Source organism: Staurois parvus, unplaced genomic scaffold (genome assembly GCF_062004578.1).
Source record: "Staurois parvus isolate SC_StPar_1 unplaced genomic scaffold, SC_StPar_1.0 ptg000235l, whole genome shotgun sequence".
Classification (NCBI taxonomy): Eukaryota; Metazoa; Chordata; class Amphibia; order Anura; family Ranidae; genus Staurois; species Staurois parvus.
The window spans coordinates 3,474,121-3,600,577 of record NW_028318031.1 but is presented as its reverse complement, the minus strand read 5'-3'; the positions used below and the strand labels follow the sequence as shown (position 1 = coordinate 3,600,577).

At 42.8% G+C, this 126,457-nt stretch overlaps 2 protein-coding genes across 2 annotated transcripts; both read right to left on the bottom strand.

The window, feature by feature from the left end:
* Positions 1 to 9,157: 9,157 nt before the first annotated feature.
* Positions 9,158 to 47,094, bottom strand: CHRND (cholinergic receptor nicotinic delta subunit). Its single transcript, XM_089680095.1, has 12 exons — positions 46,940 to 47,094; positions 40,075 to 40,229; positions 37,014 to 37,058; positions 35,477 to 35,586; positions 24,888 to 25,043; positions 21,854 to 21,969; positions 18,918 to 19,118; positions 17,613 to 17,724; positions 16,821 to 16,935; positions 13,489 to 13,699; positions 10,724 to 10,842; positions 9,158 to 9,576 (listed from the first exon to the last, which is right to left on the bottom strand). The coding sequence occupies exons 1-12, from the start codon at positions 46,989 to 46,991 to the stop codon at positions 9,394 to 9,396; spliced, it is 1,575 nt and encodes a 524-aa protein (XP_089536221.1). The 5' UTR covers positions 46,992 to 47,094; the 3' UTR covers positions 9,158 to 9,393.
* Positions 47,095 to 60,242: 13,148 nt separating this feature from the next.
* On the bottom strand, positions 60,243 to 122,402 carry PRSS56 (serine protease 56). Its single transcript, XM_089680170.1, has 17 exons — positions 122,004 to 122,402; positions 121,340 to 121,501; positions 117,674 to 117,874; positions 114,684 to 114,731; positions 107,435 to 107,624; positions 93,277 to 93,385; positions 86,870 to 87,029; positions 86,050 to 86,192; positions 83,558 to 83,717; positions 83,153 to 83,341; positions 76,343 to 76,504; positions 72,718 to 72,814; positions 72,269 to 72,428; positions 69,524 to 69,659; positions 66,442 to 66,519; positions 63,742 to 63,848; positions 60,243 to 61,187 (listed from the first exon to the last, which is right to left on the bottom strand). Exons 1-17 carry the CDS (start codon positions 122,113 to 122,115, stop codon positions 61,014 to 61,016), a joined length of 2,388 nt encoding a protein of 795 aa, XP_089536296.1. The 5' UTR covers positions 122,116 to 122,402; the 3' UTR covers positions 60,243 to 61,013.
* Between the last annotated feature and the right edge of the window lie 4,055 nt (positions 122,403 to 126,457).

Genomic DNA, 126,457 nt, shown 5'->3' with positions numbered 1-126,457 from the left:
CAGAAATAGACTATTAATGACAGTTCTGGGACTGTCCTTCCATACAGCGGTTGAAACATTGTATGTATTTGTTTCCATAAATGGATCCATTTATGGAAACAAATACATACAATGTTTCAACCGCTGTATGGAAGGACAGTCCCAGAACTGTCATTAATAGTCTATTTCTGACAGTTCTATGACATTCCCTCCATACAGCGGTTGAAACAGCTGTATGGAGTGAATGTCCCACAACTGTCAGAAATAGACTATTTATGACAGTTCTGGGACATTCACTCCATACAGCGGTTGAAACATTGTATCTATTTTTTTCCATAAATGACATTCTGCAGATACACTTAGAGGAGCGCTGCAGATACACTTTTTGCCGGCTTGGAATTATTCTTATTTTCATCCTACTTCTTCTTTTTCTTCTTATGAGGATGAGGATGAAGAAGAAGAAGTAGGATGAAAATAAGATTAATTCCAAGCCGGCGGCAAAAAGTGTATCTGCAGCGCTCCTCTAAGTGTATTTGCAGAATGTCATTTATGGAAAAAAATAGATACAATGTTTCAACCGCTGTATGGAAGGACAGTCCCAGAACTGTCATAAATAGTCTATTTCTGACAGTTCTGGGACATTCACTCCATACAGCTGTTTCAACCGCTGTATGGAGGGAATGTCATAGAACTGTCAGAAATAGACTATTAATGACAGTTCTGGGACTGTCCTTCCATACAGCGGTTGAAACATTGTATGTATTTGTTTCCATAAATGGATCCATTTATGGAAACAAATACATACAATGTTTCAACCGCTGTATGGAAGGACAGTCCCAGAACTGTCATTAATAGTCTATTTCTGACAGTTCTATGACATTCCCTCCATACAGCGGTTGAAACAGCTGTATGGAGTGAATGTCCCACAACTGTCAGAAATAGACTATTTATGACAGTTCTGGGACTGTCCTTCCATACAGCGGTTGAAACATTGTATGTATTTGTTTCCATAAATGGATCCATTTATGGAAACAAATACATACAATGTTTCAACCGCTGTATGGAAGGACAGTCCCAGAACTGTCATTAATAGTCTATTTCTGACAGTTCCATGACATTCCCTCCATACAGCGGTTGAAACAGCTGTATGGAGTGATTGTCCCAGAACTGTCAGAAATAGACTATTTCTGACAGTTCTGGGACAATCACTCCATACAGCTGTTTCAACCGCTGTATGGAGGGAATGTCATGGAACTGTCAGAAATAGACTATTAATGACAGTTCTGGGACTGTCCTTCCATACAGCGGTTGAAACATTGTATGTATTTGTTTCCATAAATGGATCCATTTATGGAAACAAATACATACAATGTTTCAACCGCTGTATGGAAGGACAGTCCCAGAACTGTCATAAATAGTCTATTTCTGACAGTTGTGGGACATTCACTCCATACAGCTGTTTCAACCGCTGTATGGAGGGAATGTCATAGAACTGTCAGAAATAGACTATTAATGACAGTTCTGGGACTGTCCTTCCATACAGCGGTTGAAACATTGTATGTATTTGTTTCCATAAATGGATCCATTTATGGAAACAAATACATACAATGTTTCAACCGCTGTATGGAAGGACAGTCCCAGAACTGTCATTAATAGTCTATTTCTGACAGTTCCATGACATTCCCTCCATACAGCGGTTGAAACAGCTGTATGGAGTGAATGTCCCAGAACTGTCAGAAATAGACTATTTCTGACAGTTCTGGGACAATCACTCCATACAGCTGTTTCAACCGCTGTATGGAGGGAATGTCATGGAACTGTCAGAAATAGACTATTAATGACAGTTCTGGGACTGTCCTTCCATACAGCGGTTGAAACATTGTATGTATTTGTTTCCATAAATGGATCCATTTATGGAAACAAATACATACAATGTTTCAACCGCTGTATGGAAGGACAGTCCCAGAACTGTCATTAATAGTCTATTTCTGACAGTTCTATGACATTCCCTCCATACAGCGGTTGAAACAGCTGTATGGAGTGAATGTCCCACAACTGTCAGAAATAGACTATTTATGACAGTTCTGGGACATTCACTCCATACAGCGGTTGAAACATTGTATCTATTTTTTTCCATAAATGACATTCTGCAGATACACTTAGAGGAGCGCTGCAGATACACTTTTTGCCGGCTTGGAATTATTCTTATTTTCATCCTACTTCTTCTTTTTCTTCTTATGAGGATGAGGATGAAGAAGAAGAAGTAGGATGAAAATAAGATTAATTCCAAGCCGGCGGCAAAAAGTGTATCTGCAGCGCTCCTCTAAGTGTATTTGCAGAATGTCATTTATGGAAAAAAATAGATACAATGTTTCAACCGCTGTATGGAAGGACAGTCCCAGAACTGTCATAAATAGTCTATTTCTGACAGTTCTGGGACATTCACTCCATACAGCTGTTTCAACCGCTGTATGGAGGGAATGTCATAGAACTGTCAGAAATAGACTATTAATGACAGTTCTGGGACTGTCCTTCCATACAGCGGTTGAAACATTGTATGTATTTGTTTCCATAAATGGATCCATTTATGGAAACAAATACATACAATGTTTCAACCGCTGTATGGAAGGACAGTCCCAGAACTGTCATTAATAGTCTATTTCTGACAGTTCTATGACATTCCCTCCATACAGCGGTTGAAACAGCTGTATGGAGTGAATGTCCCACAACTGTCAGAAATAGACTATTTATGACAGTTCTGGGACTGTCCTTCCATACAGCGGTTGAAACATTGTATGTATTTGTTTCCATAAATGGATCCATTTATGGAAACAAATACATACAATGTTTCAACCGCTGTATGGAAGGACAGTCCCAGAACTGTCATTAATAGTCTATTTCTGACAGTTCCATGACATTCCCTCCATACAGCGGTTGAAACAGCTGTATGGAGTGATTGTCCCAGAACTGTCAGAAATAGACTATTTCTGACAGTTCTGGGACAATCACTCCATACAGCTGTTTCAACCGCTGTATGGAGGGAATGTCATGGAACTGTCAGAAATAGACTATTAATGACAGTTCTGGGACTGTCCTTCCATACATTGGTTGAAACATTGTATGTATTTGTTTCCATAAATGGATCCATTTATGGAAACAAATACATACAATGTTTCAACCGCTGTATGGAAGGACAGTCCCAGAACTGTCATAAATAGTCTATTTCTGACAGTTGTGGGACATTCACTCCATACAGCTGTTTCAACCGCTGTATGGAGGGAATGTCATAGAACTGTCAGAAATAGACTATTAATGACAGTTCTGGGACTGTCCTTCCATACAGCGGTTGAAACATTGTATGTATTTGTTTCCATAAATGGATCCATTTATGGAAACAAATACATACAATGTTTCAACCGCTGTATGGAAGGACAGTCCCAGAACTGTCATTAATAGTCTATTTCTGACAGTTCCATGACATTCCCTCCATACAGCGGTTGAAACAGCTGTATGGAGTGAATGTCCCAGAACTGTCAGAAATAGACTATTTCTGACAGTTCTGGGACAATCACTCCATACAGCTGTTTCAACCGCTGTATGGAGGGAATGTCATGGAACTGTCAGAAATAGACTATTAATGACAGTTCTGGGACTGTCCTTCCATACAGCGGTTGAAACATTGTATGTATTTGTTTCCATAAATGGATCCATTTATGGAAACAAATACATACAATGTTTCAACCGCTGTATGGAAGGACAGTCCCAGAACTGTCATTAATAGTCTATTTCTGACAGTTCCATGACATTCCCTCCATACAGCGGTTGAAACAGCTGTATGGAGTGAATGTCCCAGAACTGTCAGAAATAGACTATTTCTGACAGTTCTGGGACAATCACTCCATACAGCTGTTTCAACCGCTGTATGGAGGGAATGTCATGGAACTGTCAGAAATAGACTATTAATGACAGTTCTGGGACTGTCCTTCCATACAGCGGTTGAAACATTGTATGTATTTGTTTCCATAAATGGATCCATTTATGGAAACAAATACATACAATGTTTCAACCGCTGTATGGAAGGACAGTCCCAGAACTGTCATTAATAGTCTATTTCTGACAGTTCTATGACATTCCCTCCATACAGCGGTTGAAACAGCTGTATGGAGTGAATGTCCCACAACTGTCAGAAATAGACTATTTATGACAGTTCTGGGACTGTCCTTCCATACAGCGGTTGAAACATTGTATGTATTTGTTTCCATAAATGGATCCATTTATGGAAACAAATACATACAATGTTTCAACCGCTGTATGGAAGGACAGTCCCAGAACTGTCATAAATAGTCTATTTCTGACAGTTCTATGACATTCCCTCCATACAGCGGTTGAAACAGCTGTATGGAGTGAATGTCCCACAACTGTCAGAAATAGACTATTTATGACAGTTCTGGGACATTCACTCCATACAGCGGTTGAAACATTGTATCTATTTTTTTCCATAAATGACATTCTGCAGATACACTTAGAGGAGCGCTGCAGATACACTTTTTGCCGGCTTGGAATTATTCTTATTTTCATCCTACTTCTTCTTTTTCTTCTTATGAGGATGAGGATGAAGAAGAAGAAGTAGGATGAAAATAAGATTAATTCCAAGCCGGCGGCAAAAAGTGTATCTGCAGCGCTCCTCTAAGTGTATTTGCAGAATGTCATTTATGGAAAAAAATAGATACAATGTTTCAACCGCTGTATGGAAGGACAGTCCCAGAACTGTCATAAATAGTCTATTTCTGACAGTTCTGGGACATTCACTCCATACAGCTGTTTCAACCGCTGTATGGAGGGAATGTCATAGAACTGTCAGAAATAGACTATTAATGACAGTTCTGGGACTGTCCTTCCATACAGCGGTTGAAACATTGTATGTATTTGTTTCCATAAATGGATCCATTTATGGAAACAAATACATACAATGTTTCAACCGCTGCATGGAAGGACAGTCCCAGAACTGTCATTAATAGTCTATTTCTGACAGTTCCATGACATTCCCTCCATACAGCGGTTGAAACAGCTGTATGGAGTGAATGTCCCAGAACTGTCAGAAATAGACAGAAACTGTCACAGAACTGTCCTTCTTCTCATCCTTCTCCTTCTTCTCATCCTTCTTCTCATCCTTCTTCTCATCCTTCTTCTCATCCTTCTTCTTCTCATCCTTCTCCTTCTTCTCATCCTTCTCCTTCTCCTTCTTCTCATCCTTCTCCTTCTCCTTCTTCTCATCCTTCTCCTTCTTCTCATCCTTCTCCTTCTCCTTCTTCTCATCCTTCTCCTTCTCCTTCTTCTCATCCTTCTCCTTCTCCTTCTTCTCATCCTTCTCCTTCTCCTTCTTCTCATCCTTCTCCTTCTCCTTCTTCTCATCCTTCTCCTTCTCCTTCTTCTCATCCTTCTCCTTCTCCATCTTCTCATCCTTCTCCTTCTTCTCATCCTTCTCCTTCTTCTCATCCTTCTCCTTCTCCATCTTCTCATCCTTCTCCTTTTCCTTCTTCTCATCCTTCTCCTTCTGCTTCTCCTTCTCCTTCTCCTTCTTCTCATCCTTCTCCTTCTTCTCATCCTTCTCCTTCTTCTCATCCTTCTCCTTCTCCTTCTTCTCATCCTTCTCCTTCTTCTCATCCTTCTCCTTCTTCTCATCCTTCTCCTTCTTCTCATCCTTCTCCTCATCCTTCTCCTTCTTCTCATCCTTCTCCTTCTCCTTCTTCTCATCCTTCTCCTTCTCCTTCTTCTCATCCTTCTCCTTCTCCATCTTTTCATCCTTCTCCTTCTTCTCATCCTTCTCCTTCTCCTTCTTCTCATCCTTCTCCTTCTTCTCATCCTTCTCCTTCTCCTCATCCTTCTCCTTCTCCTTCTTCTCATCCTTCTCCTTCTCCTTCTTCTCATCCTTCTCCTTCTCCTCATCCTTCTCCTTCTCCTTCTTCTCATCCTTCTCCTTCTCCTTCTTCTCATCCTTCTCCTTCTCCTTCTTCTCATCCTTCTTCTCATCCTTCTCCTTCTTCTCATCCTTCTCCTTCTCCTTCTTCTCATCCTTCTCCTTCTCCATCTTCTCATCCTTCTCCTTCTCCATCTTCTCATCCTTCTCCTTTTCCTTCTTCTCATCCTTCTCCTTCTGCTTCTCCTTCTCCTTCTCCGTCTTCTCATCCTTCTCCTTCTCATCCTTCTCCTTCTTCTCATCCTTCTCCTTCTTCTCATCCTTCTTCTCATCCTTCTCCTTCTTCTCATCCTTCTCCTTCTCCTTCTTCTCATCCTTCTCCTTCTCCTTCTTCTCATCCTTCTCCTTCTTCTCATCCTTCTCCTTCTTCTCATCCTTCTCCTTCTCCTTCTTCTCATCCTTCTCCTTCTTCTCATCCTTCTTCTCATCCTTCTTCTCATCCTTCTCCTTCTTCTCATCCTTCTCCTTCTTCTCATCCTTCTTCTCATCCTTCTCCTTCTTCTCATCCTTCTCCTTCTCCTTCTTCTCATCCTTCTCCTTCTTCTCATCCTTCTCCTTCTCATCCTTCTCTTTCTTCTCATCCTTCTCCTTCTTCTCATCCTTCTCCTTCTCCTTCTTCTCATCCTTCTTCTCCTTCTCCTTCTCCTTCTTCTCATCCTTCTCCTTCTCCTTCTTCTCATCCTTCTCCTTCTCCTTCTTCTCATCCTTCTCCTTCTCCTTCTTCTCATCCTTCTCCTTCTTCTCATCCTTCTCCTTCTCCTTCTCCTTCTCTTTCCTCATCTCCAAGGGCATTTAAATTAAAGGTACAGTGTTCTGCACTAATTTAAAGGCTCTCTGAAGCCTAGAAACCCTTTTTATAAGTCATCTTCGTAGCGAAGAAATTCGCATCGAATCGAATTTCACACTGGAATTCGCCGAATCAGCCGAATCGAATTTTTGAGAAATTCGCTCATCTCTAGTTGTTGCCTTCTGCGGAGTTCTCATACAACAACTCAAGTCACTCAGCTACGGGTCAATCGCCATTCTTTTCTAATTACGGGTATCACCCCACATTCCTCCCTGATCTAATGCCTGAAAATCTGGTACCGGCGTCACAGGACATCTTGAACTTCTTTTCCGTCAACAACAAGACTATTCAGGAAGCCATCGCTAAGGCCCAGGAGGACAGTAAGAAGGCTTTCGACAGAAAGAGAAGAGGAGATTTACTGCTTCAACCAGGAGATCTGGTTTGGCTGGCAACAGCCAACTTGAAGATGCTGTGCCCCTCAAGGAAGCTGGGACCCAAGTACATTGGCCCATTTCCTGTTAAACGAATGGTCAACAAGGTGGCCTACGAACTCGAGCTTCCGCAGACTTTCAAAATACATCCTGTGTTTCATGTGTCTCTTCTGAAGCCGTCCAGACCGGATCCCTTCCCAGACCGAGAATCCAGACCTCCCGAGGCAATCGCCATAGGTGACCTGGAGGAATTTGAGGTGGAAGCTATCCTCAGTTGCCGAAGGAGGGGGGGCCAGACTCAGTTCCTGATAAAATGGAAGGGTTATGGTCCTGAGGAGAACTCCTGGGAACCCGCCCAGGACGTTCACGCGCCCAGGCTCATCCGGGAGTTTTTTCGTGCGCACCCGCGGTGGAGAGATCAGTGGGGCTCCCGGAGGGTGCCCGTTGGGGGGGGGCAATGTCAGGGATCCCGGCTCCGTCTGCCGCAATCGCGGCTCGGTCCCCCGCGCATGCGCAGTGGCAGCAGATCACGCCGGGACACAGGAACTAGGTCCCGGCGAGCCGCGGCTGACAGGACGCCGCGCATGCGCAGTAGAAACCGCGGGCGCGCCTCAGGCGTCCAATGACAGCCGGGGGCGCGTCCTAGCCAGCCAATGACAGTGCAGGGCGCACTATTTAAAGATGCCCTGCACTGTCACAAATTGCCGCAAGGTCTATACGTGATCCTGAATACCTGCTCCTGCTGTGACCCTGTTTTTGACCCTGACTACGCTGCCTGCCCCTGAGATTGACCCGGCTTTGTTCTGACTATTCTACCCGCTCCTGTGATTGACCCGGCTTTGTTCTGACTATTCTGCCTGCTCCTGCGTTTTTGACTCGGCTTATCCCGACTGTCCCTACGGATTGATTTACCTGGCTGACCCTGCGTGTGACCCGACTACTCCTAGCCCTCCGACTCGGTACCCCGCTTACCCCACGGGCCACAATCCGTACCACCCTGCTGGGACCGCCATCCTCTTCACAGCTGGCTCTCCTGGTACCTACATACATCCCCGGAGGCCTCCTCGGCCGCTGGTGGCCCGCTCAGAGGTCGTGACCTGGCCCGGGACTGTTTCAAGTCCATCCCCACCATCAGGGGCCCTGGTGAAAGCACAGCCCGGGCTTAGACCCCACGCTCTGGGTAGGTCTACCAGCTGGCAGACGGAGGGCTCCGCCTGGCGGATCCTAACAAAATCTAACTTTTGTTGACATATTATAAGAATGTCTAATCTGTAATTTGATGCCTATTTGGAGATTTTTCCATCTTTCCTTGGCTTCTTTATGCACATTAATACAAATTTTTAGCTGGGGTGCCAAAACTTTCGATCCCCACTGTATATATATATATATATAAAGTTTATAAATATATACAGTATGTGTATTCAGGTGATGCCTCCTTTTTTTGTGTTTAGAATATTCTAGGTATAGGGTTTACCAGTCAGCTGTGCTTGGTGAAATACTGATATTCAATAAAAAGATACCATTCACTGCTTATTGTTTTTTTTTTTAAGAACCAGAGTTTGACCTGTGTTGGTCTCTTGCAATTCCTAAACAGCAGGTCTTCAGCATAAGGGGAAGAAGAAGCACAATAAGGCAAATCAATTCATACTCTGATAAGGAGCACGCTGAATTAAAAGAGTGACAGGAAGATATGCTAATCATTGTGTAGCTTCTCTTTTCACTGTCCAGTTGCAGGCTAGAGTTGGGTTCATTCCAGCCTGGGCTCAAAGAAAATTGGGTGAATGACATTGGGCATCTGACTGAGAACATCTAGTGTTAGAAATTAGTACTGTAGGCACAGCTCTGAAGATGAATACTGTAGCAAAAGTTCAATGAATACTGCAGTAAACTCTCATTTTCATTTTTATTAGGTTCTTTTTTTTGTCTTGTTTTTTTTTTACTGGAGTTCTGCTTTAAAGGAAGACAAAATGAACTTCTTTAACATAGACTTTGATTGTATTTATTAAACCAATTGGTCATAAATAAAATAGCTTCAAAACAGAACACTCATGTTCCTCAGGACAAACAAAACACTACAAACAGATAAAAGGATAGAAAAAATAAGACATCAATAAATGCCACTAGAATGTACACCCATCCTTCTACTGTGCCCTAGTCTGGTTCCTTTTCAGGTTTACTTTGTAATGATCCAGAACGAGATGGAACCTTTCTAACATCCTCTATATGTATCTCTTGTTTTCTTCCTTGTAATCATAAGGGTCACCAGCAAATGGATAAGCTGGGGGTTGGTTATAGGCTCCTCCAAGAAATATCCAAAGTGTTCCAATGAGCATGACAGGGGTCACAATAAACAGGCACAAGCGATCAACTGTCCGAGCAACACGATACCAGTTATCTTTTTCCTGTAAAGAAAATAAAGTGAAATAAAGTGAAGTAAAGTGAAAATTCTTGAACGTCATTTTTTATTGGAAAAATGGTTGATTCAAAGGTTAATTTTATGTCATATACAGTAAGTATAATTCAAGCTGTAGGTACATTTTTGATTTCTTGAAGCCAACAGAATTAACAGATAAAAGATCTGGCCACTGCAGGATACAAAAAGAGACTGATACAACGCAGTTAGTTCACCAAAAATGGAGCCTCAAAATGTACAAACTGATCATCTTTTTCCTTTATGTGCTTCCTAAATCTGACACTGATTGTTTCCTCCAGAGCAGCCATAGGGAAATGATCGGGATTTCGAGAGGAGTTCAGAAAACATGGAACCAAATCTCTTTTCTCTTGTTTGTCAGTTTTTACGGTTGAAATACATCTCTGCCTATGAAGCAGGCAGTGCAGTGCTATTGCACATTCAAGCATTCATTTTTACCACTATAATCACGTTACACAAAGATGGATCTTGTTTTATTTAGGCATGCCTAAGGTCAGGGCTTTTTTTACTCAGAGAATAGGTGTAGGAACTCCCCCCTTCTGAGTCACCTCTTGTCTCTGCCCCCTACCCATCTCAGAGCACCGTTCCTTGGTTCAATCCCCTACCCACCTCCCAGTAGCACCCATTTATAGAATACAGACCAAGGTATCATTCTGTGGTGCTAAGTAATTTGTATGGAATTTGGTAGTAATAGCAAAAAAACAGTAAAACAGATCTCAGCCAACGATAATAGACCCCCCCAGCAACAGTAGACCTTCTCACCAACAGTGGACCCCTCCTCAACAAAAATACCCCTTCAGCAGCAATAGATCCCTCCCAACAACAACTGACCACCCAGCAACATAAGACCCACCCCAGCAACAATAGATCCCACACCAGCAACAACAGACCCACCTGGCAACAATAGACCGTCAGCAACAATAGATCCCTAGCAGCCAGCATCATTAGACTCTCCATAACACACCAGCACCTTTTGCCATCACATATATCCAGTGCTGGAGGTGGTGGAACTGCGTTCCTCCATGTTCCTGCTAAAAAAAGCCCTGCCTAAGGCACCAGGATATCATAAACACACCCCAGCCCGTAGCCAACTGTATTGGCCTGCAACTCACACATACCTCATTGTAGTCATTCTTCTCTCTCATGTGTTTAATAATGAAGTTTGCTCCATCAATGGCAGGTTTAATTTCACCATAAAACTGATCTTGTAGATTGTCTGAGTTCACTGGATTTATTCCTGTGTATAATATACATGATATAATTTAAAAAGAAGATCAAACCCCCATTTTGAAGCTGTCTGGTACTGTATCATATCATTTCATGCAGTAAAGCTTATGTTTAAACCTGATGGTTTTAATACCATACAATGTCATGCCAAGGATTGTCAGGAAGTATAGGATTTGGCAGGAACTATACAATAACATATTTTAGAACTTTGGCCTAAATAAAATGTTTCTATAGTTTTTAAAGCACACCACCTAATTCAGTTACATTTTGTTAAAATTAAAATAAAAATATTCAGTGTATTTTTTCATAGAACTAGTTTAAGTTTATGAATCTTTCTTGAAATTAGCCTCCTTTAATAACCTGCACAAAAGCACTGGAAAAAGAAGGCTTAGCACCGTTAACCATTCAGGGCTTTACTGCTGTGAACAGTGTGTTCAATCTGACACAGAAATGTCAACGCAACCAAGTGGGAACACTCATGGCTACAATGGAAGCCGGAGAGATCTTTTTGCTTTGGTCATAGACCCCATCCCAGTTCTTAATACCCTTAATAAAGTCACTAAACCAAGCTCAAGGACTGTTCTTTGACTCTGGCTCTGTGTGCCACCAGAATAAATTAAAACAAAACAATCCAAATGAATTTGAAGTGCAGACTTTCAGATTTAATTCAAGGGGTTGAATATAAATATCAAGTACAAATTTTAGGAACTGCAACCATTTTTATACACAGTCCCTCCATTTTCAGGGGCTCAAATGTAATTGGACAAATATAATCATAAATAAAATGTTAAATTTTAATATTTTGTTGAGAATCCTTTACTGGCAATGAATGCCTGAAGTCTGGAACCCATGGACATTACCAAAGACTGGGTTTCCTCCTTTCTGATGCTTTGCCAGACTCTAGCTGCAGCTGCCTTCAGTTGTTCTTTGTTTATGGTTCTTTCTGCCTTTAGTTTTGCCTTCAGCAAGTGAAATGCATACTCATTTGGGTTGAGATCAGGTGATTGACTCAGCCATTGCAGAATATTCCACTTCTTTTCCTTCAAAAGCTCCTTGGTTGCTTTTGCAGTGTGTTTTGGATCATTGTCCATCTGTACTGTGAAGCGCTGTCCAATCAACTTTGCTGCATTTGGCTGATTCTGGGCTGACAGTATATCTCTAAACACTGCACAATTCATCCGGCTGCTTTTGTCTTCTGTCACATCATCAATAAACACCAATGACCCACTGCCACTGGAAGCCATGCATGCCCATGCCATCACACTGCCTCCACCATGTTTTACAGATGATGTTGTGTGCTTTGGATCATGAGCTGTTCCAAGCCTTCGCCACACTTTTTTCTTTCTGTCATTCTGGTACAGAATAATCTTAGTTTCATCCATTCAAAGAATGCTTTTCCAGAACTAGTCTGGCTTTTTTAGATTTTTTTGGGGGCAAAGTCTAATCTGGCTTTTCTATTCTTCGGGCTTATGAATGGTTTGCACCTTGTGGTGAACCCTCTGTATTTGCTCTCGTGAAGTATTCTCTTGATTGTAGACTTTGACAATGATACACCCACCTCCTGGAGAGTGTCTTTCACTTGTCTGGATGTTGCAAATGGGTTTTTTTTTTTACCATAGAGAGGATCCTGCAATCATCTTCTGTGGACGTCCATGCCTTTTTAAGTTGCTTTGCTCACCAGTGCATTATTCTTTCCTCAGAATGTACCAAACTGTTGATTTGGCCACTCCTAATGTTGCTGCTATGTCTCTGATGGATTTGTTTCGTTTTTGAAGCCGTACATTGTTTCACTTGCATGGGCAGCTCCTTTGAACGCATGATGCAGGTTCACAGCAATAGATTCCAAATGCAAATACCACACTTAGAATCAACTCCAGACCTTTTACCTGCTTAATTGATGAAGAAATAATGAAGGAGTAGCCCACACCTGGCCATGAAACAGGTTTTGATTCAATTGTCCAATTACTTTTAATCCCTTGAAAAAGGGGAGATGGCTACTCTTAAGAGCTGTAATTCCTAAACCCTTCCTCCAATTTGGATGTACATACCCTCAAATTAAACCTGAGAGTGTGCACTTTCAGCCTACATCCATTATAGAACTATAACTTGAATATGTTTAGGTAAATACCTGAAAAAACTAAAATTGTGCCGGTGTCCAAATATATATGGACCTAACTGTATGTATAAAGCACTGTGTAAAATTGACAGCGTGATATAAGTACCTGAAAATAAATAAATAATAACTATAGGCACTATAAAAAATTCACAAATATGATGAAGACACACAGTAGTCTTTGTTGTTCTGAGTCCCCCATAACAGTGTTTTTTACTTGTTGACCCTGACAGCAGATCTGTTATTTCTCCAATGATTGTAATAGGCCATACTGTCACACTAAAGGGTCAGTTATAGTTACCACAAGCCTCTGTCTCAGCTGCTAAATGGTCAGAGCAGCAGGGGGGGGGGGCATTATCTGCAGTGGACAGGAAGCACAGGGAGACCTTCAGAATTGGGAGCTACTGGTCACCCTACTAAAAAAGGCCTCAGAGAGAGTAGAATCTGGTAGGATCAACACATATTTTTTGATACATTTAGTCATAAACCCAGAACTACCCATGGAAATAAAGGGAATGGCAGACTAAAAACATATTCCCTTACGTGCGGGTGTAGCTCGACTAATGAGACCATGGCGCTCAGATTGCTTTTCAAACATGAGTTCACTTCTCGATTTCACACTGAAGTACTCCTCTGCCTTTGCAATGTATCCTACTGAACTGCTGCGTCGTTGTAGCACCCCACTCCATGGCTCGGGTTCAGGTTCCGCTGGGCGTGACATGTGCAGTAGGCGAGGTAGTCTATTCAGAAAGAGCTAATAGACACAATGTTCATTAGTGTATTAGAATAACAGAATTTAGAAATTCATATTTGTAAAGCAGAGAATGATTTACACTCGGATTATTTGCCCATGTTTGAAAAGTTAGTGCACATTTGACATTTACTGGCATTTGTATTTCCCCATCCTTTGATAGGAGATCCAGGTCTCATTCAGCATACACAAATAGGGCCGTGTTACATTCACTGACAAAGGCACCTCAATAACATCTACATTCCAAACAGGGATTCTGCTGATTTTATCAACAACTCCTTATGGAGACCCATACCTCTCAGTTATCTAAAAAATGAGGAAGGGTTGTAACAGCGCAAACACTGCAAAGTCCTGGGAAATAGTAGTATGGGTTGATCGTGGTATTAGTGGCTACTCTATGAAGAGCGTAGGATTCCGTGTGGCACTGAGGGTAAGGCTTCCAAATAAGCTGTAGCAACTTCTGTAGATGAGAAAAAGGAGAGAAGCGCCTCTAAGTGCAATAAGTCTTTTAATTCAAGTCACACATGTGAGTGTTTCTACATTTTGACTTGAATTAAAAGACTTATTGCACTTAGAGGCGCTTCTCTCCTTTTTCTCTCAGTTATCTAACCACACTTGCACTGGTTTACAACTAAGAATCTGCATTTACCCACAACCCCACACCATCATTCACTTTATGCAGCTGGCACTGCAAAAATAAATATCCAAGTTAAAGAGACTTAAAGGGTCAGTTCAGCAAAATCTGATAATTTAGTTTGTAGGAAATGCTGTCTACAGTATCTCCCAGAAGTGAGTACACCCCTCACATTTTTGTAAATATTTTATTCTATCTTTTCATGTGACAACCCTGAAGAAATTACACTTTGCTACAATGTAAAGTAGTGAGTGTACAGCTTGTATAACAGTGTAAATTTGCTGTCCCCTCAAAATAACTCAACACACAGCCATTAATGTGTAAACCGCTGGCAACAAAAGTGAGTACACCCCTATATGAAAATGGCCAAATTGGGCCCAATTAGCCATTTCCCCTCCCCGGTGTCATGTGACTTGTTAGTGTTACAAGGTCTCAGGTGTGAATGGGGAGCAGGTGTGTTAAATTTGGTGTTATCGCTCTCATTCTCATATTGGTCACTGGAATTTAAACATGGCACCTCATGGCAAAGAACTCTCTGAGGATCTGAAAAAAAGAATTGTTGCTCTACCTAAAGATGGCCTAGGCTATAAGAAGATTGCCAAGACCCTGAAACTGAGCTGCAGCACGGTGCTGTAAAATAATGGTGGCCACACAAAATATTGACATTTTGGGCCCAAGTTGGACATTTTCACTTAGGGGTGATGCAGCAAAGTGTCAATTTCTTCAGTATTTTCACATGAAAAGATATAATAAAATATTTATAAAATTGTGAGGGTTGTACTCACTTCTGTGAGATACTGTATGTAAGCAGCACACGATTTTTTAATAATCTTGGGACTCTACTGTTGAGATCCCTCAGTTGAGCGCCTGGGTCTAAACACCTGATGCCATTATAGAGGCTTCTCACAGTTTTTTCTGGATCCATAGGTTTTATATAGTGTGAAAGTAGGTGGTAATGTCCCTTTTAGAGGGACCACTCTACTGGTAATGTTAGTGTGGGGAGTACTGTGTCATTTATAGGCTGGTATGGGTGGGCACTATTCCACTTATGTGGTATGATTACTTACTTCACATCTACAACTACTTTTACTGGGCTGCATCTAGAACTTGAATTGCCATTTATATATGCTATATATTTTACAGCTATATGCGATTGATTCGGAAATATTGAAACTACCCTCACTTTTACTCATCTATCATCTTGGGGCAACTGCAATTCACTCTGATTTAATCCATTCCAATTTATGTGATCACTTATGGGCAGGACATTGTCATTCAGTGCCTAGGGTAGTAATAGTTTATTATCCTATTTACATCCAATATACCAACAGCATGTTTTTGCTTACAATATATTACTTCTAGCTACGCTTTTGCTGTCCATTATTGGCATTCATTTAAGTACCTGTGTTCTAGGCTGCTTTAATTAACACCATATATTGCCTGTTGACTTTGCAGTCCGGACTGCTTATTTTATTGACTGTTGTGTTTTGTATGTTTGTTTACCTTGCAAGGTTTCCCTTTTCTAATTAAGGTTTAAATAAAGATTTGTACCTCTTTTAAATTATACAATTACTACTCTGCTTTGGTTTATTAAGTACCACCTTAACACAGCCTGCTCTCACGCTTGTTTTTTGTTTTGCTTTATGTTTGGTCATAACCCACATCTTTATTCATGATGAGACAGTTGTTATGTAGGCTGTCCTGCCTACTCTGGTGGCCACATTTTTTCTATTATCATTTTGGCATGGGTGGGGCCCTGGGCAAAAGGTGGATGGGAGTTGGCTACCCCTGATCTACAGCATGTAAGTTTGTAGCCTGGAGAGTAGTAGGCCTTCGGGGGACACTCATGAGTACTGGGGCACTTACAAAAGAGCATTTGGGAAGATGGCTGGACTATAGGAACTTGTGATGGTGGCACTGAAGTGTTCTGCACTGTAAATGAGGAAAGGTGAAAATGTGAAATTGTGCCACGTTGCTGTCATTCTTCAGTAATATGATGAAAAGCATTCTGTGTGGGCATTCTTTATTCAAGAAGGTGGGCTTGAGAAATGTGAGTACTGTGAGAGGAGCAGGCCTTGGGCCTGGAGTGTGTGGGACACAAGATGGCAAAATTTCACCCTAAAGAAAGGCATGTGCACACCCTATCACATGACGATGCAGGGCAAAGTCCCTGGCCAGTTTGGCGGGAAGAGGCAGTGAATCCAGCTTGCCTAGATGTGGAGTGTGCAACAAAAAGTGGTGGAACAAGCAGAGGTGGGTGAGGAGATCTAGTGGTCAGAGTAGACATGACAAATAAGAAGTTTTAGACTGACCCAACTCAACATACAGCAGAATTCAAGTGTACAAAACATCAGAATGTAAATATGCCCAGATTTACCCTCATATTATTACTGTTCATACAATTTCACTGCCTAAACTTCAGACTTGAGCTATATAAAAAGGATTTGCTATATATAATTATGGAATGAAATCACTGTATTCTGGTCATACCTCTTTCATCCGTTCTGACATGATGTGTGTGCTGGGAGTTCTAAAATGCATGTTCAATACAACAACGCAACTCACAACTACAATTGTCACCAGAATCATGATAAATGTCAGATACCTGAGGAACAGAAGACAGTTTTAATGTTTTAATCTGTTTAGGTGACCATATGCTTTGTTGTGTAGAACAGTAATATGTTTAGCAATTTAAATTAATACACCCTATGAAATACAAAAATATAAAAGTACCACTGAAAATGACAATACATACATACACACACAGAACATTTTTCCATGTTCACAGCAAAGCCTTGCAAATGAATTTGCACTTTTGGCTAAGTTTGGAGTCCCCTTTTAATTATCTTTTGGTCTCAGACCATTGGGCAGTTTAAAATGCATTTGGAATAATCCTGGCCTATTCAGCTTTATTGCAAAGATACAAGTACGTAAAGGTCCACTAGCCCTTTATTGCACTGCACCGCTGAACTCTTCAGGATACTCTTGCTTAGAGTTTGCTTAAAGATTTCCTACATTTAACACTTTAGGGAGATTTGGGTGCTGGCATTCCGCACTGTGCACTGTGGATCCATTGGCTCACCCCTTCATCAAGGCAGAGGCCAGTGGAAGTAACCACGGTAAGCAGCTGGACCAGGAATGCAACACATCAAAAGTATGCCACATGCTTAAGATCTTTCAGTAACATTTTGTTGATGCAGGCAGCAGTAGATAAGAGAAATTTTTAGCATACACCAAAACAGCAGTTACAATTAAGTTGAAAAGAACAATTGAGCAACTCACTTGCTGATGAGTGGTATAGCCAAGGAGGTCTCTGGGAGGCGCTGTGAGATTAGCAGCAAGAAGACAGACTGAGCCAACAGGACAGATATGGCTAAGGTCATTTTTTCACCACCTGCCAAAAATATGATGTTATACACAGACTACTATAGTGCTGCCTTATTAAGCAGGGAGTATCACATTATATTAAACATTTATATGCATATTTATTATGGTGGTAGAAGTAAAATGATTAGGGCCACATACCCCAAGTAAAGTACTATATGTCATAAACACCTGCCTATACATATAGAAACAAACCTATTACAAGGTATTACAGACTTACAGTATTCTTATAAAGTAAACTTTCAGGTAACAGAATAGACATCTGCTCTTATTTAAACTTGTGGGAATAGGAATATGGGAGCTATGGGGATCTACTGATGTAGATTCCTCTAGCTGCAAGTCATGGCCATGTCTGCTGCTGGAGGCCTACAGCAAAGCCTACACCAAAACATGCTCTGTTACTACTTCCATAGCACCACAGCTCAAGCTTTCCACCTCCTGCACAATGGCATGGAATTTGCTTTTTAACACCAACAATCACTGAGGGAATCATCAGTTCAGTCACGCCTTTACACTTCAGCTGAAGTAAATTCTGCTGACTAGACCAAGTCTGTAGCACTCCTTAGCTGCGAGTTATGGCCAAGTACCCTGCTGGTGGTCTACAGCAAGGACTACATAACATGTGTAAGGCTGGCTTATCCCAGGATGATAGCAGTGCCCCCTTATGCAGTTTTATAAGCCTGTCCATCCACCATGGTCCTACATGCTTCAGACATGGTTGGGGTGTCCAAGTCCCACCATTCCAGTGCTTATGTGCACGGGTACTATATTCCTCAGGCTTTTGGGTTGCAGGCCTAATGTTGAGAATCACACATTAACTTGCTAGCGAGGCCTCACAAACACCCATGATCCAGGTTTAGTACATCTGGATCTTTCCAGCAGATAAGGCCTACTGACTGGCTGCACAGGAGGTAGGTGGGGAGCCCAAATATCCTACATAAAAGATTTCTTATTATTTCTGCAATGCCCTCTCCCTTCTATCAGTTTCTGATGCTGGCTATGCACTCTGAAAAGTGTTTCAAGGACTGGGGGATCATGTTCACACAAAATAGGTTTTGGGGTGATAAAGATATTTGCAGGCACCACTCTAAATCCCTCCTATATAATTGTAGTTCAACTATTGTGTTAGTTAAACAATATAACATAATAATATTGTATCTTGTTTGCTGGTAAATATATTTCTTTCTCTAATGAGGTACTCACTGTCAGCTGGCAGGTAAAAGACAAGGTTGGCCATCAGAGCAATTAGAACACAGGGAGCCAGGATATTAATAATGTAGAAGAGGGGTTTCCTCTTAATAATGAGGTAGAATGTAATGTCCTGATACTTGGTGCTCTCACGGGACACGCTCCTGTCGATATTCTTTTTGGCTGGAATGTGGACAATCTCCCACTCTCCATTTTCTGGAAAACACAGTAAGGTTAACTAGACAAACATCTAGGGATGCAAAGATTGAGTTTTGCCCATTCACTCACTATTTATTATAGATGTTTTCCATTCACCTTCAAATGGGATTTGCTCAACATTCGAAAAAATCATTCTACAGCATTTGCCCATGTGTTGCCCATTCTATTTATCATTCAGTGAATGTAGATTCATTCTAAAATTCAACCATTTTTTGGGCTGCACAGTATTAACTATGCTTTGCAGTGTGGGAACTTGTATTTTTAAGTGTTTCTTTGCTCTGAGTGTGACGATCGCGGCGTCAGACCCCAGCCCTTCTCACCAAACTCATGACCGAAAGACTAGCCAATCTAAAACCGCGCTGTCACGTGCCTAACAATGCCACGCCCAGCTGCACCCTGCACAAAGATTTTCCAGCTAATAAACCACAACCTGTGTGCTGGAAGCCTGGAAGCGATTGTTACTGGGTCAGGTTAATTACTCAATTAACCCTTCACACTGCCACCACCTCCTTTTTGTACAGAGAAGAAGAGAGGAAACTCGGCAATATCAGCAATAACATTATGATGTTTGCATAAGCATCGGTATACCACTGTCACCACAGGCAGCGATATATCGAAGTTTAAAACACACACACAGTAGCGCTTTTCAGAGGCAGGGATTCTTAGTTTGCATTAAAGAGCTTTAGAAGCAGTTCAACACTTTCAGAAAGTAAGATTTATTACTAAAAAGTCAAAAGGGTGCAATAAAAATATTTACAGAAAAATATGTAGCCAATATATATATATAAATATACAGAAAACAATAGCAAAGCAAAGAGATAACAGAAAGAAGTTCAGAGGGTTAAAGTACTTGCCATCAGCCTTGGGTTAAGCAGATCAGGTTTCAGAGCAAAAGGGCCTTATCTCCCAAAGGTGGTTCGGATGTTAAACGGGAGAATCTTCAACTTAGCTCAACTCAGCTTAGCTTTTTCTAGGAACTCAGCAGGGTGTATCCCTGAAGCAGAGAACCAATCGCCTCATTTGGGAAGTGGTGTTGGGGCAGAGACCCAAGCTAGAACCAAAAACTTTCTCAGTTGATGTCATGGTTCATAACTTATTCTTGGTGCATTTAGCAGCCTTGCCACTAGTAGATTAATATGCAGACGCATCTGCTGAATGGTTAGATATGAAATTTGACATATGGTTAAGCATATATAATTTGAAAAGAAAAAGTGTGTATGTGTGTACAGAAAAAGTGTGTATGTGCTGCTGAAGAGGGGGAATTAAAGTGAACCTGTTGCTTTGCCCTATTTTATGCTCAGAACTTAAATGCACTGGGTAAAAAAAACACAAAGGAGGTGATTTACTAAAACTGGAGCATGCAAAATCTGGTGCAGCTCTGCATAAAAACCAATCAGCTTCCAGGTTTTATTGTCAAACCTTAATTGAACAAACTGAAGTTAGAAGCTGACTGGCTCCCATGCACAGCTACATCAGATTCTGAGTGATCCAGTTGTAGTAAATCTCCCCCAAACTGTACAGCTACTTTTATGGTGGCCATATGCTTTTTACAGCTATTAATTTTATAGCCCAATGTAACAAATAAGTAAGCATGCAGCTATAAGGGTTCTCTAGGGAATAATAACAAGATCCTCTGTTCATCTGAAGTGTTTGTCATATTTCAATATTTTTGATATGCATCCATACAGGGGGGTATTTACCACAAGGCAAACAAGGCATTTGCCTAGGGCTGCATTTTTCAGGGGGGGCAACACTGCCTCTTGAAAAAATGGATGGAAGAAGGGACACACGTGGCATGGGGACCTGATGGGTTCCGAGAGATGCTGTGGGTTTCATGATGGTGTATGCACAGCCTAACTCTCGTTCCTGGGGATGTCCGGAGCTGTGAAGGTGAGTGTCTTTCTCTCTCACCATGGTGGTTGGTGGCTGGTGTATGGGGGGCAGTGGTAGTGGAAGGCTCAGGTGAAGGGCAGGGGTGCTCTTGGTCAATGTCAGGCTCTTTCTGCGGGGGTGGAGGGGGTTGCCAATTTTTGTGTTGCCTAGGGCAGCACAAAACCTAAATACACCACTGCATTCATACCTGGTGTAAACTTACATGCCCGATATGCTATATAAGCCAGCCTTGAAAGATACAGTATACTCGAAAGTGTTTTGTTATATTAGTGCAAAACATGAAGTGTATCTCATAAACCAGTGCTGCTTTATGAGATACATTTGATAAATGCTTGGGGGGGCATTGTTGTCTTTCCAGCTGCTTTTGGGAGAGACTTTGTTTACTGAGTACTTATTATTGAGAAACCATGAAAAGTGCAAGAAATGCCTGTTTATATTGCCAGAAATCCAATGAGCTTGTAATTTACTGTGCACTCCTCCTATGTTGCAATGAAATCTCAAGTAGTTCTCTTCCCTGGACTACAGCACACTGCTGCCCCCCCCCATATTATGGAGATGAAAAGGGGGATGTGATTGGTGGTCAAATTAGGGAACAAACGTCCTAGGGTGAAAATGTTGCTTCCCCTGCTCCCCTGTAGAACATATAGAACAGTGAGGATAGAAGAGTGTTACTGGCAGGATCACTAGGATAAAATAAAGGAAGGATAATAGGAAGAAAGCCTAAAATAAGAAAACTAACGCAGCCACCACATCTAAGGATTACTAAGCTGCAATATATACATTTGTGTTCTATAAGCTTGTAATTGTTATTTCTGCAGTATAGAAATGAGGCGCCTCACCTGTAAATGCTGCTCGATCAATGACAATCCACTCCACTGGGAAACTTTTCTGTGTGTCTAATTCTGTATCTTGCTTTAGCTGTAGGTTTATCTCTTTAGCGTTGTAAGTTAATGAACTACAGCAGAGAAAAATATGTTACCCATCTGGGGCTAACTATAAAGAATATGTACCAAATAAAAGAACGTGGTTGCTATTCCACTGACATACAGTAATAGAATTCAGAAAAGTAAAAAATGATGTTCAATAATACATAAGACTTTGAGGGTGTTTGTTGTTTTTGAATATCTGCAGTTTTTAGTATGGATCTATATAGGTAGGTCATGTATAGATATGTGTGGTTCTAGGCATGGATGTACAGGGGACAGTCACATTTTCTGTTTCCTGTTTGAAAGAGCTGCAAAATGATTGTGCTTTACTGGTTTTTTTTGTCCAATTCTTTCATTCTTGCTGGATTAATTGAAAACAATAATTTGGTGGCTAAGTGACCGGTCATACCAGTGCGACTTGTCATGCGATTTGATAGTTTCAAATCTCATGACAAGTCGCACCATATTGTCGGCAATTGAACCAATCGTACCGGTGTGATTCTGACTTGACCGGAGCCTTGCCAATTTTGAAAGTAGTGCATGAACTACTTTTTGCAAGTTCAGGTGCAACTTGCATAGACATCTGTACACAGATACACAAATCGCACCTGAAGTTGCACTGAGATTCTACTTTGAAATTGTGTGACTTCAAGAGAAGTCACATGATTTCAAAGTCAGATTGGTGTGACCGAGGTCTAACTGTTCTTATTTAAGCAGTCCTTCAGCCATGATACTAACCACACTCTCTGATGATTATTTGTACATCATAAAAAAAACAAGTATAAATATGTATAAACTTTTGAAAAAATTAAAATATTTCACAGAAAACTATTAAAGTATATCTAAAGCCATTTTTTGGGTAGGGTAGAGTAGAGTAGGGAATTAATTCCCCCTGTCCGTTTAAACTGGTGGCCATAGTCACCCAGACTGGAAATGAGGGAAAAATCACAAATTTCGAGATATCACTGGAACAGTAATAGTTTTGCAGAGACAACAGTATTAGAGGGGATTTTCCCACTTTGAAAATATTTTCTCTCACTCCTTGGTGTGTCTACTGGATAGGATGTGGAGGAAAAATCACACCAATGAAACAAAGACAGAAGACAAATACCTGACAGGGGGTTTAACCATTGCATACTATATTAAAAAAAAAATAATAAAAAAAACCTTTGGCTTTAGATACATGTGCCCTACACAGCTGTTGAAAAAGATAAAGGATGTTGAACAAAACAAGTACAAATAATTGTAACAAATGTGTCAAGTATAAGTACACCTTACCCAGCCCAGAATAAGAGATACAAAATGACATATGGAAACTATGAGGTGAGAATGGGGTTCTATCACAGCTTTAAAATAAACTCAGTCAGGGTTTTGATACCTATTCAATTCTAGTCATTTTTTTATTTTCTGTACTTCTTAGTATGTGCCCATTTACCTTTCTGTACTTGATAATTAATTTATAATAGAGTTCCACTTTAATTAAAAAAAAAACAGTAGAGTTCATCTTGCTTGCATTTGCAAGCCTGAACCAACCCCAGTTGCTATATCAGTGCTCTAATATAGTATTCCAGCAATCATAAAACAGTGAGAATGAAGTGAAAGCATACCAATGTAGCACTCTTCTAGGTCGGCTAGGGGGAGCCAGACTATAATGGCTAGTCATGAGCTGGTTAGCAGCTCAAGTGTGATAGCCAGAGTGGTCAAATTGTGGTCAGGGCTGAGAGACTTTGCAGTCCAGCCCCACTGCTCTGAGGCTTTTGGAGGAGGGCCTTGGAGACAGTGAGTGGATTTGAGGAGTGGTTGGCTGCACTCTTGAGGGACTTCGCCAATCCTCATTGGAAGGCTTGGCAAGGGGCTGGGACTCCCTTAAAAAAGTGTAAGAGCCTGCTCAGTAGCAGGAGAGTGGAGGGAGTGGATTCTGGAGAGTGGGGTGGAAGATGTGAGGCTGGAGGAAGGAGGCTGCCAGGAGGCCTAGTGGGATGGGGCCTGCCTGCGAACCTACAATCAGAGAGGAGAAAAGCTTGGAGCTCACTGGCCCCCTGAGAGAGGACTACCTGTATGGCAGGGATGGAACAGCCCAACTGATAGGTCTGGCAGCAGCAGCCAACCCGCAGGCAGTACAGGAGAGAATCCGAGTCAGTACACCTGCACCCCTGGGCCGATAGGGGAAGGAACACTCTGGTGGGAAACCAGATTAGCCCCCTACTAGTGACTGTTCACCATTTAAGGGAAAGGAGCCAAATCCCCTGCTCAGGAAGTAAGTCTTCAGATTGCTGGGTGAAGAGGAGTTCATCTAGGGTCTGAGGTGGTACAACTAGGAAATGCTGGCTAGCACTCCAACAGAGACTGCATCAGAGAAAAGAAGCTTGTGAATAGTTTCAGAAAGCTGTTATCAGTTATCGATTCCTTGGGCATCCTATGCCTCCCCCCCCTTACCCTATCCAAGTTGTAATCCCCTCAATAAATATCAAAACCAACGCACAAGTACTGGTTTCTGTCTCTGGATGAAAGCTTGTATGGAAAATGCTGTATTACTGGATGTGCAGGACTATAGGGGGACCCAAATTCATCAGCAATCCCTAAGGGGGTAGTGGTATACCTAGACCCAGGAAGCCCAATCCCAACTTAGATGAATCTGCTCCTCCTGATGCATTCCCTATAACATAAGATAAATTATCCAACAGGGAAGCCTTAATCATGGCTACAGTGGAGGTGCAATTCCAGGAACTAAAGAGAGATGGTTTAGCCCTGCAGCATCTCCACAATAACTGATATATCGGTTTTGGGTAGTCACTCCTTTAAACTGTTGTTATTCACATTTAAACTGCTGTTATTCACATACATTTACATAGTTAAAAAAAACCTTTAAAACCCCTGCATATTTTCTTTAAACTTTAGTAAATATAACCTCTAACATAACTGACTAAAACAGAACAAATATAATCACCTGAATTTCAGAGAGCAGTTCTGCCAGTCAAATGGGAAGTAGTTGACATTGATGGAACACGGTGTTTGGAATATGGCAGGAGGTAGCCAGTAGATGTACCCATAGTTATGTATAAGAACGTTGCTGTAATATGCCACTTCAAATTTACCGTCGTTGCTAAAATGAAAAGAAATCTTGTTGGTGTTCAATATTTGATAACTGTGAAACTTTACTTAAACATTTCAGTAACTAAACTGATGACAGATTTAAATATAAAGTGTCAGACAATTGTAAGTGGTATCGCATTTTTGTCATAATGTATTCCTTAATGTGTTCAGACTGAATGTGCTGGTGAAATACACAAAGCAAAATGTAGTATCCTATAACAGTGCTACTCAAGTAATGAGAAAACAGTATCCTGAAGATTTTAATGGTAAGCACTATGGTACTGTACCCAGAACGGGGAAATCATCCATTCAGTCCTAGCTAGAGATGAGCGAATTATTCAAAAATTCGGTTTGGCTGATTCGCCGAATTCGCCGAAAAAATTCGATTCGATCCGAATATATTCGCCGCGAATTTAACTTATAAAAAGGGTGTTTCTAGGCTTCAGAGAGCCTTTATATTAGTGCAGAACACTGTACCTTTAATTTAAATGCCCTTGGAGTCTGCTGGGGAAGAGAAATAATACTGTCAGTCAGTATGACATGCAGATGAGTGCCGTCGATCTTAGAATCACCGCACACTTCACTCATTTGGGCAGTCACGGGGCCAAAACCAGAGTGTGGAGCCACAGTGTGGCGGTGGAGGCAGCAACAATGGGAGGCCATACAGCACCCTATGACAAAATGGAACCCACCAGCAGTGTGAGGAGACCTGAAAGTGGCACATGGCAGAGTGTGGCGATGGAGACAACAGCAATGGGAGGCCGTACAGGGACCCATGACACACTCTGGACCTGGCAGCAGCATGAGGAGGCGGTACAGGGGCCCATGACAGATTACGGGCCTGGCAGCAGCATGAGGAGTCGGTACGGGGGCCCATGGCAGATTACGGGCCTGGCAGCAGCATGAGGAGGCGGTACAGGTGCCCATGGCAGAGTGGCGGAGCGTAAGCAGCTAAAATTGAAGGCCATACAGAGGCCTATGTTAAAAAGTCCCCCCAGCAGCAGCGTGGGGAGACGACTATCAAGAGTCCAATGGCAGAGTGGCGGAGCAGAAGCAGCTTCAATTGAAGGCCATACACAGGCCTAGGTTAAAAAGCGGAAGCCGTCAGCAGCGTGAGCAGACGACAGAGACACATGGCGCAGGGTGGCGGTGGATGCAGCAGTATTCGGAAGCCAAACACAGGCCTCGGTTAAAAAGCGGAAGCCGTCAGCAGCGTAAGCAGATGACAGAGGCACATGGCGCAGGGTGGCGGTGGAGGCAGCAGCAATGGAAGGCCATACAGCACCCTATCACAAAATGGAACCCACCAACAGTGTAAGGAGACCTGAAAGTGGCACATGACGCAGGGTGGCGGTGGAGGCAGCAGTATTCGGAAGACATACACAGGACTAGTTTAAAAAGCGGAAGCCGTCAGCAGCGTGAGCAGACGACAGAGGCACATGGCGCAGGGTGGCGGTGGAGGCAGCAGTATTCGGAAGCCATACACAGGCCTAGGTTAAAAAGCGGAAGCCGTCAGCAGCGTGAGCAGACGACAGAGGCACATGGCGCAGGGTGGCGGTGGAGGCAGCAGTATTCGGAAGCCATACACAGGCCTAGGTTTAAAACTGGAACCCAGCAGCATGAGCAGACGACAGAGGCACATGGCGCAGGGTGGCGGTGGAGGCAGCAGCAATGGAAGGCCATACAGCACCCTATCACAAAATGGAACCCACCAACAGTGTAAGGAGACCTGAAAGGGGCACATGGCGCAGGGTGGCGGTGGAGGCAGCAGTATTCGGAAGACATACACAGGACTAGTTTAAAAAGCGGAAGCCGTCAGCAGCGTGAGCAGACAACAGAGGCACATGGCGCAGGGTGGCGGTGGAGGCAGCAGTATTCGGAATCCATACACAGGCCTAGGTTAAAAAGCGGAAGCCGTCAGCAGCGTGAGCAGACGACAGAGACACATGGCGCAGGGTGGCGGTGGATGCAGCAGTATTCGGAAGCCAAACACAGGCCTCGGTTAAAAAGCGGAAGCCGTCAGCAGCGTGAGCAGACGACAGAGGCACATGGCGCAGGGTGGCGGTGGAGGCAGCAGCAATGGAAGGCCATACAGCACCCTATCACAAAATGGAACCCACCAACAGTGTAAGGAGACCTGAAAGTGGCACATGGCGCAGGGTGGCGGTGGAGGCAGCAGTATTCGGAAGACATACACAGGACTAGTTTAAAAAGCGGAAGCCGTCAGCAGCGTGAGCAGACGACAGAGGCACATGGCGCAGGGTGGCGGTGGAGGCAGCAGTATTCGGAAGCCATACACAGGCCTAGGTTAAAAAGCGGAAGCCGTCAGCAGCGTGAGCAGACCACAGAGACACATGGCGCAGGGTGGCGGTGGATGCAGCAGTATTCGGAAGCCAAACACAGGCCTCGGTTAAAAAGCGGAAGCCGTCAGCAGCGTGAGCAGACAACAGAGGCACATGGCGCAGGGTGGCGGTGGAGGCAGCAGCAATGGAAGGCCATACAGCACCCTATCACAAAATTGAACCCACCAACAGTGTAAGGAGACCTGAAAGTGGCACATGGCGCAGGGTGGCGGTGGAGGCAGCAGTATTCGGAAGACATACACAGGACTAGTTTAAAAAGCGGAAGCCGTCAGCAGCGTGAGCAGACGACAGAGGCACATGGCGCAGGGTGGCGGTGGAGGCAGCAGTATTCGGAAGCCATACACAGGCCTAGGTTAAAAAGCGGAAGCCGTCAGCAGCGTGAGCAGACGACAGAGACACATGGCGCAGGGTGGCGGTGGAGGCAGCAGTATTCGGAAGCCAAACACAGGCCTCGGTTAAAAAGCGGAAGCCGTCAGCAGCGTGAGCAGACGACAGAGGCACATGGCGCAGGGTGGCGGTGGAGGCAGCAGCAATGGAAGGCCATACAGCACCCTATCACAAAATGGAACCCACCAACAGTGTAAGGAGACCTGAAAGTGGCACATGGCAGAGTGTGGCGATGGAGACAGCAGCAATGGGAGGCCGTACAGGGACCCATGACACACTCTGGACCTGGCAGCAGCATGAGGAGACGACTATCAAGAGTCCAATGGCAGAGTGGCGGAGCAGAAGCAGCTTCAATTGAAGGCCATACACAGGCCTAGGTTTAAAAGTCCCTCACAGTTAATTCCAATAACGAACTCTACTCCTCCGTGCAATCTACTTACGAGACCCTGGGCAGGTCTGGGTCCAATTTGTGGTAGAGACTGGTTTTGTTCAGCCATGCTTGAGCGAGTAATAACAGGTCTGTGCTGCCCTTTGGTGTCTGGTTTAACACTGAACATCTGAACACAACACTGAACGTCCCAGCGTTTGTCAACGATTTGCCGTTAAGTGTTGCAAACCCGCTGAACCACGTTCATGAGGAGCCGGTACAGGGGGCCATGAATCAGTATGGACCTGGCAGCAGCGTGAGCAGACGACAGAGGCACATGGCGCAGGGTGGCGGTGGAGGCAGCATTATTCTGAAGCCATACACAGGCCTAGGTTAAAAAGCGGAAGCCGTCAGCAGCGTGAGCAGACGACAGAGGCACATGGCGCAGGGTGGCGGTGGAGGCAGCAGTATTCGGAAGCCAAACACAGGCCTCGGTTAAAAAGCGGAAGCCGTCAGCAGCGTGAGCAGACGACAGAGGCACATGGCGCAGGGTGGCGGTGGAGGCAGCAGCAATGGAAGGCCATACAGCACCCTATCACAAAATGGAACCCACCAACAGTGTAAGGAGTCCTGAAAGTGGCACATGGCAGAGTCTGGCGATGAAGTCAGCAGCAATGGGAGGCCATACAGGGACCCATGACACACTCTGGACCTGGCAGCAGCAAGAGGAGGCGGTACAGGGGCCCATGGCAGAGTGGCGAAGCGTAAGCAGCTTAAATTGAAGGCCATACAGAGGCCTATGTTAAAAATAATAACATGTTTGGGGAATGATTCATGGCGGATTTAGTCAGTTGTGTCAGGAACTGGTGGTTTGAAATCCAGACTAATCCACGCCTGATTCATTTTCATAAACGTGAGTCTCTCCACACTTTGGGTGGACAGTCGTGTCCTCCGCGGAGTTACAATACCTCCTGCCGCACTAAACACGCGCTCCGATCCCACGCTACTGGCCGGGCATGACAGCCTTTCAAGGGCAAATTCAGCTAGTTGGGGCCAAAGGTCAAGTTTCATTGCCCAGTAGTCAAGGGGATTGTCTACCTCGGTTGGCAGGGTGCTGTCCAAGTAGGCCCAAGCCTGTTGTTTGAGGTCCTGCTCCAGGTCCACCTGATGCTGCTGCTGCTGCGGCTGGTTAGTAGTTTCCTCACTGCGCTGGTGAAGAAAGCTACTCATCATCGACTGCAGACTGAGGCAGCCGCTGCTGGTGGAGCTGCCACTGCTCCTACCACCCCACCCCTCCCCTGCTGCCATGGCAGCGGAACGCGAGCGCACAGGGCCCACAGTGTCTGAGGATGGACGTTCGCGCAGAAAGGCAGAGACCAACTGACTACATAGGTGGTTTTTATAGTACGTTATTTTGGCCTCCCTCTCAGCAGGTGTGAAAAAGGCCACCATTTTTGAACGGTAGCGAGGGTCCAACAAGGTGGACAGCCAAAAGTCATCCCTCTGTCTGATGGTTATTATTCGGCTGTCGCTACGCAAGCAACCGAGCATGCTATGGGCCATTTGTGCCAAGGAATGCGAGGGACTCCCTGCCTCCATCTCCACAGCATACTGCCACTGTGCGTCTGGGTCCTCTGTCTCCTCCTCCTCCTCTACCAGATGCTCCTGCTCCTCCACTCCTGTCCGCTGAGTGGAAAAACCACCCATTTCACTCAATAATTCCTGAGCACCAATGTCCTCCTCTACCTCCTCCTCTTCTTCCTGTCCTGCCCCCACAGGGGTCATGTGGCGTTGAGATCTGTGCACCACGTCTACCGCACCCTGACCAGCCATTGTTAACAGCATTTGTTCCAGGACGTGCAACAGAGGAATGACGTCGTTCATCCCATAGTCCTGCCGACTCACGAATAGCGTGGCCTCCTCAAAGGGCCTGAGCAAGCGGCAGGTGTCACGCATGAGCTGCCAATGGCTGACATCTAAGTTACACAGGGGAGTACCTTTATCCGCTTGTAACATCAGGAAATCGGTGATGGCCTTTCGCTGTTCGTAAAGGCGGTCTAACATATGTAGGGTTGAATTCCACCTTGTTGCAACGTCGCAGATCAGGCGATGCTGTGGAATTCCGTTCTGCCGCTGCAGCTCAAGGAGGGTGTGCTTTGCGGTGTAGGAATGGCTGAAATGCATGCAAAGTTTACGTGACATTTTAAGGATGTCTTGCAGTGGGATGGTGGATTTTAGGAACCGCTTGACAACCAGATTGAACACGTGAGCCATGCATGGCGCATGGCACAACCTTCCTTGACGCAGAGCAGACACCATGTTCTTTCCGTTGTCGGTCAACATGGTTCCGATTTTCAGTTTGCGCGGAGACAGCCATCTGTCGATTTCTCTGTTCATTACACTCAGAAGTTCCTCCCGTGTGTGACTACGTTCGCCAAGGCATACCAGGTGCAGCACAGCGTGACACCGTTGCGCCCTGCACATGTGATATGCCGGTCGGGTAATGGGACTTGGCACGGGGGTGGCGGCTGAGGACACGGCGGAAGAAGAGGTGGTAGAGGTGGACATCTTTGCTGGACCAAGGACGTGCAAACGTGGAGGCAAAAGCGGCGTGACCTGTCCAAGTTGCTGGTGCGGCTGTGCCGGCAGCACGTTCACCCAGTGGGCCGTAAATGACATGTACTGTCCCTGACCGTAGTTACAGCTCCACACGTCGGCGCTGCCGTGCACTTTGGCAGCGACCGACATGCTCAAAGACTGGCCCACCATCTCTTCTACATGTGAATGCAGGGCTGGCACTGCCTTTTTGGCGAAGAAATGCCGGCTTGGCACTCTCCACCGCGGCTCTGCACAAGCCATCATTTCTCGGAAAGGTGCTGAGTCCACCACTTGGAAAGGGAGGGACTGCAGCACCAGCAACTTGGACAGGAGGACGTTCAGCTTCTGCACCGTCGGGTGCGTGCTCGCAAACTGTTTTCTCTTGGAAACGGATTCCAAGAAAGACTGCTGACGGAATCCGTGAAGAGGAGTAGCAGGAGAAGGAGCATCTGAACGAGCGGAAGATGCCAACGAGCGACAACTCCCCTCAGCAGAGGTGTTGGAGCCTTGACTGGCTGATAGAGGGCGATTGACGTCGGGTGACGGAGCAAGTAAGGGAGCGGGTGATGGAGCGGGGGCTGGGGCAGGCAGAACCGCCGTATCTTTATCACGGTTTTCCCAGGCCACCGAATGGCGACGCTGCATATGCTGACACAACGCTGTAGTCCCAACATTGGCCCCCTGGCCACGCTTGACTTTCTGGCCACATAGTCGACATACGGCTACGTTTACTTCCTCGGGCGGCTTGACGAAAAATTGCCACACCGCCGAGTAGGAAACTTTGCCCCCGCTACTCCTCACTGGCTGACTGCTACTTCCTCCGTGCACACCGGCACCACTACTGGCCGTGGTGGTAGGCTGCAGTGGAGCTGGTGCTCTACTCCGTGGCCGTTTGGCTCCACTGACACTGCTGCGACCCTGCTGCTGTCTCCTGGGCAACCCACCGACTGTTTTGCTCGCTGGCAAGCTGGCACCCTCTTCTCCTGATGATGCGGAAGCAATAGCCTGATGACGACGAGGCTGCCAAGTGCGGTCAGCCTCATCATCATCAATTAGGGTCTCCGCGTCACTACTAGCCCCCTCGGCTGCGTGTGGGTCAGGAGACAGACCTGTCTCTAGACCGGCTACCGAGCCACTCTCCTCGCCAGTACTTCTTCGCCTGGCTGCTGAAGAGGCGGATGTCTCCCCCCGTTCCTGACCGCCCTCTGTTAGCTCTTCCTCACAGCCCACAGCATGCGATACTTTGCTTGGTGAGGGAACACCAAAGGACAGGGGCAGGTAGAGGACACGTGATTTCAGTGGGCTTGCTCCCGGGCCATGCCAACTAACGGTTGTGTCTGACGTACCCACCGACCGTTGGCTGTAGGTGTCAGAGGTGACCTGGGAAGAGGAAGACGACCGAGTCAACCAATCGATGATGGCAGGGTTGTCGGTGGAGACACGACCGCTGGATGACACCGGGAGCACTGGCCTCTGGCTGCGACTAGTGCTGCCTCGACCCCTTCCTCTGCTGCCACGTCTGCTCGCTCCTGAAACATTGCCTCCTCTGCCACTCCTCTGCGTGTTGTCTGACATACTCTTTAATTCAATAAGCACCCCAAAAATAAAACCGGATTTAACTTTGAACGTACAATAGTGGTTGTGAAGCAGAAAGTCAGTTTATTTAGCACAATCGGTCAATTGCAGCTTGCCGTTGGCTGTAAACTGTACGTTTATGTCACTGGAATGCACTAATCACCCAAAAAATATTACCGCCACCCGGCGTGTATATGGATTTAACTCTTTGAACGTACAATAGTGGTTGTGAAGCAGAAAGTCAGTTTATTTAGCACAATCGGTCAATTGCAGCTTGTCGTTGGCTGGAAACTGTACGTTTCTGTCACTGGAATGCACTAATCACCCAAAAAATATTACCGCCACCCGGCGTGTAAATGGATCTAACTCTTTGAACGTACAATAGTGGTTGTGAAGCAGAAAGTCAGTTTATTTAGCACAATCGGTCAATTGCAGCTTGCCGTTGGCTGGAAACTGTACGTTTGTGTCACTGGAATGCACTAATCACCCAAAAAATATTACCGCCAGCCGGCGTGTAAATGGATTTAACTCTTTGAACGTACAATAGTGGTTGTGAAGCAGAAAGTCAGTTTATTGTACACAATCGGTCAATTGCAGCTTGCCGTTGGCTGGAAACTGTACGTTTGTGTCACTGGAATGCACTAATCACCCAAAAAATATTACTGCCAGCCGGCGTGTAAATGGATTTAACTCTTTGAACGTACAATAGTGGTTGTGAAGCAGAAAGTCAGTTTATTTTGCACAATCGGCAAACTGCAGCACCAACTGTGCACGACAGCCACCAAAAAAAAAAGGGTGTATGTCACTTTAAATTTTCGATTCTTTGATAGCTGTGGCCCTAAGTAACAATTCTGTGTCCCTGAGTAACGATTCTGTGTCCCTGAGTAACGATTCTGTGTCCCTGAGTAACGATTCTGTGGCCCTAAAGTCTCTGTGGCCCTAACTCTGTCCCTTCATACACACAGGTCTGTCTCTCTTGAATGACCCGGAGGCTAATGGAGAATTCTAAGATGGCCGCGATTTATAGCTCCACCATTACACAGTGCTGGCTGGCTGGCTGCTGATTGGCTAATGCGATCACATGTCATGAATGAATGCATTATGGGTCAGAGCGCCTTGTCTGCGCGCCTTCCCAGAGATCCCCGCTCCGTCACCACACATGTCGCCGCCATTTTTTGGAAAATTCGATTCGTGCATCCGAAGTGTGCTAATCTTCGGATTCGGCGCGAATCGAATTTTTCCAAATCTTCGGAACGAATTCCACTTCGTCATGTTCGATTCGCTCATCTCTAGTCCTAGCAATGGATAATGGAAGTTATAATTAGGAAATGATATTGACAGCATCCATTGTGATTTTGTAACTGTTCATCTGAAGGCATTATTTCCATTTCATAAAATAGTGCTTGTAATCACTAGGTGCAATATATTTTTCCTAACCACTAAAATTATATAAACATTATCCAGCACATTTCTACTATATTTAAAAGCACAATTGGCAGGTCACATATGGCCACAAGGTAGGGAAACTGTATTTTTGAGATGGACATGCTTATTCATGTAAAGGTTTTATTTGTGCAAATGTTTACACCTTATGTTTCCTATCGTGTCTTTCCATCTTCCACAAAAAACACTTTTATGCCAGATCAGCACCCCCTACTATTCAGATTGTAGAGCAACTTCAGTGCAGCACATATACCCTTGTATAGGAAGAAGAGAGAAGCCTGTATGAGGCCCCCCTTCACCTCATGAGACCGTGGCAACGGCATTCTACCCCCTAGTTCATTGATTTTAATGGGGGTGAATGTGATAGTCTAACTAGGGTCACATGATAGAGAAGGTTCTGGGAATTGTGGGGAGTCAATAGAGATAGGTCAATTAATGTCAGGCTACCCCCCTAATTCTCCAGAACCCCAAGGAGCCCTATATAAAGAGGCTGTCAGATAGGGTTTTTGCCAGTTGCCAGAGAGTGACCACCGTACAGGAGCTCCCCTACCACCCCCACCCCATCCCATCCTGGCTGGTTTATGTGGTGGATCCCTTTGGTGTTATATCAAAGGGAAAATGTAAGAAGATGAGTAATTATAAATGCTTGTCAGCTCGGGTCTTAGTGGCTGGACTGAATACATTCATTGATATTGAGCAGGGGCGGACTGACAATTAATGGGGCCCCCGGGCAATAGGGGATCATGGGGCCCCTGTGTCCTTGCCCAAACTCAAAAAAGCCTATGAAAAAGGTACAAGGGACATCTCATGGGGCCCCCTACTGACCCCGGGCCCTCGGGCAGTGCCTGAGTTTCCAAATGGTCAGTCCACCCCTGATATTGAGTATTGTAGTTTAATATAGCTATGGTATTTAATAAAGTTGATCATTAAGTCAATGTTTTAAACCAATAAACCAGGCTCTTTGAATCCAGTGTGGTGTGTTGGTGCATTATTCTCTGCATGTTTGCTAGATTTTTTACTGCCGTCTATGGTCCCATGGATAAGTCACCAGAACCCCCTGCAATGTCTACCAGCTGTAGCTTCTTTTCAGAAGTGAAGCCTTCACTCCTGCTGGCAATCACCCCTGCTGGCAATCCAGGCAATCACCTTTCTGTTACACTCCCCCAGATATACTCTCCAGCTGGACAGCAGAAAGCTTTAGGACCCAGGCCTGGGCTTCTCTGTAGTACAGAATACCACCCCAGGCAGCAGGCCTAGAGGACGGGAACACATCAGAGTCTGGGAGGGAAGCAGGCTTTCCAAGGTCATTCCCTAACATTTATACTCTTCTGCAGCATGCGCAGCTGGCAATAGCCCTCCTAGTGGCTGGTCAGGCAGACATAAGAAATCATAGTTCAAGTTGTTGGATCCTCTTTACACTATTGCCAGGAACAATCTCCAACAGTGGGCAGAAGCAAACAATAACTGGGAGCATAGAGAAAACCTGAGCAAAGCAGAATTATCAATAGAAGCTCAGAACTAGATTTAGGCCAGGGATACTGCGGCTTGGGGCACGGAACCTTCAGCAAAATCTTTCCACGGATGAAACCTGGAAAAACGTGCATGTATTGCAGAGAAGTACTGCATAGCTTTTTTGTTTGTTTGTTTTGCACAGAAGAAAAATAGGTAATTTTGGATAACATATCATTAATTAGCGCCACCCACTCTTACTTGTTTTCTAGGATAAGATTTGGCTGCCACACCATGTCAGGAGGAACTCTAAGTATTTCAATGTCATAGAATTCAGTCGTATTCCATGTCAGTCTATTGTCATACCATCCCTGTTGAAAGAATACAGTCATTATTCAACAAATGACATAACAAAGAAAGCCAAGAATACAACAAACCATACAGCTGTAACATACAGTGCGGTTGTTGAGTACATCGTTTCAGTGATGCAATATATACCTCAGACCAGTGTTTCTCAAGTAGTGGGTCGTGAACAGGGGTGGACTGGGCCATGGGGAAAGTGCCCCTCAGGCCTCCCTAATGCCCCTATCATCACCCAGACACTTACCAAGAGCAAGAAGGATCCCCAGATTTCCCATTAGTTATAATTAATTTCATGTGTTTCAATTACTATTTATTTTTGTGGGTTTTTACCTCAACAGCACTTTTATTTTCACTAATGCTGTAATTACTGGACTATCCATTTAAGAAGGAAGCCATTTGCTTACAGTTTAAAAAGTGCATATACATTGTAAAATACTGCACAAGTTGTTTTGTGAAATAAATTATAATGTTTTGGAAATTAAATTATTTTTGGGTCGCGACCAAGGACAAATGTGGATCCTGAAGTTCCACAAGTTGAAAACCACAGCCTTAGACCACTGGTTTCCAATATGTGGCTCGGGGGCCAGATGCGACCCTTTGATTGCATTTATCTGGCCTTTGGAGCACCGGAATGGTGCATCCATTGACTCCAAAAGCATGTCATTATTCTTCCCATTCTTCCCACTGATACCAACGATGAGGCACTATTCCTCCCACTGATACCAATGATGGGGCACTATTCCTCCCATTGATAGGAATGAAGGGGCAATATTCCTCTCATTGATAGGAATGAAGGGGCCCTATTCCTCCCATTGATAGGAATGAAGGGGCACTATTCCTCCTACTGACTCCAATGATGGTGCACTATTCCTCCCATTGACTCCAATGACCCAATGATGGGGCGCAATTCCTTCCACTGACACCAATGATGGGGATTTAAACCTCTCACTGATAGAAATGATGGTGCACTATTCCTTCCACTGATACCAATGATTTGGCACTATTCCTACCACTGACACTAACAACAGGCACTATTTCTCACATAATACCAAAGATGAGGCATTTTCTACTCCCACTGCAAAGAGTCCAGCCCTCCTAATGTCTTAAAGACAGTAAACTGGTCTTTTGTTTAGTAAGGTTGGAGACCCCTGCCTTAGACATTCGTTTAACGTGGTTTTGTATATAAGCATGAATGAGTGTGTACAGTGGTACTCATTTATCTGGTGTCCAAGTACATTTACACAGGTTTCCATTCACCTCCCTGTGAACAGAGCTCAAGGGACTACTCATCAATTGATCAATAGGAATTGCTGATTACAAGAAGCCTTTTTAAAGGTGGACAAATTCATCTGGTATAATCAATTATTTCAGGATAATATAACAACCACAAACAGAATTAGAAGAGGCCTGGTAATGAATATAGAGTATAACTTACCTGATCAACCCAGACATTTGTGGTGAGGGTTTCATCTGCTTCTTTCTGCAATAAAAAATTTTTTTTATACACCTTACTATAATGCCTAAGTAACTGATGAAAATGCTGAGACATTACCACAAAAATAATTTACTTTTACATGAATATCTTGTGTATTTTAATGGATATCTATCTATCTATCTATCTATCTATCTATCTATCTATCTATCTATCTATCTATCTATCTATCTATCTATCTATCATCTCTGCTGGATATACAGTATAAACCTGGACCAGTTTGTTGATGTCCGTCCATGAAAAAAGAACAACCCACAATTTTCTCTGAAGTAACTTAAAACTAACCAAAGGTATAGAAGAACTATAGGCAAAACTTTTTACATTTTGGATAGAGTAAGGAAGGGTTATAACCCCGTCAATTTTTTTTCTCCACGGTGACCCCCAGATGACCAGAAGCAATGTCCCCATTGAAAGATTTCCCATCTATTATTTGTCTGGGGACAACCCAAAATTTGGGATTTTCTTTTACTTTCACTTTCAATGATAATGGCAAACCAGATAATTAGAGAGGGTGACACAGACAGCAATAAAAACTGACAAGTGTTCTAATCCCTCTCCATTCTATTAAAAAAAGAACAGCCTTTAATTATATGTTGTGTCATCCATCAATGTTCACTATATATTTTATTTAAAAAAACATATGTTTTGCTTTAGATTTTTAGTTCCATAGAATATTTTAAATAATAAAACAAATGAAACTGGCATGGACAAAAATGATGGGCCCTTCAACTAATATTTTGTTGCACAACGTTTAGAGACTGCACTGCAGACAAGCAAATTCTGTAGCTCTCAATGAGACTTCTGCACCTGCCAATGGGTAGTTTGGTCCATTATTCCTGAGCAAACTGCTCATGCTGTCTCAAATTTGATGGGTACTGTCTCCGGAGTGCATGCTTCAGCTCCTTCCATAGATGTTCAATAGGATTTAGACTAAGGCTCATAGAAGTCAACTTTAGAATAGTCCGATGTTTTGTTCTTTTCATTCCTGGGTATTTATAGCTATGTGTTTTGCGTCTATATCCTGTTAGAAGACCAATGACCTGCAACTGAGCTTTCTGACACTGGGCAGTAGGTTTAGCTCCACAATCCATTTTGCTCTTCAGAGATTCAAAGCACCCCATGTCACATGCTTCAAAGCAGTCTGAAAACATGACCAAGCCAAAGTGGGTGCAGCATTGTTTTCTTTGTAAGCTTCATTTTTTGTCTTTAAATATAGAACTGATGTGACTGGCCAAGAAAAGCTCCGGCTGTGTCTCATCTGTTCAAAGTACATTCTCCAAGAAGCTTTGTGGCTTATCAATATGCATTTTAGGAAACTCAATTCTATGTTATTTCCATACCGCAGTCTTCCTGGATCGTCTTCCTTTGAGCCCACTGTCCCTCAAATAGTAATGGATGGGTGTAGTCAGACGCTGATGTACCTTGACTTTGGAGTTCAGCTTGTATCTCTTTGAAAGTTTTTAGTGGCTCTTTGTCTAGCATTCACACTATCTTTTTGTGTAATTTGAAGTTGATTCTCCACTTGCAATCACATTCAGTGAGGTTGGTTACATTCAAATGGACCTTAAACATTTTAACAATATTTGAGGCTGTAGTCGTGGGAACATTAAGCTGCTTGAAGATGGTCTTATAGCATTTACCTTTGATTTTCTGGCCCATAATTCTCCTTCTGATCTCCTCAGACAGCTCATTCTATTGCTTTCTCTGGTCCATGTTTAGTGTGGTAATGCCAAACAGCAGAGTAAGTACTTTTCTCTATTTAAATAGGCTGACTGACTGATTACAAGATTGAAGACTTGTGTGATACTATTTACAGAAAATAGTTTGAAATATCACCATAATGCAATTATTTATAATCTTTTCTAGGGGCACCAATAAATTCATATATGCCACTTACAATATATTTGTAGAATAAGCAACAATTTTTCTCTTTTTTACACTTTTTTTTCTTTACTCTTATTTCTTTACTTTCTTTTATGACATAGCAAAGGCATGCAGGTATACTTAAGACCATTCATTTAATTACTTTTCAGGAAGAATAAAGCATAGTGTAGGTTACCCCAGCGTTTCATATTTCTGATATGTATCTGTTGTACAATGTACTAAAAATGATCTGGTTCTGAGAAAGTACCTGGTGGTCCAGTCTTCCTGCTGTCATATTTAACACTGACCATGCTAGGCATAGAAGGACATCCATCCCAGCATGGTTAGTTTTCCTCTTTGCATTCTACTTGGAAATACAGTCTGCCTTTATGCCAGTGGTTGGACTTGTTCTGACATGCCCCCTTCGCACAGTTAATCCCTGGAAAGATCAGTGCACTACTATTTCTCTGCCTCCTGATAACATGCCCCCTGCAGTCTCGACCCCCACCTCTCTAAGCCCCAATGTAGCTTCCCACATGGAAGAAAAATATCTTTGAATTATATTTGAAAAATATTCTTCCCGAATATATTGACATATATTTAAAATGCTACAATTTTGGCCATATAAATATATATAATGTTGAAATGCGTTTTTATTACAAAATATATAAAAAATATTTTTAAAAATACATTTCAAATATACTGTATGTCTTTAAAAATACAAATCTACATTTTTGGAACGCATTTACAGATATATGTAAAAATATATGTTTAAATTACTTTTTTATATGTTAAAAAAAATCTAAAAGAATATATTTAAAAAAATATATTTTAAATATATATATTTTTAAAATATATTCTTCAATAATATATACGTATTATTATTTGTTTTATCACCCACTATTTTCTTACAGGGACATAACTATAATTTCTTACCACTACCCAGTGTAATATTATTATTATTAATTTGAGGTCTTTGCAATGGTTGTCCTATTTTACAGAACGCATCTTGATTTAGCTGCTGAAGCTATGCCATAACTTCTTAGCAAAGATAGCAATGTCCTGAAGCTGAACAGTACTCAATCCAAATAGCAGAGAGCACTGTATCTGGCCACATTATATTGATATAAAATAGACATACCAATGAAATGAGATTGGAAAGTGTCAATGCAATATATACATCTACTGTTTCATCTGGATGGTCCACTGGTCGCAGATCTTTTCTGTAACCCTTTTCTTCAAACAGATATTTTAATAGTTGTTCCTCTTCACTTAGAGCACTTAGAGCAGAAAAACCTAAGAAAGGCAAAGAAAGACAATTAAAAATCAAGAAAGCAGATTGTAATGTTGCCCTATTTCCTAGGATATGACTCAAAAAATCACACCAGAAATGCTTTATTGATGCATTTTTTAGTGTGTTTTCAATGGAAATGAATGGGAGACTAATTTTTGGTGCACTTTTGAAAAGAGAACCAAAGATGCAGCATGCAGGATATTTTTTATGAATTTTTCTTCCACACAGCCCAAAAACACATACAATATGGATTAGTGTGAAAGGGCCCTTAGGCCTAAAGTGTTTCTAAAAGCTGAAGGTTTTTTTACTTTCATGCATTCTATGCATGAAGGTGAAAAACCTTCAGTGTACAGCTCCCCCACACAGCCCCCTCTTATACTAACCCGGGCCCCGATCCCGATCCAGCGGTGTGCACAAAAGCAGCAGGGTCTATCCCTCCTCATAGGATGAGACACAGCAGCGGGAGACATTGGCTTCTGCTTCTGTCAATCACAGCCAGTGAGGAGGGAGCGGGACCGAGCCGTGCTTTGTATGTCTCATAGGCACACAGAGGCAGCTCGGAAGCGAGCATGCATGAGTGCCTCCAGATCTAGCAGCTTGCTCTGGGGGCACTCAGCATGGGGGAGGGTCCAGAAGCGCCAGCAGGGGACCCGAGAAGACAAGGATCGGGGCTGCTCTGTTCAAAATTATTGCACAGAACAGGTAAGTGTGACATTTTTGTTCTTTTTTAAAAAATCTGAAACTGTACAAACCTGTTTAAAGTGAACAGCCATTTGCATCTCAGAACAGCATTTTACATTTCTCAAAAAATCAGATCATTTAAATTTCTACATACTGTATTTGCTTTGTGGTGGTTGCTTGAATTTTTAGGAGCTACCAAGGCTTTGAAGCATAGTCTAAAGAAGAGTTAACATTGGGCATATAAGATTAAGAGAAACTCCAGCCGAAAGCTTAATTTCAGTTTAAATAAAGTGAAGAAGCATTGGAGTTTACTATAAGCTTCTTTTTTTGTACATCTTGGGACACAGAGCATCTTCAAATTCATAATGATATAGTTATGCTGGCACCATCAGGTGATTGGACAATAGCAAGAATGATATAAAGACAGGAAATGTCCTTCCAGATATAACCCCTATTAGGTCAGGCTTTATTTTTTTTTGCTAGCATCATAAAAAGGTCCTGTCCATGCAGCTCTGGGGACTGGCTGAATACAAGGATTTTTTCACTCAAGGTACCAGCACACGGGAGGTCTTGTTGACTGGGTGTCTTTCAGTTGACATGGACCACTATTGTTTTAGCAAGGGTTCTGGTGTTCATCGCCAGACCAGATCTTACAAGGAGCAGATAGCAGAGGATGTACGGGGTGCAAGGTCCCACACTCTGGTAGGTAAGAAGGAACTGGTGCATAGTCCCTCTGCAACATATCCTCTGGAGTCAGTTTATCTCGGGTGGATCTGACTTCCTTTCATCATCCGGTAAATCCACTAAGTTAGAGTCTCTGTCCTCCAGCTAATTTGTGACGAGGGAAGCATTTTCATCTGTTATTGCTAAGGTACAACAACAGCTTTCCGGAATACTTGCCAGTTTGGACTCTGTTGGTTACAAAATGGAAGCACTCTCTCACACCCTACCTCAATATTAACAAAGGAGGAATTAGGGGAGGAAGTGGTAGAGGATGACGATAATGTTCCAATGGCTAATCTATTCCTGAAGAATACCAGGGTCATAGTTTTTCTTAGACCCAAAGGGCCCTTGTGAACTTCCAGTGGAAGGTGTTCAAACTAATTTTAAATGACTACTTTCTGAATCTTCTGCTCCAAGGGTGACAGGATTTGATTCATGGAGGCACCACAACATCCACAGTCTTTCTCAATACATCCTCACTTGAAGGATATGTGGACTGGGCTAACCCTAATGAGGTTTTCCGCCAAAGTTTTTCTGCCAGGTTCACTCAGCAATAGTTCACCTTTGGGACCATGTTACATGTTCCACCTGTTTTTAGAGTGGAACATGTAACATGTTCCCATAGCTTCAGCCGTGCCCACCACCCCCTCATTCTGACAGATAGTATGGGGAGAAACATCCCAGTACTATCTGTCAAGTTTGAAAACAGCACGGCCATGCTGGGCTTCACCCCCACACGGCCACGTCATTCATTCATGGACTTAAATGAATAAATGAACTGCAAGTCCTGACAGCCTTAGCGGCTGTGGGCTTATAGTTTTCAATGAACTACCATGGTGCTGTTGAGCGCTGTGGTAGTTCATTGAAGCTTTCTGTCTGTATTTTTGCTTGATCGTACATCCCTGTACAGCAAGCAGATATTCTGACAGGTCTGCAGGAAACCTGCTTGGCATCAGCGATCTTCTGATCGTTGGTGCAATGCTTTCCAGGCTCCTTTGGAAAAAAATAATACATGCACATTTTTTTACCAAAAAAATGTGCATTTATTATTTTTGTCCTAAGGTGAACTTACGCTCTAAGAGTGAGTTCACTTAAAAATGGAGTATGCCTTCAATATCTAATTAAGAACCTCACTTGTCCTGGTGTTTAAATGCTGTGAACAAATGTCTGAAGACACTGTTTAAGGCTTCATTTGCCCTAGTGGGAAAGCTTTAAAGCCAATGATAGTGACTATAGGAATTTGCCAGAGCCTAAAAATCTAAGTTTGACACATTACAGAGGAGAGGGATTCCCCTAATGATACTGACATGACCAAAAGCATGGAGGATGTACTCTTTTTTTTTTTTTTAGTGGACACGTGAAAAGATTCCATTCAAGAGTTTCCCCATTTTGGAATCTTCTCGGTACACATGCACAGGATCCTGTGGCTGAAGTTTTGGTCAGCAGAATTACCCTGCAAAAAAAGCATGTGAAAAGTTTGGATCAAGCCCAAAACCCAGGCCCAATTTCACAAGAAAGCACGGAATCCAAAGCCTTCCAAGCCGGGAGATAAGACTTCTTCAGAATGAAGGGGGCCCCCCACTTATTTGGTTGTGGAGACTGTTGCAGGTCTTTGCAGGCAGTTTGGCAGAGGGAGATTGCATATGACTGGGTCTGCAACATTGTGGCTTGAGGATAAAGGCTGGAAGTTCAGAGCCTTCCTCTTCATTGATTTATGCTTTCAAAAGTTTTTTTCAGATCCACAAAAGAAATTTGGCAGTCTTTGCCCCATCTTGGGTCTAAAGAAATTCAATGAAGCATACAGAAATTCAGTATGAAATCAGTGAGGTCGATACTGACAGCTCTTCAGCAGGGAGATTTTTGTAGCATAAATTGATATCAAGGATGCTTACCTATATGTCACAATTTTTCCACATTACTAATTTCTGAGATTTGTGGTGGAGGAAAACCACTTCCAGTTTTTGGCTCTGCTATTTGGCCTGTCTACAGCTCCCAAGGTGATGGCTCAGTCTCTGGAATGGTGGGTCTCCTTTGAAGTATGGAGTTGGGATTTGTTGTTCTATCCTGGAAGGTGCTGACAACAAATGCCAGCCTAATGGCTGAGGAAGAGTTCTAGATCATTGATAAGTTCAGGGAACTTGATCTCCACAGGAAAGGATGATGCCCATCAGTATTTTGGAACTGAGGGCTATTTGTCTATCCCTGCTTCATTGGTCAATATTGCTGGGAGGCTTTTCGGTGAGGGTTCAGTTGGACCATTCCACAGCTATGGCAAACAAAAATCATCAAGGCGGTACCAGAATTGGGTGACCTAGGCAGAGGTAGACCTCATTTTTGCTTGGATGAACACCATACTCCAGCTTTGTCCACTGTTTACATTTCAGGTATAGAAAATTGACAGGTGAATTTTCTTACCCATCAACAGTTATCTCTGGGGGAATGGCCTCTTCACCCAGAGGTGTTCAAGGAGTTCTGCCAATTTTGGGATGGTTCATGGCTTGCTACAAAAACAGCAAGATAAAATCTTTAAATATTTTTACGGAGTAGAATAGCACTACAGCTATGAAGCTGGAAGAGAATAGATGATTTTAAGTTCTGATGTTAACAGCATCCTTTGGAGCTTTTTATTAATTAACAAAGAATGAACATGAAACAGTTTGTTGTTTGTGCTTTCAGCTCCCATTTGCACAGAGGGGAAATGCATACATGAAAAACTGTGTTGCATGAAGTGAATTACAGAAACCCGAATTTGATACAATCCTCTTTTCCACCATCTTAACACAGGCTTGTGTATTTATAGGAAACACATGCCCATATGATAAGCAGAATCAGTGCTGCAAATGTTTGAATGCATATAGTACAGTCTTGTGTGGTTACCATGATTAGTTTTTACTATATGTGCCTCATGTGATAATATTGCTATATGTGATCTGATATGTGACCATATCAGATTTTAAATTAAATCTAACAGGTGACACATGCCTTAAACATTATTGTACGCTAAGCAATGCGGAACACACAAGAAGAGGAAGAGAATTGTCAGTTTTATGACCCTACCTGTTTAGCACTAAAGCTGGCTGTAGACATTCTTTCATCAACATTAGTTGGAGACACAAGATCTGCCCTTCCTAGAGGGACCTTCACTTTTCGGAATACATTCCCTACCTCAGCAACATTTTTTTTTTTAACAATGCATGTGATCTAATGTCAAATATTTTTTTTTTCTAAAATCAAAAGTAAAACACTTTAATTGATAACTGTAGTGAGAGAAATACAGGTGCCACCATTGTTAGCCTTGTGCTAAGGTTTACTAGTTGTCTTGCTGTTCTAACCTCAATACATTCTGGGTCACTGACCTAGAAGAAGCATGCACATCAGAAAGTCATAGTGAAATTAGAACTCCTGATTTGCATACTTGTTCCAGGTCAGCTCTGAAGCCATTGGATTGGCATGAAAGCCAGGAAATTAGCATTTTCAGAAGAAGCGATTGGCAATGCAGTTTCTTTCCTCTCTCACTATAGGTATCTGTAGGCCTCTTTCACAGTTGTTCTGCCGCTTGTAAATGCAGGTTTTTTTATTTTGAAATTCTAACACTCCTGGCACAGAGATCACTTGTGTTTGTACATTGCGTTTATCTGTTTTTATGTGTGGCTGCGTTTAGCTGCGGTAGTAAATTCTTGCCTTTTCTAATGCAATGTTTACTTATTTTTTCTTTGTACTGCGACTAACTGCGTTTATGTACAGATAGCTGCAGTACATCGCTCCTGGGCGCAGTCATCTTTTTTTCCTAAATGCATAAAACCGTATGTTATGAAAACGTTGCTAAACTCAGTGTGTGAATGGAGCCATAGGGATGCACTGTCTGCATTTAGGGTGAAATTTAAGCAAGCGCTAATATACTATACAGCTGCTAGGACACAAAAGGTACCATAGAACCTCCAAGAGCCAATAATCATAAAGTGTAGTGCAGCACTGTACAAATAAATATGTATAAAATTCCTAATGAACTGAATCCGGTAATGCGACTTCAATAAATATAAAGTGCAGAAAGGATGTAAATGTTGCCACAATGAATACACTAAATATGTGCATATAAAGTGCAAAAAAAAAAACTATTAAAGCCACAGATGAGTGATTAAAGTGGAATAAATATCAAAAGTCCAGGTGATAACTTGAGGATTGTAGCAGGTGTCGACTCAAAGTGCTCTATTCCTCTATATCTGAAGTGATAGGTGACATGGTTGAAAATAAATAAATTGCACACTCACCAGAAGTGCGCAATAAATGCGTGTTTGAGATCACTGCTAGTCTCAATTGGTTTATCACATAGGTTAATAGCTGAAATCTAACCATCCGTGTGAAAGGGGTCTTAGGGTGCAAATCATTTTCATACTGGAAAAGGTTTATGGCTCAATATCTGTAATTATGTCTTTCCCACATATTAGTTGTCACTTGTTTGGTAATCTATATACAAAGGGAGTCACTTTGTTCACATAGGCACATTCAGTATCATGTCCGTGTGCAGTATACAAATTACTGAACAATCACAAGAATGAGCTAGTGAAAGCAGTACGAAGACAAAAGACATCTGGCAAGGAGAGAAAAATGAAAATTTAGGATCACTACAGAGTGTTTCAAGTACTTAGGTATTGGAAATAGTGTTAAATCTTATTATATTGTACAGTGCTGTGCAAACTGTTGGCGCTATATAAATCCTGTATAATAATAATAATTATGTCGCTAAATAGCTAAGCTATCTACTAACATCAGATTGTAGCCAGATGTGCATGCATGATCCGTTCACTAAATGGTTTTAATTTGAAGAAATATGCATACATGAAAAACTGTTAATAAATGTTCTTATCTGCCCTATGAAGGAGCAAGGAAGATGGAAGTGAATGAATACTGAAAAAAACCATAGTGATCATCTGGAATAGATTCAATCTGGCTGTCTCATGACAATGCTCACCCCTGATTTTTCTACTGGTGCCAATTATGGTGCACTAGCAAAAAACTGGTATGCAATCTAGCCATAACTGGGTAAAGTTTTTCTTGTGTCTATAAGCACCCTTAGCTTTACCTTTATATACTTTCAGTTTGATAAAGAGATATTAAAATATAAATAGTGCTCATAAAAGAAGAGGGATGGAGAGATATGCGGGGTATATTAATAAGCACAGCACAGTAGAATTCAAACATTTACAGTGAATGATCTAAAACAGTACTGTGGAATTAGGGAATATTAATTTACAAAAGACCAATAATGTACAGTGAGCTTAGCAGAGATAGAAGAACTGCCATAACCTACCTGTGGAGCAGAAGGCTAAGTTTAAAGTGACAATAAGCCAAATCCATGCCATAGTCCACAATTCCTTTGCTGTTCCCCACTCAGTATACAGAAAGCATAGCTTGTCCCTTGTCGCTGCCCTTCCTCCACACCAGCAAACTCATGTTAAGGACTATGGAAGAGAAATGCGAGCTGGCAATGCAGACAGGCAGAGACAGGTGCAATACACTAGGAAATAAATAACGTGCCAGGAATGCATTGAACATATCAAACAACCGAAGAGGCCTGTTGGGTAACAAGGACAAATTACTCAATGCATGGCGGACATAGGATTTTTTATTGACTCATCGGTTTTAGGGGCCTGTTTATAAAACGGTTGAATCCAGTCTGATTTGATTTATTTTTGCAGCAATTTAAAAAGCTGTGAATTTAAGGCCAAGTAATACAATTAGTGCTGAAAGATTTGAGAATTGTTGTGATTCTCTTACTCTTGCCAAATGTGGCAAAAATATAGCAAATGATGGAATAATATCTGTCTTTTCAGTGGAAACTGCAAGTGCAAACATAACATGTGTAGTAAGGGGTGTATTTAACACAATAACAAATTAGTACAACTTAAATAAATATTCAGGAATTAAACTTAAATAACAAAAATATGTTACAATGAATATTTTTATTAAAATAGTAACAATAAATGTTTATAAAATTAGCAATCAATTAGTTCTTTATTTTTCTTTGCTATTTATTCCTTACAAATTTAAATACATTTATAAAAAAAATCTGTAAGAGAATATTTCAACATTCATGCAATATTTGTAATACATGTGTATAGTTTCCGTGTTGTGTTTCAACCCCTAGTATTCAATCTTAAGAGTTAAGAAGCTGAAGAACAATCAACCATGAAAGTCAATAGGCTAAGAACATTCAATCAGGATGCAATTCAAAGGGGAATTCTGCACTGTGTGCAGTCTATGGAGAATTTTGTGCAACCAAACAAACCTCCAGATGCAGAGTGAAGCAAAACTTTTAGCAGTGGTATTGTTACCTGTTTTTTAGGGAGGCTGTAACTGCCAGTGTCCTAACAACCAGGGACTCATCCCTGCCCAACACTTTCAGCTGTCAGCCACGGATTCCCAACTAGCCAGTAAATGTAAACTAACAGCAGGGATAGTGTAGTAAAAAAAAAAAAAGAAAAGCATGAGGTCTTCTTGAGAATTCTTACAGTTTAGGTCTGGTATAGATTTTGAGGGGGGCCCCATAAAAAAAACTAAAAAACTGCTATTGGGTCCTCCCAAATTCCATACCAGAACCTTATTTGAGCATGCAGCCTGGCTGGTCAGGTAAGGAGGGGGACAAGTGTACAGCCTACACTCCCTTAAATATGCCAGAGCACATTCCTTGAAGTGTTACTAAACCCAGGACTCTGTATTCACTATATCTGGTCTCCCACAGTACACACAACATGGAAGTGCAATTATTTTAGTAAATATAAACTGCTATATCCTTTTACTCATCAGCAGTTAGAGAAGTCTTGTGACTTCTAACAGTGTCCAGCAGAGCACATGTTAAAGCTTGTAGGAGGAATTTTCATTCTCCTCTAGGAGGATGCAGAACCCCTGATCTCTGTCTGGCCACTGTTTATTGGCCCTGTGCTGATCACATGCACTCTCCCAAGAAATAGAAACTCTCTAGCAATGCACAGCAACCTGAGCATGTGCAGAGTGATTCCACACAGTATGTCTTATCAGGAGATAGGAGGGGGACACTGGAAGAAGAGGAGGATCAGAGAAGTCAGGATCAAACAGCCTGTTTACACAATGCAGAGAATTAACCCCTTAGGTTCATAACTGAGTATAACAAGTATGCTTTACTGCATATACAGACTGATTTTACTGTTGTGGGTTTAGTAACACTTTAAGCATGGGGCGGATACTATACCAGGGAGGACTCCCTGGCAAAGCAGCATATCCCCATGTTAATGAACACTAACTGAGGACTAGGGCCTCTTCCCCACAGCCCTGGCTTGGTGGTTGTGAGGGCTATCTGGCAGAGGGCTTATTGGATTATGGATGCCCCCTTTAAAAATAAGAGGGCCCCCATATTCCGGCTTTTCCCTACATAAATGAATAAGGTGTACATAGTATCCCTACTCATTCACAAAAAAGTCTATGGTAAAAAAAAACTCACTATTTCTGACCTTTTAAGTCCTTTAATTAAAAATAAATTGTTCCAAGATGTAAATCCATTGTCAATCACGTCATCTGGAAATGCAGGTCCACCTCACTAATGAAGCCTGATGACCACCAAACTAATGAATGAAAAAATACCCACCACATGTCCGAACCCATAATTTGATTCCTGCCAAATGTAATTTCCCTGTCCCTGCCACAATAATATATTCAAAGGGGCAGGACTTCTCAAGTATGTCATCGATCATAAATGATGAAAGGTTCAGACATGTGGCAGGCAGTGGACTATTTTTCATTCATAGGGTCAGTTGCCATTGGGCATCATGATTGACATGGATCTGCATTGCCGGACTTTGATTGATGGTGTATTTACACTGTTGGACTTGTGAAAAATATGTGTGTTTATTGACCGTTGTATTTTTTTGTGAATGAAAATAGAATCTGCCCCCCCCCTTATTTTTAAGGGGCTTCAAGATTAGCCCTCTGCCCTTGGGCTCTCACAACCACCAGGTTTTTGAGGAGGAGGTCCTTGTCCTCATCAACATGGCAACAAGGTGCTATGCCAGAGTGACCCCCCCCCCTGGCAAAGTACCCTCCCATGGTGAGGACATGTGGCTTGGTAGGGTTTGGAGAGGGGGGGTTCACGTTCATCCCCATCTTTGATGGCCAGCCAATCTGCATGCTCGGATAAGGGTTTGGTATGGATGTGGGGGGGGGGGAGGGTGACCTTGACCTTTTTTTTGTTGTTGTTTGTGTGAGGTTCCCCTTTGAAATCTGTACCAGACTTAAAGGGTCTGGTATGAAATTTGGGGTGAGGCCCTATGCCGTTTTTTTTTTTTGTGGAGCCCCCCTTAAAATCAATACCAGACCTAAAAGGCCTGGTATGAATTTTGTGTCTTTTATACTATTCCCCCTATTTGCATTCACTTTTCAGTCCAAAATCCCCAGCTGACAGCTAAATGTGCCTGACGAGGATGAGTCATTGGTTGTTAGGAGGTGCCAGCTTTCTAGCAACCAGGAGGAAGCTGTCATGTTTAGCGGTGGTAATAATACCACTCCTAAATGTTTTTCTTTACTCTGCAGCTGGAGGTTCATTCAGCTGAACATCTATTCTTTTGGCCCTTCGCACAAGATTCTCCATGGACTGTACACAGTGCAGGTCTCCCTCATATTTTCTCTTGCTGATCAATTTTTTTAGCCTATTAATTCTCATAATTGAATGTTGTTAAGCTATTTTTCTCTTGGGATTAAATATTAGGGTGGTCACATTCGCTCTGTAAAAGGCAACAAGGAAACTATTACACTATTACTGTATAACACACATTACAGGAATTATTTGTTACGCTTGTGTAAATGTTGAAACATTCACGAATAAATTATTTATTTATTTTTTTAACTAAGGTGAGTAGGGAATGGGTAAGATCCCTGACAGTTTTGTTTTTGCTATCTGTGTCTCAGAGACAAATCAAGAGTTCTCCCTTAGAGTTGTCATCAAAAGGTTTTCCCACTTTAAGATTTTCTGTGACAGTTAAAAAATGTGGGGTTTCCTGTCACTTTCTGCACCAGATACAATGGTCCTTAACACGGGCACAGAGAACAATAAAAACCAAGAAGTTCTAACCCTTCCACAGTCTAAAACATAAAAACATTCTGGGTTTACATACAATTAAACTGTTAATCTTCAATTAATCAAAGTTATTATAAACCCTAACTAGATTATATTTATTTCGCTATTAGATTAGATGATCAGAGGCACCTTGGTCAGCCTGAAGGGATTCATCAATGTAACCATTAGGAATTGTGGCAAAGAGATTCTTATGCAGCATTTCCATAAATTGCTGCATTTTGGGTTGCATCTGGGATGGTTGCAGTAGATTGCTCCTTTCCCCCTCCTCCTCAACACCAGCACCATATTCCTCTTCTGCTTTCTGCATCCTCTGCCTTGCAAGAATGATGGGCAATAGGAAAAGGATCCTGCTGGCCCAGAGGTAACAGCAAGCCCTCCTGTTCCTCCTGCTGCTGTGCCTCTAATCAGGCCATGTTCATGGAACATGAAAGAGATTGTATTACTAATTCCCACCTTGCTCTGGCTCCCTATTTTATTTTGCTTTTCAAAAGATGCCAAAATGTTGCCACCTCTTGGCATAGGCCTGGAGAGCAAACAGCAGCTCTGGCCCAGTGTGGCTTCTGTCTTTACAACATTTAAACGGCAACATAGCCCAGCAGCATTTAGCCTGGGACATTGTATATGCTCTGGGATGCTTGAGAAGGATTTCTGGTTCCAAGGAGTTGGAGAATGGGGCCAATAAGGAGCAGGGGTACAGGTGACTGTACTGTCACCAACATACAAAACACATGGTGGCACCACCAGCTCCAGCAGCTTGGACTTGTCTGTAATCCAAAAATCCACCATGCCTCCCTCCCAGAAGCTTTCTCTCTCTATCTCCTCCCTTTGGCAAATAAGAAGGCCTTTCTATTCCCTTATATCTGAAAGAGCAGAGGGCACCAAAATTACAGTCTTTACATGTATGTTGCGCCCTCTAGTGCTAGATAGGATTTTTTGTGAGTTAGGGGCCTGTTAGAAGCCTGGTATGAGTAAGCCTGGGAGTGAGGTAGTGAGTTCACCTCAGGACAGGCTGGAAGGCTGTACAGGTCAAGGCTTCTGGAGCCCTCCCACCCTTCCAGAAACTGCTAGAACTTTCTGGTAGAGGGGCGGAGGAGGGGAGGAGGCCCAGATTTGCATGTTTAGGCCAATCCCCAGGCAGGAGGCCAGGAATGATGGCCAAGGGCAACCCTTAAACATTACAGAGCCTGTGCAGCAGGGGGGTCGGGTGGAAGATTGACCAAGATAAGGTGCTGGAGTGTGGAGCCTGGGAGGGGCTCCAGGGAGGGGAGCCTACCTACAGACTGATTCTGGACAGAAGGATATCCTGTGCCAAGTCTCTGCCAAGTCACTGCCAAGTCACTGTGCCAAGTCTCCTAGGGAGGACAATCCTCTCAGCAGGGAAGTAGCCAGCCCAGCGTACGGCCTGAAAGCAGCTAAAACCCACCAAGCTAACAGGTCTGGACAGTGTGAGTACATGCCCTGGGCTAAATAAAGGGAGAGGTCACTCAGGTGCAAGACCCAACTAGTTCTCATCCAGGACTACATTGCCCAGGGATACCCTCAGTATGGCTCTGGGGAGGTACATCAAGGGGACTTCAATGCTCCTTAAAGAGACAGTGCTATTTCTTCTGATCCACATTTTTATAAAGTGTACAGTTTACTGAGAGGTTTGTCCTCAAGTTTTAAGTTCCTTGGGCATCACATATACCCCTAGACCCCATCCAAGTTGTTAACCCCCCAGGAAAAACAACAAAACAACAGCTCAAGGACTGTTTTTATGACTCTCTGTGTGAAGATGTGGAAAATGCATGTTGCCTGTGCAGAGCTTAGGGGGATCCAAACGAACTCAGCGGCTCATGCGGGGTAGTGCTACATTTAAACTGTTGGTATTACAATAGGGAGGAGGAAATGGAGACCAACGATACCCAAAGAGGAAAAAGAAATGAATTGCAACATATCAGCCACTGTTTCAGTGGTTAATTTTACTGATCACATTTTGCCTGATTCAGAGTTATCTCTGTTGTCTCGGTGTCTCTCATTTTCTCCTACCTATCATTTTGATGTCGATGATTCTATTTTGAACATCAATCAACATCAAGGTTTGTGTGAAACTTCCTTTTACGTAAGTATTTTGAGCCAACTTGGGAAGAACAGATGAGGGATCTGGAGACATCGGAAAAGGTAAATGATTCTATCCATTCAGCCAATCATCTAAATGATTCAAATGCCTTGTTCATATCTTTCTTCTTGTATGTTTTCTGATGTATCAGATGCACTCACTTTAGAACATTTGCATTTGGAATCACACTCTGGCTTTCATGCTGTTTCACAGAATACATTACACTATGGGGATACATTTTTATTCCGAAACCAATCGAGAAGTTTATTTGTTGACACCTTTCAAGCTGTAGTTGAGAGAGAGCTGATTGAATTAAAACAATGGTGTTCGGCCTCTCAGGCAACTAATATCTCCAAGGAATAGAGATTGGCACTCTGAAAATTAAGAGTCCAAGAATTTTCTCATCAAAGAAGCCAACAAAGGGAGTGCAGTAATGGTGTTAACTGAAGAACAATATAGATTTGAAGCTATCAGACAGCTCAGTGACACCAATAACTACCGCCTCCTATCCAGCAATGCAAATGTCAGTTTTCAGTCTGCTCTTTTAAAACATCATCAGATGGGCAAATAAATGAGTGCCTATATGTTGAGAAACCTGTAGTGCTGGTCTTTCACCATCTCCCCCCAAAAAATCAAAACTATATTCTTTACTTTTTGCTATAAATCATATCCCATAAAATAGTTTAAAAAAATAAAATTTTTTGATAAATTTAGGCCAAATTATATTCTGCTACATCTCTTTGGTACAAAAAATCCCAATAAGTGTATATTAATTAGTCTGAGTGAAAATTATAGCATCTACAAATGGCGATATACAGTTGTGTTCAAAATAATAGCAGTCAGACATCACTAACCTGATCAATCACTGTTTTTGGTAGAAATGATATTTCTACATGGCAAATAATTTACTAGCAGGTGTAGTAGAGTAATAGAAATCCAACAGACCCAACAGTCATGACATGCATGCTGCTGATTCTGTGTAATTGAATCACTAACACTGTTCAACAGGTAAAAAGTTTTGGGCATAAAATTAGCTAATCTTACATAATTTTGGGGTGCTGAAAACGAAAATGACCCTAAAAAATGTTGATTGGCTCTAGTTTCCATGATATATTCACCCATCTAATGACGTAAGCCATTCAAAATTATGATGCAACTTCAGCTGCATATTGCGCAATTGATACTGGTGACCAATAGAAAATTGCATGTATACTGAGATGATGCAATATTAGCCTTTAATTGCATCACTTCACTGCATAAAAGTTGCAGTATCTGTAGCTGATTGGAGTTCGACAGCGTCTTTACATTTCGTTTTATGCTTATATAGGCTACTCAGCAATGCCTCGAACTTGTGTGAATAAAGCAGATAATTTCTGCTATATCTGCGGTGAAATAACTTTTATCTCACAAAAAAGGAGGATAACAGGAATGATTAAGAAAGCCTACAACTTGTATTTTGGCTGCAAGATAGGAGACCAGGACAAGAGCTGGGCACCACATATATGCTGCAATTCTTGTGGGACGGCACTGGAGCAATGGTTGAATGGAAAAAAGGCATCTATGCCTTTCGCTGTGCCAATGATTTGGAGAGAGCCAACAGATCATGTTAGTAATTGTTACTTTTGTATGGTGCATCCAATTGTAAAAGGGCTAAATAAGAAGAAAAAGTTATCTGTGCACTATCCAAATATTCCATCGGCAATACGTCCAGTTCCTCATGGAGAGGGGCTACCAATTCCTAAAGCACCAGAATCCTTCGTGGTTGAGTCAAGTGAGGAAGAACCTGAAGCGTGTAGTCACGTGCAGTTGTAAGAGATAGCCTTTCCTCGAATACAAGAGAAAAGCCAAGAGAAGCAAAACCGACACAAACTGAAGACAAAACTAGTGAGAATCCTAAGTATTAAAATGATTCAACTTAGCTTATGGCTATAATTTTTCTTGGTAATCCTATGCAATATATTATGCCATTTAGGCTTTGTTATGTAGTCAATATCACTTGCTTTATATTTGTGGAAAGACATCTATCTATATAATTATTGTGCATTATGTAGTCATTACGCCTATAGTAGAAAACTTTCCGTTTACAGAAAAACTAGAGCCAATTGACAAATTTCATTGTTATATTTGAACTCAGAATGTGAAATTCATTAAGAAATGGATCCTTTTGTTTCCAAAACTGGCAAAAAATAAAAATTTGTTGAACAGTGTAATTGAAAGGGGCATGTTCAAAATAATAGCAGTGTGGAGTTCTATTTGTGAAGTCATTCATTCTTTGAAAAACAGGTGGGAATTATTGCCCTTATTTAAAGAAGGAAGGCAGCAAATGTTGTACATGCTGGTTACAGTGCATTTCTCTCTGAAATTCTGAGGAAAATGGGTCATTCCAGACATTGTTCAGAAGAGCAGCGTACCTTGATTAAAAAATTGATTGGAGAGGGGAAAACATATAAAGAAGTGCAGAAAATGATAGCCTGCTCAGCTAAAATGATCACAAATGCTTTAAAATGGCAACCAAAACCTGAAAGACGTGGAAGAAAGCGAAAAACTACCATTCGAATGGATAGAAGAATAGCCAAAATGGCAAGGACTCAGCCAACAATCAGCTCCAGGAAGATCAAAGAAGGTCTAAAGTTACCTGTGAGTACTGTTACAATTAGAAGACGCCTATGTGAAGCCAAGCTATCTGAAAGAAGCCCCCGCAAAGTCCCACTGTTGGAAAAAAGACATGTGCTGAAGAGGTTACAATTTGCCAAAGAGCACATTGACTGGCCTAAAGAGAAATGGCGCAACATTTTGTGGACTGATGAAAGTAAGATTGTTCTTTTTGGGTCTAGTGGCCGGAGACAGTTTGTCAGACGACCACCAAACACTGAATTCAAGCCACAGTACACTGTGACGACAGTGAAACATGGTTGCACAAGCATCATGATATGGGGATGTTTCTCATACTACGGTGCTGGGCCTATTTATCGCATACCAGGGATCATGGACCAGTTTGAATACATCAGAATACTTGAAGAGGTCATGCTGCCTTCTGCCGAAGAGGAAATGCCCTTGAAATGGGTGTTCCAACAAGACAACGACCCCAAACACACAAATAAACGTGCAACATCTTGGTTCCAGACCAACAAGATTGACGTTGCAGAAAATGCAGTTTCTGAGGAAAAAACCAAGAAATAGAGAAGAACTGTGGAATGTAGTCCAATCATCCTGGGCTGGAATACCTGTTCACAGGGGCCAGACGTTGGTTGACTCCATGCAACACAGATGTACAGCAGTTCTCAGAAACAGTGCTCATACAACTAAATATTCATTAAGTGATTCAAAGGAAAGCAAAATCTTCAAACATTTTTCAGTTTATATAGTGAATGTTTGAGTTTGTAAAGAAGAATACAAACACTGCTATTTTTTTGAACAGTCTAATATTCACTTTTCTTCAATTTTTTTAGAGAAACAACACAAATTTGATATATTTTTCTTCATGTTTTGATTTGGAATAGAATGTGTAGTGTTCCCAATGCATTTGTGTGTATGGAAATAAAAGCTATTAGAAGGATTTTGAGCTTTATTCACTTTTTTCACCACACTGCTATTATTTTGAACACAACTGTACAGTATGTGACAGCACGGCATAAGGCCCACTCTGTGCTGTCACACGCATGCCCTCAGTACACTGGAAGGGGTTACTAAACTTTCTTGCCAGATCCGCCATTTATAGAAACTGTAAAAGTTCTAGTTAAATTTTGCTGATTTTTATATTTTTATTTTTAGCTAAAATTTGGCATTAAGCAGCTGCAGCGTTCACATTAGCGTTTGTTGCAGTTAAGAGCTACCAACCTCATTGTTCTGATGGTCACATACTGTATTTGCTTTTGATTATCACTGTATGCTATTATTTTTTGCTTTGAAATTGGAAACACAGAATTGTGTCCTTATTTTATGGCAAAGCTGCAGTTTATCTTCACATACTGTGGATGCAAATATTCTCAGTTTGTTGTCATCACAACAGAGCTGGAGAAAAATCTGACAGGCTGAAATTGTTTCAGCTATTGGAATTGTGGACTGAAAGAAACTGGGTAGCCCGCAGTGGGGGGTTTGTATTTATGTACACAGTTAGAGCTTGGGGAAGAATGGTTTTGACGTCACAACAACTTTCATCCAGTCTGTCGCTCTCACTCAGACAACAGCTGCATCAATCTGAGAAACTAGATTTTTGAAAAGTAGTTATTCAGGTCCCACAGAGAGCCACTTCATAACTTTGTGTGATAGGCAGTCATGAGGCTGCGGAGAAGAGAGAGAGTGACCAAGCTGTGCATAGTACACGTGTCAACAAAACTGTAGATTTTTCTGCTAGTTTTTAGTGTATTACAAAGAAAAGGATATTAAGGGTTAAAGTATAACCACTTCCATTCCAAATCTGACTTTCCTCTCCTACATGTAAAAAACATCATTATTTTGCTAGAAAACTATTTAGAACCCCCAAACATGATTTTTTTCAGCACAGGCCTTATGTGAATAAAGTTGTGGGTGTTGCATATACAGTATTTATACGATATTTGCGCAACGGTTTTTCAAATGCAAATTTTGGAAAAAAATAAATGCTATTGATTAATAATGTAGAAAAACACAATATAATACCTAATTGTTTGGTAAAATATAAAAGGTGATGTTGCATTGAGTAAATAGATATTAAATATGTCACACTTTAAAATTGTGTCCGCCCATGGAATGGTGCCGAACTACGGTACCTAAAAATCTCGAAATCTCTATAGACAACACTTTAAAAGCCTTTACAGGTTACCAATTTAGAGTCACAGAAGACATCTGGTGCTAAAATTACTTCCCTCGCTCGGACATTCGCAATGATATCACGTGTTTGTTTTATATAAAAAAAATGTTTACACTGTATCTGTTTTTAAACTCTTTTATTGTTATCAGAAGGGATGTACAAAATCCCTTGTGATGGCATGGACCATGACATGTCCTCTTTATGAAGAGACCTGGGGTCTATTAGACCCCATATTTCTCCTCTGGCCTCCTAAGCATCAGATCAAACCAAGATCGGTTTGACCAGATGCTTGTTTAAGTCGGTAATGACTTGTTTACATGAGACCAAAACCAGAAATGACAAAATCCTCGTCACTTCCGGTTTCTAACATCACACAGTGGGATCCTTACTGGGCTACCTGATCACTTTTTAGTTGCTAGGATTACTTTTACATTGACAGGAATCGCCGGCACAAAAAAATTATATCTTGGTCATCACTGCAGCTGCAGCGATGACCGAGGTATCACACTTCCTATCGAGTGACATAATCGAATGTCGCTGGAGAGTGAAGTGAATAAGTAAGGGCAAAACTTTTTTTTTAGATTTGAAGAAAGTGGTGGGGGATTAGAGCACCTGTTGTGTTTTTATTGATGTCCGTGTCCCTTTCATTAGAGATTCACCCTCTCTAATAGTACTGATTGGAAAAAGTGAGGGTAAACCTAAAATTTTAAGTTGATCTGGAATTTTGGGGGAAATCTTCCAATGGCAGCACTTGTTCCAAGAAGGGATTTCCCTCACTTTGGAAAACTAACCTTTAACTTTCTTGTGAGTCTACGGCAGTGTTTCTCAATGTGACGTTGGTGGCTCATCAGGTGTGCCATCATGCGTCTGGTATTTATGCACATTGTCTGACTTTTCCATGGTGCAGGTCAGCCAGCCATCAACACCATGGAAACACATGACTCTAATCCATGGCAGGTGGCATTCAGGGTAGCCCTAGTATTCAAAAGAGGACAGGAATCTGCCTTTGCCACCACTCACTGCCAAGCTGCCAAAGATGTGCTGTGTAAAGATTGGAAGGTAGGACTCTCTAGTGAAAATGATCTGATGTGAAAGGGGGAATGATGGCTCTAAAGTGAAAGGGGTGGGACTGAGGACTCTGAAGTTAAAGGGGGAACTGAGAAGTGAAGGGGGGGGGGTGTAGTGAATGAAAACAGGTTGAGAAACACTGGTCTACAGGTTAAGAAGAAGGACTCTTTCCAAATTAAAAAAAAAAAAAACTTTTGGTTTAGAATTGCTTTAAATGTCATTAGATAGTTAAAACTACAGCTGAAAAATATTGTTTAGCTTGGAGGAGCTAAAATCTTTGTTAGGTTTGTATGCTTATTAGAAACAGGAACCAAGGGGAAATTTTCCAGTGCATTCATGGACAGTATAAGGACATCTTCGGTAAACCAAGGATAGGATAAAACCTGTGTCTCTGGGTGGTGAAGGTTCCATATATAAGTTTTCAGATTGGCACATCTTTAACAAGTGACAAGTGACACCATTGGTCGGTGCCCACTGTTTCATACATTGGATCCATAAAGAATGTGGATGGGTGCCTTTCGTCAGCACCCGGCACTGCAGTGAAGGGGACGAGTGGATCCTTCATAGCTGTGGAATTTATCAGAATCTGTTTGGTGGGAACAGAAACCTAGTGGAACTCACTGCATACATCCCTTAGAGATTTACAAAGCAAGCAGCTGGCTTATTCCATTAGACTATAACATCAATATCAGTTTGGGTGGACTGCTTCTTTAAAGTCAATTTGACCAACATTTTTAATAGTTAGTTTTTTTTGCTTCCTCTGGATTAACCTGGTAGTTACTTGCAAAACAGAGCAACCTGAGAATCTGGCCTCAGACAAAAATGGATTGGGTGGCTTACATGCCTGTATAATATTTATGGCACTGCATGCCATCTCTGGGTGTCAGTAAATGTATAGCCTTACTCTTTATCTCTTAGTACAGTGGCAGCCCCTGAAAAAGCAACTTTCTGTAATGTGAACCAAACCTGTACATAGATTTGCTATACACATTACAAGTATGAAGACCCCTTAACAAAGCTTTGTTTATGAAAGAAAAAAATGTGTTTGTGAAATTACATATGGTCATATTTTGTGCCAATTTAGATACAAATAGTGCAGATGCATTGTTGTAAATATTTTCAATCATTTTCAGATGGCCCCTGCTGATGTCCCTATCCTGCTGAAGAAGGACACCCTTTTGAAAAAGCACTGAGACTGGTGTTAAAGCCGTCCATCCCTCACCCAACAGTGCCCTTTATGTATTTGCATTTGTACAATAATGCTATTTCTTTGAAGACTTGCGGGAGTGCAGCCATCTGGAGTTTGTATTTGGAAGTGATACAGTGGTGACCTGGGCCAGCAACCCACTTTGTGTCTTGAGAGGAGCCTAAGTGCCGACCTACCTTGAGCAGTGGGTACCTATTGCAGTGATTCAGATCTTGTTTTGGTTATTGTTGTAGTTAAGATGTTGCCGTACGGGGTCTAAAATCCCATGTGCTTGAAGGGACAATGAGGTTTCAACACTACCAGAAAACACCATCTTTACTTGTCTGAATAGTTCAGCATCAGGGTGTATTTTCATGAAAGGGTGCTTTATTCACAGTTTAATTGGACCATTTACATTTTTTCAAAACAAAACACGTTTCAAGCAACAAATAAAGTTGTTAACCAGAATAATATTCATTCGGAATCTTTGCATTTAATGTGCAGATAGGCAATTCACAAATACAGGAATTACTTGGGAAAGTGCACATTCCTATGCTTCTGTATCACAAAGATGTTATTGAATTGGATAAGCTGATCCATGCTTGTGTAGTGGATAAGGTAGAAAGAGCTGCACAGATCTTCCATTGTCATATTTTAATCATAGTTCATAAAATACAAATACCATAGCATTCATAGTGCAGTGGATTTCAAGTGTTACAAATCATACTTGGTCCTTGAAGTGCAGTTATAAATACTAAGCATACAGTTTCAATGTCCTTTTAACTTTTTTTTTTTTCAATTTGGTTAATCACAGAAACAGGTAATGGGGTAGCATACGATTTAGGATCTTGACAATTAAAAAAGCTCAATTCTTGACATTTAAAATTTGGTTAGAATTAAAAATTAAATAAAATATTTCTTTGTTTTGTTAGAGTTCAAAGGTCCAGCATCTTCATTGTCTAATTTGCCTTTTCAGACAACTGACAAATGTAGTATTCACTTGCACCAGTGTACTGTGGTGTTGCCACATCCTTCCCTTTGAGCTCCTTAAATGAACAAGCAAAAGGGTTGTACTACCCTTTGTCCAAATTAGATCTTTGTTTTCTTTTTCATGTTATTTGATGTTGCATTGAGCTTCTTAAGTCTTCAAGGTATCCATTGAGAGAGCAATGAGTCCTGGCATAGTACGGTAAAAAGAACTGTTTTCCAGACCCACGAGACTGATAAATGATATGGTCTTCCCAGCAACACAAACTCGAACCCGAGCTCTATACAAGCCTTTAGTATTCTTTGACCCAAGGTCCACCAGGATCTGAGAGATGGAAAATTTGCAGTACTGTTATTTTAGTTAATGTACACAATATTATATTTGTTCCTTTTACGGTTATGTTACAAAAATATGGCAAGATTGGTAAGACGATGAAAGGATTTATGTCAAAATAATATTTACTGTATCGAGGTGTATCTCAGCCACATACTGTAATTTTCATGTTGTTTTGTACCCTGGAATGAGCCATCCTGGCATATAACTAAACCAGCTTCTCTGATAACATCCAAATGTTTATGACTATCAGCCCTATAGCAGAAGTACTGCTAGAGGTGGCATGGTTACATATACATACATGATTTGAATTTACGGGCAGGGGACGCACGCGCCGCCCTGCCCGTTCTACTATTGGAGGCTGGGGATGTCAATTGGCGAATCCCAGCTGGCACTCTGTGATCGTTAGCAAAGCTGACAGGGTAGAGACCTGTGTGTAAACAACACAGGCATCTCTCCTGTCAGTATGGACGTGCTGCTTTGTATCTCTCTGCACAGCAGAGAGATAAAAAGCAGCATGTCTCCCAAGTAAAACAGCACACAGCACACAATGTAAAACACACACAGCACACAGTTAACCCTTTGATCACCCCAGATGTTAACCCCTTCCTGCTCAGTGTCATTAGCACAGTGTCAGTGCTTCTTATTAGCACTGATCACTGTATTAGTGTCACTGGGGATGTCAGTGGCAGTTAGTCAGTTCCAACTCAGTGTCAGAATGCCCGCCACAATCCCGCTATTAGTCGCTGATCGCCGCCATTACTAGTATAAAAATTTTTTTAATTCCAGTATATATACCGTCATTTGTAGCCACTGTAACTTTCACGTAAACCAATTAATATACAATTATTGGGATTTTATTTTTAGCAGAATACATTTTGGCCTAAATTTATGAAGAAATATGATTTTTAGATTTTTTTTTATTGGATATGTTTTATAGCAAAAAGTGAAAAATGTTGGGTTTTTTTTCAAAATTGTTGGCATTTTTTTGCTTATAGCGCATAAAAATAAAAAATGCAGAGGTGATCAAATACCACCAAGGTAAATCTCTATTTGTGGGGAAAAGGAAAAATATTACATCAATTTTATTTATGTACAGCGTTGCATGACTGCGCAATTGTCAGTAAAAGTAACGCAGTGTCGCATCACAAAAAATAGCTTGGTCGGGGGGGGGGGGGGCACCTCTGGAGGGCAAGTGGTTAATACAAACCTAAAGAGGCATAAACAGTGTATTCTTTCACTGGCAATCAATAACAGGTATTTACAGGTACATACTATACATGTGAGTCAGCTTTCTTCTAGAGCACCTAAACATAGGGCTCTCTAATAGACAAATCCCAGCTTGATCTATGAACTTGGACCTTCCATGCCTCCATAATGGTCCACCAATGTGATGTGTGGCTTCACTTGGATAAGGCATAGGATGGGTGTCCCCATTATAAGGCTTTTCCCTTAACTCTTGCTCTAATGCAACTCTAAAATGTTGTATTTCCCCTCATTTTCTATTTTGTGACAATGGTCACCAAGACAGAGTGGTGAAGAGCAGTGGATTTCCTTAGTGTGGACACAGGAAGCAATATAAACTAAAGGGTTTAACCATTCCCTATTCTCTCCAAAACTACAAAATATCTTTCAATACACTTTAACATTAAAAAAAATATGTCAATGTCAGGCTCCCTTTTAAAGTGTCAAGCTGCCTCATTACTGTCAAGGTCCTACCTTTTCCCAGAGGTTAAGCTGCTCCATGTGCTGGCATCCATCTTGGATTTCTGCAGAGCATGGTGGGAGTCTTTTATGCCTTCAGGCCTCTGCGGTCCATCCCCCAGAGGGGTGTGGTTGATCACATATAAGCCTGTTGTCCACACGTGCTCTTTGCATTCGTGTCTTGTGTGTTAGTGTGACTATAGCTCTGTTTATACTCTTGTGGCTTTCCTGGAATCTGGCTCGGCTTTTGACTGACCGTTCTCTGCGTTTTCCATTGATCTGACCTTCCGTTGCTGAACCCGGCCTGTGACCTGTTATTCTTGTCTACCGTTCTGTACCGTTTGTCCCGTTGTTATCGACCCGGCCTGCCCGACTACTCTTTGTCTATCTGGTCCCTACCAGCTACACGCCATTGGCGGCGACCATTACCACAGCTGGGGTGTCTCGGGGGCCGCGACCTGGTTCCTGGCTGTGTCAAGTCCATCCCCACCATCAGGGGCCCTGGTGAAGGGCAGCCTGGGACTTAGACTCCGCGCCCTGAGGGACTCCGGTCTGTGGGTGGTGGTTGTCGTCAGTCAGTGCGTGACCCTGCCCTGACAATTACACAAGGTTATGGCAAAAAAATAAATAAAATGATGATGAATCATGCTTTATTAGCAGAACTATAAAAATAAAATCTTTGACACCCTCATTTGTCTTGTGAGGCAATGCTATTTTCCTGATACAGCTGTGTGCTACCCAAGAATAGACATTTGTACAATTATTTGTCTTGTGAAGCAATCTTTAGTCACCTTTAGTGACCAGAGAGTGAATAAAGAAGCCACCAAATTCCCCTTCTCACCTCCTGGAACGTCATTGACAGCTCTCTTTCTGGCACTTGCAGAATCCACTTGTACTTCACTTTAACAGACTCAACTTCACCAAGTGCTTCTGCCACATGCTGGCAATCTGTGCAATATTGACATGTCAAGTTTAAGTTAAGCATCTATTGAGTAATGGAAAACGGTAAGTAATCTCTAAATCTTTTCGATATATACTACCCATGTGCTAAAAACTAAAGAAGTGAATCAATTAATGATTTGGTAAAAATTGCAGAAGAATTGCTGATTTGGAAAGCACAGTTGTGCATTAGGGTTCCCCAAATGACCTGTTTATGCCAATAACCCTGAACAGAGCTAGAATATGAAGGCAGATACTTGGCTATAGGGAGTAAGTTATATAGTTTGCAGCAGCTCTTTACACTATCACTAAACTGGTATGCTGCATTTAGGCAAGCCAAAAGAGCTCCATAGGCTTCTATGCTTGCTGCAGTGGAATGTGGGAGTTGAAGTTCAGGAAGGGAGCCATACTGCGGGCTACTATTACCACTGGACCAGGGGCGGACTGACCATTTGGAAACTCGGGCACTGCTCGAGGGCCCGGGTCAGTAGGGGGCCCCATGAGATGCCCCTGGTACCTTTTTCATAGGCTTTTTTGAGTTTCGGCAAGGACAAATGAGCTCCTATTGCCCGGGGGCCCCATGAGTTGTCAGTCCGCCCCTGCACTGGACTACAGTTTCCAGGTGGAGGCAGTGATAAGGGAGGAGACATTAGCTATTTTCTTGGAATGCCAGTGGCCTGAGTGGAGATCGAGGTCCTATGCAGTGGCGGCTAGGGAGAGAGAGGGAGGATAGATCAGAATACACAGAGACTGAGGACAGAGCCATTGAAGGATACAGACTCTTGCAACACAAGCACTAGAGTTCTGTAGTCTGGTAGACTAATAACTGGAGTCACACCAGGTCAATCCAGTGAGCACCTGTACAGCAGGACTGTCATGGCTGTATTGCTGAGTTGGAGAAAGGGCCTTGTTGCCTTATCATGTTTGCTACTATCAGACACATCTAGGGACTAGACACTTGACCAGCAGCATATGCCACTGCATGCAGATTCCATTGGGACTGTATTTATGTACACCACTGCTAAGGTCTGGGCCCCAACGTTAGGCAGCTGAAATCTAGGGCATAGGCCTGTTGTTTTAGATAAGCTGCTCTTTATGGATTCATGTCACTGCCTATAGCAAATGGGCACCACAGCAGTAGATCTAGGATTTAGTTTAGTCACCCCTAGAGTGCACTCCAGTAGTATAATACACTGATAGCAGGAAAGTTATGCCAATAGTATTTACCATTACCCTTGAAGTGGTTTGTGCAATTGCTTAATGCTGATTTGCATTTCCCCAGGTATCTAATATAAACAACAAATTCTCATGAGCAATCCCAAATACTACTGAATGTAATCCCTTTAGTGTAAAATCTAAACCATATATTAAAAAGCAGCTCACACTAACACATACTCATGACATGTGCATAAATTCCAATATACGTAACATACAGTTCCACGCTTTCTTTGAATATGTGATTGCTGCTAAATTATATTAAACAATATTAAACATACGTGAAAAAATATATGCAGATGTGAAAAAAAGTCTCTAAATATAAAGTTTTTCTTGAACTTGAAAAAAACTTCACAATTTCATATCTTCATGCAATGTTAACCCTCCACCTCATACACTAGATGTGCCCCAGATGTGGGCTACAAGAAAATGGCCGCCGATACGGCTATATATACTTTCAGAGTGCGGTAGCATCCAATCATATCCCCCTGAGAAAGCCACGTGACCCTGTGGCGCAATGTGTAGGGGAGAGGCTTGGTGATGTCATGACGCTCGCTATTCATCATTACATCCGCACATCTGATGAGTGGAGTTTCCTTTGCTTGTATATACAAGGGGATTGCAGGTTACATATGCGCGTATGTTCGGTGCGATTTAGCATTCATACCATGTGAGTGGCCACTGTTTTATGTTTTTAATGAAGTAATATGTTTTAAAGGATAAAGCACTATTGTGTTTTAATCGTTTTTTGACATGTATGCTGAGTGGAGGAGGAAGGAGTAAAGAGATCTTTGGAGAAAGAGTCCAGTTCCAGGATACACCTGCTAATTCATGTCCATCTCAAGGGACACATGCGTTTTTTGACCAAGCCATATAGTGAGGTCAAAAAACTCCAGGTGAGGGCACATCTGGTGTTTGTGGTGGAGGATTAACATTGCATGAAGATATGAAATTGTAAAGTTTTTTCAAGTTCAAGAAAAACATTATATTTAGAGACTTTTTTCACATATGCATATATTTCCCCAGGTATCTAACTGCTGAGACCATTTCTTTAAATGACTACCACATGATAACTTTATGGACAGTTGTGTTAGATATATATTTTTATATGTACATATTGCCATCCCCTTTGTTTAGTTACAGTATCGTGTACTTCTTTACTCCTTTTAATAATAACTCCTGTTATAATTGTGTGTTGAGTACATATCCTTATGTTCTCATTGGTACAACATCTGCTATCTGCTTAACCTGGTGTGTCAGAGATGACAAGGTTATTCATGGAGTCGAGGCAAAGAACAGAGGCCCCAGACTACCAACCTCCTTTGTGGTGTAGCGTAACAAATAATAATGCAGCCTATCAACATTAATGATAGACCAGTGTTAGTACCTTGGAATTCTTTTCTTTCTCCATCCATGCTTGTAAGGTCCCTTTTCTGTAGCTGAGAATGATCGTGAACTGGATGTTCTGTTAAAAAGCCATAGGTTAATATTAATATACGATAATCTATTTCAGGCAACAAGTCAGTAAGCTATTATTGCTATATAGACAACTCTGCAAAAAGAAGGTTTACCAATTTCCCTGCTTGATACTTCTACCATAGTCCTGTGTAATCATCTGTTGTTATATTCCAGGGAATTGCACTTGTTGAAGTTTTGCTACTCCTTGTCCTTCATCACCAATACAATTAATTTCAAGGCAGGTCTAATTCAGATTGATAGACATAAAAAGCTTCTTAGTACTGACTATTTTTTTTACAACTATTTATTTTTAATTTGAGACAAGGAGCTTGCTGTAGGTGGTGTTTGTGACTAACTCCCCTGCATCATGAGCAGGGGATTCCAGATCACCAAAATACTGTCCAAATTTGATGTGAGTGTTCATTTTATGTACCCAAATCTTTTTGTAACTGATGTGATTAATAAGAACAGATACTTATAGCTCATCCTTTATGTTCCCAGCAGGGACGGACTGACAACTCATGGGGCCCCCGGCAATAGGGGATCATGGGGCCCCTGTGTCCTTGCTCAAACTCAAAAAAGCCTATGAAAAAGGTACCAGGGGCATCTCATGGGGCCCCCTACTGACTCCGGGCCCTCGGGCAGTGCCTGAGTTTTCAAATGGTCAGTCCGCCCCTGGTTCCCAAGCATTAACCTGGAGCTAAAGGGAGTAAAAGAAAAGGGCATATACAATTAATCCCACTTCTCCTGTAGTGCCCCAGATATGATGATCCATTATTATGGATCCCATCTGAGGTTCAATCCTGCTTTTGAACACTAACAACTGAGTCTCTGCAAATATTATCTTACAGATCTAAATGTGTTACTGAAAATGGGGGAAGCATAAAACAAAGGAATAAGCCAGTTTCTTTTGTAATGGTTCATTCTTCCTTTTTCATGGGTCAACTGCCCTTGCATCCTTACTGTCTTGTCTGTATCTGTCAAAGTGACCTGCTGCTCTTTTTCCCTCAAAGTATAGTAACACATAGCAACCAGGGGCGGACTGACAAATCATGGGGCCCCCGGGCAATGGGGGATTCATGGGGCCCCTGTGTCCTTGCCCACACTCAAAGCACACCCAAAAAAGCCTATAAAAAGGTAACAGGGGCATTTCATGGGGCCCCCTACTGACCCTGGGCCCTCAGGCAGTGCCCGAGTGCTCGAATGGTCAGTCCGCCCCTGATAGCAACCATAAAAAAATCTAATCACTGTACCCAGATCACTATGATATTTATTCTAAATAGTTGCTACATTTTATTGTTATGTGAATATAGTCATTTCCCTGTTTTATTAATTAAAGGGTAACTCCACTTTTGTGAGCGAAAAAAATAGAAAATAAATAATATATAATATAAATTATATAATAATAAAAAATAGCACATACAATTGCCACAAAAACCACATTGTAAATGAATTATATTAAAACTTATGATAACCTGAAAGTATTCCTTACACAGCCCCTGCTCCCTCCCAAAATGTAATTTCCTGCTTGTGTGCCTGGCTCACTGATTTTCCTAGAAGTCTGCACTAAGATACAAGTCATACTAACCATTCCATATCTGCCATCCCTCTCTGCCAAGTCCTCCACTGGCTTCCCATTGCCCAACAAATAAAATTCAAAACATTAATAATAACATATAAAACCATTTATAACTCTGCCCCAAATTACATCACCAACCTTGACTCCAAATATCACCCAAACCGTCCTCTCTGCTCCTTGCACAAACTCCTACTCTCTTGCTCCATTGTCTACTTCTCCCATGCTTGTCTCCAGGACTTCATCAGAGCCTCCCCAATCCTCTGGAACTCTCTAACCCAATTTATCAGACTATCACCTACTCTGCTCACTTTTAGGCAATCTCTGAAACCTATCTCTTAAGCGAAGCCTATCCTGAATTCAGCTAATAATGGAATCTTCTCTTCCTCCTACCAGTCCATCCCCCACAGTTATTACCTTTTGTACCACTAGCCCCTCCCTCTTAGATTTTAAGCTCCAAGGAGCAGGGCCCTCCTAACCCTCTTATTGTATTATATTGTATTGTATTGAACTGTATTGTTGCTGTATTGTCTCCCGTTATATTGTAAAGCGCTGAGCAAACTGTTGGTGCTATTAAATCCTGTATAATAATAATACAAGGTGCGATTTCTCCTGCGCTCTAGGACCCAGGCCGGTGGCGAGTAGATGGAACCAAAACCAGAAAAAGGCGACCACCACTGTATTAAAGGTTGTGCATCTCCAAACAAGGCTGGGGAAGCCCGACCAATACTGCAAAGTGAAACGAGAAGCGCACCAACCTTGTGCATTACCTCAGTAACCAAATTTATTAATTAAAGAATGATACTCACAAACAGCGAATAAAATCAGGCATGTAGTCCTCAAAGGGACTTCAGAGATAAGGAGCCAGCGCGAATCCCATCATGGTGGTAGACACTCAGTACAGCTGACACGTTTCGAAGGCCATGATGAAGAAGGCATGGCCTTCGAAACGTGTCAGTGGACTGATTGTCTACCCCCATGATGGGATTCGCGCTGGCTCCTTTTCTCTGAAGTCCCTTTGAGGACTACATGCCTGATTTTATTCGCTGTTTGTGAGTACCATTCTTTAATTAATAAATTTGGTTACAGAGGTAATGCGCAAGGTTGGTGCGCTTCTCGTTTTTGCTTCACTTTGCAGCAATAATAATACAAGTCAGTTTATAGGCACCCTCTGCCACAAAAATGTCATTCTGGTGAGGAATTTCCAAAGGGTTATTCACTCACATTCGCAAGTCAGTCCCTTTCACAGTCATATTGACACAAACAGGCAGCTTTTCCTTCATTAAAGGTAGCAATCTGCATCAAAGTTTGTTAAAATCCCTGCAATGTACATTGATCACCCAGAGGGACTGACTTTTTTTTCTCAACAAAAGTGGAGTTACTCTTTAAGCCTGATAGCTTTTCATTAGCTAAAAACATAACATAAATCCAGTACCTAGATTTGATGCTGCAGCATTCTGCGATACAGAAAGATCATCTATGAGAACACCTTGACTTCTGAGCTGTGACTTCAGGCTGTGAATCGCTCTCCATCCTTCTTCTTTCAGCTCTTGCACTTCATCGTCATTTGTCTGAAATGTCAAAAAAACACAATTCTGCTTGATACTTTTTTAATGTAGTTGTTTCATGACAGTAGAATTGCACTTGTTAAATGACCTGTGGGCAACACATGGGAAGAATAAAAAACTTTCAAAGTGCTGAGTGCTGGTTTTCATCAGCATTTACTTTACCAACTATATAATATGAAGCCAACAAAGCTAATCCATACTCATAACATACACATAACTCTGTACGGTCTCTTTAGTATCTGGTGGCACAAAAATAGGTAACTGCCTGTCATTATTGCAATAGCGAATATAGCACAATATACACTGACGGACAAATACTAAATTTTCAGGTGCTTTCTGATTGCTCGTCTCGCAATCCGCATAAATATACTGAAAGTGTATTTCTACTTTTGCAGCCAAATTTAAGAAACCCCCACTATATGTTTGTTATTATTATTATATAGGATTTATATAGCGCCAACAGTTTGTGCAGCGCTTTACAAAATGAAGGTAGACATTACAGTTACAATATAATTTACAACAAAAGGAAACAGAGGGCCCTGCTCATTAGAGCTTACAATTTAGGAGTTGTTATGTCTTCCCATTAATATAGTATACCTAAAACAATTAAAAATGTGTATTTAGTACTTATCAAGTTGTTTCTTCAATGCAATGTTATACAAAGGACTCTATAGGCAGCCTAAATTGTTCAGCATAACTTGCTTAACATTGCGCTATCTGAACACTTTAGAGACATTTCTTTTAAAAAGTGCATTACCATATATTATATGTACTCATTTATTGATTTATTTAACCGATTGTTAGGACAGACAGTATGTACATCTAATTTAAAACTGATAATGAAGCTTTGCCAGCACTTTAAAGACGAGGTTAATTACGGTAAACATACCTTCACCCCCAGCCCCCTCTTTAACATTACATAGAAGAGAAAAACTACATACATTCTATTATAGTATTTTCCTGCAAATAAAAAGGTAATCAACAATGTTTTAATATAATTTGAAAGCTATGCTATATGAATAGGAACATGTAGCAAACATAAACTGAGTGTTATTCCAATTTGATTGCAAAGTTTGAAGTGCAGCCAAACTTTTTAGTTTTGGATAGAGTAAAGAAGGGTTAATACCCCTGTGAAATAATTTTTTTTACCATTGGGAAAATTTTAGTTCACTTCCTGTCCCAGAGATATAACAGAATTGTCCCAAAGAGAATGGAATTCTCCTCTTGGACAGTTGTTTCCAGAACACGTCCCCATTACAAGGTTTTCCTTTACCTTAGTTTTGGGGACAATTCTAGCATTTTGGATTTCCTACCACTTCCTGTTTTGGTGACAATAGTCATCAGGACAGAGTGGCGAATCTCTTCAATGGGGGCATAGATTAAGACTTGTTTTTCTTCTCCTCTTCTTCTCCACTCTGTCCAAAATTAAAAAAAGGTTTTGTCTGGAGATACACTTACAAGTGGAACAATGTGCTATGTCAATATAATGTAAGTACAAGTGTCATGAATATATTTACTTCAACCCTGGCCTTTGTGTATTTCTTCCAGATCTGTCCATTACTCCAGCATGAAGCAACTCCTTTACTTTGCCAGTCCAAGAAATTCCTGTATTAAAGACCGTGCTCTCTCCTTGTATCTTCTCCCTGTAATTTTCTGAGGGAGGGTGGAGTCTTCTGAGTCTCTCCCACAGCTCTGCTCTCTGCACAGGATATGTGTAGCACAGTGATGATATCACAACTTACCACTAATTCTACAAGGTAATATCTGAATTTGCAAATGCATTTGGTTACACGACGTGGACTTTTATTCCTTGTGGCTATTGAGGAATATATTCATATGAAAGTTTCTGCATCTCACAATGCAGCACTAGATATCTATCACCAGGCACAACCACTGTCGCTTGGGGGGAACATGCCTAGTCATATCCAAATAATGTCCTTCAGAAGAAGGGCATGAATTGTGAAGGTTTTTTTGCTACAGGCCTCAGGGCCTACCCAGTGCACAATTGCACAGCCATTTATTTATTTATTTTTCTTCACTGTTTTGTCACCTTTCCCTTTTGTGTGTGTTTTTTTCTCATTAGGATGGATGGTGTGGGTCCTTGGGCCTGCCCTGAAGTCTAGGGGGAGGATGCATGACTATCAGGTTCCTTCCTTCCCTGTTCCTGTGGGGTCTTTCTTCAGGAGAGCTCCCTGACCTAGTACTTGGTGGTCGGCTTCGGCTAGCCACAAGGAAAGGGGTCTGCCAGGCCTTTTGGCCATGTGGACCATGTTGGAAACCCTTTGTCCCTGTCAGGAGCCTTGCGCTTCTGGGAGATCAGGGTAGAGGTCCTACCTCTTCGGGGGGTGGACAAAAGCACACCTTAAGTGTACTTTTTTGTGTTTGTGTTTTTGCACTTGCATGTTTTTTGTACACTTACAGGTTTTAAAGGTAAGATGTGGTACTAGAGGTAGCCTGCTATATTGGTGGTGGGTTACTTGGAATTTTACAGACATATGCCAGGTGTGATTCAAAATAGACTTTCCTCTAGATCTAAAAAAGCTAAAACACTAATTTCAGCCAAGCATAAGAAATGTGATCTTTTCTATAAATTGCAATGCCTGTCTTCTTACATCCAGTAACAGTTGATCCTCCAGTCCCAGAATTTCTTTGCCCACCATGTTCTCCTCTAGTGAATTCACAGGAACCATACTGTGAAGAACAGATACCCAATCATCCAACCCAGGTCCTACATCTGGAAACAGGGATTCAAACACTATGCTCTGTAGTTTTCTGGAAGAACAATGAAGAGAAACAAGGTTTCACTAGTTAAGTATGTATGTTAGTCCTTGAGACAAATTATAAACCCTTTTGTTTGCTACAGACCAATGTGAAACAAGTAAAACTTCTGGGGGTAAGTTGCATTAATGCTTGGATCATTTTTGTGACCAAATTGCCTGTGAATTGTCATGTTCATAGAAGCATTAGGACTGGAGCAAAGAAATTTGTCCAAGTGACTGATCGAATTTAAGAACATTAAATATACTTTCTATGTACATATACGGTAGCTATTACAGATTACCTGTGTGTATCATTTCCAGATTGTGTCTCTGTACTGTTGTATTCCTGAGAATCAGCTTGTATGTCCTTATTCAGTTCATCCATGGCAGAATGCTGCTCTTTTTCAAATACAAATGCAACAGTAAACTTTAAAAGGAATATGTATACAGTATGTATATTAAATATTCTAAATATTTATATAATGAAACTACACAGACTAGTAGCTTAGTCGTGGTCATAGATACCGGTCACAGTGCCACCTAAAGTTAGGACATTGTAACAAACAGGCATGCTTTTCTATCATGTCAGATATCATTTAACGATTTTAGAAATCCATGCATGACCAGATCGGATTTACCATGGTTTAGTGTAGCTACGCTTACTATACCTATTGATTGGGCCATATATGGATGCGGAACATAACCATAACAAAGCCATGTTTGTAAACTAATTTTCAAAGAGTATTTGTCTCACTCAAGGTTGTTATTCACTCCTGAAGGTTGCTATAATTTGATTCTTGTAATAAGTGCTAGTTTCAAAATAGGTATTTCAATAAGTAGAAGTTGCATGGATGCCCTGGAACTAGTACTGGTAATTTAGCCTTCAGCGTTGCATTGAAACCACATGTAAAATTCAATCTGATGGATTCTGTTAATTGCATCCACACTACAGATTGCCCAGTGCAGGAAAGATCTGAATATTGACAACAATAATAACTGGATAGTATATTGGTTACCAATAATTAAAGAAATTTTTTTTTAAAGAGAAATATGGAGGCTGACATTGTTGACGTCTGTTCAGAATGTGCTTGTTGCTTAGCTGTTATCCTGACTCTTTGGCTTTAAAGCCCAGCTCTATTGCTATTTACCATCCTATTTTTTTAGTTGGTCCCCTTCAGCTGGTATTGACTGCAATACTCACTTGCGATCCCATGCTGTCCCTGCACAATACCTCTTCTCCACGATAAGATATCGTCAGTCTTTCAGGTTGAATGACTTCCAGCATAACACAGGTCATAATAAGGAGGACCATAGTGTGAGTGCGGGTGTTATGGACCTGTCCTCCAAAAGGGGTATTGCCACAGCTCCTTTCATTCACAGTTTTCTGATGCAGATAGTGTCTCTGATGTTGTCAAATCAGATTGATCTCTGCATCAGTGAGGATGGCTAGCCCAGGGATGAGTCAAAGTGGAAGAGGACCCTGTGGTATTGCATGACTGGTCTGTATGTATCTGCAAAATGTAGGTATCAATGAACAAATAGCAAAAAATATACACTAGTGGCCACAGGGAAGGGAGGGGTTGGGCTTTAATACTTACTAACCCAGAGCAAGTATGCCCATCAGGAATTTCAGTAAAGTCAGTCGTCCTTTTTGCCAAATTGTTCTGGGTTAGTGACAAAGTATTAAAACCAGAGTGTTGGCATAACAGCCAGACAACTAGCATTTGCAGAATGACAAATCAGCAATACCAGTGTCCATGTTTCTCTTAGGCAAGCATTGCAAAAATGGTGGCTCTGTCCAGGGCCACACTTCTTCCATCTATGTCTTTGCATACTTTGCAAACTAGCAGTCAGAGTACTGTTTCCTACATCAATGCCAAATGCACTTTAAATGGGTATTTAAACCCTAAAACTAAAATTGCATATATTGCAGCTTCCGATCCTTTGGATATATTAGTTTTCTTTATCCAGGTTTTGTTTTCCCTTTATTTTCACCTGGTAATTCTGTAAAAAATACTCTTCCTGTCTCCTTGTGTCTATGCTCATATTTTTCATTGTATCTCTGGAGGGAGCCATGGTTGCTATGCAGGCTGGACTTCAAATACAGTTGCAAGAAAAAGTATGTGAACCCCTTGGGATTACGTGGAGTTTTGCATGAATTGGGCATAAAATGTGCTCTGAACGTCATCTAAGTCACAACAATAGAAGAACACAGTCTGCTGAACATAATACTACACAAACATTAGATGTTGCCATGGTTTAATTGCACATAACATGTAAACATTCACAGTGCAGGGAGGAAAAAGTATGTGAGGCCCTAGCTTAATGACTTCTCCCAGAGCTAATTGGAGCCAGGAGTGAGCCAACCTTGACTCCAATCAGTGTGATGATATTGGATGTGTTGCTGACAGCTGTCCTGCCCTTAAAAAACACACACCTGTTTTGGGTTTACTGGTTTCAAGAAGCACTGTCTGATGTGAACCATGCCTCGCAGAAAAGAGCTCTCAGAAGACCTACGATCAAGAATTGTTGACTTGCATGAAGCTGCAAAGGGTTACAAAAGTATCTCCAAAAGCCTTGATGTTCATGTGTCCACGGTAAGACAGACTGTCTACAAATGGAGAAAGTTTAGCACTGTTGCTACTCTCCCTAGGCGTGGTCGTCCTGTAAAAATGACTGCAAGAGCACAGCGCAGAATGCTGCATGAGGTAAAGAAGAATCCCAGAGTGTCAGCTAAAGACCTACAGAAATCTCTGGCACATGCTAACATTTTTTTTGACACATCTACAATAAGGAAAACATTAAACAAGAATGGAGTACATGGGAGGACACCACGTTGGAAGCCATTGCTGCCCAAAAAGAATATTGCAGCACGTTTGAAGTTTGCAAAAGAGCACCTGGATGTTCCACAGCACTACTGGCAAAATATACTGTGGACAGATGAAACCAAGATTGAGTTGTCTGGGAAGAACACACAACACTATGTGTGGAGAAAAAAAGGCACAGCACACCAACATCAAAACCTCATCCCCACTGTGAAACATGGCGGAGGGAGCATCATGGTTTGGGGCTGCTTTGCTGCCTCAGGGCCTGGACGGATTGTTGTCATTGATGGGAAAATGAATTCCAGAGTTTATCAAGACATTTTGCAGGAAAACGTACAACCATCTGTCCGCCAACTGAAGCTCCGCAGAGGATGGGTGATGCAACAGGACAATGACCCAAAGCATACAAGTAATTCAACAAAACAATGGCTGCAACAGCACAGAATACGCCTTCTGGAGTGGCCCAGTCAGAGTCCTGACCTCAACCCGATTGAAATGCTGTGGCATGACCTTAAGAGAGCGATTCACACCAGACATCCCAAGAATATTGCTACACTGAAACAGTTTTGTGAAGAGGAGTGGTCCAAAATGACTCCAGATCATTGTGCAGGTCTGATCTGCAACTACAGGAAACGTTTCGTTGAGGTTATTGCTGCCAAAGGAGGGTCAACCAGTTATTAAGTCCAAAGGTTCACATACTTTTTCCTCCCTGCACTGTGAATGTTTACATGTTATGTGCAATTACACCATGGCAACATCTAATGTTTGTGTAGTATTATGTTCAGCAGACTGTGTTCTTCTATTGTTGTGACTTAGATGACGTTCAGAGCACATTTTATGCCCAATTCATGCAAAACTCCACGTAATCCCAAGGGGTTCACATACTTTTTCTTGCAACTGTATGTCTGCCTTTCTTCATCTCCATTATATAAGGGGTTGATGGGACTAGTAGCTTGCAGAAGACAGGTTCTTTTGCTTTCTGACAAGCTGCAATATATTACATTTTTGTTTTTGGTTTGAAAAATGGCTTGTTCTATGTCATTACTGAACGAAAATCTGACATTGTACAAGAAAATGAATTTTGCTTATCAGAATGAAGTACCTGGGAGATCTCTGCGGACCCTAGAGGGGAATATGTCACTGTACATTTGCTTCATGAACTGTGGGATGGTCTGAGTGAAGAATAAAAAGTCCATGTTTGTCCGCAAAGAGTCCTCTGCTTTCCGTAGCAAATTTAGAAGGATCTGAAGATAGGATCGAAGTTCTGAAATAATGGAAGGCAGACGAGTAAAAGACAGCACTGCATACTGGTGACTTGAAATCAGACAAGAAACTTTTACATGCATGGCTTATTAACATTTCTCAGACGCTAACTCACTCAGTGTCCAGTTTTATTTCAGCAAAGGTAACCAGCAGCTGTCCCAAGGCAGTTATTTTTTTTAATGGCCATGAAATATATATTTATAGCCTTCCCATATTTGCAATGCATTTTAAGATAATGTCTATTAACTGTGCCTAAATTATTGATAATGGCTGGGATTTTCAAGTACAATATCTATGCTGACTATAGAATTTCTTGCTCATAAATTACAAAGAGAATATAATGTAACAATTAACCTCAAGGAAGAACAATCATTAAAGTAGGTCCTTACTGTGTCACTCTGCATACACCTTGAAAAGGGCTTAAAAGATAAGGCAAATATTGAAAATAACATATGAATTAAAAAATCCATGAGTCATTTGCTTTTGCCACCTCTTTTATAAAGAATAGCTGAATGTTTTACACTTCACATCCAATAAGATTAAACCCCTTAGTTATGCTTCTGGGTCTAACCAATTATTTTACACTAACAGGAGCTACAACCATGCATAAAATCAAGCCAGTATTAAATCTCCCATTTGAAAACAGAATTAACATCTACAAATGCATATTTAATATTAAAGTAACAAAAAATAATGGTAAAAATGAGAAAGTAAATTACGCACTGACGGTTAACTGAGAAATAATTGTGAGTTGTTAGCTGGTGAGCAACAGATAGATACATTTTTTAAAAGAGAGATAGAACAAATAGAAAACTGAGTTTAAATGTCTTTGTAGCTAAGTCTTTTTTTAGATTGAATATGAATAGTTAGAACCCCAGTCTATTTTTTTTATGCTGTCTGTACCCCATTTGGGAGTTTTACTCTTTACTTTCTGTCCTGGAGATCTCTCTGAAGACAGTTATCACTAAAACAGGTGTCCCCACTGGAAGATATGCCCTCACCTCCTGGTTTGGTGACAGCCATAACAGTTTGGATTTACCGTAATGTCTTCTCCAATATAGTGGTCACCAGACAAAAAGAGAGGATGTCTGTGGGATACAGGCAGCAGTAAACACCTGACAAGTGTTCTATTTTATGTTACATTATGAAATACATTGTAAAAACCATGCTATTGCCAATGAAATGTGTAAAGAAACTTCTTTTTCTGGATGCATTTAACAATTTTGAGCCATCTGCCTGAACTATAAGCTAGCCATAACAAGTCAAGGAACATCTTACAACTTTGTGTAATCAAACTGGCATTTTATGTTGTCCGTTGTTCATGTAACAGATTATGTATTTAATTATATGATTCTGCGTAGCTGTTATGGAGCTTAAACTTGCTTTATTCCATCATGATTAGCAGGTCTTACATCTATGTAAATTTGTATAAATGTACAGCTTTCCTTCCATCTTTTTGTCTCAACTTCTACCTTGTCCTTCCTTCCAGTTCTCTTTAGTATCACCAAATGTTTTGGATTGGTCATCAGTTTAATGCATCTTATATTTGCAGTGTGTATGGTAAATCTGCATACTATACAGCATTTGAATTCTCTGGTGTGTATGCTGTTTCACCTTAGGTCTTCTTAGGTGGTTGTTGGATACTATGTCATAAAACACACAGAAAATAAGTTGCAGGAGACCTAAACATATCATAGGTATATTGCCAAAAGTATTGGGACACCTGCCTTTATGCACACATGAACTTTAATGGCATCCCAGTCTTAGTCCGTAGGGTTCAATATTGAGTTGGCCCTCCCTTTGCAGCTGTAACAGCTTCAACTCTTCTGTGAAGGCTGTCTACAAGGTTTAGGAGTGTGTCTATGAGAATGTTTGACCGTTCTTCCAGAAGCGCATTTGTGAGGTTAGGCACTGATGTCGGATGAGAAGGCCTGGCTCGCAGTCTCCGATCTAATTCATCGCAAAGGTGTTCTATCGGGTTGAGGTCAGGCCAGTCAAGTTCCTCAACCCCAAACTTGCTCATCCATGTCTTTATGGACCTTGCTTTGTGCACTGGTGCGCAGTCATGTTGGAACAGGAAGGCAGGGCTCAAAATGTAAAGTCCTGAGCTACTAGCCAGGACTTAAGAGTTACTCGTCACCAGTTGCCCAACCCAACCCCTACCCTGCCCAGCCCCTACTTCCACCCCTAAACATGCACTCATAAATTATCTCATGTAATGGCACTGTTAAACGTTTTATGCAGAATGAAGGAAGGAAAGGGAAGAGAAGGGAGGGGAGGAAGGAAGGAAGGAAGGAAGGAAGGAAGGAAGGAAGGAAGGAAATAAATGGAAGGAAGGGAGAAAGGGAGGAAGGGGTGGAAGGAAGGAAGGAAGAAAATAAATGGAAGGAAGGGAGAAAGGGAGGAAGGGGTGGAAGGAAGAAAGGAAGAAAGAGAGGGAGGGGTGTAAGGAAGGGAGAAAGGGAGGGAGGGGTGGAAAAAAAAGGGAGAAAGGGAGGGAGGGGTGGAAAGAAGGGAGAAAGGGAGGGTTGGAAGGAAGGGACAACTGGAGGGAGGGGTGGGAGGAAGGAAGGGAGGCAGCATTGGAAGGAAGAAAGGGAAAAAGGGAGTGAGGGGTGGAATGAAGGAAGGGAGGGAAGGAAGGGGTGAAAAGAAGGAAGGAAGGAAGGAAGGAAGGAAGGAAGGAAGGAAGGAAGGAAGGAAGGAAGGAAGGAAGGAAGGGAAATAGGAATGGAAGGAAGGGAGGGAGGGTGGGAGGAAGGAAGGGAGGGGTGGAAGGGATGGTGGAAGGAAGACAGGGAGGAAGGGGTGGAAGGAAGGAAGGGAGGGGAGAAAGGGAGGGATGGAAGGAAGGAAGGAAGGGAGGGGTGGAAGGAAGGGACAAACAAAGGGTGGGGTGGAAGGAAGGGAGGAGGGGTAGGAGGGAGGGAGGGGTGAAAGGAAGAAAAGGATAAAGGGAGAGAGGGGCGGAAGGAAGTTAGAGAGGGAGGGGTGGAAGGAACGGAGGGGTAGAAGGAAGGGGTGGAAATAAGGAAGGGAGGGAAAGAGGAGTGGAAGGAAGGAAGGAAGGGAGGGTGAAAGGAAGGGTGGGAAGGTAGGGAGGGGTGGAAGTGGAAGGAAGGAAGGGAGGGAAAGATGGGTGGAATGAAGGGAGGGAGAGGTGGAAGAAAGGGTGGGAAGGGAGGGAATGAGGAGTGGAAGGAAGGGTGGGAAGGGAGGGAGGTAGGGGTGGAAGGAAGGATGGGATGGAAGGGAGGGAGCGGTGGAAGGAAGGGAGGGGTGGAAGGAAAGGAGGGAGGAAGTGGTGAAAGGAAGGGAGGGAGGGAGGGGATGGTGGAAGGAAGAGAGGGAGGGTGGAAGGAAGGAAGGAAGGGAGGGGAGCAAGGGATAGGTGGAAGGGAGGAGGGGAGGGGTGGAAGAAAAGAGGGGAGGGTTGGAAGGAAGGGAGGGGTGGGTGGATGGAAGGAAGGTAGGGGTGAGTGGAAGGAAGGGAGGGGTGGAGAAAAGGAAGGGAGGGGTGGGTGATTGGATAGAAGGCGTGGGTGGAAGGAAGGGAGGGATGGAAGGAAGGAGGGGAGGGGTGGGTGGAAGGAATGGATAAAGGAAGGTATGAAGGAAGGGAGGCGTGGGTGGGTAAAAGGAAGGAAGGTAGGAATGGATGGAAGGAAGGAAGGAAGGGGTGGTTGGAAGGAAGGAAGGGGTGGGTGGAAGGAAGGAAGGCAGGAAGGAATGGAGTGGTGGGTGGAAGAAAGGAAGGGAGGGGTGGAAGGAATCAGAGCATCAGAGCTGTCGGTGGCTCTGTGTTCAATTTCCTGCCCACTCATTCTCTGAAGCTGCAGGGACTGGAATGTGGATGGGCACAGGGGGAGGGAGAGCAGACCCAGCCTCTCACCCTTCTCACAGAGCAATCAGGTCTGATTGGTGCAGCGGTGGGGGCAGTTACAAGGACCGATCTCCTGTATGTCTTTCAATGAAGCAGATGAGAGCATCGTCTCCTCTCCTTTCCATGGCTTTCAGCTGCTTCATTGAAAATCATACAGGAGATTGGTCCTTATCACTGCCCCCAGCGCTGCCCCTCCCACACACCCCTAGGCCAGGTGCTGCTTGCTTTCACCTTATTTCCACTCGTCCAATGAGAATGGGCAAATGGAAATTTTGAGGGCTGAAATTGAATTGGAAGGGGCCATCCCCAAACTGTTCCCACAAAGTTGGGAGCATGAAATTGTACAAAATGTCTTGGAATGCTGACGCCTTAAGAGTTCCCTTCATTGGAACTAAGGGGACGAGCCCAACCCCTGATAACAACCCCACACCAGAATCCCCCTCTACCAAACTTTCCACTTTGCACAATGCAGTTAGGCAAGTACTGTTCTCCTGACAGCTGCCAAACCCAGACATGTCTATCGGATTGCCAGACAGAGAAGAGCAATTTGTCACTCCACAGAACACGTCTCCACTGCTCAAGAGTCCAGTGGCAGCATGCTTTACACCACTGTATCCGATGCTTTGATTAGACTTGATTATGTAAGGTTTGGATGCAGCTGTTTGGCCATGCAAACCCATTCCATGAAGCTCTCTATGCATTGCTGTAGTGCTAATCTGAAGGCCACATGATGTTTGGAGGTCTTTAGCTATTAACTCTGCAGGCAGTTGGTGAATTCTGCGCACTGTGCACTGCGCACTTCAGCATGCGCTGACCCCACTCTGTCATTTTAAGTGGCCTACCACTTTGTGGCTTAGTTGCTGTTGTTCCCAGTTGCTTCCACTTTGTATAATACCACTAACAGTTGACCATGGAATATTTAGTTGCAAGGAAATGTCACGGATGGACTGCACAGGTGGCAACCTATCACGGTACCAAGCTTGAATTCACTGAGCTCCTGAGAGCGACCCATTCTTTAACAAATGTTTGTAGAAGCAGTCTGCATGCCTAGGTGCTTGATTTTATACACCTGTGGCCATGGAGGTGATTGGAACATCTGAATCCAATGATTTGGAGGGGTGTAAATACTTTTGGCAATACAGTGTATATACACTGCTCAGCATAAATGAGTACATCCTGTTTACAAAACTGGATTTTATAGAACATTTGTTTAACTCATTACATGAAAGTAAGGTTAATAATAAAACTGAGATTACAAAATCTTCAGTTTTTCTCAAATTAGTTGATGCAAAAATGAATACATCCCACAACAAAAACTACTACATCTAGTATTTTGTATGACCTCTATGATTTGTAAGGACAACACCAAGTCTTCAAGGCATGGATTGAACAAATTGGCAACATATTGTAACATCTATCTTTTTCCATTCTTCAAGAACGACCTCTTTTATAGCCCGGATGCTGGATGGAGTGTGATGCTCAACTTGTCTCTTCAGAATTGCCCATAGTTGTTTGATTGTGTTCAGATCAGGAGACATACTTGGTCACTGAATCACTTTCATCTGTTCTTCTTCAGAAATGCAACAGTGGCCTTAGATGTGTGTTTTGGATTATTGTCATGTTGAAAAAGTGCACGACGACCAAGGGCATGGAGTGATGGTAGCATATTCTCTTTCAATATAGAGCAGTACATCTGTGAATTCATGATAACATCAATGAAATGCAGCTCCCCGACACCAGCAGCACTCATGCAGCCCTACAGAAGAGGACATTGCCACCACCATGTTTTACTGTAGGCACCATGCATTTTCCTTTGTACTCCTCACCTTTGTGACGCCGAACAGTTTTGCAGCCATCAGTTCCAAAAACATTTATCTTGGTCTCATCACTTCAGAATACATAGTCCTAGTAGTCTTCTTATTCAGAATGGGCCTTGGCAAATTCTAGTCAGGCTTTTTTGTGCATGGGCTTTAGGAGAGTCTTCCTTCGTGGATGACACCTATGCATGCCATTCCTCTGTAGTGTAAGCCATATTGTGTCATGGGAAACAATCACCCCAGTTTGGCTTTCTACTTCTTTAGCTAACTGCAGTGAACTTGCATGGCGATTTTCTTCAACCCTTCTCATCAGAAGATTCTCCTGTCGAGGTGTTAACTTCTTGGATGGCCTGGACGCCTTTGCAAGATGGTTGCAGTTTTATCTTTATTAAATGTTTGTATCACTTTTGCTACAGTATTCTGACTGATAAGTAAAGCTTTGTTGATCTTCTTGTAGTCTTCACCTTTCTTGTATAAAGAAATTAATTTTGTGACATTTTTCTTTCATGTGGTACCATAGCTGACAGCATGAAATGGGAAGGGGTATTCTTTAAGTAAGCCCTTTTATAATCAACTGTCTGCTGGACTCCTGTTTAATGAATAATTAGACTCACCTGTAGTTGAATTCTTGTTGATCAGGATTTTGTGGTCTAAAATTTAGCTTTGCTCCTAAGACTTTCATTGGGGTGTATTCATTTTTGCAACATGGTCTTGAATGAATTTGTTAGGAAAAATACTTTGTTGTGTGTGCAAATTAATAAATCTTGTTTTCAATGAATGGCCCACAGTTGTGGGAGTATTTTGTAGTATAGTGTCCCAAAGAAAATCTTGGTACTGAAAGAACAGAAAAGGTTTTCTGTACAAATCTGTTGGGGTATACTCATTTATGCTGAGCACTCTATCTCTAGAGAGAAAGATAATTATATCTATCCATTTATATAAAACTTACCACATCTTCTCTGCTTCTGTCTACATTTCTCCTCTGCTAGCCGTGTACAAGCCTTTGGGTTGAGTGGACCTGGACAGAACTGCTTATAAAAAGAACAGATGGAATTGATCTCAGACTTTGGATTATTTTGCTGAATATCACTCAGCGCACGCAATTCAAGACACGAGGGCTCAAGAGTGGGACTTGACTCTGTAGATGAAAAAAGCCTTTTCAGTAACGGCATAAATCTCTTACCTTTATAGCCAATGTCATTTTCACAGTATGTGCTGTATGTATAATAATAATAATCTACACAAAATACTCTTATATAATATATTCTGATTTATATTAATTCAAATATATTGTAATGCATCAAATTCTGTAATTGACATTTACAGATAACCTAACACAAAACAAACTGCTTACTTTTCATGTGGCTTCCAATCCAGTCAATAAAGGCAGTTACTCTAGTGTATACTCCTGGTTTTCCTTTCTCTCCACAGCCATCACCCCAGGAGGTGATTCCATATAATGCATATTGCTTAGATGAAGGATCCTGGCAGGTCAAAGGTCCTCCAGAGTCTCCCTATAGAGGAAATCATCACATTAGATTACTGTTGATTAGCTCATCAAATTAATTGGAAACTTTGAAAAGAAAGTACGCTTTGACTTTTTAGAAGGCTTTCTTGAGAACTTAGTTGTCAGATAGATGTCATGTCGGTGTTTCTTTAGAAATCACAGCACTATTGCTAATCATTGTGCATCATTAGCAAATGCATTTACTTGTTTGTTTGTTTGTTTTTTCATAAAGTACTATCTTCATTTTTTCATCCTTTTTAGTGTCTCAGTGCTCCTGATCTCCAGCCTCTTTTGGCCACTTTCTGACTACATCACCTGCTCCAGCATCAACTGCACATCATTGCTCTGGACTAGCTTTTTTATAGTAACTAGTAATAGTATCCACCAGGAGCATGTGTGATTAGTTCATAATGCAGGTGCACAATTAGCAGTTGTCACCCCATAACAGGAAGTGCCTGAAGAACTTTCATGACACCACCCACCAAGTGTTATTTTAATGAAAGCTGTCTTTTTAAAAAGACTGAAAGCAACTTTTAAAATTATATTAACATGTTAAAGCTTATATACAATTTTAGTGATTGAGTTTAGATCTACTGTAAAATGGTAGTAAACAGCGTTATAAAAAAAAATGGTACTCCAGCAGGCTCATGCCATAATGTGCCAGTATGCACCGCATACTAATTATGACAGATTTACCTGAGAAACAGATCCCTCCAGCGGCGTGCCATCACTGCTGACAGGGAATCCATCTTCACCCAGTCTTCCTTCCGGCACCAACTGTTTAAGTGATTAAGTCACGATGACGTCACTCCCAGGAGCCATGGCTACATCACAGCTCACTCATCCATTGAGAATACAGTGTCCAAATGCCGGCGATGTCACCAATTGCTACACATGTAAATATCTCCTAAACAATGCACATTTAGGAGATATTTACTGTACCTACAGGTAAGCCTTATTATAGGCTTACTTGTAGGTACATAACAATAAAGGAAGATTACTACCATTTTAAAGTATATTGCAGAATCTACGATTTACATAATTGTATCACCTCTAGACCATCATTTTAGCCCAAAAAAGTAAATGCTGTTCCTGGATGATACCGTAACCCTTTGGCGCCGGCGCTTCCTGGCCCTTTAAGGGGTTTGTGACACCGGGAGGCGGAACGGGGTTTAAGGTCATATGACTGACATAATTGGCTGTCACAGCGGTCACATGATGGGAAAGGTCTCGCTCGCAAGTAGAGATCAGGACCTTTCCGTGAGGAGCTGGTAAATGCTCCAGCACATTTTGTTTACTTTGGGTATGCAAATATGCGGCCTCTCGGCATTAAGGCCCAGCCAGCGAGAGGCTGCATATTTGCATACTGTCGGTGCCAACAGGTTAAAGAATGATTCCAAGCATAGCTATATTATACAATTACATTGGCCCAGCTTAGATCAATGTAAATATATATATACTGTATATACCATACCTGGCTGATGCTCCTGGAAGCTGGAAATCACTGAATTAGACACTGCTACTTCAGTGATCTCTACTTCCTTCCGAATCCTGTGCTGAACGTGCGGCCTAATACATTCTAAACACAGGAGGCCATCATTTGGAGAATGCTTGGCATTTTTTGAAAGATAACAAAGTATTCTCTGGTTGGACAAGGTGGAGATTGTGACATCACCTGCTCCCTTCCGGACTTGTCCAATCAGATAACATTTTACATTTATTCAGAAAGTGCCAAGCATTCTCTGAATTGTGACTGTGCCGAGTGGCCAACCTCCTGTGTTCAAAAGCAGAGGTGCAGCCACTTGGCACGGGACCCCAAAGAAAATGGAAGTCACTGAAGTAGTGTTGTCTTCCACAGGCATCAGTAAGGTATTGTACATATATCGTTACGTTGGTCCAAGCTGGACCAAAGTAAATACTGTATGTATAATATAGCCATGCCTGGAATTATTCTTTAATAAATGTAATGTAAGGTCTGCTTTAAAACCAGAAAAATATAGGGTATAGAATACTGTGTATTTGATGTAATGAAATAAGAGTATATTCATTACATAGCTGTTTATAAAGCTATGGTATTAATGCATATGCAGTAGATGAACTTTTCTTTCAGTTGTCAAAAAGTGGCCACAAATAAGACTGTGAGTGCTATTTAGAGCACTTAAGAAAACTGCATAGACAGATTTTATTCAAACAGTACAAAATGCTTTTCTATTTTGCAGTTGCTAACTAATGCTGTCATTTCCATAATTACCCTTAACATTGTCTAAAATGTTCACAGGTAGACAAATCCATCTATCCATGCCACTGTAATAGTTTTACAGGTAAAGTCAGTCCATTACCTGGCAAGAGTCAATGCCTCCGGTAAGGTAACCTGCACAGAACATGGTGCTGGTGAACATCTCTTTCCCAAGGGTCCTCATGCAAGATTCCTGGCTCAAGACCGGTACGATGGCTTCCATGACAACATCTGAGGGTGGACCATCTGATTAAAAAGCATTAAGATCATTTTTTCACAAATAAACAATAAAGTAATTTTCACGTATACATTTCTGCATTTCTTCATGGAAAGGGAGACTATAAGGAACATCTATGGAAGAGATGGCTATATTCTGCTTTTGGCCTGAGATTTGACTGGCCCTGGGTACCACATTCCTAAAAAACAAGCTTTATCCTCTTGCAAGACAATACATTTCTCTTGAAAACAAGCAGAATTGTTTATATGGGTCAGTGACATTGACGTCACAATTGACGTAAATCAGTATGTATAAATTACTGTATTACTTAACCACCAGGGGCGGACTGACCATTTGTAAACTCGGGCACTGCCGAGGGCCTGGGGTCAGTAGGGGGCCCCATGAGATGCCCCTGGTACCTTTTTCATGGGCTTTTTTGAGTTTGGGAAAGGACACAGGGGCCCCATGATCCCTTATTGCCCGGGGGCCCCATGAGTTGTCAGTCCGCCCCTGCTAACCACTGAAGGACTTCCTCTTATCTGTGCATTTTACACTCTCATTAATTAATGACAAAAAAAGCTTGCCTCCTTCTTCCTTTTCTACCCAATATGCATCACACACACATAAAATGTCAGTGCTTTTATACAATTGTTACTGTTTTTTCCATGGATAATGTGGTTAGATAATGGTTAATGGCTAGACTAACCTTCATAAAGAGATCCCCATCCAGCTATGTAACAGTTTGTGCCAGGAGCAGGGTCCACAGGTGCTGAAGGCATACACACAGGTATTGCGCTCTCGGACGTTCTCACTTTATTTGTTAGCTCAATCAGGGCTACATCACTGTTAAAGGTCTTCTGGTTAAACTATAATAAAGTATATACAAAATGGGTTTGGTCTGGCTTGCCAAAATTGCTCTCAATAGAAAATAAAACTGTGCTTCTCAACTCTATTTCAAGTATCCTAACATTCCATGTTTCCTGGCTTTTTTTTGCACAGGTCACTAGAATAGTAATTACTATGTGTGTTAAAGTGTATGTATAGCCAAAAGTTTGTTTTAGTTTTGCTTCACTTCTGTTCTGGAACAGGAAATGACAGGAAATCTGTCCAAAATTAGGGGAATCCCTGACTTAAAGAGTTGGCACCAAAACATTTGTGCTCATTTGATGATTTACCTTCAGCCCTTGTTGCGGTAGCAACTCTAAACTTTAGCAAGTCTCCATTTTATGAGTGACATTGGTAACCAGGATACATAGGTAGGTTCCCCTTAAGGGGCACAAAAGGCAAAAATAAACTTGACAGTGAGGTCTAACACCTTACCTCTCTATCCAAAACTAAAAGATACTATATTGCCTTTTGGAATTGGAATTGAGAGACACTAGTCTGAAACCTACTAAATACATTAAATACATCAGTCCATATAGCATAAAAATTTTGACTTTAGACTAAATTTGAACAAAATTCAAATTTAGAATTCCATTCAGCTATAATGAGTTTATTTTGTTCAAAATACAAAACAGTATGAAGACCCTCAATGAATATACAGAATGTTCCTGATTTTTTTTTTATATTTGCCTCTACATTTGTCATCATTACCCAGACACTTGGAACACAGAGCTTGGTTCAGATTGTTCCTGTCAATTACCCTATCATCAGCTTGTTTTTATAGATTTTACAGATTTTCTTGGCTTTAGCACTATAATACCACACACACAGGATTTTACCTTGTTTCTACCATGTTTTATATAAATATATTGTAATAGTTATTTGCCATAAAAAGATTTTTTTCCTGAATTCAGACAATGGGCTTCTGCCATTGTCAGTTTTCAATTTCACTACTTCTCTTGGAAGGCTCTATCATTGTATATGACTAATACACAGGTTTAACTCTACCCTGCAGAACCCACAGTCTGTGTTTTCAGCTGTCCTTAACCATCTGCTTCAGGTTAAACATAGAAACACCACAAATTATTCAGCTCTCCATCATTATTGCATAAGTTTATCACTTTTCTTTGAATGCAAAAAGGGACTTTTGGGAAACATTCCAATGCAAAAGCAAGAACCCAGAATTAACGACCTTAAAGACCTTCTTAAAGGTGACCTTCTTCAGTGCAACATATTTATTTGATAGGAAAGTGCTTGATCACTGCCCTCAAAGATAGGCTATTGGCTTATTTTAAGATCACTTTACAAATAAGGAATTAGCTGGGACAATCCTGGTAACAGCTGGTTGTGAGTCCTGTGTAAAGCTTGTGATAGTGTCCCATCTTGTAGGCCACATCACATTTAAGCCAAAGGGGCAAACTTTATTATATCATTCCATGACATAGCTCCAACTGTTTTTTCTAGTTGCATAGACAGTGTTTTTTGGGAAACAAATCTATTTCTCCCTATTTCCTCCACAATTGCTCCTCTTTCATATCTGATGTAGAAATCTGCACTATTACCAGTGCTGAATGTACTGCACTATAAAGTGTTTATATTGCTGTAAAGTTGATGATCAATCTCTAAATTATTATTCAAATGTTCCTATATAAAGAAAGAATAGATAAAATTGTCAAGGTGTTTGAAATGAAAACACATTATAGTTTCCTCTACAGCCACTACCACATCTCCTCTGTCACTTCTATTTACTTCCCTGCCTCCACATTCACCCACCAGAGCAAAGTCTGGCATGAGTTGATTTATCCAGAGCTTACACAGGGCTAATGATCCTCCCATCACCTTCCACGTGACAGCACTCAGGAAGGGTGATTAGCTGCTTAGACAACCAGTGCTGTATTGTAGAAGGAAGCAAAGAGAGTAACATGCTCACCTATGTCCAGATGTACTGATTATTTCACTTTGCTACAGTGGGTAAATGGAGTAGAGGTAGAGTATTAGCAGCACAGGGGGCATGCTATTAAGTAAACCTGTTACTTCTTTGCCATAAATGTGTATGGCAGGGGTTCATTTTATTTCTGTGATTTGTAAATTTTTTTGAACTGCTTGTACCTGTTGGCTCCTTTGAGGATTTCTTAATACTTTTCTTCATGACTTTTCTTCCTTCCAAAAAGTGTGACACACATCTTTGCCTAGATATATTTACACAAAAAGGTATTCCCCTTTCTCACCTCAGAAAGTTGCAAGCTATGCCAATGTCCTTTAATTGTCAAAGTGATTGTAAAGCTTGAATGTTTATTTTTTTTTTCAATTAAAATAATAAACATGTTATACTAACCTGCTCAGTGCAATGGTGTTGCACAGAGCATCCCTGAACCTCCTGTTCCCCATTGGTGCTCTATCCTCCTCTTCTTGGAGTGCCACCATTGGAAGCCACTTACTATCAGGGCACACCTGTGGGTTTTCTGCATCTATAGACTCACAGCATGGCTTAGCCCTGCCCCATCTCTCCTTACAAGATTTTTTTAACCACTTGTCCTCCAGAGGAATTACCCCCCCCCCCCCCCATTCCTGACCAGGCCATTTTTTGCAATACGGCGCTGCGTTACTTTAACTGACAATTGTGCGGTCATGCAACGCTGCACCCAAATTAAATTTATGTAGTTTTTTCCCACAAATAGAGCTTATTTTGGTGGTTTTCGATTGCCTGTGCATTTTTTATTTTTTGCGCTATAGAAAAAAATGTCCAACAATTTTGCGAAAAAAACAATACTTCTGACTTTTTGCTATTAAACATGTTCAGTAAAAAATTTTAAAAATCAAATTTCATCATAAATGTAGGCCAAAATGTATTCTGCTACATATCTTTGCTAAAAAAAATCCCAATACTTGTAAATTAATTGGTATACGTGAAAGTTATAGCATCTACAAATGGCGGTATAGATACTGGAATTTTTTTTTATACAAGTAAAGGCCATGATCAGCGACTTATAGCAAGACTGTGGGACTGCGGCGGGCATTCTGACACTGGTGGAGACTGACTAATTGTCATTGACATCCCCAGTGACACCAATACAGTGATCAGTGCTAATAAAAAGCACTGACACTGTACTAATGACAGTGGGCAGGAAGGGATTAACATCTGGGGTGATCACCGGTGGTGTGCCGGCGGGGAATCACCGGCTGATCGACAGGTGAGGCCTCAAATACCCAGAAATGCAAAATCACCTATATATAGGTGATTATGCGTACTCCTGTAGCAGTATTTCTGCTATAGGGCGGCGGGAAAACTGTTAACAGCAGCAGGAGCCAATGACTCCTGCTGCTGTCACCGAGTGCTGTGAAGAGAGGAAAAGAAAACGTTGCTGTTGCACTCAGGCACAGTGCTGGATTGATATTGGACTCAGGTAAGTATTTAGGGAGATGAGAGGGTGATATAACCAAAGACTTTTTTACTTCAATCCAGTGTATTATCTTTAAAATGCGATATTGTGACTTTTAGCACAAGCCTTCAATTGTGCAAGTTTTCTACATTGGTAAATACCTGGTTGATCCTGCCATTTATTCTCACTTCCTAATGCTTGGTGGCAACTGAAGACCAACCAGTTCTCCTGCTCAAGTGTTGCCACCCTTGGTGCACATGCCCAGGTGGTGTACTCAGAGGAAGCCATTTAGTTACTATTCCCCTCTGGAAGCTGCCCCACAAGATTTTCTGTGTCAGCTTTAGAGACAGCTCCAGCACTGTTATGCCCTCCCCACCTTCTTTTTTCTGCCCCATGTGATTGGTCATCATTTACCGGCACAGACCTAACAGGGATGATCTTTTTCTCTCTACTAGCCCCGTATATGATACAAGCTTGAGGGGGTGTGTTCTACATGACGATTGACAGTGGCTCCTGCAGGGAGACTTGCTGCCAGTTTATATACTTCCTATAGTGACATCTCCAGGTGCATCACATGATTATTCCTTGCTCCACCTCCAGATCTCACAGTACGGAGGGGTACGATTTAAAGGTGTCACGTCAGGAATTGAGAACACTTAAGGATTTGAAACAAGATAAAAGGGAACTCTTCATTAAAATAGATGAGTGGAGATATCACCAATTAAAACACTTTGTCAGAAACCTTCCAAAACCGTTGAGATCAAGAAAGGATTGGAATCTGTTTGAGAGGTTGTTAGAAACACGAGGTGACGGGAGACGGGGCACGGCAAAAATTTATAAGACCCTCACTGAGTTAGACACTTACACAAAGCCAATGTATATAGTAAAATGGGAAAGAGATTTGGGAATAGAGATAGATGAAGATAAACAAAGGAAATATATAGATTAATACACGAGAACATAAGTATAAGAGATGTGGAGGTAAATTATAAGTGTTTAACGAGATGGCACATTACACCGAATGTAGAGTATAAGATATTCACTAGAGTGTTGGAGGGGATGTGGAAAAATAGGCACGTTATATCATATATGGTGGGAGTGCCCGAAGATTCAAGGTTTCTGGGAGATAATCGTCCAACTAATTGAGAATATCTCTGGGATAAAGATAGGACTGGACCCAGAAGTATGCCTACTACATAGTACAGAGTCATCAGTAAGTAAATACAAGGACTTGGGTATATGGTGCTATCTGAATGCGGCAAAGGGTTTGATACCTAAGTTCTGGCATAGACCAGAGGTGCCAAAGATAGAGGATTGGGTGGAAAGAACGAATCAAATATGTAGGATGGAGAGATTGTGTTATATGCAGGAAGACAGGATGGGGATGGGGTTGTTCTCGAAGAGGTGGAGAAAATGGGAAGAATTTATGGTGAAATATATGAAGTAACAATGTGAGAAAGATGGAAGTATTTATATATCCTATACTCTAGTTGGGAAAAGAAGTAATAGAACATTGCAGAGTGGGTGGGTTTACATGGGAGGAGGGAGGTTTTATTTAGGTAGGAGGCGAAATTAGTGGGAGGGAGGTAAGGGGAATAAAGATAGTAAGAAATGTAATTAATGTTATGGAAATGGTTTTTGTATGAGAATAATGATGAAATATGTATTATATATGGAAAATAAATAAAAATTTAAATTAAAAAAAAAATAAAGGTGTCACGTGACAGCAGTGTATGAACTCTTCTAAAAGGTATTTGCGGCTCTTATTTTTCTGCGTAATGCATATATTTCATTTCAATGTGGGAAATGAGGATGTTCTATATGAATTTAGAACTCTGGGTTTAATAACACTTTAAAAGCGTTTTCATCTGCATGCATACATCGAATAGGGGCTTATCTTTGTAAAACCTTCCATCCAACTTTAATAATGTGAACCTTGAATTATTGGTGACTGCCTCTAATGCCATTTCTTGATTACACTTTTGATTTTATGATTCCATACCTGCTGAAGATCTTTTTACAAGTAGCTATTTTTAAAGTTTCCAATATTATAAACAGTTATGTGATGACTCTTATCCATTAGCATTGTAAAAAATATTAGAACCACTTTAAATAAAGCTGCAATAAATATAATTTTGTGAGAAGAAAAAAAAAGTGGTAAGTGATTATAACATTAAAAAAAATAGACAGTGAGTAGCCACACAAATTAAACATGTTGCTGAGAAATTCTAATTAGGCAAAGGAATCTTTCTCCAACCCTAAAGTGGAGTTTCAGACGTTTTTGTGTTCAATAAAAGTCAGCAGCTACAAAAACTGTAGCTGCTGACTTTTAATAAACACACACTTTCCTGTCCCGGGGTCCAGAAATGTTCTCACCCACAGCTTCACTTCTCTCCTTCTGTACTCCACGGTGCCGGCATCTCTATTATGGGCACCAGGCTGTGACAGCTTGCGGCTTCACAGCCTGGTGCCCACTGCGCATGCTTGAGTCGCGCCACACCTCCTGATTGGTCCAGCAGTCTCCTGAGACCTGTGAAAGTTCCCAATAGACTGCGGGAGCAAAGAGGGGGCCGAACTTCCAGGTTACTTTGCCGTGGCGAACTGAGCCACAAGTGGGAGCAGATACCTGTCATAACCAGGTACCCACTCCCTCCTCCCCCCCAAAAGGTGCCAAATATGGCAGTGGAGGGGGGAAAGAAGCAAACAAGCGGAGCTTCCACTTTTGAGTGGAACTCCGCTTTAAGTGAAAGGATGGGAAACACGTTTGTAGCACACATTTAACAAGCACTCGTATACACTGTGTCTGCGACTTATACATTGAAATTCAGCTTTAATTCAGCTCAAATACCTTAGGGTGAATTATAATTCTGTTCACTTGAAAAAACATTTTTCCATCTTCCTGCTTGCTGAGATCGTATTCTCCAACAACAACTGTCCAATGCAATTCATTTACATCCCTAAATTGCACATAGAAAATACACACATAAGAACATGACAGTGTGACTTTTTTGAAGTGTCATAAATAATTTCAGTAATCAGTGCACATTGGGTAAACTCAATAGCAGTGCAAATTGTCACAAATAGCAGAGTTCAGATCATAATATTGCCTTATACTTATTTTGGTAATTTTCTGTTTTGATTTTTTTATTCTACTACATTGTCAAGCGATCACATGACTAAACCAAAGTTAGCTATATTGCTCAACAGACTTTGCAAGAGCTGCTTTAGGTTCTAGCAGTATTTCACGTCTGGTGCACATTAGTGCGGGTCATGAGGCCCACATTTGATCAGGCACGGCAGCCTATTCATTTGAATAGAGTGCTGTGCCGTGTATCCCGCACAAAATGGTGCATGAACCTTTTTAAAATTGTGGCCGCAGGGAAACCACATGGTCTTTTTGACCCCACGATGTACGGGGGTGCCCTTCGCATCTGGCAAGAGCAGCGTGATTCGGCTGTGTGTGGTTGAAGAAATGCAATTCCTGCACCCGCAACCAGGACACACAATACAGGCTAGTGTGAACCTAGCCGAGTGGTCATGTGCAGGGGAATAAAAAATATAGAATTGGCTCATGATTGGATGTCTGATGTGAACATTGGTTACCTTACTGCATTTCACACTACTTCACACCTTAATAATGAGGCCTTTTGATTTAGTGGTACATATTCACATACACTATATTGCCAAAAGTATTGGGACACCCCTCCAAATCATTGGATTCAGGTGTTCCAATCACCTCCATAGCCACAGGTGTATAAAATCAAGAACCTAGGCATGCAGACTGCTTCTACAAACATTTGTGAAAGAATGGGTTGCTCTCAGGAGCTCAGTGAATTCAAGCGTGGTTCAGTGATAGGTACCGCACCTGTGCAATAAGTACATCCGTGAAATTTCCTTGCTACTAAATATTCCTTTGTCAACTTGTCAAAGTGGAAGCAACTGGGAATAACAGCAACTCAGCCACAAAGTGGTAGGCCACGTAAAATGACAGAGCGGGGTCAGCACATGCTGAAGTGCGCAGAAGTCGCCAACTGTCTGCAGAGTAGAGTCAGTAGTTAAAGGCCTCCAAAACTTTGTGTGGCCTTCAGATTAGCATAACAGTGTGTAGAGAGCTTCATGGAATCAGTTTCCATGGCTGAGCAGCTGTATCTAAGCCTTACATCATCAAGTTCATTGCAAAGTGTCAAATACAGTGCTGTAAAGCATGCCACCACTGGACTCTAGAGCAGTGGAGATGTGTTTTCCAGAGTGATGAATTGCTCTTCTCTGTCTGGCAATCCATTGGATGTGTCTGGGTTTGGCTGTTGCCAGGGGAATGGTACTTGCCTGACTGCATTGTGCCAAGTGTAACGTTTGGTGGAGGGGGGATTATGGTGTGGGGTTGTTTTTCAGGGGTTGGGCTTGTCCCCTTAGTTCCAGTGAAGGGAACTCTTATGGCATCTACATACCAAGACATTTTGGACAATTTCGTGCTCCCAACCTTGTGGGAACAGTTTGGGGATGGCCCCTTTCTGTTCCAACATGACTGCACACCAGTGCACAAAGCAAAGACCATAAAGACATGGATGAACAAGTTTGGGTTGGAGGAACTTGACTGGCTGAGTCCTGACCTCAACCTGATAGAACACCTTTGGGATGAATTTGACCGGAGACTGCAATCCAGGTGTCAGGGATCTCTCCGATCCCCGCCGTGATGGTCCCGGCGCAGGCGCAGTGCACCGCCCTGTGCAGGGACACGGGCACTAGGTCCGGGCCGGCCGCGCCGTTCGAGTTCGCGCATGCGCAGTAGAAGCCGCGGCCGCCCGCTGGGCACCAGTGACAGTGCAGGGCGGGATATTTAAATGGCCCTGAGCTGTCATTCAGTGCCTTCTGGTCTTCCCTGCATCCTGTGAACCTGTGAACCTGTGAATTGTAAGTTGTGACCCGGATTGTACCTGACCTTGCTGTTTTCTCCTATCCTGACCCTTGCTTTGCCTGACCTCTCTCTTGAATGCCCCTGATTGGATTTGACCTGCTGTTGCTGACCTGGCGTGTGACCCGACCATTCTATGCCCGCTGCCTTGTACCTTGCCGTCCTCTCTGTTACCGACCCGGCCTGTCTGACCTTGCTCATCCATCCATCCATCCCTTGCAGTGGGGTCTTCTGACCTCCTCACATCAGACTCTTCCCCGCGGGAGCCCTTGGCGCATACCACTACCACTGCCGGACGCACCCAGTAGCCACGACCTGGTCTCGGGGGGCTCCAAGTCCATCCCCACCATCAGGGGCCCTGGTGAACAAGCACCCTGGGACTTAGATTCCGTGCGCTGGGGACGCCTATTCAGTGGAGTGCTAGTGGTACCGCCAGGTGGTCCCTTACAGTACCAGAAGGCCATGACTGAGTCTAGAGGAGGGCCCTCGCCGCTTGAGGAGATCTGCAGGCACTTGTCTAATTTGACTCAGGCCGTATCGGCCCTGCAGGATAGATGCCAGCAGATTGAAACCCAATTCCAGACCTGCACTATATCCGTTCCTGCCCCACAGGCCGCGGTCCCCGCACCCCCAGCCGTAGCAGCCCCTGTGCTGGTTTCTGGGGCTTTCGCACCACTCCCGGCGGCCGACCCCCGAGTACCCTTACCGGAACGTTTTCACGGGGACCGCACACGCTTCAGGTCATTCCGTGAGTCCTGTCTTCTTTATTTTGAGTTACAACCCCGGACCTTCGTGACTGAATCCATGAAGGTGGGGTTCGTCATCTCCCTCCTGCAGGGTGAACCCCAAGACTGGGCCCACCGATTACGGGGAAAAAATGACCCTCACCTTAGTTCGGTTGACATTTTTTTTGACGCCATGGCCATCCTGTATGATGACCCGCAGCGGGCAGCTTCTGCTGAAGCTACTTTGTACACGCTCCGGCAAGGCCGCCGAGCGGCAGAGGAGTACGCGTCTGAGTTTAGGCGCTGGATGGGGGACACACGCTGGAACGAATTCGCACTCCTGCATCAGTTCCGTATAGGCCTATCAGAAGGTCTGAAGGATGAGCTCGCCCGGGTGGAGGTGCCTGAGACTTTAGAGGACTTAATAGCACTGACCATTAAAATTGACCGTAGACTGCGGGAACGCAGGTTTGAGAGGTCCGGCCAGGGTCAAGGAAATTCCTGGGGGTCTTTTCAAGGTCCCAGTCAAGCACCTAGGCCAAACGTCCAGAACCGGCCACCTGGAGATATCCCTGAACCCATGCAACTCGGCCTGGCACGGCCTAAACTATCTCCAGAGGAATATCAGCGCAGACGATCCCAGAACCTGTGCCTTTACTGTGGTGAAGCTGGCCATATGGTACGATCCTGCCCGCAGAAACTGAGTAAGTGCACCTCTTCTTCCTTATCCATTGGCAATGTTGGTCCATCCCAATACTTAGTGGTGCCCCTTTCCTTTCAGCTTCCAGAAAGGACCGTGGAAGTATCGGCCATAATTGATTCGGGGGCATGCAGCTGTTTCTTGGACATTAATTTTGCTCACCAACAGGGTATTCCTCTCCAATTTAAACGGAAGGGGTTCAATATTTATTTGGCCGACGGTTCCCGAATAAAATCGGGGGTAGTGAACCAGGAAACCCCCTCCATCACCACTGTCATTGCCGGCCAGCACCAGGAACTCCTTCGCCTGGACGCTATAGCTTCACCCCTCTTCCCAGTCATTCTGGGGCTCCCATGGTTACGGGCCCATAACCCCCAGATTGACTGGGAAACCGGAGTAATCTCGTTCCCTTCCCCATACTGTCGGGTATACTGCCGCACTTCGGGCCCGGGGATCCCCCAAATCCTCCTGTGCTCTGAGGGGGAAGCTGAACTAAAACAAGTAATCCCTGCAGTCTACCATGGGTTTCTAGATGTGTTCAGCAAACGGGGAACCGATTCTCTACCCCCCCACCGCCCTTATGACTGTCCCGTTGACCTGTTACCCGGTTCAGAAATTCCTTTTGGGCGAATCTTCCCCCTTTCAGAGCTCGAACTGGGGGCCCTAAAGGAATATCTCGATGACAGTCTCCAGAAGGGGTTCATCCGCCACTCCACTTCACCGGCGGGGGCGGGAATTTTCTTTGTTGAAAAAAAGGACAAAACCTTAAGGCCGTGTATAGATTACAGGGAATTGAACAGGGTCACGTTAAAGAACCGTTACACACTGCCGTTAGTGCCAGAGTTGTTCCAAAGTTTAAAAACAGCAGTGGTTTTTACAAAGCTGGATTTGAGGGGGGCGTACAACTTGGTTCGCATAAGGGAGGGGGACGAGTGGAAGACGGCCTTCCGCACCCGCTTCGGCCATTTTGAATATTTGGTCATGCCGTTCGGGTTGTGTAATGCTCCGGCCACGTTTCAACACTTTGTGAATGATATTTTTAGAGACTTTCTGGATGTCTTTGTTATCGTTTATTTAGACGACATTCTGATTTTCTCCCCTTCTTTGGGGGAACACAGAATACATGTAGCAAAGGTATTGGGGCGATTGCGGCAGCATGGGTTGTATGCCAAGGCAGAGAAATGTTGTTTTGAACAATCCAGCATTGCCTTTTTGGGCCTGATTATCTCCACCACGGGGGTCGCGATGGATCCCCAGAAAGTCGCCGCAATACTGGATTGGCCTGAACCCACGGACAGGAAAGGCGTCCAACGATTTGTCGGTTTTGCGAATTTTTACCGGAAGTTCATCAAGAACTTCTCGGGTCTGGTCTCCCCCATTACTCAGCTAACCAAGCTGGGAACTTGGTTCAGATGGACACCAGAGGCGCAGGAAGCTTTTGAAGCCTTGAAGAAGCTGTTCACCTCGGCACCCATTTTGGGTCACCCAGACGCCGCCAAGATCTATATCTTGGAAGTAGATGCATCAGAGAATGCGGTAGGTTCCATCCTCTTCCAGCGGAAAGGCACCAAGGAACTGCTCCATCCTGTAGCATTCTTCTCACGGAAGCTTACCCCAGCGGAGAAGAATTATGATATCGGGGATCGAGAGCTACTGGCGATCAAGACGGCGTTAGAGGAATGGAGGTACCTACTGGAAGGTGCGGTGCACCCCATCTTAATATTTACTGACCACAAAAACTTGGAATATCTGAGAACCGCCAAACGTCTTCGCCCGCGACAGGCAAGATGGGCACTATTCTTTTCAAGATTCAACTTCCACATTACGTACCGGCCTGGATCAAAGAACACTAAGCCCGATGCGTTATCACGTATGTACGAGGACGCCAAGGAGATCCCAGTACCCGACACCATCCTGTCCTCGGGTAACTTCTTGGCCCTTCAGTCGGACCTTCATTCCAAGCTAATGGAGGCATCCACAACCATCTCTACCCCAGGCGGAGGGCCGCTCCAGAACAAGGGGGGACTCCTATGGAGGGAAGATCGAATTGTGGTGCCGGAGGAAGCCCGAACCCTGGTCTTGGGGCATTGCCATGACCACCCGATGGCGGGGCACTTTGGCCCAGAAAAGACCCTGGAACTTCTCCGACGCTCATTCTGGTGGCCGGACATGGCTAAAGATTGTAAGGGCTATGTAAGGTCCTGTATCACCTGCCAGAAGAACAAGCCAGCAAGAAACAAGGTTTGGGGTCTGCTGCGACCCTTACCGATTCCTGAACGGCCTTGGCAAAAGATCTCGTTAGATTTTATAGTCGAGCTTCCACCATCACTAGACCACACGGCAATCCTGGTGGTCGTGGACCGCTTGTCCAAGATGGCCCACTTCATCCCGTTGAAGAAAACCCCCTCGGCGGCCGAGACTGCGCGAGTCTTCATTCGTGAGGTAGTAAGGCTGCATGGGGTCCCCGAAGACATTGTCTCGGACCGGGGGGTCCAGTTCACGTCCAGATTTTGGAGAGCACTGTGAAAAAGCCCTGGACATCAAATTGTCTCTCTCCTCTGCGTTCCACCCTCAAACTAACGGTCAAACCGAAAGGACCAATCAGACCCTAGAGCAATACCTAAGATTAGAGATGAGCGAAGTATTCGAAAATTCGATTCGGCTGATTCGGCGAATTTCAGGAAGAAATTCGATTCGATGCGAATTTATTCGCTACGAAGATGACTTATAAAAAGGGTTTCTAGGCTTCAGAGAGCCTTTAAATTAGTGCAGAACACTGTACCTTTAATTTAAATGCCCTTGGAGATGAGGAAGGAGAAGGAGAAGGATGAGAAGAAGGAGAAGGAGAAGGATGAGAAGAAGGAGAAGGAGAAGGATGAGAAGAAGGAGAAGGATGAGAAGAAGGAGAAGGAGAAGGATGAGAAGAAGGAGAAGGAGAAGGATGAGAAGATGGAGAAGGAGAAGGATGAGAAGAAGGAGAAGGATGAGAAGAAGGATGAGAAGGAGGATGAGAAGAAGGAGAAGGATGAGAAGAAGGATGAGAAGAAGGAGAAGGATGAGAAGAAGGAGAAGGAGAAGGATGAGAAGAAGGAGAAGGAGAAGGATGAGAAGAAGGAGAAGGAGAAGGATGAGAGAAGAGAAGGAGAAGGAGAAGGATGAGAAGAAGGAGAAGGAGAAGGATGAGAAGATGGAGAAGGAGAAGGATGAGAAGAAGGAGAAGGATGAGAAGGAGAAGGAGAAGGATGAGAAGAAGGAGAAGGATGAGAAGAAGGAGAAGGAGAAGGATGAGAAGAAGGAGAAGGATGAGAAGAATTAGAAGGAGAAGGATGAGAAGAAGGAGAAGGATGAGAAGAAGGAGAAGGATGAGAAGAAGGATGAGAAGAAGGAGAAGGAGAAGGATGAGAAGAAGGAGAAGGATGAGAAGAAGGAGAGAGAGAAGAAGGAGAAGGATGAGAAGAAGGAGAAGGATGAGAAGAAGGAGAAGGAGAAGGAGAAGGATGAGAAGAAGGAGAAGGAGAAGGATGAGAAGATGGAGAAGGAGAAGGATGAGAAGAAGGAGAAGGGAGAAGGATGAGAAGAAGGAGAAGGAGAAGGATGAGACGAAGGAGAAGGAGAAGGATGAGAAGAAGGAGAAGGATGAGAAGAAGGAGAAGGAGAAGGATGAGAAGAAGGAGAAGGATGAGAAGAAGGAGAAGGATGAGAAGAAGGATGAGAAGAAGGATGAGAAGAAGGAGAAGGATGAGAAGAAGGAGAAGGATGAGAAGAAGGAGAAGGAGAAGGATGAGAAGAAGGAGAAGGAGAAGGATTAGAAGAAGGAGAAGGAGAAGGATGAGAAGAAGGAGAAGGAGAAGGATGAGAAGATGGAGAAGGAGAAGGATGAGAAGAAGGAGAAGGATGAGAAGAAGGAGAAGGAGAAGGATGAGAAGAAGGAGAAGGATGAGAAGAAGGAGAAGGAGAAGGATGAGAAGAAGGAGAAGGATGAGAAGAAGGAGAAGGAGAAGGATGAGAAGAAGGAGAAGGATGAGAAGAAGGAGGAAGGATGAGAAGAAGGATGAGAGGAGAAGGATGAGAAGAAGGATGAGAAGAAGGAGAAGGATGAGAAGAAGGATGAGAAGAAGGAGAAGGATGAGAAGAAGGAGAAGGAGAAGGATGAGAAGAAGGAGAAGGATGAGAAGAAGGAGAAGGAGAAGGAGAAGGATGAGAAGAAGGAGAAGGATGAGAAGAAGGAGAAGGATGAGAAGAAGGATGAGAAGAAGGAGAAGGATGAGAAGAGGATGAGAGAAGGAGAAGGATGAGAAGAAGGAGAAGGATGAGAAGAAGGAGAAGGAGAAGGATGAGAAGAAGGAGAAGGAGAAGGATGAGAAGAAGGAGAAGGAGGAAGGATGAGAAGAAGGAGAAGGATGAGAAGATGGAGAAGGATGAGAAGAAGGAGAAGGAGAAGGATGAGAAGGAAGGGGAAGGATGAGAAGAAGGAGAAGGATGAGAAGAAGGAGAAGGATGAGAAGAAGGATGAGAAGAAGGATGAGAAGAAGGAGAAGGATGAGAAGAAGGATGAGAAGAAGGAGAAGGATGAGAAGAAGGAGAAGGAGAAGGATGAGAAGAAGGAGAAGGATGAGAAGAAGGAGAAGGATGAGAAGAAGGAGAAGGAGAAGCAGAAGGAGAAGGATGAGAAGAAGGAGAAGGATGAGAAGAAGGAGAAGGAGAAGGATGAGAAGAAGGAGAAGGATGAGAAGAAGGAGAAGGATGAGAAGAAGGAGAAGGAGAAGGATGAGAAGAAGGAGAAGGATGAGAAGAAGGAGAAGGAGAAAGGATGAGAAGATGGAGAAGGAGAAGGATGAGAAGAAGGAGAAGGAGAAGGATGAGAAGAAGGAGAAGGATGAGAAGAAGGATGAGAAGAAGGAGAAGGAGAAGGATAAGAAGAAGGAGAAGGATGAGAAGAAGGAGAAGGATGAGAAGAAGCATGAGAAGAAGGATGAGAAGAAGGAGAAGGATGAGAAGAAGGAGAAGGATGAGAAGAAGGAGAAGGATGAGAAGAAGGAGAAGGAGAAGGATGAGAAGAAGGAGAAGGATGAGAAGAAGGAGAAGGATGAGAAGATGGAGAAGGAGAAGGATGAGAAGAAGGAGAAGGATGAGAAGAAGGAGAAGGATGAGAAGAAGGAGAAGGATGAGAAGAAGGAGAAGGAGAAGGATGAGAAGAAGAGAAGGATGAGAAGAAGGAGAAGGATGAGAAGAAGGATGAGAAGGAAGGATGAGAAGAAGGAGAAGGATGAGAAGAAGGATGAGAAGAAGGAGAAGGATGAGAAGAAGGAGAAGGATGAGAAGAAGGAGAAGGATGAGAAGAAGGAGAAGGAGAAGCAGAAGGAGAAGGATGAGGAGAAGGAGAAGGAGAAGGATGAGAAGAAGGAGAAGGATGAGAAGAAGGAGAAGGAGAAGGATGAGAAGAATGAGAAGAAGGAGAAGGATGAGAAGAAGGAGAAGGAGAAGGATGAGAAGAAGGAGAAGGATGAGAAGAAGGATGAGAAGAAGGAGAAGGATGAGAAGAAGGAGAAGGAGAAGGATGAGAAGAAGGAGAAGGAGAAGGATGAGAAGAAGGAGAAGGATGAGAAGAAGGAGAAGGAGAAGGATGAGAAGATGGAGAAGGAGAAGGATGAGAAGAAGGGGAAGGATGAGAAGAAGGAGAAGGAGAAGGATGAGAAGAAGGAGAAGGATGAGAAGAAGGAGAAGGAGAAGGATGAGAAGAAGGAGAAGGATGAGAAGAAGGATGAGAAGAAGGATGAGAAGAAGGAGAAGGATGAGAAGAAGGATGAGAAGAAGGAGAAGGATGAGAAGAAGGAGAAGGATGAGAAGAAGAGAAGAAGGAGAAGGATGAGAAGAAGGAGAAGGATGAGAAGAAGGAGAAGGATGAGAAGAAGGAGAAGGAGAAGCAGAAGGAGAAGGATGAGAAGAAGGAGAAGGATGAGAAGAAGGAGAAGGAGAAGGATGAGAAGAAGGAGAAGGATGAGAAGAAGGAGAAGGATGAGAAGAAGGAGAAAGATGAGAAGAAGGAGAAGCAGAAGGAGAAGGATGAGAAGTAGGAGAAGGAGAAGGATGAGAAGATGGAGAAGGAGAAGGATGAGAAGAAGGATGAGAAGAAGGAGAAGGATGAGAAGAAGGAGAAGGATGAGAAGAAGGAGAAGGATGAGAAGAAGGAGAAGGAGAAGGATGAGAAGAAGGAGAAGGATGAGAAGAAGGAGAAGGATGAGAAGAAGGATGAGAAGAAGGATGAGAAGAAGGAGAAGGATGAGAAGAAGGACAGTTCTGTGACAGTTTCTGTCTATTTCTGACAGTTCTGGGACATTCACTCCATACAGCGGTTTCAACCGCTGTATGGAGGGAATGTCATAGAACTGTCAGAAATAGACTATTTCTGACAGTTCTGGGACATTCACTCCATACAGCGGTTGAAACATTGTATCTATTTGTTTCCATAAATGGATCCATTTATTGAAACAAATAGATACAATGTTTCAACCGCTGTATGGAGTGAGTGTCCCAGAACTGTCAGAAATAGATTATTTCTGACAGTTCTGGGACATTCACTCCATACAGCGGTTTCAACCGCTGTATGGAGGGAATGTCATAGAACTGTCAGAAATAGACGATTTCTGACAGTTCTGGGACATTCACTCCATACAGCGGTTGAAACATTGTATCTATTTGTTTCCATAAATGGATCCATTTATGGAAACAAATAGATACGATGTTTCAACCGCTGTATGGAGGGAATGTCCCACAACTGTCAGAAATAGACTATTTCTGACAGTTCTGGGACATTCCCTCCATACAGCGGTTTCCGGCAAAAAGTGTATGTGCAGAGTTCCTCTATTCTGCAGATACACTTAGAGGAGCTCTGCAGATACACTTAGAGGAGCTCTGCAGATACACTTAGAGGAGCTCTGCACATACACTTTTTGCCGGCTTGGAATTAATCTTATTTTCATCCTACTTCTTCTTCTTCTTCTTCTTCATCCTCATCCTCATCCTCAGAAGAAGAAGAAGAGGATGAGGATGAAGAAGAAGAAGAAGAAGTAGGATGAAAATAAGAATAATTCCAAGCCGGCAAAAAGTGTATGTGCAGAGTTCCTCTATTCTGCAGATACACTTAGAGGAGCTCTGCAGATACACTTAGAGGAGCTCTGCACATACACTTTTTGCCGGCTTGGAATTATTCTTATTTTCATCCTACTTCTTCTTCTTCTTCTTCTTCATCCTCATCCTCGTCCTCTTCTTCTTCTTCTGAGGATGAGGATGAAGAAGAAGAAGAAGAAGAAGAAGTAGGATGAAAATAAGATTAATTCCAAGCCGGCAAAAAGTGTATGTGCAGAGCTCCTCTAAGTGTATCTGCAGAGCTCCTCTAAGTGTATCTGCAGAATAGAGGAACTCTGCACATACACTTTTTGCCGGCTTGGAATTATTCTTATTTTCATCCTACTTCTTCTTCTTCTTCTTCTTCTTCTTCTTCTTCTTCTTCATCCTCATCCTCGTCCTCTTCTTCTTCTTCTGAGGATGAGGATGAGGATGAAGAAGAAGAAGAAGAAGAAGTAGGATGAAAATAAGATTAATTCCAAGCCGGCAAAAAGTGTATGTGCAGAGCTCCTCTATTCTGCAGATACACTTAGAGGAGCTCTGCAGATACACTTAGAGGAGCTCTGCACATACACTTTTTGCCGGCTTGGAATTAATCTTATTTTCATCCTACTTCTTCTTCTTCTTCTTCTTCATCCTCATCCTCATCCTCAGAAGAAGAAGAGGACGAGGATGAGGATGAAGAAGAAGAAGAAGAAGAAGTAGGATGAAAATAAGAATAATTCCAAGCCGGCAAAAAGTGTATGTGCAGAGTTCCTCTATTCTGCAGATACACTTAGAGGAGCTCTGCAGATACACTTAGAGGAGCTCTGCACATACACTTTTTGCCGGCTTGGAATTAATCTTATTTTCATCCTACTTCTTCTTCTTCTTCTTCTTCATCCTCATCCTCATCCTCAGAAGAAGAAGAAGAGGACGAGGATGAGGATGAAGAAGAAGTAGGATGAAAATAAGAATAATTCCAAGCCGGCAAAAAGTGTATGTGCAGAGCTCCTCTAAGTGTATCTGCAGAGCTTCTCTAAGTGTATCTGCAGAATAGAGGAGCTCTGCACATACACTTTTTGCCGGCTTGGAATTATTCTTATTTTCATCCTACTTCTTCTTCTTCTTCATCCTCATCCTCATCCTCTTCTTCTGAGGATGAGGATGAAGAAGTAGAAGAAGAAGAAGAAGTAGGATGAAAATAAGAATTCCAAACCGGCAAAAAGTGTATGTGCAGAGTTCCTCTATTTCTGACAGTTCTCTGACAGCTTCTTCACATGTACAGCGGTTGAAACATCTGTATCCTAAATGGAAACTAATAGATACAATGTTTCAACCGCTTTACATGTGTTCCTTCTGTCAGAGAACTGTAAGAAATAGCGGAGCTCACTGCAGGGACACTTTTGCCGGCTGATTGGGAAATATTCGATTCGCGCACCCGAAGTAGGCAAAATTTCGGATTCGACGCGAATCGAATATTTCCTGAAATTCGTATCGAATTCCGGTTCGCCTGGTTCGATTCGCTCATCTCTACCTAAGATGCTACACTTCATTTACTCAAGATGACTGGATGCCACTTCTACCCCTAGCGGAATTTGCGTACAACAACGCCCGCCACTCAGCGACGGGACAGTCCCCGTTCTTTGCCAACTATGGCTTTCACCCAGTCTTCCTCCCAGATTTGGTCACGGAATGCCCAGTACCAGCAACGCAAGATGTGGTGACGTTCTTCTCCGCGAACAATAAGAAGCTTCAAGAGGCCATCAGTCGGGCCCAGGAAGACTACAGGAAGGCATTCAATAGGAAACGGAGAGGAGATCTGGTATTGCGGCCTGGGGAGAAGGTTTGGCTTGCGACGTCCAATTTAAAAATGCTTTGCCCGTCAAAGAAATTGGGACCCAAATTTATAGGCCCCTTCTGCATTAAACGGATGGTTAACGAAGTGGCCTACGAACTCGTCCTTCCTGACACGCTCAAGATCCACCCAGTCTTCCATGTGTCCCTGCTGAAGCCAGTAGTCCCTGATGCCTTCCCTGACCGGGAATCTAGACCCCCGGAAGCCGTAACGGTCGAGGGAGAAGAAGAATTTGAGGTTGAAACAATCCTGAAGTGTCGAAGGAGGGGAGGCCAGACCCAATTCCTTATCAAATGGAAGGGCTATGGCCCTGAGGACAATTCTTGGGAACCAGCCCATAATGTCCATGCACCCAGACTTGTCCGGAGGTTTTTTCGCGATCACCCGTGGTGGAGAGATCGGGTGGGCATCCGGAGGTTGCCCGTAGGGGGGGGGGCAATGTCAGGGATCTCTCCGATCCCCGCCGCGATGGTCCCGGCGCAGGCGCAGTGCACCGCCCTGTGCAGGGACACGGGCACTAGGTCCGGGCCGGCCGCGGCGTTCGGGTTCGCGCATGCGCAGTAGAAGCCGCGGCCGCCCGCTGGGCACCAATGGCAGCGCAGGGCGGGATATTTAAATGGCCCTGAGCTGTCATTCAGTGCCTTCTGGTCTTCCCTGCATCCTGTGAACCTGTGAACCTGTGAATTGTAAGTTGTGACCCGGATTGTACCTGACCTTGCTGTTTTCTCCTATCCTGACCCTTGCTTTGCCTGACCTCTCTCTTGAATGCCCCTGATTGGATTTGAACTGCTGTTGCTGACCTGGCGTGTGACCCGACCATTCTATGCCCACTGCCTTGTACCTTGCCGTCCTCTCTGTTACCGACCCGGCCCGTCTGACCTTGCTCATCCATCCATCCATTCCTTGCAGTGGGGTCTTCTGACCTCCTCACATCAGACTCTTCCCCGCGGGAGCCCTTGGCGCATACCACTACCACTGCCGAACGCACCCAGTAGCCACGACCTGGTCTCGGGGGGCTCCAAGTCCATCCCCACCATCAGGGGCCCTGGTGAACAAGCACCCTGGGACTTAGATTCCGTGCGCTGGGGACGCCTATTCAGTGGAGTGCTAGTGGTACCGCCAGGCGGTCCCTTACACCAGGCCTTCTTGTCCGACATCAGTGCCTGACTTCACAAGTGTGCTTCTGGAAGAATGGTCAAACATTCCCATAGACACACTCCTAAACCTTGTGGACAGCCTTCCCAGAAGAGTTGAAGCTGTTATAGCTGCAAACGTTGGGCCAACTCAATATTGAACCCTATGAACTAAGATTGAGATGCCATTAAAGTTCATGTGCGTGTGAAGGCAACCGTCCCAATACTTTTGGCAATATACTGTATCTATCATGTGGAAATACCTGATGCTTCTGAAGGCTTATATTTCATATGTCATAGGTTTCAGATGCTTTCTGCATGTGCTCAGATGTATTTGGCATATACCTATATGTATTTATTTTCCAAATATGTTTTTTTTCAGTAATGCACAACTGACAGGAAGCTAGCAATCAGAAAAAATGTTGACACTACTTAATAAGGTGGAATGGTTTTTATAGGCAAACTGTTAAAAAAATCTAGGGTCCTATTAAAAAAACACAGGTATGTAGCTTAGTGGTCAAGTAAATCAAGTAATTTAATTATGATATAAAAGATTAGAAAATTAATTCCATACCCATTAAAGCAATGTGCAGCTGTAAGGACCCATGCATCTCCTATCAGGACTCCTCCACACATGAGCTCACCATTAAGTCTAATGTTAACCAACCACGGCCAAGACCCTGGTGAGGTAACACTCCCTCCAATTATACGACCTTTGGGACCAGTGCTGTTAATGACAGCTGATATAGTCTGTCCACAGGTCACTGATAAAGAGAAAAAAAAAGGAAAATGGAAAGCTCAAATGATTATTTCATTCTGGCATAAGACATATTTAATACTTCACATAACACCAGAATCTTTGCTGCTGAAAATTCAGTTAAACATGAAAAATAACAAATATTAAACATATTGTAGTCTACAAGATCTCAGCCTCTTGACTGGAGGTGCATAAGAGATGAGCTTAAAGCATTACTAAACCCACAAAAGTAAAATCAGTCTGTATATGCAGCAAGGCTTGTTATACTCACAGTGGAACTTAAGGGGTTAATCTGCTGAACACTGATAGAGGTCACAAGACTGCTACAGTTGCAAGAAAAAGTATGTGAACCCCTTGGGATTACGTGGAGTTTTGCATGAATTGGGCATAAAATGTGCTCTTAACGTCATCTAAGTCACAACAATAGAAGAACACAGTCTGGTGAACATAATACTACACAAACATTAGATGTTGCCATGGTTTAATTGCACATAACATGTAAACATTCACAGTGCAGGGAGGAAAAAGTATGTGAACCTTTGGACTTAATAACTGGTTGACCCTCCTTTGGCAGCAATAACCTCAACCAAACGTTTCCTGTAGTTGCAGATCAGACCTGCACAACGATCTGGAGTCATGTTGGACCACTCCTCTTCACAAAACTGTTTCAGTGTAGCAATATTCTTGGGATGTCTGGTGTGAATCGCTCTCTTAAGGTCATGCCACAGCATTTCAATCGGGTTGAGGTCAGGACTCTGACTGGGCCACTCCAGAAGGCGTATTCTGTGCTGTTGCAGCCATTGTTTTGTTGAATGACTTGTATGCTTTGGGTCATTGTCCTGTTGCATCACCCATCCTCTGCGGAGCTTCAGTTGGCGGACAGATGGTCGTACGTTTTCCTGCAAAATGTCTTGATAAACTCTGGAATTCATTTTCCCATCAATGACAACAATCCGTCCAGGCCCTGAGGCAGCAAAGCAGCCCCAAACCATGATGCTCCCTCCGCCATGTTTCACAGTGGGGATGAGGTTTGGATGTTGGTGTGCTGTGCCTTTTTTTCTCCACACATAGTGTTGTGTGTTCTTCCCAAACAACTCAATCTTGGTTTCATCTGTCCACAGTATATTTTGCCAGTAGTGCTGTGGAACATCCAGGTGCTCTTTTGTATACTTCAACTGTGCTGCAATATTCTTTTTGGACAGCAATGGCTTCCTCCGTGGTGTCCTCCCATGTACTCCATTCTTGTTTAATGTTTTCCTTATTGTAGATGTGTCAACAAAAATGTTAGCATGTGCCAGAGATTTCTGTAGATCTTTAGCTGACACTCTGGGATTCTTCTTTACCTCATGCAGCATTCTGCGCTGTGCTCTTGCAGTCATTCTTACAGGACGACCACGCCTAGGGAGAGTAGCAACAGTGCTAAACTTTCTCCATTTGTAGACAGTCTGTCTTACCGTGGACACATGAACATCAAGGCTTTTGGAGATACTTTTGTAACCCTTTCCAGCTTCATGCAAGTTAACAATTCTTGATCGTAGGTCTTCTGAGAGCTCTTTTCTGCGAGGCATGGTTCACATCAGACAGTGCTTCTTGAAACCAGTAAACCCAAAACAGGTGTGTGTTTTTTAAGGGCAGGACAGCTGTCAGCAACACATCCAATATCATCACACTGATTGGAGTCAAGGTTGGCTCACTCCTGGCTCCAATTAGCTCTGGGAGAAGTCATTAAGCTACGGCCTCACATACTTTTTCCTCCCTGCACTGTGAATGTTTACATGTTATGTGCAATTAAACCATGGCAACATCTAATGTTTGTGTAGTATTATGTTCAGCAGACTGTGTTCTTCTATTGTTGTGACTTAGATGACGCTCAGAGCACATTTTATGCCCAATTCATGCAAAACTCCACGTAATCCCAAGGGGTTCACATACTTTTTCTTGCAACTGTATATACTGCTGATGAGAGCAGGTATTTAGCAGTTTATATTTACTAAAATAATTGCATTTCTATGTTCTGTGTACTGTGGAAGACCGGATATAGTAAATACAGGTTTAGTAACACTAATTTATAGGTTTAGTAATACTAGGTTTAGTAACACTTTAAACTAGAGCGACTGAGCCTCTTCTCATTCTCATTTTCCACAACAGGGTATAAAAGGAGGAATATGGAGAAGCCTTCAAATGTCATAAGCAGCTCTCCTTTCCACAATAGGTCATAGGTCAATAAGACATTAGTCAAACGTACACATCTGATAATTAACAGCTCTAAACCATCCTATGCAGTTTTAATGTTTAAATATAACATTTTATTTGAAGGCTAAAAATAGCAGTTTTAGGTCAATTTTAGCTTTAGGTTTATAAACTGGTATTTTCTATTATTATTTGTTATTATTTTTATACACTTTGTATTTTACAAATAAGTATTGATACAAGGTGCTTCGATGGTTAACGTGCTTGTAATCCCATACATATACCCAGTGAAGTGACTGGCTTCAGGTGATACACAGATATTAAATAAATCCTCCTACATAAGCTGTACCTGTTTATTTGCAGCATTCTCTTCTCTACGTTCCTTGAAAGTGCTGAATTTATAAAGCTTGTCTTAGAATTTAAAAAAAAGTGTCGGAGAGCTGAAGCTACACTCTGCAGAGCTCAGCGAGGAGAGTTCTGAGAACTGATTGGAAAGAAGAGACACCCCCTCCACACAGGAACAGAGCTGAGGCTGTCAGTCACAGTATGTGTGCTGAAGGTCCACTGTCACCATTTTTTTCTTGGTGTCAGGAAAGCTTGTCAGAAGTAACTCATGCTGATAGCAGAGGAATGAAGCAGCAGATACAAATGATACTTAGGGCTCTAAACACACACTATAGAGCAGTGGTTCTCAACCTTTCTAACGCCGCGACCCCTTAATACAGTTCCTCATGTTGGGGTGACCCCCAACCATAAAATTATTTTCGTTGCTACTTCAGAACTGTAATTTTGCAGTGGGAGGAATAGTGCCCCATCATTGGTATCAGTGGGAGGACTAGCGCCCCATCATTGGTATCAGTGGGAGGAATAGTGTCCCATCGTTGGTATCAGTGGGAGGAATAGTGCCCCATCACTGATGTCAGTGGGAGGAATAGTGTCCCATCGTTGGTATCAGTGGGAGGAATAGTGTCCCGCCATTGGTGTCAGTGGGAGGAATAGTGCCCCATCATTGGTATCAGTGGGAGGAATAGTGTCCCATCATTGGTATCAGTGGGAGGAATAGTGTCCCATCATTGGTATCAGTGGGAGGAATAGTGTCCCATCGTTGGTATCAGTGGGAGGAATAGTGCCCCATCATTGGTATCAGTGGGAGGAATAGTGTCCCATCGTTGGTATCAGTGGGAGGAATAGTGCCCCATCGTTGGTGTCAGTGGGAGGAATAGTGCTCCATCATTGGTATCAGTGGGAGGAATAGTGCCCCATCATTGGTGTCAGTGGGAGGAATAGTGCCCCATCATTGGTGTCAGTGGGGGGAATAGTGCTCCATCATTGGTGTCAGTGGGAGGAATAGTGTCCCATCATTGGTGTCAGTGGGAGGAATAGTGCCCCATCATTGGTATCAGTGGGAGGAATAGTGCCCCATCATTGGTGTCAGTGGGAGGAATAGTGCCCCATCATTGGTGTCAGTGGGAGGAATAGTGCCCCATCATTGGTGTCAGTGGGAGGAATAGTGCCCCATCATTGGTGTCAGTGGGAGGAATAGTGCCCCATCATTGGTATCAGTGGGAGGAATAGTGCCCCATCATTGGTGTCAGTGGGAGGAATAGTGCCCCATCATTGGTATCAGTGGGAGGAATAGTGCCCCATCATTAGTATCAGTGGGAGGAATAGTGCCCCATCATTGGTGTCAGTGGGAGGAATAGTGCCTATCATTGGTGTCAGTGGGGGGAGGAATAGTGCCCCATCGTTGGTGTCAGTGGGGGGAGGAATAGTGCCCCATCGTTGGTGTCAGTGGGGGGAGGAATAGTGCCCCATCGTTGGTGTCAGTGGGGGGAGGAATAGTGCCCCATCGTTGGTGTCAGTGGGGGGAGGAATAGTGCCCCATCGTTGGTGTCAGTGGGGGGAGGAATAGTGCCCCATCGTTGGTGTCAGTGGGGGGAGGAATAGTGCCCCATCGTTGGTGTCAGTGGGGGGAGGAATAGTGCCTATCGTTGGTGTCAGTGAGGGGAGGAATAGTGCTTATCATTGGTGTCAGTGGGGGGAGGAATAGTGCCTATCATTGGTGCCAGTGGGAGGAATAGTGCCCCATCATTGGTATCAGTGGGAGGAATAGTGTCCCTTCATTGGTGTCAGTGGGAGGAATAGTGCCCCATCATTGGTATCAGTGGGAGGAATAGTGTCCCATCATTGGTGTCAGTGGGAGGAATAGTGCCCCATCATTGGTGTCAGTGGGAGGAATAGTGCCCCATCATTGGTGTCAGTGGGAGGAATAGTTCCCCATCATTGGTGTCAGTGGGAGGAATAGTGCCCCATCATTGGTATCAGTGGGAGGAATAGTGCCCCATCATTGGTGTCAGTGGGAGGAATAGTGCCCCATCATTGGTATCAGTGGGAGGAATAGTGCCCCATCATTGGTATCAGTGGGAGGAATAGTGCCCCATCATTGGTGTCAGTGGGGGGAGGAATAGTGCCTATCATTGGTGTCAGTGGGGGGAGGAATAGTGCCCCATCGTTGGTGTCAGTGGGGGGAGGAATAGTGCCTATCATTGGTGTCAGTGGGGGGAGGAATAGTGCCCCATCGTTGGTGTCAGTGGGGGGAGGAATAGTGCCCCATCGTTGGTGTCAGTGGGGGGAGGAATAGTGCCCCATCGTTGGTGTCAGTGGGGGGAAGAATAGTGCCCCATCGTTGGTGTCAGTGGGGGGAGGAATAGTGCCCCATCGTTGGTGTCAGTGGGGGGAGGAATAGTGCCCCATCGTTGGTGTCAGTGGGGGGAGGAATAGTGCCTATCGTTGGTGTTAGTGGGGGGAGGAATAGTGCCTATCGTTGGTGTCAGTGGGGGGAGGAATAGTGCCTATCATTGGTGTCAGTGGGGGGAGGAATAGTGCCTATCATTGGTGCCAGTGGGAGGAATAGTGCCCCATCGTTGGTGTCAGTGGGAGGAATAGTGCCGCATCGTTGGTGTCAGTGGGGGGAGGAATAGTGCCTATCATTGGTGTCAGTGGGGGGAGGAATAGTGCCCCATCGTTGGTGTCAGTGGGGGGAGGAATAGTGCCTCATCGTTGGTGTCAGTGGGGGGAGGAATAGTGTCCCATCGTTGGTGTCAGTGGGGGGAGGAATAGTGCCCCATCGTTGGTGTCAGTGGGGGGAGGAATAGTGCCCCATCGTTGGTGTCAGTGGGGGGAGGAATAGTGCCCCATCGTTGGTGTCAGTGGGGGGAGGAATAGTGCCCCATCGTTGGTGTCAGTGGGGGGAGGAATAGTGCCCCATCGTTGGTGTCAGTGGGGGGAGGAATAGTGCCCCATCGTTGGTGTCAGTGGGGGGAGGAATAGTGCCCCATCGTTGGTGTCAGTGGGGGGAGGAATAGTGCCCCATCGTTGGTGTCAGTGGGGGGAGGAATAGTGCCCCATCGTTGGTGTCAGTGGGAGGAATAGTGCCCCATCGTTGGTGTCAGTGGGAGGAATAGTGCCCCATCGTTGGTGTCAGTGGGAGGAATAGTGCCCCATCGTTGGTGTCAGTGGGAGGAATAGTGCCCCATCGTTGGTGTCAGTGGGAGGAATAGTGCCCCATCGTTGGTGTCAGTGGGAGGAATAGTGCCCCATCGTTGGTGTCAGTGGGGGGAGGAATAGTGCCTATCATTGGTGTCAGTGGGGGGAAGAATAGTGCCCCATCGTTGGTGTCAGTGGGGGGAGGAATAGTGCCCCATCGTTGGTGTCAGTGGGGGGAGGAATTGTGCCCCATCGTTGGTATTAGTGACACCCACTGACACCAATGATACTTACCTTGCTGACCCCTGCTCCAGCCTGGGCTCGCTCTCTCCCTCTCCCATCTACAGCCTGCAGAAGCAAAATTTGCACTTACCTGTCAGCTGTCTTCCTTCTCTGGCCTCTCTCCTCTTCACTCGGTCCTGCAGCTCCCTCGATCTTCTTCGATCTGCGCGCTCTGCCGCTCGGCTCCTCCTCTCCATGCTCCACCTCCTCGCCGGTGATTGGCCGCCTGTGTGCCTCTCCTGAGCTACAGTTCCGGTGGCCAATCAGCGGCGAGGAGGCGGAGCTGTTGAGTGATCCTGGAGGTGTGGCCAGGTTACAGGGGCAGCATATCATCCCGCCCACAGATCGCGAGACAGAGCAGCGGTGTCTCGGTTCCTAAGACCATCGGAAATATGTGTTTTCCGATGGTCTTAGGCGACCCCTGGGAAATGGTCGTTCGACCCCCGAAGGGGTCGCGACCCCCAGGTTGATAACCGCTGCTTTAGAGGGATATGCTTTGTTCATATTTTATGTATGAGGTTTACAACCACTTTAATTTGTTTAGTAAGAAAACTCAACAGTAGCCTTTTAAATGCTCCTGCAGGCTGAAGGTGCTTTTTTACATCTGACTATAACATATCCATAAACTATATGGCAAACTCTATACCAGGGGCGGACTGACGATTCGAGCACTCGGGCACTGCCCGAGGGTCCGGGGTCAGTAGGGGGGCCCATGAAATGCCCCTGGTACCTTTTATAGGCTTTTTTGGGTGTGCTTTGAGTGTGGGCAAGGACACAGGGGCCCCATGATCCCCTATTGCCCGGGGGCCCATGAGTTGTCAGTCTGCCCCTGCTCTATACATTCCTTGTACAAACATTTAACTCAATTAACAACAATTTAAAATTGACTGTAAGCTCCCAGGAGCAGGGCCCTGCTAACCCTCTTGCATTGAATTGTATTGTAACTGTGCTGGCTTACTTTAAAGTGCTGCACAAAGTCAGCACTGTATAAATCATGAATACTAATAATATTAACTATTTTAGTCTGTATACAAAAAGAAAACTGTATTCCACCATGATTTTCTGTGTTCCATTTAGATGTTTACAAGATGAACTGTCTTATACTTACTTTCTTCATCTGGTGAGTCACTGAGATAATCCATGTCACTTTCCAATTCTGTATAATAAAATAATGAATAGGATAAAAAAGAAATTGTAATAGCACCAAAAAAAGTTAGATCAGGAGGAAAATTAACAGAATTTCCTCTTTTTAAAACAAACATGGGTTTATGGGACTGAAGTAAAATATATTCATCTTAATCATAATCTGTTTTCAGATTCACCCTAATAAAAGTTAGGTCTAGATACAGCATGTGAACTGGAGACCCAAAATACTGTATCTATGCATTTTTTTTAATTTCCTATCGAATGCATCTCCCTTCCTATACTACAACAAACTTTGTTTGAAAACTTCTTAGCCATTAAAGTTACCATGATGATGGGATGAGGAGCAAACAAGCAAGCATAACTGAATTACTATTAGGGTTGGTTCTCTCCACCCAATGGAGCATTGGCCTTGTTAATATTGTTTTCTTTTGTAGAGTATATTTTACACCCTTTTTCCATTCTTCACACATTTTCTGGCACCATGTTTTTTTGGAGCTAATGAGCTATTATTGGCATAATATTTTCTTCATGTGTATAAAGAACAAACACACTGAGCACTACTAGGCAAAAATGATAAGAGAATGCATCTGAAAAAAGGAAGTTCAAAGACCTAATCAGGTCAATATATCCACTAGGAGGCAGCTTGTGATTAAAGCAGGAGGTAACCTTGTATATAAGTCAAGGGACAGGGAAAACAAATGCCATCTAGGTGTAGTATTAAAATAACCTTTTAATAATCAAAAACAATTGCACTCATAAAGAAGGTACTGATCAAGGCATGTGTAACATAAAGGTGGTCATCAGTCCCGGACCGCAGGACAGGGGCATATTTACCACAAGGCAAACAAGGCAGTTGCCTAGGGTGGCATTTTTTGGGAGGGCAGCACTGCCCCCCCAGAATAAGGGAGACACGTGACATGGGAACCAGATGGGATCCGAGAGAGGCTGCAGGCTGTGAGAAGGTGTATGCAGAGCCCCAGCTCTCGTTCCCAGGGATGTCCAGAGCTGTGCAGGTCAGTGTCTTTCTCTCTCTCTCCATGGGGAGGGAGGAGTTCGGTGGACAGTGTATGGGGGACGGTAGGTGGGGGAGGGGGGCAGGGGTGTTGTTTGGTGAATGTCAGGCTCTCTCTGTGAGGGGGGGGGGTGTTCATTGGCATCAGGCTCTCTCTGGAGGGGGCACCAATTTATGTGTTGCCTAGGGCAGCACAAAGCCTAAATACACCATTGTTGCAGGAGATGGAGGCTGTGAACCCAAATGATGGCCTGAAGAAGGAGCGCATGCTCCGCACGAGTTGCCATCTTTGATCTTCAGTTCCGGTTATGACGTCACTTCCGCCTGCCATGCTGCATTCCACACCGACCAGGAAGCCCTGGTAGCCTCCAGAACATCTGCCAGCTGGTTCACAGCCTCCGTCTCCTGCTGTCCGGGAGCGGCACAGATGACCACCCTTATTGTTACACATGCCTTGATCAATTCCTTCTTTATGAGTGCAATTGTTTTTGATTATTAAAAGGTTATTTTAATACTACACCTAGATGGCGCTTGTTTTCCCTCTCCTATATTTTCTTCATGGTAACTTTCTTTTATTGATAGAATTTTTTAGAATTAGGATTCAGTTTCATTTTAGGGATTAGGCTTGGTGGTTAACTTAAGGTTGGGCTTAGGGGCATGCTTTCAGATAAAGGTTAGGTTAAGAGTTACAGCTAAGAGTTTGATTTGGGTTAAGGGCTAGGTTTAGGGATTGGGTCAGTTTAGGAGTTATGTGGAACTAAATCCTCTTATCTTTTGCAGCCGTCTTAGCCTCTCTTTGATCTGCAGTTACCATGGTACTGCACATGTGATCAGCTAAGCAATTATCTATTTGATGGCTTGACATTTTATTTGAGAGCTAACATAAGCGCACTAGTAACTGGAACAGTTATTATTTAAGGCATGCCTTGAATTTAACTGTTTAGGGAAACAGTTAAATTGGTGGATTTTATTCTGCTTTAGGATCAAGGGGTATATAAAAGAGGAATTAAACCCTCTTATTCTTTTCAGCCAAGGAAGCTGCCATCTTAGCCTCTGTTTGATCTGCAACTGCCATGGTGCTGCACATGTGATCAGTTATGACACCAACAGGGGCGGACTGAAAACTCATGGGGCCCCCGGGCAATAGGGGATCATGGGGCCCCTATGGCCTTGCCCAAACTCAAAAAAGCCTATGAAAAAGGTACCAGGGGCATCTCATGGGGCCCCCTACTGACCCCGGGCCCTCGGGCAGTGCCCAAGTTTCCAAATGGTCAGTCCGCCCCTGGACACCAACCATTTGATGGTTTGACAGTTTGGTTCTGAACACAAGCAAATGTGACAGTTAGCATTCCTGGCTAAAAAAAAAGTAACTGTTTTTTTTTAAAACCATTATATCAATGGGTTTTGTTCTGCTTTAAAGTGGTATTAAACCCCAAAACAAAAAGTAATATATTGCAGCTCACCAATTCATAAATACATTTAAAAAAGCTGAAAATTGTAAGCACCTCTGTCAATGTGAAATGGGTTGCCTTAACCATCAACCTGCCACATTGCTAGACGGCTTGGCCTGTTGAAGGAAGAAATATAACAAAAAAGGAAGCAATATAACAGATTTACTGGTTGACTCAGTAGATGAAAATAAAGGAAAAGCCTTAAAAAGGAAACTACATCTAAAAATTGTTATTCTGCAATAAAATACTTTTTTGTTTTTGGGTTCATTACCACCTTAAGTCTTAAATGTAGGGGATAAGATAATGGAACCTTATTTAGTTATTATTTGGGGTGTAATACTTTGCACCAAAACAATTGCATCTAAAATTAATCTACCATGCAAAGGCTGAGAATGATTACTTTAACACATTATGGAAACTATATCAACTTTCCTATGGTGGTCCAAATGCATTATAGAAAAACTATTTGCTTTAACAAATCATTCTTACTGCACTCTTGCAGCTTGAGATGGCAGTGTCCAGCCATAGCCTTGATGCAAGCTTGTGATGTGCTGTTCACCTCTGAGCAGAAGCGCTGATAAAAGCCACACAGTTGACTCACTGACCAGCTCCTTTCCACTGGATCAGCTTCATTTTCTGCAGTCAGCAGATCCTCACAGGTTGGCTCCATCTCTGCTGCTTTGTCTTTTTCTGTAAATGGCCAGAGCAAGTGTTGTTCAAACAGTAAATAAAGTGTTTGTACCTTATATCATCTTTCCTAAAAGAAACATGGAGGCTACCTATGCTAATCTGCCTCTGAGAATGTTAGCTGTCTGGCTGTCATTATTATTATTATACAGGATTTATATAGCGCCAACAGTTTGCTCAGCGCCTTACAATATAACAGGAGACAATACAGCAACAGTACAGTTCAATACAAGAGGAATAGGAGGGCCCTGCTCCTCGGAGCTTACAATCTAGGAGGGAGGGGCTAGTGGTACAAAATGTAGTAACTGTGGGGGATGGACTGGTTGGAAGAGTAGAAGATTCCATTATTAGCCAATGGCAGGATAGGCTTCCCTGAAGAGATAGGTTTTCAGAGATCGCCTAAAAGTGAGCAGAGTAGGGGATAGTCTGATAAATTGGGGTAGAGAGTTTCAGAGGATAGGGGAAGCTCTGGAGAAGTCCTGGAGACGAGCATGGGAGGAGTAGACAAGGGAGCTAGAGAGCAGGAGGTCGTGCGAGGAGCGGAGAGTACGGTTTGGGTGATATTTAGAGACAAGATCGGTGATGTAATTTGGGGCAGAGTTATAAATGGCTTTACACGTTATTGTTAATGTTTTGAATTTTATCCGATGGGCAATGGGAAGCCAGTGGAGGGATTGTTAGAGAGGGGTGGCAGATACAGAAAGGTTAGTAAGGTGGATGAGTCTGGCAGCAGCATTCATGATAGACTGAAGAGGAGATAGCCTGCGATGAGGTAGGCCAATGAGGAGGGAGTTACAATAGTCAAGGCGAGATATAACAAGGGAGTGAATAAGTTGCTTAGTAGTTTCCAAGGTTAGGAATGGGCATATCTTGGAGATGTTGTGGAGGTGAAGTCTACAATATTTGGACAGTGATTGGATTTGGGGGTGAAAGGACAGATGGGAGTCTAGGATTACACCTAGCACCCTGGCATGAGTGGAGGGACTGATTATTGTGTTACCGATATTTATGGTGAAGTAAGTGGAGGTGGCACAGGCTGGGGGGAATACTAAGAGCTCAGTTTTGGAAAGATTGAGTTTGAGGAAGTGGAGTGACATCCATGCCGATATGTCACTTAGTAGTTTAGTAATGCGAGAGGAGACTGAAGGGGTGAGGTGAGGAGTAGAAAGATAGATTTGTGTGTCATCAGCATAGAGATGGTACTAAAAGCCATGGAAGTATATCAAGTGACCAAGGGAGGACTTGTAGATGATAAATCTCTTGTGTCAATACTTTCAGTCACTAACCCAAAACAAGACTTTCTTGACCTGTATATTTCTTCTGAGTTAGTGTCTCAAAAAGTATTCAGATCAGAGGGCCAGCATAACAACCAGGAACTAGCACGTTCAAAAGGGGGTCAGCAATGGTGCATTGGTGGTATATTAACACGTATACACGTGGTTAGCCTTCAAAAATTGTACTCATTGTACATAACTGTTTATGGTAAAGTCCAATGAAGTGGTTGGAACGTGTAGTGAAAAGAAAATGGTAACTACAGAACTGAGATTGTTAAAAGGCACAAGTTAAAGTATGTACCAAAAGCAGCAGGCTTTATGTTGAGATTCAGTGGTTGATGTTTTTGAGGGTAGATTCAGTAAACGTAGTAAAGATAACTCATGATTTAATAAAAATAAAAGATAGTTGGAAATTTTAGGAATTTTTAGGAAATTTTCCGTTCAAAGCAAACGGAAAACGAAAGGTGACTGATTATTTGGCCGAATTCTTGGCCTCACTAAAAAAATCTCTCAGGTCTCAGGGAACCCCTGCCAATACTTACAATATCTTTACCTAACAGTATGTAAAAACAAATATTGAGCTAAGATATAATTATAAATAAAGAATAAGGAATGTGGTACACTTAGTTTGTTTGACACCCATGGCCGCTTTACACTACAATTATTTTCAGTAATTATATTAACCAGAAAAGAAACACAGACAATTGGGGTGTTCTCCCACATTTGTGGTCAAGAGGAATTGCCCCTTACATTGGTGGTCAGAGATATACCCCGTTACACTGGTGGTCAGTGGAGAAGGGCCTCCTTACACTGGTGGTCAGAGGACAAGAGCCCTATTACCATGGTGTTTAGTAGAGTATGGCACTATTACACTAGTGGTCAGTGGAGACGGGCCCTTTTACACTGGTGGTCAGTGGAGAAGGGCCTTCTTACACTGGTGATCAGTGCATAAAGGCCCTATTACACTGGTGGTCAGTGGAGAAGGAATCCTTTACATTAAAGGTCAGTGAAGAAATGTCCCCCTTACATTTGTGGTCAGAGACGTGCCCTTCTACACTGGTGGTAAATAGAGAAGGACCCCTTACACTGATGGTCAGTTTAAGAAGGACTCCCTTAGATCGGTGGTCTTTGGGAGAAGGGCTTCATCCAAGTGATGGCCAGTGGGAAAAATGCTACTTACAATGATGGTCAGTGGGAAGAATGCTCTTTTGCAGACATTGGTATTAGTAGTTAATACATTGCTTACTGTTGAAACAGTCCCTAGCAACATCTGGAGGAACCCGAAGGTTCCATGGAACCTCGGTTAAGAAATCCTGAACTAGACAATAAAATGACCTCAGCAATAATTTTAAACCCAAACATTCTATATTTAGCAGAAGAAGTAAATGACATTTAACAAATAGAAGTAAACTAAAATTAAGTGTGACACTCATATTACACTACTTTCTAAAATCATGTTATAATTGTATATTCATTTTTATTTATTTGTGTATTGTTTGCTTTATTGTAATAGTATTGTTTTTTATGCACACCCCTTAATAACATGCATACAAGGCTTGTGTTAATTAAGATTTCACACTGCTTAGTTCAAATTTCCTGATGTCAGAATCAGGGGCGGACTAACCATTTGCAAACGCAGGCACTGCCCGAGGGCCCGGGGTCAGTAGGGGGCCCCATGAGATGCCCCTGGTACCTTTTTCAAAGGCTTTTTTTAGTCTGGGCAAGGACACAGGGGTCCCATGATCCCCTATTGCCCAGGGGCCCCATGAGTTGTCAGTCCGCCCCTGGTCAGAATACTACCACAGTGCCACACTACAGAGACAGCTTTATAGTTTATACACATATGGGAACCAAGCCAGTCAAGCACTCACAAGACATGAATGGATCAATGCAATTTGCTACATAAATACATACACTATCCTATATAGAACCCCAAACCAGTTCTTTATACAGCTACATTTATATATTACATCAATTTTGATAATTTTGCTTGTGATTGAATTGTTTTTTCTTTGTAATAAACAGGTTTTTATAAAGGTAATCTTCAATTATGTCAGAGAAAGACATTAATATTGAAAAAAAGCAAACACATCTTTGTCTTGGTAGGACTGTGTTCTCATAGTGTATATAACATGACTGTGAACATTCTACCCAAGCAGATTTTGAAGAGGAACATCTTAATGACACCACTAACCTCTACATGGTACGCTGAGACTGGTACATTCTGGGAAGAGGCAGAGAACGCATCTTTGACACTCCAGCTGACGACGATTGTGCTCTTTAACTGCCCCCTCCAGAGCCTGCAGAGCTGTTTTAAGGGCTACTTCCAGAATTAAAGTTCCCTTGTTAGACAAAGCTGTAAAAAAAGAGAGATATTTAGTTACTCACCAAACATTTACTATAGAGCAGACAACTGAATTTGCTGCATATGGCCAAATTCCCATTGTGACATGCCAGTGCCAAATTGACTTGCTTTTATCAAGATATTGACATTTCTGAAAGCTAGCAACATTTTAACCAAAAGACAGAGAAACAGATTTAATTGTTAATTTCTTTTTAGAAACAAAGCATTGCACGTTGTTCTCCATCAATGAAAACAGAAAGTTTGGAGTTAGTGATATCATTTGTTGGCTTAGAAATGGAATTAGTACAATTTTAAATTTTCTGATCTTACAAACTCATGTGTATTATTGCCTCCGTTTGGATGAATGACAGTACAGTCTGCATACCATAGTTACAATTACAGTAACTAGTAATTAGTAAATGATCTTTTGAGGAAACATCAAAGAGGAAGAGCTAGATAGCTTGTGTTCTACCCAACACTGATTCAACTACTGCACCTGCTCTGAAGGACTCACCTTGCAGCACGCTGGCTGGTAATCTGTATTGCTCCTTACTTACTGGAGCACAGTCAGTCTGTTGTAGAGCCAGGAATGACATCATGAACACAGTCCACCAAAGGAGCTGCATTGTATACTCCCCAATTCTCTCACCGAGGATGCGAGCTAAAAGTTTCTGAGGCTTGTTATTCTTCTGTAATACCAGACTTCAGATTATTGTTTTTTTTCTCAAGTGCCTATGAGCGTGGCCCTCTTGTAATCACCACTTTGTCTTTGGCTCAGTCTATTATTCTCTCTTATATAGTCTATGCCCCTGCTATTGACTCAGTCTCTCTCTTTACCTCTGTCTCTCTGCATGCACTGTTCTGTTTATGTGTTTTCACTCTCTCCTCTGCCTTTGTCTCACTGCACCCTCTTCTGAAGTTGACAGTTGGACAATACGCAGCATGGTTAGTTGCGCTGTATATGTCCAGGACCACAGGAGGGGGTTGTGGGGAGGAAAGGACAGTTCCCAAGCGTTCTGATAAACTGCTTGATTCATTAATGCTTTGACACAGATGCCAGGACAGGAGGAGGCGGTGGGAGGGAGTCTGTAGACTGGATAGGGTGAGAAAAGAAGGGTTTGTGTTCATTAGCACTAGGGTTGATCTTAAGCCTTGCTACATCATCTCCCGTTATGAACAATTGTTCAGACTGTACAGTAAATGCGCTCACCCATGTAACACTTTGTCTTGAATAACTTCAGAGTACTGCTTTGATTAATGGCCTAGGCAATAACTCGGAACCTTCTTAAACACAATATACGTTTAAAAATATATGTAAAGAGTCATTCAAACATAAGTATATTCAAAGTCCATCACATCTATTAGTGCATATATAGGATGAGACTTAAGGCTCTGTGTACCATTTTTGGTGGGAGTGCTTCCGGATTCACAGCTTCTGGAATGGAATCTTTGCCTTGGTGCGTAGGGTCACGGGAGTATCGGGTTCCTCAGGCGCCCCACATTGCTCTGTTAATGCTTCAATGGAAGGTGTTCCTCCCAACATCCAGCATTTGATATTTTTTTTTATATTTTTGGGGGCAAGAATGACCATCGCTAAATCTTGGAGGTGTTCCTATGTGTCTCTGGAACAGGCAAATAAGAAAGTAATGTGGATTATGTAGCATGAAAATATGGTCAGTATTTTACAAGATATGGTTACAAAATTTGAAAAGACATGGAAGCCATAGGCCAGATACATTATATGTATGTTTGCTTTGTAACCTAATGGTTTTTTTTATAACTTTGAAGATGATTGTGATTTGTCCAGATGTCTTTTTTTCTTTTTTCCTTCTCTTCCACTTATTTTCTCCTCTTCTTGTTTCCTGTTTTTTTCATCCTGGCCCCCACGGAACCTGAGGATACAGTCAAATGTCCGTGCCAGGAAGTATAGTCCCTTTGAGATATGTATATGCTCCTACCTGCCTGGGGTAGCTAGTGGACCAGAGGTTATGCCCGAGTCCAAGATTTATTTCTCTGATGTACTGCTACTAGGTGTTTGGTTAATGCTGTATTTGTCAGTGGAGAGAAGAACACTGCTTTCCTATATTCTTTGCTTATGTGTGCATTTGGCAATTTTTGTACAATTATTGGATTTCTCCTTATATATGAAAACCAATAAAAAATATTGAAAGTAAAAAAAATTTAATTACTATGTGTCTTTAAAACTAAAGTATGGACCCAAATTATTTTTGTACATTTTTCATTGTAAAAATAAGTTACCTCTAACAAATTTGCCCCATGTCTGGCTGCTGCAGCGTTTGTTATACCTTTTACTTTTGGTTGATACCCAGAGAACTTTGGAAATAAATTAACATGTTAAAGCTTATATTAAGTTTAGGTCAACTTTAAAGAATGTGTAAAGCCACGATTAAATGATATCAATGGTCACATACACTTTCACTTTATAACATCAGCATTGTAATAGCAATACAAATGATTGTTATTACTTACAATCCAAAGCTTACTTGAAAAATCTCCCTTCATGTTGTAAGTTCTGCCTGTCTGCTGATCACCTCTTTCCACAACTTCCTTTGCAGCTCTCCTCTGCTGTTTACTTTCAATTTCCAAGGACTACATATCCCATGGTACCTTGCTGCCTGTAAGCAGTGATTCCTCCTCCTGAAACTCCTCCTCTCTTCTCCTCTGTAGTTCAGAAGGCAGGCTCTGTGACGCCTTCTCATCTTTGATGAGTAGCTCCATCTCGATTGTTACGTCTGAGGTTTCAGTGAATACCTCTGGGAATGGAGGAGCACGTGACCTCCTCCCAAGATGCAGTACTCAGGCCTGGGAGGCCAATCACCCGGCCTGAACATTGCCACCTGATAGAGAGGAGAACAAAATTAGCCCAATTACTCATTATTTCAGGGTTTGTATTAAAGATACAGACAATGAATGCTGAAAGTCCACATAAACTCTGTAACAAATCCTCAATGTGTCAACAATGTTAAAATCCCCCTGAATCAATGATCCAAATGTATCACAACAATAATGTAACTATTCATCCAAATAGCATGTGAAACATCCAAGTGAAAGTCTGAATAACTTTGTATAAGAAAGTTCCCTTACGTCCGAGTGAGAGGAGCAGAAAAACAAAATCACCACTAGTGAGGAACTTTCACCTTCAGCCTCTCACCTGACTATTACACCTACTGAACTTCGGTCTAACCGCGTTGTTAGCCTATTCTCCCTGGGTTAAGGGGATATCCTCCGGATATATGGGTCCTCCAAAGTTTTCAATGAAAGGTCATACATATGAGGAGAGAAAACTCACATAGTGTGTACCCATATAAAAGATTTATTGAAATAAACTAAAAGCAAACACTCACAAGAAATGTGCACATGCCTGATGCACTACAGATAACAGCGGTGTCAGGGTAATGATATTTATGATTGCTGCAGCTGATGGAAGCTCCATATGAGAGGTTACTGTGCTCCCTACCCTCTCATCTCCTGATCTTGTCCTGTCACTGTGATCCATGTAATCCCGCCGGCGGTGAAGCGGTATGTCAGTGTATGAATGTCACTCACTCCACTGTGCACCCTTAAACGTTACACCTTCATGGTTTCGTCAGAGGCTCTTGGACCCTCTGATGAAGCCATGTAGGCGTAACGCGTAAGGGTGCACAGTGAAGTGAGTGACATTCATACAGTAGTAAGTTCAGTAGGTCTAATCATCAGAAGAGAGGCTGAAGGTGAAAGTCCCTCACTAGTGGTGATTTTGTTTTTCTGCTCCTTTTGAACACTCGGACAGAAGGGAACTTTCTTATACATACTTACTGAGACTTTCACTTGGATGTTTCACATGCTATTTTAATGAATAGTTACATTATTATTATGATACATTCGGATCATTAACTCAGGGGGATTTTAAAATTGTTGATACATTGAGGATTTGTTACAGAGTTTATGTGGACTTTCAGCATTCATTGTCTATAGCACTGTCCTGTTTATTTTATTGCTGTTCAGATATGTGGTGGGATCATATGAGGACCAGGGGCAGACTGAAACTCATGGGGCCCCCGGGCAAAAGGGGATCATGGGGCCCCTGTGTCCTCGCCCACACCCAAAAAAGCCTATGAAAAAGCCAATAAAAGGTACCAGGGGCATTTCAAGGGGCCCCCTACAGACCCTGGGCACTCTGGCAATGCCCGAGTGCTCAAATGGTCAGTCCACCCCTGATGAGGACTTAGCAGCAGCTGAATATCTTGTTCATTTTTTTATATATTGGTTTTTAGCAGAATTGCGTACAGGTTGCTTTTATTAAAATTTAGCATTAAAGATGTTTTTTATTTTCCTGTGACAAATAAAGAGATGCTTGCTAAAACCAATGTTTTAACAAACTTGCCATGAGTTCAGACTGAACAGGTTATTTGACTTGTGTCTCCTTTAATGTAATATATTAACACAGTTTTGCAAGTGGCTGAATTTTTGACAAATGTAACTTTTTAGGCTTCATGCACACCAGGGTTTTTGATAACGCTGGTAATGTTAACTGTGTAAATTCATGTTAAAAACATGAGTTTTTCAGCTTTTCTTTATTCCTCATGCACACTGGACGTTTTTACAGCGGCTGTTTTTGGCTTTTGACGTTTTTTTCTACAGCTGGTAAACCCCCCCAGCATGTTATCCTATGTGCCCATGCACACATAGACTGTAATCAACTTTTTTTGGCTGGGACATTTTTTGGCTGGAAAAAAAACAGAACTAGTGGGTATCTAGAGGAGGTTTTTTAGCTGTAAAAACGCTCTGATTTGGACAAGGAGTAAACATTGTAAGAATTATGAAAATTTAACAAGCAGTCTATGTTCTGGGCGTTCATTCCTGGGCGCATACTGCCCTAAACGCTAGTACCACTCAGTGCACCATTTAGCCCTGGCCAGCCACAGCAGCTTTCAGCCTCTCAGAGTTTTACAGGCTGCCAGCATTGGG

Bases quoted from the DNA above. Each gene is read 5' to 3' on its own strand.
- PRSS56 (XM_089680170.1), bottom strand. From the start codon at position 122,115: ATGCAGCTCCTTTGGTGGACTGTGTTCATGATGTCATTCCTGGCTCTA. The intron at 114,732-117,673 runs GTAAGAATGATT...TTTATTATACAG, and splicing joins TCTCAAGCTGCAAGAGTGCA to AATTGGAAAGTGACATGGAT. The intron at 61,188-63,741 runs GTGAGAAGGGGA...TCCATCTCTCAG, and splicing joins TGTCAATGACGTTCCAGGAG to ATCCTGGTGGACCTTGGGTC.
- CHRND (XM_089680095.1), bottom strand. From the start codon at position 46,991: ATGGCATGGATTTGGCTTATTGTCACTTTAAACTTAGCCTTCTGCTCC. The intron at 25,044-35,476 runs GTAAGAGTGGGT...TTTTCATTTTAG, and splicing joins AATCTTATCCTAGAAAACAA to CAACGACGGTAAATTTGAAG. The intron at 17,725-18,917 runs GTGAGTACCTCA...TATTTTTGGCAG, and splicing joins CTTTTACCTGCCAGCTGACA to GTGGTGAAAAAATGACCTTA.